General features: G+C 51.2%; 2 protein-coding genes across 19 annotated transcripts; one reads left to right on the top strand and one right to left on the bottom strand.

Annotated features, from left to right (window-relative positions):
• The first annotated feature begins 5,556 nt into the window (after positions 1-5,556).
• On the top strand, positions 5,557-11,458 carry LOC110545756 (aquaporin-12). Its single transcript, XM_021632086.2, has 3 exons — positions 5,557-6,242; positions 7,824-7,940; positions 11,166-11,458. Exons 1-3 carry the CDS (start codon positions 5,636-5,638, stop codon positions 11,330-11,332), a joined length of 891 nt encoding a protein of 296 aa, XP_021487761.1. The 5' UTR covers positions 5,557-5,635; the 3' UTR covers positions 11,333-11,458.
• Positions 11,459-14,610: 3,152 nt separating this feature from the next.
• On the bottom strand, positions 14,611-99,246 carry Kif1a (kinesin family member 1A). 18 transcript variants are annotated; one of them, XM_060368891.1, is made up of 50 exons: positions 99,090-99,246; positions 79,537-79,701; positions 75,246-75,322; positions 74,149-74,328; positions 73,507-73,572; positions 72,713-72,891; positions 71,531-71,642; positions 70,560-70,637; positions 69,804-69,869; positions 69,091-69,108; positions 65,187-65,262; positions 63,715-63,793; positions 62,888-63,030; positions 62,393-62,419; positions 61,028-61,161; positions 59,760-59,839; positions 59,363-59,438; positions 57,620-57,699; positions 57,125-57,231; positions 55,983-56,066; positions 53,375-53,555; positions 53,232-53,304; positions 52,957-53,050; positions 52,132-52,280; positions 51,593-51,771; positions 49,844-49,981; positions 48,954-49,175; positions 44,227-44,345; positions 41,321-41,406; positions 40,380-40,518; positions 40,112-40,280; positions 39,858-39,948; positions 39,389-39,507; positions 38,514-38,569; positions 37,654-37,762; positions 37,117-37,183; positions 36,937-37,021; positions 35,511-35,616; positions 33,293-33,319; positions 24,850-24,964; positions 23,796-23,929; positions 22,766-22,827; positions 22,227-22,372; positions 21,604-21,804; positions 20,989-21,066; positions 20,334-20,458; positions 19,568-19,720; positions 18,908-19,100; positions 18,071-18,189; positions 14,611-17,631 (listed from the first exon to the last, which is right to left on the bottom strand). In XM_060368891.1, the coding sequence occupies exons 2-50, from the start codon at positions 79,640-79,642 to the stop codon at positions 17,589-17,591; spliced, it is 5,346 nt and encodes a 1,781-aa protein (XP_060224874.1). In that variant the 5' UTR covers positions 79,643-79,701; positions 99,090-99,246; the 3' UTR covers positions 14,611-17,588. The 18 variants fall into 18 exon arrangements, with proteins under 18 accessions (XP_060224874.1, XP_060224873.1, XP_060224868.1 ...); XM_060368890.1 differs by lacking the exon at positions 33,293-33,319 and adding an exon at positions 26,019-26,042 and having other exon boundaries at positions 48,954-49,199; XM_060368885.1 differs by having other exon boundaries at positions 48,954-49,199.
• Between the last annotated feature and the right edge of the window lie 18,814 nt (positions 99,247-118,060).

Here is a 118,060-nt window from a genome sequence, read left to right on the forward strand (position 1 = left end):
AGGCAGGCTGGCGAGCCCTGGATGGTCTCCTTCGATTCCTTGATGCTCAGTGGAGATAGTAGCAAATGCCAGACTCAGGAAACAGACCCTCAGTTCTGGCAGCTGGGATGTAAGGTCATGTTGTGCTGTGAGGCCCACCAGGGTGAGTGTCTATAACCTGCGTGTTCATAGGGGTGTGTTTTCTCAGACAATATGGACATATGCCTGTAGTCTTTGGAGGAGCTTCGGTAGCTCCTATGTTTGGGTGGAGGCTATAATATTTCTCTGTAGGGCTAGAATCTTCTGCAGGACACTCAAGCCTGTGGACAGAGACTTGGAAGAAATGACAGACCTGTCTTCCCAGCATAGAATATCCTTCCTCAGTGGATGGTGGCTCCAGCTAGGCCATCTCAGTGACCAAATGGACAGTTTAAGGCATCACCCCTACATGAGGGACCCTCCTGCAGGTTGAAGGAAAAGGCTGGATATCCCCTTACTCAGAGGCCATTATCCCTGAATAATTATTCAGGGTGAAGGAAGTGTTCTTCCCATTGCTGAGGACTTTGTCCCTGCTGGTGTCAAATTCTGACCATATTTGAGGTTGTGCACGACTGAGTTCAGTCTCACAATAGCCTTACCCAGCAGCAGTGTGGAGAGGATAGATGTCTCTCAGGGCGCCACAGTCATCTGGCAGGGTCTCTGCATGTTCTTGTCACTGGGCCACTGCTCCAGCCCTGCTTGGGAGGAGCAGAATTCTAAACGGTCCACTGTGGGCAGTTGTAACTGTCACTGGGTGTGGCCAAACATAACTAAGGTGACAGAGGAGGGGCCAAAAGGAAGTCAAGGAGTGAGGGGTGGGAGATGCTCAGATAAAAGCAGGAATGGACAGAGGTTTGGGAGACAAAGACCCAGAGCAAGCAAGGACAGTCAGAATCCTGGAAACTCTTGGGTGCAGGGCTGGCCGACAACAGATGAGTCCAACTTGGGGATATCTCAGGCCCCGTCCTCCCTGCAGGAACACCTTGTCATGTGCCTTGGTAAGCCCTGGCTCAGAGAACTGTTTCAAGTGAGAGGCTGGAGAAAGGTTTGGGGAGACAAGTGTGGGAGACCAGGTGTCACTCAAGGACCCACCCCAAGATGGACTTAAGGACACAGACTGAGGAGGCAAAGCCCATGAGCATGCCTCCTGGAATCACCAACACACCCATGTCTGGAAACGCGATCATGCAGTGCTCCCTAAGCCACGACCTGAGTACAGATTTGCCTTGTCTTAGGACTTAGCCCATCACTTTTGCTCCAGAGAGCAGCAACATGCACTCACGCCTGCTACATCTCTTTCTGGCCCCAGGGGGAGGGGAGGCCATAGTTCACTCAGGACTCCACCTCAGACAGGCTGCATTTAGAGTTGCTGTCTTCAGATCTAGGGCTCCATTCCACCTCACAGTGCATACAGACATGAAAGGAGTGAGAGGAGCTTGGTTCGTGAGGAAGGTAGAGATGGGATTCTGGGTCAGTGGAGACTCTCCAAACTATCCACATGATCTAGAAATAAAAGGAAAACCATTTGCTAATAGAACTTCTATTTTTCCAGGACTGATTGTGCACACCTGCAAACCCAACTCTTGGGAGGTAGAAGCAGGAGGGTTGGAAGCTCAGTGTCATCCTCAGCTACGTGATGGGTTCAAGGCCAGCCTGGATGATATGAGATCCACTCTAAAAAAAAAAAAATTCATGTTAATGTAATAATGTATGTTCATCAGACACTACCCTATATTCATCCCTCTCAGGGATCCACTCGAGTGCCTGTGCAACTGCTGAGACCAGAGCAAAATAAATAAATAAAAATAACCCAGAGAAACACCAAAACTGTTTTAGAAGACAAAACAGAGTTCTTCTTAGGCTTCCTGTTACTGTTACACTTATTAGCAACAACAAAATGAAGTAACTATCCACCTTCCAAATGGAATAATATTTAACTTCTTTTTTTAAACATTTAACTTCTAAGAGTCATGTATAAATTACCCAGAATGCCTAAATATAGAACACCATCGTAGAATTACTTATCAGAATGACAGCTATAAGACTAAAAGAGAAAATGAATATTTATTTATTAGAGTGTTACTTTGCTATGGCTCTAGAACTCAGCAGTGGCCTCTTTGAAGGATGGGCTCTCTGGAAGAGGAGGTGACACACACCTCTGTGGCCGTGTGTGCAGTGTGTGGCATGAGTGGGTCTCTGCTCTCCAGAGGAGGATCTGAACTATGGAGTCTTAGAGTCATCTGACCTTCGCTAGGGAAGGGATGAGAAGAGAAGGAGGATGAGAAGAGAGCGTTACCATCCCAAGCCTGGCAGCAGGTGGACAAGGTGGGTATGTGTGGGGAGCCTCAGTTGTCCAAGCGAGATGCCAAAACTTTGGGCTACTGATTGAACTGATGCACAGGAGTATCAAGGAGACTGAAATGTGCTCCAAATAGTTCCTACCCACCAGTTCTCCCAACAGAGGAAGAGGGAGAAGGAGAGATGGAGAGTGAGAGGGAAAGAGGGAGGGGAAGGAAAAGAGAGGGAGAGGGAGACACACACACACACACAGAGAGAGAGAGAGAGAGAGAGAGAGAGAGAGAGAGAGAGAGAGAGAGAGATGCCCTAAGGCATTTTTCCCCAAAGGGTGAGATCAACAGCGTTTTCCCTAATATTTCCCAAATATTTTCCACTTTCAAGGAGTTACTGGTGGCAGGTGGGTACCACTGTCTCATTTGTTCTCTTGTTACCTTGCATTCCTCTTGCCACCATGCTGCCACTTCAATGGCTGCGGCTCTCTCTTCTATATGTCTCTTGGATCCATGCTACCTTGCATCCCATGGTTGGATAATCATCTCATGTCTCCAACTTCAGATGTCTAATCTCAGAAATCATTGCCACTAGTATTAGTGGACTATAAATCTCCTACCTGTGTGGCATTGATGCCACTGTTGGCAATACAGGGGAGCTCTTGTCATATTACATTTGCCACACCCTGACCTGGCAAATGTGTGCTTCCTGCCAGGATCTCCAGAGTCCCTTTCTTTACTGTCCTTCCAGTAGGGACAGATACACAAGCACCACTGGGCCCTCTGACCAGTTTGAGGATGGGATGAGGGATGTTCTCACCACCTGCTGTCTCATGTGTCCTTTCACCACCAGATTCATGGAGGGTCAAGGAGAGCTCCATGATCCTCCTGGGGTATTTTTGATAGTCAATGGCAGTCTTGGGGGATAGCACACTCTCCTGAGTGATGCCACTGGTAAGAGATGGGGCCAGCTCTCCAGAGAGCTGCATCCAGTGAGGGGCAGGGCCAGTTATGCACAGCAGGGACATGTCTCTGGCGGCTGCCCTGACGAACGACATCCCTGTGTTCTCTAGTGGTAAGATGACCCATGAATGTTGACACTGACCCCTGTCTCTGTGTAGCCAGAGTCAAACATGGCCTTCAGTGGCAGCTCATTCTAGAACCTCACCAAGACCCCAGGTGGCCGGGCTACTTCTTTCCACCCTCAGTCTCCAGTTCCAACTCTTTCCATAATGCTCAAGCTCCTCCACTTCTCTCTCTCCCATCTGACTACCACATTGTGGGGGACTTCTGCTGCAGGCTGGCCAAGTGGCTGGCAGGCCCGGGGCAACATCCTCCATCCATCCTGCCCGGCTACCATGCTTGCTGCCCGTCCTGCCCGGCAACCATGCTTGCTGCCCGTCCTGCCCGGCTACCATGCTTGCTGCCCACCCTGCCCGGCTACCATGCTTGCTGCCCGGCATGACAGCAAGCGGGGTCTATGGCCCACCTGTGCCCTGCGCTGGAGGGTGGGTCTGTGCGTAGCATAGCGGTCCTCAGGTCTCTGTCTTCCTCCTCCTGTGCTGTGCTGCCTGGGCTTGATTTGCTTTGATTTTATGAGTCCTAGGCATAAGGTGGCTTTGACCCACAAGCCAGGCATCAAGGTAGGATGAATGAAGGACTGCCATCTGCTCTGCCCCTGACTGATACTCAGAACAACACCACTACCAAGGCATCTCTTTGCCCATTGCCAGACGTGTGTTTTTTACTATTAATGCTCAATTCTCCCTATAGAGAGCCCACAAGAGCCTGTAACCCCAGCTCCGGGGCATCTACCATCTCTGAGCTATGTGGAAACCTGTCCACATGGGCAAAAACCCACGTACAGACACAGGCATCAGGCATGTAATGAAAATAAAATAAAAATCTTAAAATAGATTAAAATGGAAATTGGCAAGCTGGCTTTTAAATGTGTATGATAATGCAAAGATGTTAGCAAATTGACAGGGGTGAGGCCTCAATGCCTTAAACTACCTGACTCCAGGAGCAAGTGTGTGTGTGTGTGTGTGTGTGTGTGTGTGTATGTATGTGTGTGTGTGCTCTGTAGCATTTGTGCTATCAGTAATCAGCTGGCTGGAACCTCAGTGGTGTCTTGGGGAACATTGTTCAGGCCTCAGTCTGATTTTTGGTCATAGCGTTTTCTGGAAATACTCCTTCTGTGGCTGTGAACACGTTTTGTCTGAATCTATTTTACCTTTCTCTTAGGACAGGGAGGAAGCTCACAGCCCCTCATAAAAAGACTTTGCTTAGCCTGTCCTGTGTCTGGAGGACACCCCTAGCCACTCCTCTGAATATATCCTCATCCTCTTGTCCCATTAGTGTCTCTGGAATATGATCTTTGACATAGTCTCCCCCCCCCAAAAAAAAAAGCTCTCTCTGCTGTCCACAGTGCTAATTTGGCACTGTGTTCCCCCTTTTATGATAGGACCAGGCTACCAAATGCAAATAGAGCGCTCCAGGCACTTCTAGCCCCAGGCAATAGTGTGCACTTACCCTGGGATCCCTCCACCCATTCCACAAGGACTATATAGCCTTTGTCCACCCCAAGAAACCTGACAGTCTTGCTGAGGCTGCTCCCAGAAGGCTTTATTTCTCTTCTCCGCACAGGCCTGACAACCCCCACCCCACCCAGCTCCTTGTTTCTGCTTCCTTTGTCCCCGGGGATCCTGGTGGGCAGGGGACCCCACAGTACATGGCCAGGCAGAAAAACCAAAAGCACAGCAAAGTGGCCCACTTCTGTAGGCTTAGCGTCCTGCAGCCCAGAACTCCCTGTGAGGGCACTGGTTTTCTGTGGGTAGTGGGGGCAGGTACTTGGTCCATACAGCAGATCCATATTTGACAGCTACTTCTTGGCTAATCCAGGAGTGTTCGTAGATCTAAGGGCCCTTCCCAGGAGGGGACACAGAACATTTCAAACAGATGAGGGTCAGCTGGGGCACAACGCTGACTTTGGGAAAAGGTGTTGTGGCCCTGGTTTCAGGAGCCCAGGTGTAAGTCCTAGACCTCACGGTGTTTCTGAAGAAGGCAGCCTGTCTCCCGTGCCCCAGGCTGGTGGGAGAACAGAGCAGGGTACCTCAGCCCAGGGAGGACGCCAAGCAGGGTGGGTCCTCTGTGGGTGTCCTTGCAGCGCTCTGTGACCAGTGATGTCATTGTACGGGTCACAGGTGTGGTGTTCCCAGTGGCTGAGTGTAATCTCTTCCAGCTCCTCTGTCCTTGGGCTGTGGAGGCAGCAGTTCTCCTGTGTGTCACCAGGTCCTTGCTCAGCACGGCTCCTTTTAGAACCCAGACTGATGGCCAGTCTGAATGTGTCTCTCTCTTTCTTTATTGCCACCTGTGCCCTCTGTGAGGCAGCTAGGAGGGTGTCTAAAGCCCTGCTCCCAGGAGGCGCCTATGCCAGTTTTGCCCGGGAAGCAGTGGGCACAGCCCAGCTGGCAGCCTGCTGCCTAGAGATGCGAGTGTTGGTGGAACTTGGCCCCTGGGCAGGGGGCTTTGGGCCCGACCTTTTGCTGACCCTGCTCTTTCTGCTCTTCCTGGTGCACGGGGTCACCTTTGATGGGGCCTCTGCCAACCCCACGGTGGCCTTGCAGGAGTTCCTCATGGCGGAGGCTTCGCTGCCCGGCACCCTGCTGAAAGTGGCTGCCCAGATGCTAGGTGCACAGGCTGCCTGTGCCCTGACCCAGCGCTGCTGGGCCTGGGAGCTCAGCGAGCTCCACTTGCTGCAGAGCCTCATGGCTATGCACTGCAGCTCGACCCTGCGCACATCCGTGTTGCAGGGCGCACTGGTGGAGGGGGCCTGCACCTTCTTCTTCCACCTGAGCCTCCTCCACCTGCAGCATAGCCTTCAGGTCTACAGGGTGCCTGCCCTGGCCCTGCTGGTCACCGTCCTGGCCTACACAGGTGAGACCTGCCCCCTCTCTGCTGGATCTGTCAGGACCCCAGCACCTTCGTCAGCACCCTCCAGGGTCGGGGGAGGTGGTCTGCTGGCCAATGGGTGCCCTTAAGTCCTTGGAGACTGGGGTAGCCGCTTCTTGGGCTCCTCACAGGAAGATAGGGGCTTGGAAAGATAGACGTGGGGTTGTGCGTGTGAGCCCTGAGCCTTATGTCTCTCCCCATTTCCCAGCGGCAACGTTTATTCTCTCTGGGGCAGCTGGCACAGCTGGGCACTTCAAGGCTTGCTTGGTCCCGGCTGTGCTTTGGGAGCCCCTGAGCCCTCCAACATCCCATAAAAGGTGAAAACTGTTAGGAGTTCTTTCTCTCTGGGTCCTCCCACCCCCTTCACTCAGTCCTGAGACAGCAGCAGCCCCTCATGCCTGTGATCTCTGCCCTGGACAGGCTGGCATCCTGACTCAGCTGCTTTGGTTCCTCATGCTCTTTTAGGGCCTAGCTCAGGCAGACTCAAGGCCCATGCTCTGGTCTTGTTTCCCAGGTCTCATTGATCAGCCCAGGGATCCGTTTTGATGGGGGCATCCCTAGATGGGATCCCAGGACAGGGAGCACCATAGGCTAGTGACCAGCTGTTCCTCATACCCTCAAGCTTTGTGGATGTTGTGTCGAGCCAGAGCCCAGGTTTCTCAAGGCTTACCCCAGAAGGCCTAAAGCCCAGGAAGCAGGAACATCACAAGTCAATGCTGAGCCACTCTGGGACCCGTGCTAGCAAGACCATATGAAGGACCTCCAACACCCTGACGAGATGGGATTAATAGAGACCAGATATACAGAAAACACAGGAGGGTGATGATTTCCAGCAGACTGAACAGGAGCAGCTGTACCCTACCCTACGGGCCAGGGTTCCCAACTCCCACAGCAGAGCCACCTGTGTCCTTGCACCCAGGCCTAGGTCCACACAGCACTTGATTTCCTGAGGCCCAGGCTCTGCTCTGCCTGCCCAGTGCCATTGCCCAGCTTCGTGGCACGGCCTGAAAGATAGTAGCTGGCTCCTCATGCCCATGGGCTCCCCACGCCCGTCTGTGAGCGACCTGCAAGTGACATCTCTGTCACTGTTACTGTTTTTATCTCACCCTCCCATCTCCCCCCAGCCCCTCTCTCAGTCTTCTTTCCTTGTTTCTTTGTCTCCCCTCTGGCTCTGGCTCTCCTTTCTCTGTGCCTCTATTTCTCCTCCCCTCCCCATATCCTTTGCTGTTTCCCCCCATATCTCTCTGGGACACCTCCCAGAAGGTATAGTCAGAGCAGAGGAATGCTGATGCAGGAGTCTAGGTGTGGTGTGGGATGGTGGCTGACATCCCTGGTGAGGCCTTGTCCGTGGTCCCAGCTCTTCTGTGACTTTTGGCCTTGGCTGCACCAGCCTTGTCATTTGTGCCTGTCAGCATACAGCAGGAAGGACAGCTGTCCCCACACCCCTAGTACTAAGACTGCAGTTCCGAGTCTAGCAGTGTGGTCTCACAGGCAGCTCTCTCCCTGGGCTGTCCAGGTCACGTCAGGCTGAGCTAGTCCGTGATAATTTGGTGCTTTTGTCCACAGCTGGGCCCTACACATCCGCCTTCTTCAATCCCGCCCTGGCTGCCTCCGTCACTTTCCACTGCTCTGGGAACACCTTGCTGGAGTATGCCCACGTGTACTGCCTGGGTCCTGTGGCAGGTGAGCAGTGGACAGGGCTGGCCTGGGTAATGTCCCTGCAGGGGCCAGACACAGACACACAGGGCTCTGCTGAATACAGCTTCACAATGCTCCCAGCTCCCCGGGGTCTTGGTTGGCGGGGTTGGGGCAACAAGAGTTTCAGTTCTGTTCTCTTAATCTCCACAATGTGGACAGTTGAGGGAAGTGACTAAGATGGGCGTGTCTTGGTTTGGACTGTCACAGAGGAGAGGGGAGAGCGTTAGGTGGAGAGTGGGGCATGGAGAATTGGACCCTTCGAAGGCTCTGTATAGAAGAAGGAACAGGATGCCGTAGGTTCCCTCGTGTCTGGGGTTCCCTTCTCCCCAGTGTGTCTTCACACACCCAGGTAAAGCTGTCTTTCTGAGTGTTGGCACCATGGAGACTCTGGGACTGAGAGGCCATGCTTGGCTGATCCCATGCCCTTCAGGGCCGCAGAGCTGGGTGGTCAGGGCCGATAGCTCCTAGCGGATCTACCCTATGACTCCTTGAAGCACAGAGGGGACCCCTCCAGTCCTCCACCTTTTGGAAAAGGAATAGCTGTAAAGTCCCTGGGCTGGAGTGGCCCAGGGAAAGCCACCAGATGTCTCCAGCTATAAAGATCCGGGCAATTCTGAAGTTCTGGCACCTTCAGCCTGGGTAGAGGCCACTCCACTCTGGCACTGGGCCCAGGCACTAGATTTCCCCACACTGACTGATACTTCACCAGACGACGGAGGTTCACGGGAACCTGGGGTGGAAGCTTTCCACTCCTTCCAGGTCCATGCTTGGCAGGGCTCGGGGCAGAGCTGCAACCCAGGGAAATGGAGACAGAAGCCTCAGCTCTCCCCACAGACACAAGCTTGCAGTGGTGATGACTGTGACAGTCTCACTGTCTGTAACCAGCTGCATATAATGTTATAGGAAAGGTGAGCCCCTCTCTCCGCCCCACAGGTCCTCCCCACATGGACCACTCCTCTGTGGACTGCTTCCTGTTTATCCCCTTGTCCCCAAATACAGACTGCAGGGCTCCTCCATGATGGTTTAGCTTTAGTTAGTTGGTGTGTAGGTGTACATGCATGTGTGTGTGTGTGTGTGTGTGTGTGTGTGTACCTGTGTCCATACATGTGAGCACACATGTGGGTGAGCATGCATGTGGAAGCCAGAGGTCAACCTTGAATATCATTCCTCAAGCACTATTCATCGTTTGTTTGTTTGATTGTTTTGAGAGAGAGCTCTCTGACTAAGCCAGGCTGTCTGGCCAGCAAGCCTCTGGGATCCTCTCATCTCTTCCTCTCCGGTGCTGGCATTACATTATTGTGCCTTGTGTCTTGATTTATGGGGAGAGGAGTAGCTTGAAGACAGGGTCTCTCCGTATAGCCCTAGCTGTCCTGGAATTCTTTATATAGATGAGGCTGGCCTCAAACTCATAGAGTTCTGCCTGCCTCTGTCTCCTGAGTGCTGGGATTAAAGGCGTGTGTCACCCCCATACCTGGTTTGTCTGGTTTTTTATACATAGGTGCTAGAGCTAGACTTCAGGTCCTCGAACTTATGAGATAAGCACTTTATGGGCTGAGCCGTCTCTTTCCCCCTAATGTTTCAACTTCCTTGGCATAGCTTTGGGTAGGCTACCTCCATGCCCACCCCTCATGATGTGGGATTTACTTTTGACCTGGTCAGCCTGGCCCAGGACTTGTGACCCTCCTGCTGCTGTGACAGGATGACAGGCATGTGCCACCATGCCAGGCTCCAGTAATAATCTTCGTCTAGAAGTCACCAACACAAAAACAAAAGTTCACAGAGTTTCATTAGAAATCAACACTGAGGAGCTGGAGAGCTGGCTCTGTGTTGTAAAATGCTTTTGTCCCAAGTGTGTGAGGAACCAAGATCAAATCACCAGAATCTACATGTGACTGGGCTTAGAAGCATGCGTGTGAGTGCACACACACACACACACACACACACACACAGAGAGAGAGAGAGAGAGAGAGAGAGAGAGAGAGAGAGAGAGAGAGAGAGAGATAGAGAGAGAGGGAGGGAGGGAGGGAGGGAATCACCATTACAAATGAGGCTACAGTGAGCCTGCGTCCCCTACTGGGGAAGATCAGAAAGTCACTGTATGTTGGTCCTGCTTCTTAGGAGCCTCCTGAGCAGCCTCTCTCTGTCTCTGGACCCAGAATAGCAAGCACCAGGGGACCAGCAAGGCCAGCAGTGGAATGGGGCCAAGGCAGTTCATGGCCCCAGAAGCCTTTCTCTAGAGCAAAGTGGCTGCTGATGGGAACAGGAGTAGGTCACATGGGTAGAACCAAGGGAGTTCCTAGTGGGGAACCCTACACCACGTGCTCAAACCTTAAACTGAAAAGTCAGCTCTCTCCTCCTTCGCTGGCTGCCCAATCTCTCCAAAGACTTGGATGCCAGATGGTGATTAGAATATCGGAGAAAGCAGGGAGACTGAGCCAGCCCCATACTCCCTAGCCCTTCCCAACCCAGGTCTAACCTTGCTCTTCTCCCGTGTCTTAATTAGGGTTTCTATCGATGTGATGAAACACCATGACCAAAGCAACTTGGGAAAGAAAGGGTTTGCTTGGCTTACACTCCCATATTGAAGGAAGTCAGGGACTCAAGCAGGGCAGGAATCTGGAGGCAGGAGCTGATGCAGAGGCCATGGAGGTTGCTGCCTCCTGGCTTGCTCCCCATGGCTTGCTTAGCCTGCTTTCTAATAGAACCCGGGACCACCAGCCCAGGGATGGCACCATCACAATGGGCTGTGCCCCACCCCCCACCCTCCATTAATCACTAATTAAGAAAATGCCTTCCTGCCAGGTCTTATGGAGGCATCTTCTTAACTGAGGTCCCCTCCTCTCGGCAGCTTTACCTTGGGTCAGGTTGACATAAAACTATGCAGCACACACACCCAACCTTCCCTCACTGAAAGCAGCCTTGCCCACAATGCTCAGAGGCAGCCTGAAAGAGAGACTGCAGTGTAGAACTGGAAAATGGCATGGGACATTTCTGTGGTGCAGAATGTCTCTTGGGTACCCAGAGCATAATCTAGAAACATACCAACCTCCCATAGGTGCTCTCTGGACTTTAGGTAGCTCGTTCTCAGCCCTAAGGGTTGGGACTAGGGAAGGGATGTGGCCAGAAAGAGCCAGACCAGAGCTTTGCAGGGAGGTCCTGGGCAACAGCTTATGTTCAGGCCGCTCTACAGTCTGACCCCATCTCTTACAGGGATGCTCCTGGCCATCCTACTCCATCAGGGCCACCTTCCTCGCCTTTTCCAGAGAAATCTGTTCTACCGGCAGAAAAACAAATACCGAACTCCCAGAGGAAAGCTGTCCCCAGGTCCTGTGGCCACCAAGACATCTACAAAGGGGAATAGTGGCAAAGGGCTGTAGCCTGTGGGTACCAGGGCAGTAGCTGTTGGGGTCCAGCTGAGCTGCCTTGCTCACCAAGGCTTTAGTCACCTCCTGAGACTTCTGGTCTCCCCACCATGAAATCATTTGCCAATAAACCATTGCTAAAGACCCGCCTGTCTCCCTGTCCTGAAAGAAGCTTCTGGAAGATCAGGTGAGGATGAGCCCTTTTCACCTGCTACACCTTCTTTCCTGACTCAGGTTCACAGAGTGATAACAAAAAGTAAGACTACAAAGACTGGCAAAAAGCCCAGGGTGAGATAGCCTGGGCCTGGATCCCTGGTGCATGTTGGGGAGCCCACAGTCAAGCCTAAGACTTTCTGGGGACCCCAAGGATAGCAGTGGGACCTGCAGTGGAGACTTCAGCCAATGTTTCAGGGGTCTGGGTCAGGCACAAGGTACCCAGCACTGCTATTTATCCAGTTTCCTTCCTTTAGAGCAATAGCTAATTATACCCCAAAGCTAGGCCAAACCTTATCCTAAGAGTCCCTGGGCCAGATGTTCTGTGGTGGAGGTAGGACTAGAAGTCAAAGCAAGGAGACAGTCTGGGTTTTCTGGACACTGGTGAGTCCATATCAGGGAGAAAGAAGATCCTTATAGGCCCTTCCAGGCCTGTCCTTTCACCTTCTCTTGCGGCCTCTCTGCCTACCCACCCTGGCAGAGGTGCCTGTCGGAAGCCCCTAGCCTACTTCCCTGCATTGGTGTGACAAGCTGGGAATGGGTGACAGACCCCGTTCCCTGGTGGAAGGGCTGGAGAGCCATCTCTGTATGGACTTTGGCTTTGGGGTGGTGAGAACGTAGAGGTGGTGATGTGGGCAGTGTGCCTACAGTGGATGGTGATAAGGGCTGCATGCCTACCCGCATCCCGCAGGGCTTGACAGGTGCATCAGGGCTGGCGTTGGTGTCACAGTTACTGCACCAGAAGCAGCGGGGGGCATCTGGGGAGCTCCCATGGTCCCACATTGGACCCAGGAGTGCTGGCAGCCTGGGCGCCTCATGGCCAGCACAGATGGCTAGGACAGGAATCCTGCTAGGGTCACAGTCCTATTACACGATGCAGCAGAACTTGGGCCAGATGTGTAGAGTGGGGCAGAAAAACATTGATGTGTAAGGCGGCTGTCCAGGGTGATGGAGAGAGGATGTGAGAGCCGTGTGTGTCTGTGCTGCGGTGGTGATAGCACAGCTTGGAGCCATTCTAGAAGCTGTGTGAGTGTCATATGCATGCTTGCACACATGCATACATGCACACACATGAGGGTATCCACACACAATTCTTAGTGGGACGTATTCCCAGAGCATGCACCTAGTCTTCAGCATATGAGCATTTGCTGCGTCATTGTTTCCAATACTGTTGAAAATTGATAATTTTCACTATGGTGTGTCTTTGAAGTGAAGTGTTGAGAAGACTCTAAAATGCTACAGATTAAGATTTGTTGACAAAATAAAATGCATTCTTTTTTTGTGGAAAATGTATCCATTTCTAGGAAAAAAAAAAGCACACTTGTTTGGCAGAGTAATTTCACTTGTCCCTCCTGCCTCTTACTTCTGAAAATCTATCTGGAAGAGTCAGAGACACACTGCTTTGCTCAATATGGCAGAGGAGGTGGGTAAGGGATTCAGGCAGAGGCAGCCTGGGGGAACCCATGCTGGACAGAGCTGCGTGGCCATGGGCAATCTCCTCAGGTCGCACACCTGCTGTCTGTGAGGGTCGCCCAACCCCGCCAACCTCCTGCGGATCTGTGAAATCAGGACGCTGGGGTCCGAGCTTGGGATGCAGGCTGTTGGGTGCTCTCTCTCAGTAGGAGGGAACAGGCTGCAGGCTCTCCCTTCAGGTGCTGAGATGGAGCCTCAACACCGATGGACCAGGAGGAGGGACACAGCCTCTCTACTGCGTTTTCTGGTTTTTTCTTTTGTTTTGTTTTGCATTTTTTTTCATGAATCTGTCTATTCCTTCAAACTTTTGGAAATTGCCCTACAACAAATTTGCATTATTGCTTAATTTTTTTAACATGAGAAGGGAGACCTGATCCAAATCAGGAATCTGACCCTGGTAGAGTCAAAACTGCTTCCTTGTAGCTTGGGAGGAGGAAGCGAGTTCACATGTCCCGAGGACCTAGCCTAAGGCTGGGTGTGCATCAGGAGCCTGGCTGGCCTGTTGTCTATGGGAACAGCTGCTCCTCTTGATGTTCGCGGTTCTCAACGCTGGCTTTGCTCAACACGAGGAGACCACGTCACAATACGACTTCCTAGCTCTTGAGTGCCACAGGGCCATGTTGTATCTCTGGGAGTCTGGACGGGAGGAATCCACCAAGATATCCTCATCACACTGGGACACCCACAGGCTGGCCAGGCCAAATGAGCTCAGGGCTAGAAGATAATACAGTGATCTAGCCACAGCTCAGAAGCGGCAGCAAGGCCAGCTCCTGCTTTCTGATGCCTTCATAGTCTCCGCCAACCAAACTTAGAGCCGATCAGAATCAACCTAACATTCCCACAGCAGCGTGAGAGACCGACACAGTCCCACCGCATCTGCAGCCCAAGGGTGGCACCTCAGGAGACAGAACATATATATATATATATATGAATATATATTTATGTTCTTTATATATATATAAAGAAGCCACTTGGGAGAAATCCAGATTCCTACAGGATCAGCACTTCTTGAAATAAAAATATGCTCGTTTTATTTCTGTCCAGAAACGGTGCACTTCTGTAGTAGCCAATCGCCTAAAAATACAGGGAAAAGCGATGGCCACCAGAGTGAAGCTCTTGACTTGCTGATATACTTTGGATTGCATATTCATTTTCTTGAAGCCTGAGACTCATGAATTACCAGTGCAATACCAACCCCAAACTCTCAGCCCATCAAAAGATAAGGGCCTTGTGAGAGCCTCATGTCAGAAACTCAGGGAAAGCTCTGAGGCCCTGAAACCTCCACACACCCGTGGGCCAGAAGTTCCAAGGGACCACAATCCAAAGGGCTGCTCAGGGAGGAACAGCAAGCCTGCCTAGAGGCTGGTACACACAGGTGTGGATTCCTGGAATAGGTTCAGTCAGTGCTGAGGGAAGCAGGTGGGCTCAAAGCTAACATCCTCTTATACCTCTCACCCCTCAAAGCTCTCTCACCATCTGCCTTTGGACCCCCAAGAAGCCACTTTCCCCCTTCCTCACCACCGAGGAGCTGGTACCATCTCTGGTTGAATAAAGGTACCTGTGAACATTTTTCAGCTGCAGCCAACAGAGACATAGAAGCAAATGGGTGTGTGTCGCATGAGAGCCACGTTTATTTCTTAATTGGACAGAGCCCTAAGTGCACACAAACAGTACAAGAGCCTACAGCTAACACTCAGATGTAAACAGCAGGATACTAGTCATTACGTCAGGTGGTTATGACATGGGGACCAGGGGGTGCCCACAGCAATCACATATGTACAAGTTAGGGACACAGCCTCTGAGTTGCAGGGGCCCCTCAGTATAGACAAACTACAGGAGGTCCAGGCTCAAGGAGAGACTCAGGTCAGCCACAACATCTGTCCATCCTGGAGGACTGCATGGCTCCAGTCCCAGGGGTAAAGGAATGTATCTTTTGAGGTCCCCATGCTGGGTAGGGCAAAGGACCAACACTTAGCCTTGCTCACATGTGTTACATCAGCCACAGTCAGTAATCCCAAGATACCCAGGGGTCCCCAGGGCCCAGGATAGATGAGGAGGGTCACTTAATACAGCTGTCATTTGTGTGTGCTGACTAAGATGTCAGCACGACTGCTTGGAGCAAAAGGCCTTAGATGAGCTCTCTGGGTACTAGCGGCGTCCCACAGGAACCTAGCACAGTACTAGGACAGCCCACACTCTCCAGGAAAGATGACTAGCCCAAACTAAGTTGACATCACAGCCTGAGCAGCATCAAGTGTCAAAACCAAACTGTCTGTGCAGGTGGTTTTCTGGATCCACCTCACTCTCTGCACTTAGTAGGAAGCAGGCCTTACCTAGGAAGACTTGCTTCTGCCTGATGACGTGAACCCAGCCCCAGTCCCCATCTCATCCCTCCACGTCACAGCTGTTGGAAGAATGACTTTCAGATGACATGATATGCAGATAATCTTGGCAAGGAGGACATGAGAAATTCCTGATGGATTTCTTGGTCCATCAGCTCTGATTACTAGGTTCTGGCTCAGGACCTCCCACAACAGCTGAGAGCCCATCTTGGTTCCCAGACAATGCCAGGACAGCACTGGGCCAGTCTGGAATGGCCACTGAATGGTGTGTATGGGGGCACTAGAGCTTCTAACCTTTCTACACCCCGACCCAGGCACAGGTGCTCTGTAGGTTGGCTGGCCTCAGACACCCACATGCTGGGTGGAGCCGGACTCTTCCAAGGCCTTAGCTTCAGGCTGGCTGACCTGAATGAGCGTGGCAGGCCTGACCACCTCTCTGCCTGCTGGGGGCTGTGTGGCTGTGTGGCCCTTGGGAACCAAGATATTTAAGCAACTTGCTCCTTCCTTCCTTTGAGTGGGTCATGAATGCCCAAGTGGATCGTGCTGAGAGCACCCTTCTCTCCACCCTGGGCCTCAGCCTCCTGCCTCCAAGGTCCACCCGGTACAGCACAGGCCACCTGCTTTCCGGTTAGTGTTTAATCTTGGTCTGAGGTGGTCACCTTGATCTGGATTCTTGGAAGTAAGTCTTACCCTACACATCATAGGTAAGGTTTTCTGAGACCCTATGCTAAGGACTATTACCTTAGGTTCTGGGGATGAGGGTTGCCAGGCATGATGGTAATTACCCATATGGCACCTGACCCCAGTGATGAGTGGATTCTCAATTTCAGGTGGGCCCACACTGGCTGGCAGGTGCACACACTACTGCCAGCATGAGCCCTGAATCTTGATGCCTGGATGAAGGTCAGGGCCCTGGATAACTGTGCTAAGGGACCTTGAAACGAGAAACTTCTTTTAGACTTTTTCAGTCATTAGAGATGCTGTGAACATTGGCTTTAAGAGTGTCCTTGTCATGTCAGGGCCATGTGGAGACGGCCAGAGATGATAGGGATCCAGCAGCTTATCTAGAGTGGGGAGGGGCTGGCCAACGTGTGGGGGGGGGGCTGGAATACTTGGATGCTGAGTGTAACTGCTCCTGATGAGCCCTGGGGACCTGAGGTTCGGTTTCCAGCTTTCCAAATGGGTCTATCATATGGAAATCCCCCCAGGTGCAGAAGGGAAGAGTCCCTTTGCCAAGACCAGCACAAAGCCAACCTCATGTGCCTGACACGGACACACATCACTCACTGAGTTCTCTTGCTGAGATCCCCAGGAGCGCTAACTCGAGGCAGATTGTAAGGGATCACTGATCACAGAGCCTTCCCGGAGCCACATACTCACTCCTCTTCTCACTGACCCCCAAGGCTATAGTCAGAGACCTGATCCTGAACACCCACAGCCTCTGCCACCCTCAGCCCTGTGTATATGCAGCTCAGCCAGTCTGCACTGCCTAGCCGGGGCTGCCCTGCCGCATACCTCCCCGACCCTCCTCACTCCCGGGGGAAGCTGCCCGCACCACCCTCAGCGCCCCCCCTTGGGGACCGTTCCCGCAGAAGTAGTACATGCCACCTTCTGAGCCGCCAAAGTCTCAGGATTTCCAGACCCCTCACACACAGACCCTGCTAAGTGGAGCTCAGACAACACTGGCCAGGGTGGAGCTTCCCTATGCCACCATGAGGAGCGGTGGCTTGCTCACACCCCTAACCCCCACTCTGCCCCTAGCAGGCTGGAGACATATGTGGGAACCAACAGGGCCAGGCTGAGGGAGGGGCAGGGCATGGGGGGGGGGAAGGCTCCACATGAACCTTACAGCCCTACCTGGAGGCATTAGAAATAAATACTTATAAACAGAACACAGTCTTATAGTTAATGTCTCAGAGGACTGTTTCAACACCACTAACTAATGTATATTAATTATAAGTCTGTCTATGCTTAAAAAAATATTAGAACAGCGGCAATACCCTGGGTCCTGTACCCTTTGACCTTCCTGGCATTCCAAACTTCTCATCAGAGCAATTTTGGAAGAAACAACAATGCGCACAACCTCTGGGGGCACAATTTGTCGTGTGGTATAGGCCTCCGTTGCTGGGCCCAGCACAGGTGTCCCCTGGTGGGGGAAGGGCTGAGTGGCAGATGACAGGACAGATGGCAAGGACAGGGGGAGTGGTCTGGGCCACTGGATGTCCGTCAGGAAGGCTTTCCGCTCAGACCCGCATCTGCGCAGATCTCCTTCGGGAGAGCTTGGACCTGCAAGGGCACGGGGAGCGGGTAGAGCGAGAGAAGCTGTGGTCAGAGCCAGGAGTTGACCCCCAAGCCCTCTGGGAGCCAGAGGCAGCTCAAAAGACCTCCACACCACACCACGCCTCGTGTCTTCCCCTTATAGAGACTTGACATCTGATACAGCAGTGCTTTGGGGAGGCCCTTAGCCCTCCTCACGGCCTTCATCAAGTCTGTGACATGGAAGGGGTGGGCCCAGGTTCATCTATGAGAGCTGCATGCAGAAAGTCTTCCAGCTGACTTATTGCGTGAGCAGCAACGACACGGAAACAGGTACTAGCATACTCAAGAACGCCCCCGCCCCGAGCATGGAAACCCGTGTGCCACAGCCCTCCCTCTGGAGGGTTGGACATCTGCCAGGTCTCCATGTGGTGCTCCTTTTCCGCCCGTCTCCCTGCCCAGCCCATACCGAATGGTTCCAGCCAGGAGCGGGTTGAAGGCATACAGCCAGTCATGCATGTCCTTGTCACTGTTGGCCTGCAGCAGGATGCCTCGGTGCTCAGTGCATACAGCGAACGTGTTGGGGGTCTGCAATGGGAAGCTGCTGGTGAGAAGCTTCTGCAGAGACATGGCCGCCGCCACTCTAAGAGTGGGCAGGCAGGAGAGAAAGGCAAAGAGACACAGAACAGCACCTGGGGGCGCAGGGGCGGCCAACTTCTCTGTAAAACTGCTCCCCCTGCCCTGACCACACTGGGAAGCGGCTCCGTTCTGGAACTTGTTCCAGTCCTACGTTCATGCTGCTGTTTCCTCAGGGAGGGAATGAGTCTGAGCTTTGTGGGCCACATCCTGTCTGGCACCCTGGATGAAGTGCCCCACTCGTCTGTGCCCTCAGCGCTGGGTGTGTATAGCAACTGGGTTCCTATGGCTCTCCCTCAGCACAGGGAATAAAATACGCGTGGGCACTGCAGCCTCCTTCCCCCTGGCCTGCAGAGCCTTCCCTCCAACCAGCTGCACTCCTCACTTCTAGGGCACTGTTCACTTATGGAAGGCCATGGGTCAACGCCTTGGACAGGAGAGCTTGTTGGGGCTATGAAGTTCAGCCTAGCCGACCAGGGCCCTCGGGAAGCCCAGGACGGAACCTAGCTGTTGGCAACTGCATGGACAAATTGAAATTATTGTCATCACCAACAGCTGCTGCTAGGAGCCTTGCTGAGGCTGAGACAAGGGCAGGTCAGAGGCCACAGGCTAACAGGCGGCACCTCCCCCCCGGGGGACTCAGTACATCTGAATTGGGCCCTGGCTGCACCTTGAGCATCGCCTGCTGGTCCTCGCTGTACTCCACCTGGGCAGTGGAGAGGTTGAGCACAAATCTCTCCACGGTGTCCTTGTCACTGTTGTACATGTAGGCATAGGGACGCCTCACTACCACGAAGCGCTTGGCCCAGCCAGCTGTGTGTGGCTCCAGGAAGTGCAAGTACCCCTTCTTGGAGACGATTGGGCTGTGAGACAGAGACACACTTGCTGACTGAGCAACCCTAGGCAGTCAGCTGGGGTTGGAGAGCCAACACCCGGGGGTGGGGAGGGGGGCTCATACTCTGCTATCCTGCACTAGACCCTCTGGAAGGAAGACCAGGTATGGCTGACAGATCTTGCCTTGGGATGTCCAAGAACAGAACTGCCAACTAGTATCTGGATAATTTCCCAGCTTTCAGTGGGAGAATTTTGGGGAAAAGGAAGCAAAATTCCCAGAGAAGTCACCCAGTATCCAGTGTCCACTAGGTCCCCATTTCTGCCCCATTCACCTGCCCTCTATTCTCCACTACCTGCTCTGCGCCCGAGAGCCATAGGAGCCTGCCTGCCTTGTACATAGGTGAGGGGCCCCCTGGCACCAAACTCTGCCCTGCACATAGGTCAGGGCTGGGTACCCGTTGCAGAAAGCTTTGATTCAGGCAAAGATCTTACCCACCTGACTCGGATCTCTTGGATGTCGGGGACCAGAAGGCGCTGGGGCTCCTTGTCCGCCTCTGTTGCCCGAGCAGGAGAGGGGGTTTTCTTGGAGTCAAGTTCTGGCAGGAGCTCGGGCTCTGGGCTAGCAGGCCGGGAGCAAGGCTGGGGGGTCCTAGAAAACAGAAGGTGGCATTGCCTTCTGCCAGGGTTCTTCAAGCAACTGGTGTTGCCTAGGAACATCCTCCTCAGTGCTCAGGGGTTGTCTGCTATGTCCGCAAGAAGAGTTTCCAGGTCTCACAGAGTCCACCTGGCCCCCAGGTGGTGGACTCAGTGAGAAGGCTCTGCAGTGGCTTGTGGCCCGGCCAGGGCAGGCTCTGCGTTGCTGGGGAGACATCATTCCCCCCACCCCAGATGTTCTCCAGTCTCTGTCCTGCATAAGAGCCAACACAGCTTTCCCTCCTCTCTAAAATCACGAGTGGTGTTTCACTGAGTATTTTACGAGCCCTGTCCATGAAAAGGGGGTGTTTCAGTTCTCATGTTTTTAATAACATACCTTTCATTTGTGCTAGCTAGGAGATAGAGGGCACAGTGGGGCTGTGTGAGCTAGGTGGACACAGGCACCCCAAGAAGGCCAACACATTCTTCTGCCATGCCCTACCTTTCCTAAGGCCCCTGCAGGGCCCACAGCCCCCTGAACCCACTTTCTCCTCTCCTGAATCCTGGAATCTATTACCAATTGGCTTAAGGCGCTAGAAACTTCCCCTTGTGCTACAGAGCTCGCTCACCTCACATCAGTGGCGCCATAGCGTCCTTCGATCAGAGAGGGGCACGTGGAGGAGGGAGTGAGTGTGGCTGCCCCCAGAGGGGACATGGGTGGGTCCCGCACCAGAGTGACAGACATCTCAGACAGCTGCAGAAGACAGAAAGTCTTTCTCAGGCAGGTCTCTGGGCCTCAAGGAGGAGGAGGCTGGCCTGCATATTACTTTCTGTTTATTGCATCCTCACTCCCACTTTTTCTTCCAGCTCAAGGTGTTCCTTGGTTTTATACCCCTGGCCTTCTCCTAATTCCTACACAGCCCTGACTATCCCTCCCAGGGCTTCAGACTGCCCTGACCCAGGGTCCCCCCTTCATAGGCTATGTGGGGGGGGGGGTCTGTGCTTCTGGAGTGGGTAGGAGCCTACAGGACGATGGTCCCAAGACAAAAAGATAAGGTCAAGAGGATAGGAAGAGAGCAGGAGACAGGGCCTGGGTAGACACATGTGGTCCGGACTAGGCTGGGTCAGGTCCTCACTCACCCCAGCCTCCTCAGACCCCAGGCCCAGGGAAACCAACTGTTTAGCTATGAGGTATGAGACCTGAGATCCTAAGAAAACCCTCCTCCTGTTTGTCTGCCAAGACCGGGACTGACCCTGACCGTAGGCATCTGGAGTGTCACCTACCTTGCTCTCACTTGCGCTGATACAGACGTGGCTGTGGGTGTACTCTCTGTTGAATGTGTGCATGAGGAGTCGTAAGCACTGTAGACAGAAAACACATGCTCAGGCCTAAACTGATGGCTGCATGGGGCCTCTATCTACCTTGCCCCGATGAGGTCAGATTCGAGATGCTGAAGAATGGCAGGTTGAGGGGGGGCAGAACCTCCAACCATCTATGGGGTGGGACAAACTAGGGAACTCCTACCCTGTGGTCTTAGGAAGGCTAAGAATTAGCATCACCTGAAGACATGAGGCTTCCCTAGTGGCCTGTATAGAAAGGGCTTGCTCTGAACAGAGGCAGTGAGCTAGCTCCCCAGCAGTTCAGGGATTCAAGATATGACAAGTCATTGTTGGGGGTGGGGGAGCCTACAAAAGGCCTCAAGCTGAGGCTTCTGAAGGAGTGTCAACTGGGGTGAGGTAGCAGGCAAGGAACTAAGCGGCTCCTACTCCTCCCCTCTCCAGCTTCTGGCGGCTCTTCCTGGAGCTGGACACAGACCAGACTGGGCCGCTGGGCCACCCTGGAATGACCAGAGCCTGCAAAGACAAGCCATGGCCGCAACACCCACTAGCCCAACTTACCTTGACAGCCAGCTCCCTCTGCCTCTCGTTTGGAGTCTCCAGAGGTGATGGTTGACCCTCTGCTGACAATGGGGAAGAGGCACCTGAGGAGCTCCGTGACTCAGAGTCCTCGCTGGAGACTGGGGACAGTGCCTCAGGGCCAGGCCGCTGGGTGGTCTCCAGCTTCTCCCGCAGGAGCAGGTAGTGCCGTGTCTTTTCCACCTGCCGGGGGAACCAAGGTGAGTGATGCCACCAGCCAGGCCAGGTGGCTGGCTACCCTGCAGAGCAGTGAGATCCTCTGGTGAAATATAGAAAGGTCTGCTCTGCCTGGGTTATGACAGGTGACTGAGGGACACACTGCTGGAAGAACTCAGAAGTCCCAGACCAGCTGTGTGGTCCTTTACAGCCAGCCATCCCATGATGCTCACGGGCCCTGTAGTAGCAGTAGGGGGCTATGGCTCTGCATCCTGCTTCCCATGTGCTCCCTGTGGCTAGACCAGCAGTGTCAGCTCTAGAGGTTTGGTTCCCTGGTCCTCATTCTGGGTCACAGCTGGCTAGCTGCACTTGTTTAGTCCCGCTGTTCTGTTTCTGTTTGTTTGTTTGTTTGTTTGTTTGTTTCAGTCCTCAGTGGCTCCCACACTCACCTCCTGTAGGAGGCTCAGTTTCTCCAGCTCCCACTGGTGGTCCAGGATCAGGCTGTCACTCCGGGGCCTCCAGCCAGCCAGGTTCTCCTCACCCCGGACGTAGGCTACTGATGTGTCCAACACCCGCCGGCGCCGGCGCTGCATCCCTGTATGGCAATGGACATTCTAGTGCTCTGACAGATTACCAGGCTTCTCCAACACTGGTGGCACAGCCACCAAGGTTCTTTCTCTTTAAGACTGGCTCCCCTGGGCCTTGGTCCACCGTGAGGCCACAGGGCCTAGTGGACCTTACCCACAGAAAGCTGCCTAACAGTTGCTCTCCCATGGGACCATGAGATAGGAGGCCACAGTAGCCAATAAACTTGACTCTTCCTCTCTGCCCTCCTATCCAGATGCTCGGAGGCTGGAGAGAAAGTACTTGCACTTGGCAGGTAAGGCTCCCAGCATAGTCAAGCCACGGGGTGTGGAGGCTGAGCAAGCCAGGCATCCCCGGACCCCAACTCTTGCCCCAGCGGAGAGTAATCAGGGCAGTCTCCTACCTGGGCTACCTGCATCGGCCACGTGGCAAAGGCTGAGCTCATACACACCAGTCACACGGTTGCTGAGGGAGCAGAGGGAGAGGACGCATCATTACTAGGCACAGCCGTGAGGATGGGCAGACAGACTAGGGACAGTTCACCACCACTGACGCATTCGGGCACAGCTCTCATCACAGGCCTGAGGCAGGTAGCCTGTTTCGCAATACGGTCCCTAGGCCAGACCTCAGCTTTGTGAACTAAATGGCCCACCTGGATGTTGGAGCTCCTTGGGGAGTTGGGACACACAGAGGCATGAGCATATCTGTTCCCACATCCTCAGCGCCAGGCAGTCCTCACGCTCCCCACAGAAGCCCTCTAATGGAGCTGGGCCTCGCTGGCCACTAAGTCCTGATCCCCAAGTGTCTGCCTTTTGGCTGTGCCCAGCATGGCCCAGGCACTGCCTCCATGTGGTAGATTAGTGGCCTGCACTGCTGAGGGCCTCGCTGCCCCCACGGCTCTATCCCAACCCCTCCCAATGCAACTACAGGAAGTGGCAAGAATGGAGGAAGAGGATGGCTCCAGTCTCAGACCCCACTTCTTTGGGCTTTCCAAGGTTCGGCAAAGCCACTTAACTCACATCCTACTTGAAGCTCTGTCCAGAGCCCGCCACTACCCACCCCTCCCCCACCACACTCATCTAGCTTCTCCTGTGAGCTGCAAGCCATCCTAAAGGCAGAGATGCCTGGTGTTGGGGTACAGTGCACCCATGGGGCACAGAGAGCTGCCCCGTCATGCTTGATATGGCGAGTGACTCCTACATGTGTGTCCACTGGCCAGCAGGGACAGCTGAAGGCAAGGAGCTGAAGGGCAGGTTGGTCCTCACCCATTAGCCTGTACTACAGAGCTCAGACGCTTCTCGACACAGGAGTGTCAGTCTGCTGGGTAGGGGAGGGAGGCAGTACCCGAGCCTGTTCTTCAGCCTCTTCTACCCTTGGTGAGCTCCCCTCTTTGAAGCACAGGCTCCCTGCTCTGGCCACCCTAGTGAGCTCACCCTTCTGTGGCCCGCAGGCTCCCACTGCCAAACAAGTTGCGGATGGAGCGTGAGGCAGGCAGCTTGGCGTCACGGGAGTAGAAAACCATGCAGAAGTCCTTGGTGATGACAGCTGGCTGGGTGCAGTTCTCCATCTGTGACACAGGACAGAGGTCATGGGCATAGAGATAGTCCAGAGTACCTAGTCCCCAGCTCAACCAGACTCAGTGTCCATCCCTCCCAACCTTCTTGTAGGATACAAGAGCTTCTCCTTGAAGGCTGCTAATAATGCCTGCTCCTGACCCAGACCAGATTTCTAGGGAAGGGAGCCAGGATTCTGCCCCCACCCCAACTGATGACGTTAGAGCCTAGCAAGGATCTCCAGGGCACTAGACCCATTCTGCTCCCTGACTGTGTAACCATAAACCAGGGGCACAGCCTGAAATCTTCCTGCAGATCAAGACTGAACTAGGTCATTCTCACACTTGACTCTAAAAGGCCACAGCAAAATGTGTTCCACTGATGCTTGCTAGCTCCGGCTGTACACAGTAGGCATGTCACAGCATATGCTCCCTGAATATGGAACCAGAGCCCTACCAGCGTTTCCCAGGCTGTGTTGCTGACCCCGAGGCAGCCCACACTTGCTGTGTAGGGTGATAGAGCTCTATGGAGAAGTGGTGCTCTTTAGCTGGCCTGGCTCCCACCATCTCCAGACTTCTCTTTTGCTACTGTGCCCAGAAAGAAACACATTCCAGTCTCTCCCTGTGTCTCAGGGAAGGGTCATAGCCCACAATTGGCCACTGACTAGTGGCTGCAGGCCTGAGGGTAGGAGTGGCACTGAAGGGCTTCTATTTTTTGTACTTTCTGGGATATTGATGTAATGTCTGGTGGTGATGCAGCCATCTTGTAGTCTCAAAGCTGAAATCCACCCACTAAAGATATAGGTGTATACTAATTTTGAGCACTGCCTTTAAAAGCATTTGAGTTTATTCAGGGAGTCGTAGTATTCTCTGAGAAGAGAGTGAGGTTGCTGGACCTCAACATCACTTTGCAAGCTGTGGATTTGGGCATCTACCTCAATGTAGGCGGAGAGGGTCATGTAGATTTTCTCCCGGTAAGGGGTGACACGATTCAGCAGGAGGGAGTTATGCATGGAGCTGTCCCAGGCTGCTTCAAACTGGTAGAAGGTCCTAGAAAAAAGCAGACGAGGTAAAAGCCACCGTGCGGGGCTGCTCTCGGTGGGAATGGGAACATGCAGGCAGACACAGCAGAGGAGAACCGCAGGGAGACCACTGGAGTCACGGGTCGGGAAGCCTGGGTGGCACCAAGAAGGCCAGACCCCTCCTCACTCAGACCAGGGACCAAGCAGCAGCTTCCTCAGCTGCAGTGTGGACTGGGAGGCAGGGAGGGGAGCTGCCCCAGCCTCAGTCTGAGCGAGGAGGCATCTCTAGGAATCTCCCCGGCCTAGCTAAGCCCTCCTCAGCCCACCCCTTCCATCAAGACTCACGCTGCCAGGAAAAGGTCCTGGGGGAGGATGCTTGGAATGGAAACAGTAGCCTGTGAGTAGTATCCCATGGGGTCCTGAGAGCAGTTCTGTGCGACTAGCAACCTCAGGCTCTTTCTTCTGTTCCTATCTCCAGCTAGGGTGTCAGCAGGACCCAGATTTGCCCAAGAGAGACTTCAGGGTGGCTACCAGAAGCCCAGGAGTTTGCATCTACCATGGACCCCTGCACTGCAACCCCCATAGGTCCCTATTCTGGAAGATGGCTGTTGTGTGACAGTATCTTTTCCATTTACCCTAAATCTCCATGGTTCCTGGGGGGAAATTTGCCTCAGTTCACAGCGTAGTCACCCCACAGCCCCACTCCATCCAAGCATCCTCACTGACACACAGTTCACAGGCCAGGTGGCAGCACACTCTCCTACCACTTCATGGCCAGGCCTTTCAAGGGCACAAGCAGGCTTCCTGAGGTGCCTGGCCATGTGAGAGATTGGCTGGTGCTGCCTTTCTTCCTGTAGGACATTGTCCAGGGAATAGGGTATGGGGTTAACGGGTCAGGGACATGGTACGAAGCAGGCTGGACAGGGCCACTGTCAGACACATGTCACTAAGGAGAGATCTAAGGCAAGTGGAGACAGCGGGCAACCAGAGCGGGGCAAAGAGCAGGCAGCACTGAAGGAAAAGGAAAAGGACAGAGTAGAGGGGATGGAGCAAGCGAGGGCAGGAGAGAATAGTGCCTGTACCTAGTGTCATTTCCGAAGGAAACGCTAAGGGCGCAGCCAGGACACACGCACACACACAGAAGAGAGCAAGACGTCAGAACAGGCCTTCCATGGCCAGCACAGCTGCTGAGGGACCCCCTGGAGCCCCAGCCCGGCCCCACAGATGCCCCATAGCCTCATGAAGCTGCTTCCAGCTATGACCACAAGGATCGGCTATATCTCCGCAACTGTTTCCTCGTGGTACACAAGGCAGTAACTGTCCCCACTCCATCAAGGTGTCCTTCAGATACAAGGAGCTAACATGTGACTGAGGAGAGCATAGGGGTTAGCATGGGGCATCTTAGAGCCAGTGTCACCATACAACGATGCCAGGTAGGACCAGCTCTGTCTCATCTTGCTTGCACCTATATCTACCGTCCTTTGCCTTTAAAGTTTCTGACGTGGTCTGAAGTTCCTGAATGGTGCATGCCTGCATGTTTGTGTAGACAGAGCCCCCTCTGTGCCCTTGGAAAGAGTACAGCCTCTCCAGCCCGGACTTTCCCTCAGGATCTGAGCCTCAGACCTGTCCTTGCCTCTCTGCTCTAAGTGGAACACCCAGAGGAACGAGTCTGGCCAGACCAGTGTGGTCTCGGAGGTCATCTAGGGTGTTCCTGGAAACAGAGTAGGTTCTGCCAGCTGGGCTTAACGTCACCTTAGCCCAGGCCCAGGTGAAAGAAAAAAAAAAAAAAAAAAAAAAAACTGTGGCCCTTGAGTTCTTGGAGGACTCTGAAAACCCCCATCAAGCTGGAATATCTCCAAAGGCTTGAGTGAGGGATGCCTATTTGAGGTAGGTATGACTCCATTTGGACCATTTTCTATAGCAGGTCTAGACCTTTTCAAACATTGCCCCATCTTCCTCTGGCCAGGAACCAGGACAGGCTCCAACACTGACACAGCCACGAAGCTCCTTGCAAGTCTCTTCCCCATGATGGTCGGTCCCTGGCCTCAGAGGTCATCTGCTTTTCTCTATAGGGCGCTGCACGCTTGGGCCTTGTGACCAGCCTTTACCCCCCACCAGCCATGACTTATGTGGTCATGGGACACAGACTGTGGTGCCCTAATGAATGGAGGGTCTGGAGCTTCCTTGTGTGCCTTAAGCCCCTGCTGAGCAAAGTCAGTCCACCCAGGAGTGGGCAAGCTGGGGTTGGTGCGAGGGAAGCAGATGGACTACCAACTTAGTGGGACCCACCAAACATGCAGCTTATTATGTGGGTGGGACCCAGGATGTAGTTCCTGGCAGAAAAGCAGAGGTTGCCTACATAGGAAAGCCCGGGACAAGGAGGCTGTCAGAGGTTGCAGTGGAACCTCACTTCCCATGGAGTAAAGGATCCACTTAGGATCGCTGGGCCTCAGGTAACCAGGGGAAGCCTGTACCTCCTACACATAGCCGCTCACGCCTCACAGGCTCACATTTAGCCAACAGCTTGGAGATGCGTACTCTAGCGTCCCTGGGTCAAACTCCAAGCCTATTGTGAGGCACCCACAAGATGGAACAGTGTCTAGAGATGCAGCCTCCAGGAATGAAAGGAACTAACTGAGGTAGCCAGGAGTTCTCCATACTGAACTCTGATGGCTTCAGAAGGAGAACAGGAGACAGAGCATATACTTATACCTCCTACTTTTTGTCACATGATGCCTTTGTGCCACTTTACTATTCTGTAGCAAGAGGCTTTCTTCAGATGCAAGTCTTCCAACCCTCCCTCAACCCATAGTGGCCCAGAACTTTTGATCTCACTCTCATGTAAGTCCTGGGTCCTTTCCTGGAATGTCAGTAAATGGATCTGTAATGCTCATATACACTGAGGGTGTAAAGGCAGGTCACAGGGCCGTCCAAACAACCTTAACCTTATACCAGAGCCACCCAGGAACTTGTTGAAATATGGAATCTTGAGCTTCTTCCCAGACCGCCAAGTCAAAAACTCTGTGAGGCATCTCCTCATGAGCAGACAACCTCAGCTGACCCAAAATGGCCTTTGCTATCTGCTCTGTAGCCCATCATCTAGCAGACCCTCAAAGACAGCTCAGGAAACAGGCCTAGGGAAGGCAAAGTTCCTCCAAGCCCCATCACCAACTGCTCTTGCTGCTGCCCGTCTGCTGCCACCCAAGTCCCTGTCTACTGTGCAAACTCCCTTGGCATCCCTGTAGACATGGCATTTCTAGACCCATTCTAATGGAAGCGATGTGAAATGTCTAGTCTGCACCACAGAGAGTGTGGGGCAGGTAACATTGGGTCTTCAGAAGGAAAGGGTGGCTATCAAGGCTCCTTCTAAAACCAGAGCCCAAGGATAGGATAGAGCAGCTTGGGTCTCCAGGCAACATCCTACCTCCAACTGGAGGAACACCAGGAGACCTACTGGGTAGTTAGTTTTCTTCTCTCCCAAGAGGACACAGCTGTCCTCGCATGCTTACAAACAGGACAGCCAAATTCAGACCTGTGATACAGCGAGCACAGCGCCCAGGTAGACGGTGACCCATGTCGGCAGTATCGCAGACTCACTATACACGTGTTGCCCACAGAGGGGACAGTGGGACATTTGCTCTGTCTACTTTCATTGTCATCACAGACAGGCTGCAGGGACCTGAGCAAGTGGCCCCATGCCACCACATGTCTGCAAATTAGAAACACATGTTTTCCCAATCTGACCAGAAAAGCTGGGTCAGCAATAGGAGCCTAGCTCCAGGCTGCAGATACTCATGCATCGATGTAAAGGCAGCTGCACTTCTTGCCTGGCCTCCAGAAGGGCAGGTCATGAGCACATCTTGTTCCACAGAGCACCAGATCCTACTGTCTGTGATATTGTGAAAGGAAAGAGGACACTATTAGACTGAACTTGTTCCCCTGTGTCACCTATGACAAACAAAAGATAAAGCCAGGAGGCTGTGGAGGACGGCTTCTCACAAATGCCTGCAAGTAACCGTCACAAGACAGTCAAAACCGTGAGCTTCATGTGCACTGCTGCAAGGACAGCTGCCCAGCTGTCTAGTTGGCCTTCTACTGACCTCTCCTGCCATTGATCACTGTGACTAAAGATGACTGTTTCAAAATACTTGATGTAATAAAAAAAATCTTTAAAAACTTCCTCTTGCCTATACTCTCTGAATATGCCTGCACATTACTATGGCACATGCGTTCCCATGCAGCTTTGTAAATAAACTTTCTCACTCTCTGCCAAAGCTCTCTGCCTGCTATTGCCGGCTATCAAAGTGGATTTAAACTCCCCCTTGTTTCAGACTCTTAGATCTTAAAGGCATTCCAGCCACAGAGGTCAAACAGTGTGAGTGGATTTCCTAAGGATCAAAATATAAAACTCCAAGCCTAAGACCACAGCCAGAAACCCAGGGTTCCCCAGGAAGTATATTTCTAGAGAGGGAAACCTAGGTCCGTCAAGGAAGCCACCTCATGGGTCACAACAGGGCAGTTCCTTCCCCCATGGGGCTTGATGGCGTGACTGGAGACAAACTGAGCAAGGGAAGTGCTCCAATGCTGACCTTGGAGATCCTGTGTGAAAGGCTGCGTATGACACACACACGGAGGAGCACAAATCCCACCCATAGCACCACATCTGATGGCCCAGGACAAACAGCAGCTACACACAGCCGGATCCTCTTCAGGACTGAAATGGCGGTAGCACAACCAGGCTGAGCTGCTGCCACCAAAGCAGCACCCTGGGAGGCTGGATCAGACACGTTAGCAAGTTGTACACCAAACCCTCCCTGCAGGCTTCATGGTGGCTTCCATGAAGGCTCTGACCGGGTCCTGATCATTCTGGCCTACTTTCTTCATTCTTCAAGGTCACACATGGCTTTTTGGAGGGTTCCACCCTTTGAGTAACTATGAAGCTAGAGCCTTCAGCCTAACCTGGAGACATGTATTCAACAGATCAAGGCAGGGAAAGGGAAGATCTGAGATAAGCAGGTGAGGAGAGCATCCTAGAGAAGGAAGGGCTTCTGAGTATGAAGCCTGCTAAGGGTGTGGGCTGAGGAGCTGGGATGGCAAGCAGGCCAGAAGGGGGATTGTAGTGGCAGAGAGCTTCTCCTCATATACAGACGTGGGAATGTAAGGAACCAGAAAGACAGAGTGTGACTCTACTCAAGAACCATCTGGTAAATGCTGGGGCTATGACCCAGCAGAGACAGGCAGAACTGGTAATGACTCAGTCCCTGAAAGACAGCCTTTATTCCATGACTCCCCAGCCCACATCTGCAGGCTCAGTTGTAATAGTCACTATCCTTGGAGAACGACTCTGGCAAGACCTATTTTTAGGGAAATTCTGGTCAGTTGCTAGCCTGACCAAAAGAGAAGCCAGCCTTTTGGCCCTGACTCTCCTCTTGTATTCATGGGACCCCTTCCTGATCCCAGCTTGGTTGAACTTCTCCATCCTTGTGCTATTTCTCCATTAGACCTACCCCTTGTCAAGGAGATTCAGGACCTGGATCCTGATGCAAAGCTCTTTGCTACCTATTGGGCCTCAAAGTAAGGATGGAGTCTGCTCAGTCAGCAACTGCAGTGGGGATGGGATGAATAGGCTTTGGGCCCCTGGACCCACAATTCCTAAAGCCAAGCCAGATGCAGCTTATGGGATTCAGGTATGCCTGAAAGAGTGAATGCTATGGGCTTGCTCACAAACATATCAAGGGAGAGAGACAGGGAAATAGGTTTCCATGAGACCCTTTACCCGGCTCTCCCCAGGAAGCTAGAGAACCCTTACAGCATTAGGAATATGAGTGTCCAAGCCTGGTAAATTATGAGAGCCAAGATCTAGCTGTTCTTCCACTTCCTGTGGATGCTCCAGAGGACCTGTTGCTCCATTTACCCATTCAGACAAACCCCATAACTCAGGACAGGCATAGTGTGGTGCCATTGGAAGGAGCACAGGATGAATGGAGTGTCAGATCGAATGTCTTTTAAAATGTGGCTGAGTCACAAACCCCCATGCTAACATTCTGCAACTCTCATGGAGGCTCTCTGTGTGTCCCAGTGTCTTGGTGTGGTTCCTCAGTGGTTAGGATAAAAACCACGAATTTGCTCAGGAGCTATTTTTTTTTTTAACCAAATGCCACTGTCAGTGATAATAATGGGAGAGTCAATGTTGGGTCTAAGCTGAGAGCTTCAGGAATCAGCTAACTCATCACAGCCTGCAGCTATCCTTACTCCCCATCCTCAAGGGAGAATGAAACTCCACAAAGTTTTGGCACTTGTCCAGCTTTAGTTAGCAAATGAGTCAATTTGGCTACCTCTAGCCCAGCCTTGCAGTCCCAGGCTCACATGGGAGAAGGTTTCTCTCCTTTATGATGGTAGTACTGGCCACCACAGTGGATCCCTGTCCTGTAGAACTGGACTTGGGAGGAAGCTCAAGTTCCAGTCTAAGGACTTCCTTCCCTTCCTCTCTCCCTCCCTCCCCTCCCTCCCTCCCTCCCTCCCTCCCTCCCTCCCTCCCTCCCTCCCTCCCTCCCTCCCTCCTTCCTTCCTTCCTTCCTTCCTTCCTTCCTTCCTTCCTTCCTTCCTTCCTTCCCTCTCAAGAAGCCAAGCCCCAGGCCAGTTACTAACAAATTCATTTTTAGAATGGGATAGACAGCTACAGGAAAGTGGAACCCGGGTACATAAGCAGGAGCTGGTGAAACCTGTGAGCTGAGGAAAAAGTCCCAAAGAGAAGGAAACCAGCTTCCCTCCTTTGCACTGTGCCAGTGTCTCCTTGCTCTTCCAGGAGCTTCCTGGAGGCAGCAGATGTTTATAGCTGGAGCTATCTGGTCAGCCAAGGCCTCTCAGACACACAAAGGATACCAGCAGAGGGGAGCCCAGTCCTATATTGGGTTGACCAAAGATTACTTGCCTTCAGAGCCAGCGCATATGCCACCTTTTCTAGTAAGCCCACCTAGCTAATCTTGGTAGGAGAGAGTGAGAGTGAGAAGGGCTCAAGCTTGGCAGGGCTATGTCCCCTGCTTGAGTGTGGCCACTACTTCAGTTGTCTCTTGATGAGATTTCTACCTCATTTAGCCTCGGATCCCCAGGGAGGCTCCACTCAGCTCTTGGCCCACAGTAGCATGTACAAAAGATCTGGTCAGTAACTCAGATATGTCCCACACCATGGCCCAGGGAATATGCTTCAGAGAGCCACAGCTCCATGACCCCATAGGGTCTCCTCCTGGGGCCCTCATTCCCAGGTATCCAAGCAAGATAGCAAATGAATGCTATCTGTACTGACCCTTACAACCCCCCATGACCTGACAAGGATACAGCCTGAAGTCCTTGATGTGTGCCCACTCTATCTAGAGTTCTGTCTATGTGGTGCAGCTGAAAGGTTTAAGCATTTAGGATTTTAAGAAAGCTGACTGTGAGAAAGATGACCACCTAGAAGCTCTGGCCGCCATTCTGCAAGTGCCCGGAAGGTGACACTTTGGCTTTCCATTCAGAACAGCCCCAAGTTTTTCCTGGACCCAGTATAGACCCGGCACTTAGAAGTTGTTCTTTCCCCAGTGATCTGAGCCCTACTGTAGGCCAGTGTGTGCAGGGACTTCCCTGAGCCAGGTGAAAGGAAGCAACAGCAACCTAACCTACCAGGACTCAGCACTGAGAGTGAATCTGAAATGGGCATATGGCCCACTTAACAGCCCACCAGTCTTCTCATTTAATTACTGCCTGCCACTTCCAAGAAGTGAGGCCAAGGTCATGGCTGGGGTAGCGGGGCTACAGCGATGTCCCTCTTCCTGACTTGGCCCGGAAAGGGCTCCTGGGCAGCTGTGGAGCACATGGGAGCTCAAGTCTCCTGGCAGTGGGTCCTGTCTGCCCCTTCCCTGTGCTCCCAGCTCTGCCTGCTATGGCCCCTTGCAGGGAGTGGCTGGCCCTTGTGAGCTGGTGCAGCCCGGCAGCCGGGTTGTCCAGCCTGCATGCGGGAGATGCCTGCACACTGTGGCCAGGCCAGAGGTTGGCATAGAAGGCAAGGCTGGGGTGGAAGGAGCGGAGGCCAGCCAGTGTCTACAGAGGCAGAAACTACAAAAGCAGCCGAAGTCAGGAGTGAAGGCTAAAGGAGGCAGGAGAGGCTCAGCCAGGAAGACGGGGCTAGGGGAGAAATATAAAAATAAAAAATAGAACGATATTCTAAGGAAATAAAATTAAAAGGAGGGAGAAACAGGAAGGAAAGGTGAGCAAGTTATGAGTCGAAAAAGCTGGAAATTAAAATTTCAGGGTTGTGTAGGTGACCAGGGAAGGAGGAGGGAAGGTAAGAGGCTGAAATCAAACCAAGGGACAGAAATGGTACCTAGGTATGTCCGAATCAAGAAACTGCCTGCAAAACACAAACAACCACACGTTAGTGAAGGGCTGCGGGTGGGCAGCGGGACAGCAGGGTAGCAGCGGCAAGCGGCAGCAGGGGCAGCCGCCTGTGGCTGGCAGACCCATTCAGGGTCAGGGAGGCTGCGAAGCAGGGACCATGGAGCAGCAAGAGGCCCAGGTGTGGCAAAGCGCATGGTAGCCCGAGGCCCTGGGCAGAGCTAGGCCAGGCCCAAGCCCCGGCCTCTGTGTAGTGACTGGTCTTGGAGCAGCCTGGCCTTCAAAGGCTCCTAGGATGCCAGCCATGTCCAGGGAACAGGAAGCTGGGCTCAGTGGGCCTTCGGGAGGTGGCCATGGGCCAAGGAGCGTGCCTGAGACTTTTCGGGATAGGGAGGGCTGGGGTTGCACCAGCAGGAACAGCAAGGGCAGAAGCCAAGCGAGTGGCCATATTTGTGCTCCCCTGTATGTCCTCCCTCCTCCTGGCACCCAGGGCCTCCAGCCTAGATGTGAGGTTGGACAGGGAACAGGACAGAAGCTAGTTGTCCAGTGCTAAAGCTGAGCCTATTTAACCAAAGTTCTGTCAGCTGTGGTACAATGAGTCTTAGCCTGCTAGTCACCCCCTGCCTAGTCAGGGTTAAGGACACCTCAACAGCTGGGCTAGTGGGGAGATGACAAGAGGACACCAGCATCAAGGTCTTCAGTACGAAGAGACAGCTAGGAAGGGACGCCCGAAAGGCTCCCATCTACCCACTGACCTCCTTCTCCCACTGCTCCCCCTTTGCCCCCAGAATGTCTTGCAATGGTGGGTCAGAGATCAAGGGGGTTAAATCACTCCCAGACCCCAAAGCACCTCTTAGCACTCAGTGGCAAACAGACCCTCCCATCCCCCATCCCATGCCCAGGCATAGTGGCCTGCACTCATGGGTAGTATCCTTATTAGGAGTAGTAGGCCTCTCTGCCTCAGAAGGATGCGTTTGCAGAGCAAGAAGAGATGGAAGGCCGTCCTAGCTCATGTTGTAGTCTCCCCCACCCCCCATTCCTCGGTGTGAACTCCGGCCTATTCCTCACAGTGCCATCTTCCTAAGAAAACACCTCCGGAAGTATAGAGTGAGCTCAGAGGCACACGAGTACACCCTAGTCTCTGTCCTGTCCTGCCCTCTGTCCCCACTGCTGCCCAGCCCTGTTCTGCCCTTGGCTGGAACCCACTGATGCTGTCTATGGTACTGGGGAGGACCTCTTCCAGGACCTCCCCAGGTATCTGTGAGGAAGTGACGCTTTGGACCAAGGAGTTGGAAGGACACAGGCCACTCCCGAGACTCTGGATCCATACAAGCCTTCGCAGGGGTGTAATCCTCCTCCCACACCTCTCCAAGGTGGCAGACCCTCAAAACCTGCTTCTCCACAAATATCTCTGAGGTCAGCTTTTGGCTCCTTGGTACTGTACCAGGCTGAGTCATTGGAGCCAGGCTGGGACTCAGGCCCTGCACAGCTTCACCACAGATCCTTGGAAGACTATGTCCCAGGGAATTTGGTCCAGTTGGGCATCCTCCCTGGCAGGATGACTCTTGGAGTACCTGGTCCTCGGCAGCCTTTGTGTAACGTCTGTCACACATGCACACTCTGGCAAACCCCTCTGGACTGCCAAAACAGCTAAGGGCTCCACCAACCCTATACTGCTCAGATAAGGATGGGAGATAGGGCAGTCTGGAGCTTGGAAAGTGATGAGAAACACGTGACAAGTGGTGACCGACAGTCACACCTCTACCCAAGCTGCTCGATTGCCAACTGTCGGCTCTGGAATGCCTTCTTTGTCCCCACCCATCCCTGGGATCCCCACCAGAGGCTTCAGATCTGTTCATACCACAGTGATCCTCAGAAACATGGCCTGCGTGTTAGCCTCCCATCCCATACCACCAAACACCTACCCACGAACTTCCAGGGACAGGACTTAACTCATGCTCCGAGCCCATGCTAACCCCCTAAAGATGACATGTGTGTAAACCACAGATGGGGGACATGAAATCAAATGAGAGAGAGACTTGGAAGCCATGGGCCACCACTCCCTGCACTGCCCCCTTAGGTGTAGGCCTGGAGCTGGCCATGGCATGAGTGGTTGACTCAGTGGACGCCATGGTAGGCTGGGGGTTACCCTATGTGGGAGATGGCCAGCATGGTTGAAGTCTGCCCACCCTTCTTGTGTTACTCACCGGTCATCCTGGGCTGGGTGGACGTATCCTGACGAGAGAATGTTGAGGGACAAGATGTTGGGGTCAATCAGAGATTCGTCAGTTTCTGGAGTGTTTCTGATGCGACCTGTGGGGAGGGCAGTAGCTGGGTGTCACTGCCCAGGAAGGCTAGTGGCCAAGGTATGCTGAGGCCTCTGGACAGAAGCCAAGGTGGCAAGTGGATTCAATTGTGATTGCACTTTCTGGTGGATCAAGCTTAGCAAGCTCAGGCCTTTCTACCTGTGGGAGAAGGAGACCTGAGCAAGATGAGGGGGTGATCCTTGTGCTTAAAAATAACAGTAATGGAGAAAGCAGCACTGTCCATGTATACACTCTGTGCACTGGCTGCTCTTCCAGTGCCTGGGAGATAGCTGCTTTGGGAGACAATTTATCTTCATATTACCCCACCCTGGAAGCAAATTTCTGCTCGTTTGAAGGAGCACACAGATGCTCACAAGTTCTCTGCTCCAGCAACAGAGTGACCAGCTCCCCTCCCCTCCCCTCTGCAGGCTTGCCTAATTCCCTGCAGCTCTTCAGCACAAGGATTCTGGGAGAAGGCAATTTGGAGTCTCTCAGTCAGCCCTTTCTTGATGCCAGACTCATGCTTGGGATACTCATGGCAGGGAGGAGTTTAGGGCAAGAACCTCCCCCACAACCCCAGCAGCTACTTGGCCCTGAGGAACTGACCTCCACAGCGTTCTCTACCTGAGGATCTGCTGGGCATACTTGAGCAGGAAACAAGAGGGAGGTGGGGGGTGGGCGAGGGCCAGCTGTATCCCTCAAAGGGTTTCTTGCCTTTCCTCCATTTTGCTAGCCCTTCCCCATAATGTCCACTTTACAGGGCCCAAAAGACCCAGGCCTTCCAGGGAGGGATGCTGGGCTTGGGGTTCAGCTATAACCTGAATGGGATTGGATGTTTGCAGCAGTATCTCCCCTACTTTCTTTAAGACCCCATTGCTACTCCAAATTGGCAGCCTTTGGTGTCTGTCTACATTTTTAGAAAAGAGGGGAAGAAGCAGAGGGTTGGCACAGTCTTCTACAAGCTAAGCACGCTAGGGACTATGGCCACCTCCCAAGGCTGGGCAAAGCAGAGAAGGAGCCTGCAGTGCCCAGACAGCATGCTCGTTGCTGGCACTCTGATTTCCAGAACTATGACACCGTCATTTTCTGTTGTTTTAAGCCTTTTAGTTGTAGTTCTGTTTCAGCAACCTCGGAAGGGCGGCACAGGTTAGGCAGCAAAGTGGGGCTACAGCAGATCCAGGACTCTCTTTTTTGGGTGATGGGCTGAGGCACAGAAAGTCTTCATGACTTAGTCAGAGACACCCAGCACGGGGCAGAGCTGTGGTTAGACCCAGGCATATGCCCAAAATAGTCCTCTCCTCGGGCAACCTCTGTCCACCCCACTCACCCACAACCAGCTCTCGCACTTCCTTCCAGCGGATGTGGCTTCCTGTCTCGTGCAACAATGTCACGGTTATTCGTCTCTGGATGCCCTGCCACATGCCAGGAGAGGGGACAGTCAGTTGGGGACACAGGGTCTTGGGCTGGGGGAGGGCAAGTTCTGCAGTGGGCAGGTAAGGCTTCCCACCTGGTGGAGAAGGAACGTCCCCATGCATGGCATGCCTCCACGGTGGTCAACCACAGCAGGGATGTAGCTGGAAAAAATGGCAATGGTGAGACACAAAGCCCCTCCTCTATTCTACCCGTAGCACAGGACCTAGTCCCACAGTCAGCAGAGCTGAAAACGAGAGTGTTGATAATACTTTCAGAAGGGCAGGTAGCCCAGTCCACAGACTCAGGTCCTTCCGGCTCTCTACAACAGCTCTCAGGGGCTCATATTTTCCCCTATCCCCTGTGAGTCAGAAATGTGCACCCAGTGACCTGGGTACAGTTGTGTCAGGGCTCCTGTGCCGTACCACAAGCTCCTGTGCCTCAAGGAGAACCGGGCCCCAGGCACCCCCAGACATCAGCTCAGAGCCGCCACCCCAACCATCCTTTTCCAGGTTAGCCACTGTGTATTCTCAGCTGCTCTCGGGACACTGTTCCCAATGCCCTCTCCCCTTTAATCACATACTCTTGGGCCCCAAGATGGTGCCCAACCTGGGCACTGTGGGGACCCACTTACTCGCCATTGGCTTCCAGCTCACAGATCTCAAAGTAGACCAGCAGGTCATATTTGCAATGGCAGGGACCTGGGGAGGGTCGTGTCATCGTGCTGAGCTTAGTGGCAGGCACTAGAGAGATAAGGAAGTAATGTGTGATGAGGGATTCTGGGAGGGGGCAGCAAAGGATGCAAGGGCAACAACTTTCCCAGAGGTGCCCACTGGTATACCCATGGCCAGACCACCTCTCGCTCTGGGCTGTCAGGCATAAGAACCTGGCAGTGAGGTGAGGCTGCTTATGCTCTCTGCCTCCAAGTATTGAGCACGTGGCCTCACACACCTGGATATGAGGGTAATGGCTTTAGACCCCAGGCACTGCTAGGTCAGCAGAGACCCTTATTCAGAGGCCCCATCTGATGCACAGGACCCCTCTTCTTGGCCTGTCACCTGAGGTACACTTGACTACAGCAAAATGCACTAGTCCAGGTACACCCTGCCAGCACCACACCTCGCCCAGCATACCTTCAACTCAGTTCCGCTGGCTCTCCAGTAGGTCTCCTCCTGAGTTCTGCCTGTCTCTCGGTATTCTTGGGCCCAACCATGTCTACCACAGCCCATTCTCTGAGCCCTTCCTCCACTAAGACCCCTCTGAGGGCTCATCATGCCACCAGCCACTGGGTCTAAATGTCTCCTTTGTGGAAAGGGCTGGACAACAGAACCCAAAGCCGAAAGCTATACACTCCAGACATGAAAGCAGGCTAGAAGACACCTGCTTTGGCATCTGCAGCCTGGAAGACCATGGCATTCACAATAGGTCCAACCACACTTGCACCCGTGGTGTGGGCCTTCACTGCCCCACAGGACTCAGGAGAACCCCACCTACCTGGCTTGGATAGCGGCATGACCCTGGGGAAGTGGCGACGTGAGGGCCTCAGGGGGCTGTGGAGGAAAGCCGGAGTGAGCAGACCTAGGCTGGTCTGCTCACCTAGCCTGTGAGTCCCAGGGCAGGGCAGGCTGATCAGAAGCCCATCCGTGTGGCCCCATACGCCTGTGTCCACCATATCCATGTATCCCCCATAGTCATGTGTCCGCCATATCCGTGTGTCTCCCATTCCCCTGTTCCACAGACCCAAGAAGAGCCCAGGTCTCTGCACATGCTTAGATGAAAAAGGAGAAACCCATAGGGGCCCCACACCATCCCAGAGGCTCTCAAAGGCCTCAGGAACTCAGTGTCCCAAATACTCCCTGCTGCCCCCCTCTTCTGTTCTCAAACCCTGGGTATCCCTGTGAGGTCTGCTTAGCTGAAGAGAAATAGAGGGAGAGAGGACTGAGGCTCTCGACACATCGCCAGGGCACAGGTGGCTAACATTCCTGCCCCAACTTCTGGACCCAGGGTGAGACAGCTTACAGGTACCTGACCCTCACACCCAGTCTCTTGAGAACTCCCTTCCTTCTCCCCTCCCTCCAGTCTTCTCCTGAGTCTCTACCCTGGGCAACTAAAAAGAATGAGGAAATCGGGCAGATGTTCACTTCCCAGAAGTGGCCAATGGGCAGCAAACTCTGGGTTATCTCCTGGATGCTTCCCATGCATGGCTGATGGTCGGTTCTGACAGCAATGGTCCTTAAAGAACTCAGTTCTGAAAGGAGAAGCAGGCCCAGGCCACGCTCTGACCATCCTGGGCAGCTAAGGAGAGGGCATCAGAGTATATGGGCTCTTAGCCTGGAAACAAGGACATAGGGGTAACCCAGGGAGCTGACCTGAGCACATCCTTGCACAGAGGTGGGAATGGGTGCTGCTGGTAGTGGCCGAAGACCTCAAACACGATGGGCTGGCTCTTGATGTATTCGATGAAGGACTTGGTCACCTCTACCGCAATCTAGCGGGAAAGAATGGATCCTATCTGGAAGTGCCCAGCGTCCATGACAGTGCTGCACTCCAAGCCCAGCCCTCAGCGCAAATTACAGCTACAACATTCCTGGCTCATCGTGAGCAGCATTCAGGAGCTCTATTCTCACCCCAGGATCCCACTGAAAACCCATGACTGATCTCCCACAACCTAGCTATGATGACACTATCCCAGCACGGCACTGAAGATTCCACAGACTGGTGCCAGGCATCCCCCAGGACAGCCCATTAAGAGGAGAAAGAACGGATGAAAGAAAGGGAGAACCATGCTTAGCCTTGTAGAAGGCCTTTGTGAGTTGGGGGATAAGGGCCAGAACCTACATTTTGGACATGGTAAAAGCCAAGAGGGGGTCCCCTGCCGGTGTTCTTCAGTGGCTCAGTGGAGAAGGCCTCATCATGGCGGTGGATAAAGCTGTAGAGAAAGAGCAACTTGGGGCAAGGACTTGCAGCAAGGACCTGTGGCCTCACAGGGCATCGCATGAGCCTGTGCGATGCCCAGCACATCCCATTGGGGCAGCATGCCCCTCAGAAGAGCACCCTATTTGCCAGCAGCCCAGAACGTAGAACAGGCTCACTTGAACTGGCAGAAGATGTCAGCATATTCAGCAGAGATGCTGGACGCCTGCAGGACTGTCACACGGAAGGTAAAGGTGCTGCCCAGACGGAGGTGGTCCAGAGCGGTGTCCAGGGGCCCATCCAGGGCAGCCTTCTCAGGGCTGTCTCGGAGGCCTTCAGGAGGCACAGCTGTTGGGAGCCAGGGCAGAGCAATGGGGTCTCTAGGTTCCATGCTCTTCAAGCCCTGGACCCACACATGCATGTCCCACCCAGTGGGGCTGCACCCACCTGAGCAAGTGTTGTTGTTGACCTCGTCGGCTGACGGCCCAGCATCAGTACCCTGACCCTGGCCTTCTACAATGCGCAGTTCCTCCTGGGAGGTTCCTGAGCGGGACATCCCCACCACAGGGCAGGACTCAGACTGAAACTGTGATGACAGAGAGGTAGAGAAAGCCCGGGAGCTAGCTGGCTGAGCTTGGGCCACCCTGTCACAGGCTATAGAGATCTGTGCACGGGGACGCGGGTCTCTAGATGAAGCACCATTCTAGGCCTCCATTTCCATTGCCATGAGTGAGCTGCTTTGACCCTCTGGCTTGGATGAGCTGACGTGTGAACTGCCTGAGAGGAACAGTCCACCTTCCTCACTGGGAGAGCCACAGTGAAGGGAGACAGGGAACCAGTGGCTTTGGTTCTATACTCAGGGCACCAGGGCACTTCCTGGGGGAGGTCACAGGCAGACTCCTGGATAGCCTCAGGCTGAAATCTTGAGCCAGGGAGCAGTAAGCACTTCTGGGGAAGGGCACTGCATGGGATCAATCCCTCTACCGTCCCCTGAGACAGTCCTTTCTGGGAGGTGGGTGGCCTCAATGAGGTCGTTTCTGTTCTCACAGGCGTTGGAGGAAGCATGGTAGAAAATAGAGTATGCTGTGGGAACCCTGAGAACTGCCAAGCAGAGAGAAGGGAGAATAGGGTGCCTACTCTAAAAGCTGCCTCTACTCACCAGCTCTATGCCTTGCTGTGTGAGATGCAGGAGGATGGGTGGACCAAGTGGGTCCTGACAAACTGGGGAAGTGACATTGTGTGTTTTAGATGGCAAGGGATGGGATGGACACAGTGCTCAGGGAGAAAGAAAAGAACTCCAAACCCATGGGCCCTGCCCGGGCTGGCCCTTAGAGCCTAGGGGTCAGTGGAAGGGGTTCCCCAGGATACAAGGCAAGCCTTCTTAGTACCTTTTCAAAATGCTGGTCATCAAAGGAGATTTTAGCGGTTCCTGACTGACGGACACCTGAGCCATAATCTGGAGCCTCTTCATCAGCTGCAAGAGCAACAAGCAGATGGTTGGCCACTTGTTTTCCATAGTGGACAGAGCCAGGCCAAGTGGGCCCAGGGCCCTGTCGAGGGTTTAGGAACTAGGTGAACAGATTCTTAACTGCACTACATTAATTACATCACTACCTGCTGCTCAGTAGTCACCGGGACACACTGACCACCAGCCTTTGTTGCCTCAGGGACCCAGAGGCATGCCCTTGCCAAGGGTCGCTCAATGTGAGCCACAGTCCCTACACACTCTGACACTGACCTACTTGCCCCTGGTGCATAGAAGTGAACAGAAGGCTCCTGGTGCATGTCCACACTCTCTTCAGAGCCCATGGGCCCCACTATGTCACCTTCAGCATTGTGGCTACTCCGCTGCTATCATCCAGCTAGCCATCAGTGTCTGCTGGCTAGGGCCAGACCCCATGGGGCTCAGTGGATGCGCTGACCCAAGCCCATGGCCACAGGGCAGCGCAGGGGTGATAAGGTCGTATGTTGCCTAAATTCCTTTCTTCCATTGCCAGATAGGGAAATATTAGTTGCGACCGCAAACACACTAAAATCCAGATGTCTTCATATATGATGTGGGGACCAACACAGGTCAGACTTCCTCACAGCCCCTTTTCCTGAAATATGGCTTGGGGGAATGCAGGGCTGTGGCTGACTACAGGCCTGGGCTCTGAGCCCCATGCAGCCGCCTATTAGATCTCATCTGACCATGCGGGAACCTCACCTGATAGATGGGGGACCCACTGAGTGCCACTGATGTAGAGCATGGCCCTTGGAGGTAAACCTCAGAGCTTAAATTTGGAGATAGGGTCATTCACCCACTGTCCTAAGAGTCACTAGAGGGCCCTTCTCACCCAGAACAGGATAGTGACTGTCCTCCACAAGGGCTGTGAGCAAGCCCCTTAGTCTCTAGAAACACATGGACATGGGGATCTCTTCCCAGTGTGGTTGGGAGCTTTTGATCAGACAGGAGGAGGGCCTGGAGGATGGGGAAGGAAGCCTCCCAGGAAGAAGATTGTTCTGGGTGTTCCTGTGCTCCTAAGTGAGGCTGTCTCAGCAACATCCATGTGGTGGGGCCAGGATGGTGCTCAAGTCTGGGCTCTTCTACTGGCTCGTAATCCACCCACTTCTACTGGCTCCCCTGGCTGGATGAGACTTCTGGCCCAGTGCTGAGGGAACCGTGGCTGGACCACCCTCACCTAAACAATCATGGGCACATCATGACTGGTGATAGGTGGGAGCAGGGGCGGGAGAGAACACTTAGAAATCACAGGCTGACAGAGTTTGACAATTAGCCAATTTTTAACTTAATTAGTAGAATCAAAGTCACCTGTGTGGCCAAGACACCAGAGAAGACATTTCAGTGAGTAGACATTTCAGAGTAGAGGAGAAAGAGGCACTTGGAGGTCAGAGGTGTGAAAACTCAGGAGTATGAGAACCTGGGGTTTGAGGATCTGGAATGTGAGGACCTGCACTGTGAGGACCTGTGGTGTGAGAATCTGGGGCGTGAAGACCTGGGATGTGAGAACGTGAGGGTGTGAGGACCTGGGGTATAAGAATTTAGGGGGAGTGTGAGAACCTGAGGATTTGAGAACCTGGGGTGCAAGTACCTGGGGAAAGGCAGTCTGAAAACCTGTGGCAATAAGAACCTGAGGGTACAAGTATGTATATTAGTGGTATTTGGGGATGATAACTTGAGGTTGTGAGAATCTGAGAATAGAAGAACAAAGGGCAGAGTGGGACATGATAACCTGGAGGTAGGAGAACCTGGGGATATGGCACTCTCGAGCATATGAGACCTGGGAGTCTAGAACACACTGGGGTGCTGGCCTGCTGCAGATCCTCCAGGTGGCCACTGAGCACCCCAGCCTAACAATGGCTAACCTGGTAGCATCCCACTTCATCCCCTCTGTTCCTTTGTCTCCTTCTCTCCCCAGATGCCTGGGGAAGCCAAGAAACAAAGACAGTGAGTACCCCAGGAAGGGAGACCATGGCCTAGGCCAGAGAAAGAGTCTTTGAGCGGCTGTTACAGCTATCACTACCACTGACTTGCACATACCTCTTGATCCATGACCCTCACACTGTTCTCGGTGACCCTACAAACATTCTCAACATACAAGAAGTACATTATAGGCCTATAGGGGAGAAAATTGAGGCCCAGGCTTCTGTACCTGGCTAATCCTGGTGCCTCCTAGCTTTGATGGACGGGTGGAGGGGATAGTGAGGAAAATGTCTGCTTTTTACAACAGGGAGAGCTGCTATCTTCAGGCCCACAAAGGAGAGTTTGCGGCCTCCACCTTAGGCCTGTGCCCAATACCAGAACTTAAGGGAGAACATAGAAGAGGAACTGAGGCTGCTGAGAACCACTTTTGGCAGGGACTAGCAGTCTGCAGGCTCCCTTGGCCATGGAGAAAGTGAGTAGTGGGCTGGACGGGCAGGCAGTCCACACTTCGGGGAGGCAGCAAAGCAATCTCTGGGTCTACCTGAACTGTTTGATTGGTGGGTACTCCGAGCCAGATCCGACTCAGGCAGCCTGGGCTGAGCAGGCATGGCTTAAATGTCCCTATTTAGTCCAGGAGTCTAGGAAGCCAGAGCCAAGAGTTCATCACAGAGGACTTTTCCTCAAGCCCTCCCCCCTCCTTGCCTGGGAAGGTGGAAAAAGTTCCATGTTGGCCATGGAAAAGCTGGGGGGGTCCTAGGTAAGGCCAGGTTCATATTGGTTCCTACACAATATTATTCCTCCCACCTTTGCCTGCAAAGGCAAACCCCCCAGGGGCTCAGAGCCACACACTACCTGGACCCACACACACACCTGAGATGGCCTGCACGGCCACGCGGAGGAACCCCTTCACTTCTCCCTTTTCGCTGACGATCGCCACACGATGTACAAGGGGCACAGGGTACAGCAGGTTGCTCAGGTACACGAAGGCCCTGCAGGGGCAGAGCCATAGTCACAGGCGACCCTCGGGATGCGTGTGCTTTGACACCAACGACACCAAGGCCGGCTCACACACAACATGAAGCTGCAAAGCAGAGCAAAGCGGCGAGACAGCCAGGGCGAACGTAGCGAGGTGGGCTGGGGACAGGCAAGGGGGTAGGGGAGGAGGGGGTTCAGTGCTCAGAGGAGACAGGAGATAGAGGCACAGAGAGAGGGGAATGGGCCTCAGTGAGTGGAGGGCACAGCCCAGCTCAGCCTGGGCATGGCTGTCTGAGAAAGAGAACGGCTGAAGAGAGGGTTTCAGCCTGCTTCAAGGGCTGGAGGACCTGGGCTGAAGAGGGACGCGTTAATAAGCTCAACTCCTAGAACGCTGATGCCGCCTTCCCGGGGCGCTGTTGAGCTCCTCAACCCTGGCTCCCCTTCTGCAGTTTACCTGGAGGTCAGACATAACCTCTTCCTGTCGGTCACCCTTCTCAGAGCCGGTGCAACTCGAGTGTGCACCCCTCACTCAGATGCCTGAGCACTGTCCTGGTCCTGCCCTCCAGTCAACACCACCTGTTTCAAGAGTCTTGCCAGGGCCCCCTCAGTCCATCTCACCACCACCCTGCCCTCTCCTAGTGCACCTGTCACATAGAAGTCCCCACATGCTCAGTGATACCCAAGCTCCTGACAGAATCATCCAAGCCCTGAGAGGTCCAGGATGGCCATCCCATCTTACTGTCCCCAAGTTCAGCCTTTCTGGCCATATGAGCCAATGGGTCCTTGGAGTATCTGTCTACTCTCATGACAGCAGTCCATTTCCACTCTCCTCTCAGCTCTATCTTCTGACTTTAAGAATTTATTTAGAGACTTTCTGGTTATCTGTGCTTCTTTGTATATGGCATATGGCAGAGGCTCAGCAATTTGTTCTATCAAAATCTTCTAAGTTAGGCCTCAGATGGTGGGTGGCAGCTACCTTCAGGGTGCATTAGTGGCCTCCCTGGGGCCCACCTTTCCTTGGGTAGTCCTCGCGAAGAGTACTGGCACAAACTCCTTTGTTCTAGGTACCAGTTGGGGATCCGCTGTGGAGAGGATGTGGAGAGCAGCCTGAGGACTGTATAGGAATATCCACACTCAGGGCCAGGTGAAGGCCCTGTCCTGGCTGTTCACAGTTCCTGAGCCAGACTGAAACCTACCTTTACCATCCCAAGGCCATGACATCCTAGGCTGCTTCTCTAAAGGACTCGGCAACGCTACAGAGCCTGCTCAGAAATAATAAAGCCCAGGTTCCGGGCCATCCAGATGTGCCCTACTGGGGCCACAGAGGTAACCCCAGCAACATGAGCACCTATGGGGAAGCTCATAGATCTTATACGCTCACTGCTTGACCCTCCCTGCACTGTCCAGGCCTAGGGGGTCTGGAGGGGTACCTGGGGAGGTAGAACAAAGCAGGACGAGGCCCTGCCTAAGTCTTATGGAAAGACTAAAGCGGGTAGCCATCCAGCTCTCTACATGGACCTATTGTAAAGTGGGCTGACCCCAGATCCTGCAGGACAAAAGGAAATATACATCCTGGGACAACTGCTGCTCCCCAAAACCTGGAAGGTAGCATACCAACTATGTCCTAACAGATGCCCCTCAATTTAACTAGTTGTGCTGGCCTCTTTTGTGGATATAAAGAGTCTATAGTCTATAACTGGCCCATTAAAGCAGGTGAACTATGATCCTCTGGCCCATTTACAAGACAAGAAACTGAGGCATAAAAGTATCAGTCAGAAGCCAGGGCTGGCAGCAAGGGCCAGAGGTAGGATAGGAGCTCCAAGTTGCCTTCTAGGTAGCTCAGGTAGCTGTTGCTCATTGCTTGTCAGTGCATCTCCGTCTTTAAGAACTTCTTTCCATTAGAGGGAGAAATCCAGACTGCCGGGACCCATATCCAAACTGTGGGAAAGATGTGGCCCACATCTAACCCTAACCTCTGGCCGGTAGCTAGGGTTTTGTACCGAAAAAGACCCATTTTTTGGCCAAAGCCTCTGGATGCTCGCTGACCTCATGAACCTTGGACAGCTCAAACGGGAACTGTGGGTTTAGCTGCAACTGTATGGTCAGATGATGGAGAAGACAAAAAGGATGCAATGCCCCCGCCTTCTTTAAAGGACCGGCCCAGTCTACTTGGCACTGTGGTGGGGTTCGTGGGATCATTTGGCTAGAAGAGAACTCTGAGTCTGAACTGCCTCCCAGGAGCAGCACTGGTTTTGGAGAGGCCACAACTGAGTCTGAAAGATTTCCCTGCCAGTTCTACTCTGGGTAGAGCTCACTCAGGGAGCACACCCGGGGGATGAGGACACCCAGCACACACTGCTTATGGGGGCAGGGGCGCAATAGGCTCCAGTCTTCAACTTACCTCTTCTCCAGATTCGACCAGAAACTAGCATCAGCCACTGCAGGGTCAGAACACAGCCCTTGCCAACCCTTGCCAATCCACAACAGCCACACACCCAGCTTCTCTCAAGATTGGAAGAACACTGTCCATAGCCACACCGGCAAAGACAGGAAAAAGAGGCTCAGGCAGCAAAGAGCTATCAAGTGTAGCCTACTGCTGGGTCAACATTTACCTATCAAGCGTAGCCTGCTGCTGGGTAGACATTACCTATCTGGTGCCCTCTCTAGCTCCTCCCCAGACCTTTAACTTTCGTTCTCCTCTCTGCAGTGCTGGTCCCCCACCCATCCATCTTCTGGAAGTGTGTTGATTAGGCAAGGGAAATGGGAGCCTCTGGGGCCACTTAATCAGCTAACTCACCCACATCCCCAGGCCACCTGACACCTGACCATCAGAGACCTTGGATGTGAGGAGAGACCCTGGCTATGCCCATGAGAGAACCGCCCAGGACCCAGAGCACCTTGAAGCAGACTAAAATGCCCCAGGGAAGAGAGAACGGGTAGAGCAGCACGTGTGGCGAGGCAGGAGGGAGGAGGCAGCGCTAACCACAGATTGGTGAGGTGCAGAGACGCATGCTGGGACCCAGGGGAAGCCTTTCTAGAGGGAACAAGAGTGGGCACCCCAATTTTGCTTAAGCTTCAGAGAGAGAGAGCCAGCAGCTACCAGAGGATAAGAAGAGAACCAAGGTGGAGCCCTCCTCAGGGCTCTAGGCCTGCATAGCTGCTGTGCGGAGAAGCCAATTCTTGCCAAACCAAAAGGTCAGGGTGTTGCCAAATGAAGCCTTGCACAGACCACCCCATAATACAGGGGGCTGGGCCTCTCGTAAATTACTAAGTTTGGTCACTTTGTGAAATCTCAAATCCACAAGAGGGGAAACAACGTTGGAAGGACCCAGCTCTTTTCATTGAGACCGCAGAGCCCAGACCCCATTTCTCCTCAAGTCACTATCCCCAGTGTCTCCTGACCCCTTGCCTACCTGACACCCGGAACCACTCCCAGGGCCCAGCAGGTGTGAAGGAGGCTGGTACTATATAGCCTAAACGCTTGGTGAGAAAAGCCTATACAAAGATGGCCTAAAATCTGCACCTCTTGCCCAGGCCCAGCAGGACAGAAATCTAGACCCAGGGTATCTTGGAGGCAGATGCTACCTATTTATCTAACCAGCCAGCTCATTATACCTAACGCCAGCCGATGACAGTTAAAGTAACCAGAACATATCCTGGCCAGGGATACAGGACCTGCTGCCTTCTGAAAGGCAGGGGTGTGTCTCAATGCGATGCATCACCTCCATTCAGAGAAGGAAGAAAGGGAGCCCCAGAAAGTCCATAGTCTGCAAGGGACTACGCTCAACCTTCAGCTTTTAATATCTGTGCTCTGAGAGCGAGAGTTCTGAAACTCCCATTGTCCCAGAGCAGTCTTAAACTTCGGGGTACTACTAAAACTGTGTATTGCTGTTTCAAGCAGGTGGATTACAAACCGCAGCACTTCTGAAGTCACCTGCCTTACTGCTGTAGGTAGCAGCTAGACCTACCGCCCTATAGCCCACTTCCCCAACCTCAGCCTCTCTCAACTTTCCCAGAACCTTAGGTGGCCAGGACTTCTCTGCAAAGGGCACCTGCCCATCTCATTATGCTAGCCTGGGAGGCCAGGGCCTTAGAGCTATTCCTCCCAGTGGGCTCTACAACATTAAGGCAGCATGGAGGCTCTTCCTCCCCTGCCCGGGGCGGCTCACAACCCTGTTCTTTTTCTCAGAATAGGGTGGCACTGAGAACAGAAGGAGCCTTCTCTTCTGGACTACAGTGGAACTCGAAGAAGTCACCTCAGCTGAACAAAGCTGATGCCCAAGACAAGGGTCTGTGGAATCCTGCCTGAGGACTTCATTTCCCCTCTCAAATGCCCCCTTGAGCCCTGCACCAAGTGCCTGAGTCTTGGCCACTTCCACAGCCACTATCCCAGCCACCCAGGTGGGACAGTTCTTGGCTATAGTTGTGCGTTCCTAGCTTGAATCTCTAACTACCGCTGTGCCCAAACTCTTCCCCGATGAGCCCCCTCAGAGGCTAGCCCTAGCCTGCCTGGCCCAGAGGGTCCGGTCCGGTGTCTACCCTGATACCCGCTTGTGCCACAGCAGTGCTCCTATGCAAAAGAGCTGGATCCTCCCCAGCATGCGTGCCTCAACCTCACCAACCTTCCTACTAAACTGAACAGGGGGGGCCGGTCGTAAAACGGGTCCCGGCCGTCGCACAGCGTGTGCTCCGGAAAGACGTCGTCCTCCAGGTCCTCCTCCTCCTCCTCCCCCACGCTCTGCTCCTCGGCAGGCTCGGTGCTGTCGGAGTCGGGGCTTGAGGAGGTGGGGGAGGGGGTGAGAGCAGCCATGCGCTCGCTCATGCATGTGTTGAGAAGAGGGTAGCTGTTGCAGCCAGAGATGACTGAACTGAGGTTAGTGCGACAAGACAGAGAGAAGTTAACACCAGCTACTCCAGGGAGGGGCAGGGCTGGCAGGGACAAGGAGGACTTCTGTTTAAAGCCAAACACCAACCACCAAGAAACAAAAATGCACCCAGTCCCTGGGCTGGGAAGAGAAAACTAAACAAAACACCCTACACTAACAACGACAACAAAATCCATGGTCAGTAGGACGTTCTGGAGAGCACCACCAACAGAGATGAGTGAGAACAAGGGTCCAGGCTGGACATAGTCAAAGCACTTTGAAGACCTCTTGAATATCATGGGGGTCGGAGGCTAGGTGCACACACCAGATTGGGAAACAAAGAGGGGATGGTAACCTCTAATCTTGCCTCTGTCTTCCCACCCCCAAAACACTAGTGACCTAGAATGCCTGCTCTAGGCCCCTGGGTGCATGGTCAACACACACACACACACACACACACACACACACACGTGGCACAGTAGGTGTAGGCAGTAGTGACAAGGTGGTACCTCAGGTCTCCTAAAAAGGTGGGGGCTGCGGTATGTGAGGAGGAATGGCCGAAAGAGTGGAATATGGCTCCTTCTTTACTTAAGGCCAGGGCAGTTCAGGGTCCACTTTCTCTATAAGGAAAGGGAGGAGGTGCCCACCTGCCCACAAGCCGGAACCAGGGAAAGCGGTCATAGAAGGGGTCTCCGCCGGTCACCACGTTGTCACAGTCCTCAACGACGCTGGAGGGCACCTCTGCAGCCCTGTCATACATCTCCCGCATCAGATCCAGGCGTTGCCTGTCAGGGTTCAAAGACCATGTGGATTCAGACCGTGCCCAGAAGCAGCCTGGCACCCCATTCCTTCTTCTAGGACATCAGACTCGGTCTGGCACCATCTCCGGCATCCTACCAGGGTCACTGGCTCAGAGGTTTTCAAGCTAGGAACCCTTCTGTGGCCCTCAGAATTTGGTATCCATTGGAAACTTACAAGTGACCATGGAAGTTCACCACAAACACCTCTCAAGCCCAGCTGAAGAACAGGCATGACAAGGGCAATAGCACAGGACCGCAAGATTCACGGGTGTGCTTTGGCAGCTGGAGAGCTGACAGAGAAGCAGGGAGACAACCTACAGCAACTCAGAAATAGGATTTGTATCCCAGCCCTGAAAGCTCTTGTAGTGAGCTCCAGTGAGGCAAGAAGGGAATGAAGAAAACTGTTTTTAAATTCTTACTCCCCAGGTAGGACAAAACAAAAGAAGAAAATGAGATTGTGCATTCTAGGGGGCTCAGCATTTGGCTTCTAGAGGAATAAACTTGATTGGTGGTATATTCAGCCTAGCTTCCTGCGAGGACATTGAGGGGATATGAGCAAAGTGTGCAGGCACAGAAGGGCATGCATACTCAGCATGTTTGCTGTCCATGTCTGCCATCTTCAGGAGGCCTGGCTGACAGAGAAAAGCCCTCTCTATCTACCTCAGTGGTTCTCAGGCTTCCTGACACTGTGATCCCATAATATACAGTTCCCCGTGTTGTGGTGACCCCAACCATAAAATTATTTTGTGGCTATTTCTTAACTGTAATTTTGCTACTGCTATGAATCATAATGTAAATATTTGTATTTTCCAGTGGTCTTAGGAGACCCTTGTGAAAGGGTCGTTCAACCCTCAAAGGGTTGAAAACAGCTGCTAGTAAACCTGCCTTCTACATACAAACCGGCAGACCCCATGTCTACAGCCACCCACCCTCTTCCTAAGGTCTCACACACCTGACCGTGTTTTCTCTGCCTTAAATCACCCAAAACAGCAAGAGATTTGGAAGGCCCCTTGCCTAAGGCAGCCTCATCCCAGGGAGCTGGTCCACAGAGACCAGCTGCTCCACATTTTCCTCAGAAGTCAAGGAACATTCTGGCTTTCCTCCTCCTGGCCTGTGCTGGTACTCAGTCATAGCCCTGCAGGTTCCTAGTTCCTGGCTGTGAGTACACTCTACTCTTCTGCAAATGACTGTGTCATCACCCAGTCACCTTCACACATGTAGACTGGGCACGAGTTAGAGGAAGTGTCCAAGGCAGCAGAAGTGCCCTTACAACACACACGCAGTGGAGAAGTCTCATGGTGGCGGCACACTGCAGAAGCTCTTCCGCCTGTCCAAGTCCTCAGCCTTCTGGAGGCTGAGGAGATGACTTCCCTCGGGCATGCAACGAGAAGACAGGGATCCCCTGTCCCTGAGGCCCATGGCACAGACCTGGCTGGGGACACTAAGCCACCTTCAAGAGCCCTCTGCTAAATGCTCCTTCAGCGCCAGAAGAAAACTGTTACAGCCAGGGCACACTGCAGAACTGTTGTGAGTCAGAGCCTCGCCTGTCTCTCTCCCCAGAGAACAGCCATGTCCACCATCCCCCTAACTGTCCACCTGAGTTTCTCTAGTGTCCAGTAGTGGGTGGCCCCGTTCTTCTGGTCCTGGACTTCCACGGCCACAATGGTTCTGGGGAAGGGCCGTGTCTCTCGGTCCTTGGCAGCTTCTGGAGGCAGTAGGTCTGGCGGCAGTGGGGAGTACAGTGTGTCTGTGAGGAGCACGAACTGGAACTGGACCTGTGAAGGGCAGGCGATGACCATTCAAACACACCGCTGAGTGGGAGCCAGGTCCCCAAGGTGCTTCTCTCCCTCTCCCTGAGACCTCAGCTCTATATTCCATAGTTCACCAAACTATTCAACGAACCGCTGAAAAATGGCTGCCCACCCCCTATCCCCACCACTGCTTGTTCACTCCCGAACAAAGCCAGAAAAGTATATTTCAGGCAGTCCAGTACCTCCTTCATCCACTCACACTGGGTGCCTAGTCCATTCAGGGGTCCCTGTATACCCTAGGGTCATCTGAGTACTGGTACTGAGTTGTGAATGTAACAACTTGGAGCATCACTCATGGGGAACTCCCCCTCTGATGGGTCTCACCTTCTTCTTTAGCTCCACACTGATGGCGTTGGCCTCCTTCAGAAAGATGGCGTTGCCCCACAGCAGGTCCCGTAGAGAAGTAAATTGGTACCACTTCCATTTCCGGAAGGCCCACAATGCCAGCTCACACTCCCGCTCTGTCCACTGGACTGTGGGAGAAGCCGTGTCAGTCATCCAAGAAAGCCATGATATAGCCTACCACAACCTGACCTCTGAAATATCAAGATGTTACGGGTCTAGCTGAGTGGACCCTGTATTGAATGAGGAGCAGCCCCTCCACGGCCACTGTGGCCAGAGGTAGATGTTGAAGCGCAGGCCAACTTGGAAGACTTACTGCGTTCTGGCCCTCTCTTCCCACACTAGGCTGGAGTCCCCACTCAGCATTCTTGATTTCACACTTAGTGTGGAGAAAGTAGACCCCGGCAGAAAGACCAGCCAAGCAAGCAAATTGGAAAGGCCCCAGGTTACCCAAAGATTAAGTGGGCTCCCCAAATGGGCTTTCCCAACATGTTGAAAGCCAAGGCAGGTCTATGCACCACTGTGAGGTGTGCAGTGGCCCAGGTCTCTGGTGGTCTCCACATACCACACAGAGAACAAGATGAGCCCTCGCCAGCACCCATGCTTCTGGCTCACTTTCATTATCAAAGATGTGTGGTTACTTGTTTCAGTACAATCTCACCAATCCTGCCTGTATGGTAGTACCTAGGGTGAAGGAGGTTTATCTCTCAGGGCAAAAGTGGGGACCCGTTGGCTTCCGGTGAGCAGCCTGGGCCTGCTCTTTGAGGCCCTGTGGGTGGGAGACATGCCATCTCAGGAGTCCCTTACCTTCATCCTCTGGCTCTTCCTCCTCCTCATTCACCTCTGGGTAGTATCTGGAGTCCATCTGCTTCTGTAAGGCTTCCAGCTTACTCTCATAGTCCTGAAAAGAGAGTCAGGGCCTTTGTCTCCACCATAGAGACTGAGACAGCCTCACCCCAGCCCACTGGAGTGCGAGGGAGGGGTCAGGCCAGTAGACAGGGTTGGCCAGAGGGAGCAGAGGTCCCCTCTCCCCAGGGTGCTAGACCAGACAGGGGCCTGTGAAGCTGGGTGGACATCCTCACCAGCCTCTGCTGTTCCAGCAGGTATGTGGCCTCTTCCCGCTCCCGCCGGTACTGGTCCTCCAGCTCCTGGAGCCTGCAGGAGAGCACCAGGTGAACACGAGGCCATCAGACTTGGCAGGCAAGCACCTGGCCCGAGGGCTCACCTCTGTTCCATCTCCTGCTTCATGTCGATGCCCTGCTTCTCCAGCAGTTCACGCTGGGCAAAGGCCCAGTCCACTGGCTCAGCGGGTGTCTCTGCACAGGGTGTTCGCTCACGCTCCTGGCGGGCCTGCTCAGGGTGGTTAAACCGGAACACGTGGCTTTTTCCCATGATGATGCGGTTTCCTGGGAGATGGAGGCAAAACCAATCTGTGGATTCCAAGTGCCCTCAAGGGATGAGAGAACACGGGTGTGTGTGCAGGCACTCCCTCCACCTGGGCGTCACCCACCTCAGGAAGAATATTCAGAGCCTCAAGCCCTTGCTCCAAATCACCTTTCCCCTTGGAATGGGCCCTCTGTTGAATCCCACACCAGGTCCCTTTACTGTGTGGGGTAGGCTTTTTAGGAAGCATTTGGTAAAGTTTAGAGATACAGGCTCCAGAAGCCCCATGATGCCATAGGGGAGCTTAATTCTGGGGGAAGTACAAAAGATTAGATCTGATAGGAAAGCAGATGGAAAGACTGCTCAGTAAGTTTCCCACGAGAACAGGATTCTACCGGGACTTAAAGCTAGAGGCTATTCACGTTACATTCTGGCAAAGAACACGGCTACATTTTGTCCATGTGCTAAGACTGTGTGGGAGGTCACATTTCAAGGTGTTGGACTAATTAATTTAGTAGAAGGCCAGCACAGCATCCCAGGAGCAGCAGCATGGGCCTTAACGGCTGCTTTCAGCCAGGTTTATAGTAAGAATGTGGAACAATAACCAGAGCAGAAAGATTTAAAACCTCGGAAGTTTTAGTAGAAAGGAAACAAATGTAAAGTCAGCACCCAGGAAGGCATGTGCGCGGGCTGTCTCAGTAAGTACCTCCTTGTATCCGATCACTCAGGTGCACAGTAGCCACTGCAGCCATGATCCGAGCAGGCCGTTACCTCTCAACATGGCAGTAGGTGTTAGCATTGTCCAAGTGATGCCGAGTTTGCAGACATGTGGACCATTAGATTTATGTAGTCATAGAAGTTCATAGAATTTCAAAGGAAATTCCGAGAAGCAGACTTTTACATACATACATACACACATACATGTATATACACAGACATACAGCCATATGTACATACATAATACACACATACAACCCATATATGTGGGTTAAGTATATTTGCATGGCATGTATGTATACATACACACGTATGTGTACATGTAAGTATACATATATATCCCATATACATGTATACTGTTAAATACCTGCAAGGTAGCCCTTGAACAGACAATGTGTAAAGCTATGAAAGTAAAGACTTTGATGCTGTAGCACCCCAGGATGCTGGAGATGCCAAGAACACAGAACATCTTTTGAGGAAAGCCATGGGCCACAAGCAAAGCCATCCCAGGAAATAAGCCGTATGTGCTACCACTGGAGGCCAGAAAGATATGGCTTCCCAGGCCTTTGAAGTTCACCTCTTATCGCCACATGCTCTGACCTCTAAACATGGAGATTAGGATTTAACACTTGCCTTCCTGGGTTTTTGCCTTGCTTCAGCCCCATTCCTCCTTGCTATTCTTCCATTTCTTTTTTTCAATGTGGGAAGGTGTACCCTGCCTCATCATACACCAGAAGTATGTCATGTCCATTTTGATTTTGTGAGGGCTCACTACAAATTTACCCCAAGTCTAAGAGGACACTAAATTTGGGCTCCTAAGCAATGCTGGAACTTTAAGTGTGTGAAGACTCTTGGAGACAGATGGAATACACTTTGCATTGTGAGATAGACACAGGCTGGGAAACTAGGAATAGAATGCTGTTTGTTCAATATGATGTCTCCGTCAAAGGCTCATATGTTGAAGGATAGGGGCCCAGCCAGTGGTACTACTGAGAGGTAATCAAATTGTGATAGTATTAACTTCATCGATAGATTAAGTTCATGATGGATGAGTGACTAGGGGGTGGGGCTTGTTGGAGGAAGTAGAGCGAGGGTCTTTGAAGAAGACCTCTTGTTCTTGGAACCTTCTTGTTCTCTCCTCTATTTCCTGGCTACCAAGAGGTAAGTGGCTCTATTCCACCATACCCTCCCACAACGATGCTCCACCTCACCACAGGCCCAAAACAGCGGTGATGGAATGAAGCTTCTGAAACTGTGAGCCAAAAGATAGCCTTCCTCCCTAGGTTGTTTTCTTGACTTTGTCACAGCAACAGACAACTGGCTTTCCTATAAGTAAGTTCCTTGAGATGTCTCCTCATACTTGTGCTTACAGTACTTAATCCCAGGACGCTGGTGTTAATCTGTCCCACACTGTAACAGTACAGTTTGGCCAAGCATGTGTCTGTCTCCTTCCCTCTCCCCTGAGCCTAGCCAACAAAGTGGCCATGCAGGACCTCCTACCCTAACTTTCCACTCTGCACTAAGCCAGTATTATCCTGTGAGTGGGGCCTCCTCTGCTTTTATAGTCTCATGTACAGGCACTCCAGTCCTCAAGTGCCCAATCTGGAGCATAGAGGATCTCAACAGGCCAAAGAGTTGCCCACAGGAGAGCTGCCTTGTGTTGGGAGCAAACTGTACCCAAGAGAGGATGAGCACAAAGGCTACCCTAAAGTCCCACGTGCTCCTAGCCATACCTGACCGCAGGATGCTGGGCTCAGTGACTTTCTTGCCATTGACATATGTGTCTGCTCCTTCACAGGGCTCCAGGGTCACCACGGCTACAAGATAAGAAGAGGGGACTGTAAGAGTCCTGTAAGAGGGGACTGAAGAGTCATCACTTCAGTAGCTCAGTCCTCCTGTCCCCTGCTAGGCACCAGTCAGGCTCCTCATTCCTGCTTGCCACAAAACCTGACCGTGAGTAAGACCCCTTGGAGGAGCCTGACGGTCCCTTCTACTTAGTAAAGGAGAAAAATGTCAAGGAGACACGTGGGCCCAAGCCAAGGCTGTGGAGGCAATGCTGAGCTTGTCTTCTGGAGTCCTTATTCAGGCCTATAAGTGGACAAGAACAAAAAAATAGCAGCTAATGTGTCTCCAAGAGGTCCTAGACCCCTTTGACTCATCTGAGCAGGAGAGAAAAGAAAAGCTGTGGACAGAAAAAATCTAGGAGTGACAATTGTTTCAAGCACCATTTAGGGCCATCATCCCAAGGTGGCCAGCGTGGACAGGGATTCCGTAATGGAATCACAGGCCCAAAGTTGGTCAGGTGCCTTCTGTCTTGGGCACCAGCCCTGCACTCAGAGGTGTAGGCACAGTGTCCTCACCTCAACACAGCAGGCCCAGCATGGAGGCAGCTCCATCTTGTGGAGGGCAGTGGAGCAAAGGCAGGAAAAACAGACAGCTGCTCCGCAGAAAACAGGAGAGTATACTCTCAAAACCACTTCAGCCCTAGAGTGGGCTCAATCCATGCGGCTCACTGCCCCTCTGCCCACACACATTTCCACCTGCTCCCATACATACTTAATATCCTCCTCATCCCAGCCCACCATGCCCCTGGGCACCAGCCTTTGAGGAAGTTGGCTCCCCAAAGCAAAGTTGGCCAAAGTTGGCTGCAGGAATCACCAGGCCTTTTGCAAACACCTTTCTAATAGAGGGCGTCACTCAGCCGTCCTTAAGAGTCACACAGGCATCCAGAAGGCATATTCAAGATGCTCTTAGATCTGGGAAGCTGGGTGGATGGCAAGTGCCCTACCCCCACCCCACACTGACCCACTAGGTCTTACTGATGCCTTGTCATCACGATGGGGGCAGGCTGTGTGATGGGAGAACAGAACATTACCTTCTCCACCGCCTCGGGAGTCGCTCCGGAAGACGCAGTGCTCCTCCTTGATGAAGTGCCCACTCAGGACAATGTCTTGCCGCCTCTCTGCATCTTCTCTGCCCACTCTGTTGAGGAATCATGGGGCATCAGGGCAGCAGGTAACCAATACACCCACTCTACTGGCCCAGTCCTACATGCAGCCTCCCAGAGATGCCCAAGCTATTTCTATTGTTGTTGTCTGGTTTTGGTTTTGGTTTTAAATACCAGGGTGTATGTACTATGGGAATATGGGGATGTTAGCATGGTCAAGAGACTACCAGGCACTTTAGATAAAGCATCATGGGCCACATGGGGCTGATTACCAACTCAGCTCTTATGGGGCAGTGCAGGATGATGGGAAAGGGGCCCACATTCGCCCAAGACACTAGACCCAGGCTGGATCTAGGCTGGAGAGGCTCTAACTTCCCCAGACTATGATCCCACCCTTTGGCAGGCGACCTGTCTAGCCCCTACCTGGTGACCCCATCTTTGATGTAGTAGAGGAGGCATTCAGACATCAAAGGATCCTCGTTCAGGTTAACAAGATGAGGTGTCTAGGAAGAAACAGAATGGTCACTCTCCTGGGGAGGGGCAGAATCCTCAGAGTGGCCAACCTGCCTGTCCTCTGCTCTCCTGACCTGGGTTTGCTGGAGACATACTGCCCTCCCCAACCTGGCAGAGAAGAAAAGAGACATGAATGGCAAGGGTACCCAGGGAACCTTTAGTAGGGCACCCAGAACCCCAGATCCCCAAACTCAGCTGGCTTCACCAGACTGACAGCTGCTTGTCAGGGAAATAAAGGACAAAGAGAGTAGGGCCCAGGCTCAGCCCATCCTGACAACAGCAGCCTGGATAAGGCCAGCGTCTGAGTACTTTGTGGGGAGCGTGGTGGCTACAGAGAGATCTGGGAAACACCACCCTCAGTTCTTGGAAGGCCCCAGGTAAGGTTTAGGAGGAATCTGTGTTGAGGGAGGTGTCCTGGATGTGTAGGGTACAGGCTGGGTTCCAGGACTGGTTCTGCACTCTATCCCAGGAGTTCTAGGCTCCAGGAAGCTCATTACAGGGGACAACCTGGGGACTGAAGCCTCTCCAATGAAACTATCACCAAGCAGGATGAGGGAGGGCCCTGGCTAAGGAAGAGTCTCCCTGGAGGCTTGGGAGTCACTGCTGGGCTCCCGAGGACCTGTATGTTAGCCTCCCAACTCCAGATCAGGGTGTCTGCCTCCTACCTCCCACACCCACTGACAACTGCCCTCTGCCTCCTGTTCCAGGTCATTGCCTAAGTCCCCTCCCTCACAAGCTTCTTAGATGCCATCTTATAACGATGTCCCAAACAAGGACCCTGTAACAGGGAAGAGGGGCCAGGATGGGACTACTTCCCCCAAAACAGCCTGGGGTGAGCCACCGCCACTACATTATAAACTCAAGTGCACCCCTGAGCAGGGGTGGAGGTCCTGGCCATCTCAACTAGTCCAGCCAGAAGGAAGAGCTTGTTACACCAGACTTGGAGGCCAGAGATATGTGTTTAAAAAACAAAAAACAAACAAACAAAAAACTCTCTGACATAATGTAGCGCACATTTGGGCAAATTTAAGTGAACCTCTCTGTGTGCATGCAGTGAACAAGCCTTGCATGGCCTGGCTAGAGCTCACAGAGACACCTTCTGGGCTTCTTTCTGTGCCCACAACTTGCCACCTCAAGCTATCATCATTTGATGCATTGTTCATAAGTAGCTCCAGGTCCAAGGCAGGAAGGCAGAATCTAGGGAGGCTTCCCAACAGGTGCTCGTCCCTGTCTCTTAGATGTCCAGACCTCTAACTCCACTTCCCCCAAGATGGCCTTCCTCTGAGACAAAGGAGGGCTTGGAACCTGGCTATGGCTGAGGACAAGTGCCTTCTTCATAGACTTTCACCCCTCTGCTCTGTAGCCAGTGGAGCTGCTCTGGGGAGGAGGAGCTAGGTCCACAAAACTCAGCTCTCCAGCCTGGGTATCATCCCCAAGTCTTGTTCCAATCTTGAGGGATCCAGTTCAAACCTCAGGCAGTTCAGAGACCCAGACCATGTTACCCATCTGCCAAGATGTGCCACCACACAATGGAAAGTCTGAGGAAGACTGACCCATGCCTGGGCCAGAACCCATCCTGCACCATTTTCCCCCAGGGGTCAGAGGTAGTGCCACCTTGTCCACATTGGCACAAGACCACAGTCCAGCACCTACCTTTTTGGGAGAGAACACACCCAAGGTGCCGCCATCTTCTCTCATGGCCACACCCATCTCAGCCAACAAGGCTTCCCTGGAAGGCAGAGCTGAGGTCAGTATAAGCTCAGAGGCTTTCAGGAACGGCCCCACCCCACCTGACCCACCAGCAACCAGGAACTATCAGTAGTGCCTGGGTGCTTCACTGGTGAAGCAGTGCTAACCCAGAGATCTGTTTCCTACGGCCTCAACAGTCAGTGGCCACTGCCACATGCTAGCTGCCTGGGTAAGACAAAACAGATTTGTCCCACAGCTGGAATGCAATGCCCCGCCCCCACCCCAGGTTTTGGCTCCCCAGGGCTGGAGGCCGGTACTCTTGATACACTCCCACTGTCAGGCCTGTTAACCCGCTGCCCACCTCTCCATCCGGATGGCTTCTGTCCGCCGCAGCTTCTCCTCCCAGGTCTCGTTGAGCTCTGCAATGATCTTCTCTGTTTCCTGGGAGGTGAGACAGAGCACAGGAGATCTCAGGGAGTGTGTGCATGTGTGTGGGGTGGGGTGGTAAGGGTGCAGGGGAGCTGGGAAAGGGGCCGCAGAGCACTAGGGCTCAACCTCCCAGGCACCTTCCAGCATGTGAGATTTGGGGGATCAAGGTGAAGTATGACATACATGAATCTTTCCTGTGAACACACCCCAGAACAAGGATAGCAAAATAAATCAGGAGTGAAGAGGAAGCAAATACCCCTGAAAGGTACTGAAAGCAGCTCCCAAACAGAACAGTTCCTTCTTAGGACATGGCAGCACCTCTCAGTAATGGCACTGCCCCTTGTTTCCTTCCCACCTATGTCCTAGAGGACTCCCATACTTAGGGTGGGCCCCCAAGTCCCAAACAGGCCACCTGCCTCCGACCTCAAGAACTCCATGCTCCTTGATCCGTGGTCACCCTATGTCACTCCTCACACTAGCCTCTGTCTCTCGTCTCCTTGGTCTCTCAGCCCCCAGCTTTTGGGCTCTGTGTTACAGGCCACATTGTATTCAGAGGGAGTATGAGGCTGAAAAACCCAGAACTAGCCAAGGCCAGTTTTGGGGACCAGGGAACACGCTGGGCAGGAAAAACTGACAGTCTGGAAGTGGCTCAGAGTGTGAATGCCCACCTTCCTTCTTGGTGAAGATAGCTCTGCAGGGTGCCAGGCAGAGCTGCCAAGACCCACAGTGGCACCTGAAGGGTGCTGTTGAAATAGGGCGCCCCTGTCTCAGCCACTGCACAGCCCACTGTTTCCTGTATCAGTGTCAGCACACCCAGGTCAAGACTCAGTGTGAACCATGTGCCTGGCATTCCTCACTGAGGCTTCCCTCCCCTAGCTCTCAGGGTCAAGGCCATTCAGGGAGGTCAAGAACCTTGAAAGGCACTTACTGCCTAGAAGTTCTGTTGATCACCCGATGATGCCTGAATCCCCAACTGCACTATCTATTCTATCTATTGTGGGTGGGCTGACACTGTACCATCGTGGCCACATGCCAACAGCTTCTGTGATTATACTACTATGATCCTAGGAGGTAAGGCTGTACATGAGGGGTGTCCCAGCAGTCACAAGCAAGAATCCTCTCTTAACTTCTCTAAGCCTACCTTATCCCAAAGGCCTTATCACCACCCGCCAGGGGTTCCCTGGACCAGGTGGCCCTCACCTTCAGCCTTTCAATAGCCTCCTCACTGCCTGGAGCAAACAAGATGCGCTCGTGGAGACTGGACACAGAGGCCGCACGACTGGACAAGGCTGAGAGCGAAGATGACGGGCTCATGCCCACCAGGGCATTGGTCACTGTGGAGAGATCGTTAGGGGCTTTGCTTAGCTCAGCCCCACCACAGTTACAGCTACGGTTCTCAAAGTCGGACATGTCTAAGGCTTAAAGGGAAGGCAAGAGAGAAAGAGGGAGAGAAGAGAAAGAAGCAGTTGGGGAAAGCAAGAGGCAGGGTCAGGGGAAAGCAGGAAATGGGAAACACAGGCAAGGCACAACAGCCTGGCCCAGCATGCGAGGTCCCCCGCTACCCTCATCCCTGCCACTCGCCTGACCCACAGACCCTCTTTTCCCTTAGCAGCAACTAGCAGCCCTTCTGTGCCACATTTCACTCTACTCCCCCTTTGACTAGGGCATTTTTGCAGCCCCTGTACCTGTACCCCTGTACCCAAGGCCCGTGCCTGCTGGCCACAGCACCCCTGCACCCGAGGCCACGAGCTTACCTAAGCTCACTCAGGCACCTGTCCTCCCTGTACCCTATCCTTCAGCTTCACCTTCTATGGATGGTCTGCACCTCTGCTGCAGGCCAGGCTGCATTCATCATTCCACTGAACCCAGGACAGCCCAAAGACAATCCAGAGAGGGTGCGTGGAGGACACTCCTGAGGGAGCCCCTGCTCTTCCACCACCCCAGAATTCCATCACCGCTAAAGATGGGGAGTTGGGCTGTGACACCTGGGGGAGAAGTGTCAGGCCCTTCCTAGTAGAAGCAGACACACAGCAGAGCAGCAGCCAACACAGGACAGCACGGGGCACTGGGGAGGCAAACCCCAAGGACCCAGGCCTCAGGATGGGGGAGACACTGTAGGGCAGGACTTGGCAGCAACCATTGCTATATTCAGCCTCAAGAAACTTCCAGGGACCCAGATATGGAGGTCGCTGGAGCAGGAGCAGGCAGAGGTATATGTAGGCCAGGAGCCCTCCAAGTCCTCTGACCCTCCAAGTCCTTGGGCTCTAGACCTTTCTAGACCCATGAGTGCTCAGGAGTCTAACCCCAGCCGCTTTTGGCTGCACTCTGACTACTTATTGCCTCAGTTTCCCACACAGACAGGGATGAACCAGGAAGGTGGCTGGGAGGTAGATGCAATCCCCCATGTACCAGTGGACACCCGTATGGGGGAGGACTTTTGCTTTCCGACCCTGAAGTAGGGGAGACAGAAGAGGTGGTGGGGTCTCTCTCCCCACCCGTGCTGCCCTGTGGCCCCCATGGCCGGGATGAAAGCAGGGATGTAGAGCAGCAGTGGGGAATACACACATTTGGGTCCTCCGGGCACAGTGTTGGCTATGGGGAGGGCAGGCAGGGGAGGAAGAGACAGAGAAACAGAGCAGTTTGTCTCCCAAGGGTCCATGTACCCATCTCACAGAGTGAACAGCTTAGGATAAAGGAGTCTTCAGTGTAGGAACACAGGACCCACCAAGATCCCAGCAACCGCAGCCAGCCTGTGGGCTTCCAGGAAACATTCCCTGGCCTGCTTGGGCCAGCTCCAAACCCAAATCATGCAATCCATCCAGGCCAAGGCCAGAAAACCTGGCCCTGTCCTTGCTCGCCCAGGCCTCCCACCCCGAGGCATTCTGCCCAGGAGCTGGAGGAGGGATGAGGCTTTGGGCAACTTCAACACTTCCCGACAACTGTGGGTATAGCCAGCAGAACATGAGTAGGAGACAGTCCCAGAAGAGAGGGCATGAGGCCCAAAAGGTCCCCAGGTCTGAGGCCCCGCCCTACCCAGGGCAGGCGAGCATGGACACTCACTGTCAGTGATATCGCCAAGACCTTGGGCATACAGCAGGTCTCGTAGCCTGGTCACCTCGTCCTTCAGTTCTCGAATCAGCTTATTGTTAGGGTCTTCATTGATAATGGCATTACAGCGGATCTGTTTGGCCCGGTCTGCATATCTGGGCAGGAAAGGAACATAGGAGTTGAGAAATAGGACCACACAGCAGAACCCAGGGGTGCTCAGAATTCTGGCTGGCGAACAGCTAGGGAGAAAATCTTTGGCCTAGACTGGCAGAATGAGAAATCACCCCACTGCCTCACAGAATAGTGAGCCTGCCTTGTCTACTTAGTGGAATAGTCCAGCCTGCCTTGTCTACTTAGGAAATTGAGGTGTAGGAGCCAAAGGCACAGAGGCGTGTCCTACCCCATACTGAGACCCCTGAACCTGAATCTTATATTCCAGGGGTGCGAGATGCATGTGCGTGTGAGAATGGTGTCACACGTGTCACAGATCAGCATGCTAACTTGCCATCCCAGAAGCACATGTGAATATGCCTTGACAGGCTCCACTTCCCACAAAACATATACACACTACAGAAGCCAAACATTCCCAACCCAATCGGTCGAGCTGACTTCCTGTCCCAGGACGCCCACCCCATGGTGCCACAGGCCTCTAGGCTACCCGCAGCCCTGAAATGTACCCTAAAAGGATAACGGGAATAGAACAGGGCCCATAGCTCCAGGGCAGTTACTGCCACCTCTGAGTTCCTGGCAAATGTCCCCCAACGGAGCACCCTTTTGCTGGCGTTATTGGTTGAAAGGTGGAAAGACATGTTCTTACCCAGGCCCCCTGCAGAACATACCTCAGTGTGCTGAGGGTCTCGTCATAGTTGATGTCTGCAGGGCTCAGGGCTGCTACCATGGCTGTCCTAGAGTTGCCACCTGTGGGAGACAACCAGTTTGTACGCAAGGTCCTCTTACTGCAGCTGCAGGTGAGGATGAGGAGGCCGGGAGAGGACACTGAATCTCAGTGCCGGGCTATGGAGACAATGCAGACTAGGCCTGCCTTGGCTACCTCTCATTTCTATTTAGCCATTTTCCAAGCAGGGGCCTCCTTTCCCCTGTAGTTGAGATAAGCCAGGGAGAGTTTTGGGGTTTTTGTGTTTGTTTGGTATTTCAAGATTTGTGGCCAATAATTTCCCACCCATTTTTATCATTTCCATTTGAAATACTTTCCTCGATATTTAACATCAGATTCCTGGCTTAGAGTAGGTGATAACTAGAGGAAAAAAAAAAAAAAACAAAACATTGATTCTCATGGTTTTGGGGGCTGGATAATTGGGGTCGGTTGGCTCAGCAGTCCTGACATTACACACGGAGCCTGCTGCAGTCAGCAGGACTGCCATTTGTTTCTTGCCCATGCTCTTGCCTGCTTTACCTCAGAGGACTGTGTCCTTACGGGGGGTCACATCCCTGAGGTGTGGCACTCCAGCAAGTCTACTAAAGAGACTGTGAGGAAGAGAGAAGGGCTTGGGCACAGACCCAAAAAATGGCCAAATGAGGGGATTCTCCCTGAGGCCTCCCTCTAGGGCTAAAACTGGTTATGGTCCTGTGAGACGCCTTAGGTTTCATCTCAGGTGAGGGAACAGGTAACCGTGTCGACACTCCTGTCACTTGGGCCCATCTACCCCTCCATGTTTCTACATGGCAGCGGGCCTGAGCAGGATGTGAGCATGGCCAGCTGTGGGGTGCAGAGTCATGCTGCCAAGGAAGCCGGGGGCTCCACCCAAGACCGAGTTTATCACCCTGGGTGTCAGCTTCTATAAGGGTATCCAGAGAGGACCCGAGGTCATTTTGGAAAGAATGGGTTCCATGCCACACACCCATCAGCCTTTCTCTCTCCATCATCTCTCTAACTCGGAATCCAGGCAGCCAGGGAGCTAATGTCAGCCCCTCAAGTCGCAGCAAGTAAGCAGTGTTCCCAGAGTCAAGGGTTACATCCCTGTTAGGCAAAACTAAAGGTCCAGAGAAGTGCGGGGACTTGTTCAGGTGTCATAAACAAGTTCGCCCACTAAAGTAGACACCAGGGCATGTGTTCTGTGGGTCCCACGGGCCACCCTGGCCCTCCCGACTTGCTTGGTTTCCCCACCCTCGCCCCAAGTCTTCCAGAAAGGTTGTACTACGAACCAGCTGGCCCTTCCAGAATGTCTTAGGACTTGCCCACAAAGGGCAAGAGACCTCACTGGGCTGAGAAATGTTTCTTTCCCCACAAGGAGGCAGGCATAGCCCAGAGTGGAAGTCAGAACCAGTGACCAGGGAACTGGATCATGCTCACCCAAGTTTTCCCGGAGAAGCCAGGTCAAGACGGAGTCTCGGTAAGGGATGAAATCTGTCTTCTTCTTTTTCTTGTTCTGTGGGGGATATTCAAAGTCAAGCCTGAGTCTACCAAAAGGGAAGGGAGGAAGGGAGGCAAGTACCACGTTCTCAGTGCCTCCCCACGCTTCACCTGAATCCTGTGGTGCCACCTCCCAGCAACTCCTATCTGGGCTGGAATCAAGGCTGTGCTAGCACATCGTTCCGGCTCCTCCTTCACCCATCCTGCTGTGTCTGGGCCACTCAACTGGACTCAAGCCCAGGAACGCTAATGTTACTGGCATTGGCCACTGTGTCTTACTCCACTCTGCTAGAACGTCTTCAACCAGGGTGAAAAGGCTTCACCACCAGTGAAACGCTACCAACGTTCACCCAGTCTCCGTTGCCTCCCAAACTCCCTCCTGTCCCTCAGAAGTCACCTCCGAGCCTCTCCTTTAATAATCTGTTCTCCCCATGCCTCCCCCACAGTACGGACATCTTCCATACCCTTGACCCTGGCTTCTTAAGACACTCTGTGGGTGAGTTAATAATTTTGTAAGTTATGGATACATAGTTACTGTCCAGTGTCTATTAGTTCATGGTGTGTTTGCTTAAGAATGGTTTGTTGAGCAGCTGCTGTGGCCAGCAGACACAGCCCCGTCTCCTGGAGCCTCCACTCTGAGGGAGATACACGGATGCCTTCTCAAAGGTTTCCTCAGATGCAGACACAGCTCATCACTGTTCTTTAAACCTGTCCCCAGGACAAGATCCACAACCTCACAGGGTAGAGAATTCTAATGTTCTTAATCCATATCATCAAAGTGGGTTTCAGAACTGCTGCAGGTAAGAGTGTCCTCCCCTTGAAAGCTCACCCATGCCAGGCACTTTCTGTTTTGCCTTTGGAAACCCGGTACAAGAAGAATAAAAAAAAAAAAATACTAATGGTTTGGTTTTTAATTTCTAGTTCCTGAGGTTGAGTTCTCCGTTGTAAATTGTATTTCTTGTTTCCATAACATAACTTCTTCACTCACTCAGCCCTTAGCCAAGGAGCCCAGCAGCCTGATTCCACTGCTCTCTCCCATCCCCTGGCAGCCCCTGTCCAGTCATCTCTGCCACCTCCCAGAACCACCCTCTGTTTGCTCTCTCTCTGCCATCTCATGTCTGGATCACTGCCACACTGACTTTCCATTCTGCTGACTGTGCCAGGCCATTATCTCACTCCCAATCTATACCACACCCTAGCACGGCCCAGCTGAAGCCTGGCTGAGCACTGCTTCCTCTTAAATCACAGTCAGCCAAATCCCGAGTGGGACCAAAGACCTCACATCCGTCCTCAGACCCCTGTCAAGTCTCCTCATCCATATCTGCTGCTTCTCCAGGCTCCGTTCTTCAACCAGAAACGTAAACCTCACTCCGTTCCTAAAAGTTTCTCTCATGGTCCCTCACACAGTGAGCCACCCTGTTCCCACACGGTCTTCTACGGTCTCCCCACCCCTCACGCAGTCCCTCACAGCTAAACACACTGTTCCTCAAGCAGCTCCTCGCAGCACGGCACACAGATCTGCAGAGTTCCATGCTGTTTCGTTCCTGCCTCCTCACAGGTCTCATGGTCTTCCCAGTGACACAGTTCAACCACACGATTTTTTTCCTAAACAGTGTTTTTACAGTCCCTTAAACAGTTTCTTTGCAGAATCCCTGTCATAATTCTCCATTTTTCAGTGCCCCCATACAATCTCCACAGTGCTCATATGTTACACACGCACACACCCTTCACTGTTCTCTGCACACACTATTCACAGCACCAAACATCTTCTCATTAGTTTCTCTATGGTTCCTGCACAAACAGTCCACGGAGCCCTCACACTCCTCCAGACGTGGCCGCACACACACTTCAGGCACACCTCCTCAGTTTCTACACTGGCTCTCCTAAACCTGCGTATGCCCCTCACAGTTTTCCACATAAGCCCCCAATCCTGGACACAGCAGTCACGCCAGCCAGTGACATCCCCACAAGTTCCAGGGCTCATTCTCCCTCACACTTCACCGTTCCTCACGCGGTTTCCCCGCACACAGCCTCACAACTCCCTCACACACTTCTACACGACCCTGCTATTCACGCAGCTGCCCACAGAGTTAGGTTCCCCCAAATTCGTCAGATCCTCAAAAGTCCTGGACACGCCTCTGCATGCTGTTTCTCACGCCCTTTCCCAGTTTCTTCAGCCCCTCGCACTCTTCACCTCTTGGTGCTCAGTCTCTCACAGACCACAGTGGTTAACACTGTCAGCTTAAAGACTCTCTAATCACCTAGAAGGCAAACCTCCTGGCATGTCTGTGGTGCGGTTTCTAGTCAAGCTGGCTGACGTGTGAAGACCTGACATAAATGTGAAAGGCTCCATTCCACTCACAGGTTTGGGATCCAGGGCTAAACAAAAAGGAGAGCCCGGCTGCAGTATTCACTGCTGCTCTCCTTCCTAAGCTCCTGTCTTCACATCTTCCAACTGTAAGCCAAAATAAACCCTTCCTTTCTCTGTTTAAAAAGCATTCGTTTAGGGCTGGAGAGACGGTTCAGCCGTTAAAAACATTATCTGCTCTTCAAGAGGTCCTGAGTTCAATTCCCAGCAACCACATGGTGGCTCACAACCATCTATATTTGGATCTGATGCCCTCTTCTGGCGTGCAGGTCTACATGCAGATAAAGCACCCATTATGTAAAACAAATAACTGAATCTTTAAAAAAAAAAGCAATTTTATTTACATACACACATGAGCACCACTATACACATGTGGCTGTCAGAAGACAACTTATAGAAGTTGGCTCTCCTTTCACCACGTGGATTCGGGGATCAAACTCAGGCAGCCACACTTGGTGACAAGCGTCTCTATGCACTGAGCCATCTGGCCAGCCTTCTTCCTTTTTCACATTGTTGGTGGAGATTTTGTCATGGCAATGAAGAAAGAATCAACACATACACTTTATTTCAGTTTCTTTAGAATTCTTACTCCGTTTCAAAACCTCTCATGTACTTCTTACGGTTCTATAAAATTCATGTGCCTGATGAATCATCACACTCCCCACGTCATTCCCCACAATTTCATCTCGTATGTCCACAATGCCACACCACACGCCATGCAGTTTCGCAAAATCACACAAATGGTCAGTCCCTGGCAGGATTCACCCTCGGCTTCTCCGGGCATTCCCCCCAAGGCTTCTCATAGTTCCTCAAATTCCCAGTCAGTTCCTCACAGTTTTCTGGAAATCTCCACCCACTCGAGGTCTCGTTCACTGTCCCGCCCTTGACCGCTTCTTTACAGTCTGACCGGATAGTATTGCGCAGTTGTGTGCACAGTCCCTGCGGTTTCCCCTTACACAGCTCCTGCGCCTGTTCACGGACCGCCTCACACAATCTGCATGCTTTCACCTGCTTCCTCTCAGACTGCCTCACAGGCTTTCCCTTACGCATACCAACCTCTCGCTGCCTCAGCAGCTCACCTCAGCCCTCCTGACTACATGCCAAACCCACTTGCCTGCCTGGCTCCTTGCCAGTCCTTAGGTCTTCTGCCTGAGGCCAGGCTTCTCCATAAAGTTTTCTATCCATTCAGATCAAAGAATTTCCCTTTGGGGCCACCATTGAGGGCCATTTTCCCCCCTGTGTAGAGTTCATCCCGGTTTGTAACTACATTTTCATGTTTCTCTTTATTGTGCCTCCCCAAGTGTGGAGCCGGATTGGTGTTGTTCATCCCAAGACCCAGGTCTGAAGTGAACTCATTCACTGTTTCTTCATTAAGTGAACAAATGAGGTGCAGGCCTTATTGCTGAGACTTGCAGAGTGGGAAGCTGGGGACAAGGCCACTCCCTTCCCAACCCCTTTCCCTGGAGATCAGCTTACCTTGTTGGGGCCAGAGTCCTGAAAAACAAAGGACAGAAAGAGTCTAAGAACCTGGAGTAAAGCCAGGGTCCAAGGGTACAGTGGACAGAGAGGACAAGCTGGCTCCAGAGGGACAAATTGTAGGCAGAAGCCCAAGTGCATGCTAGGTATCCGTCATTCACTGCCCAAACACAGCAAGCCACCCTAAGCTGGTCACGACAGGCAAATCGACCTCTCAGGCTGTTGTCATGCAGCGATCTTTGCATACTCTTAAGAATTTCAGAATTGGTGAGGCCTCTAGAATCCCCCCAGGGTGTTTTGGTAAGTAGACACTGCTGAGTCTTCCCATTGAGTAGACACCGTAGGGGATGTCAAACCCAGCTCCAAGGATTGTGGGCTCCCTCTAGAGGATGGCCTGTACCAGACCAACAGCGGTCAGAGCCAGCCACTGTGCTACCCATCCACGAGCCAACCCGCTCGCTGTCGACACGTGGTAACCCTCAGAAAGGAGTGAAGGGGAGGCGCATGGCCTCTGTTTTACAGGTGAGGAAGCTGGGGTTCTGACAAGAGCTGCTATTTCATTTTTAGCTTTATGGGCACTCTCCCCAGCTCCCTCTCCAAAGACAGAGCCAAGGAAAATGCGTGAAAGACAGCTTTTCCTTGGGGGCAGGTGAGGGTTGCATCTCTATAGTCCATCCCACCGACTTAGCTGCGGAAGCCTGGGGCCAACTCACCATTTCAGCCAGAGCAGAGATGACCTTTCCCAGGGTGGTCAAAGACTTGTTGATGTTGGCTCCCTCCTGTGGGAAGAGAAGGTGATCAGGACGGCAGGTGGCACCTGGAGCCCCTTGACCTAGCACGATCTCCTGGGGCCAGGACTGTGTGGCAGGTGCTGAGGCTCTAGGCTCTGGAGCTGATCTCTGAGGTCACTAGGCACAGAGGACACTGGGGCAAGCAACTGGACAGAGGTCCACTGTTTCTGCTCAGCTCCCATCAGCACCCTAGTTACCTTTCACACGCCCCCTCACAGTACATTAAGAGGCTCTTCCCAATCAACAGATCATGGCTTAAGTCAAATCAGGAGACACTCAGAAAAGCAAAAGTGCCCCTTCCTGACATGCAAGATTATTTCCAGAGAGGGTGTGCGCTCAGGACACAGGCTATCCAGCTCAGCCCACTGTCGGCCCACAGCCTGTCTCCCTGGGGTGGCAAACAGAGAGCACTGAATATGAAGTACAGTGAAGGGCACTATGGGCTTAGTCTCCAGCCGGTGTTTGTCCTCATTTACTAGAGCTGGAGTGCCAAGACTGGTGTTCTGCCTACTGAAGGTCAAAGGCTCCAGCCCGTGTACCCACCCCTCCACCCCTGTTCAGGCTTGCCTTTTGGTGGTGGCCTATCTCCAAACAGACTTCCTGTCCAGCCCTCCCCAGAGCACACTGGGCCTCTGCCAGGACTCAGTGCTCTTTCTGGGTGCGATAGCCTGGCCCTACCTTGAGTCGTGTGCCCTTGGCGCCTGTGGAGTCAGCTCGTTCACTGCCAGCCAGGTCCACCAGGCTGATTTTGCTCACCTGAAATGGCAGAAGCACCAAATGCAATCTCCTGCTGCAAGCCCCTAACGCAACGCTGCTGCAGGGCTGCGGAGTAGAGCCTGTCCCTCTGGGGACAGTGTCATGAGCACAGCTTTTTTGATGTTCTCTCCCAGCGAGACGCCACACCATCTCTTCAGAAGGCGCCCACACCTCCCATGGCCCTGCCTCCTTGGGCACTATACACAGCAACACAGGAGGCAGACTCAGTTAGGCACTGTCACCCATTCTCACAGATGTCTCTAATCATCCGTGATGGAATTTGAACACAGATCCAAAAAAGGCCTTAGCTGTTGCTCAGCTGCCTCACAGGGCCCTGGCCAGGCTTCCTTCAGTAAGCTGGTCGGTCAGGAAGTTGCCCCAGGAAGGCACAGCCTCTTCTGACCACATACTGGACATAAGAGGGACTCTCTCAGGAACCCTGGCAGTGAAACCTTGTCCTCTCTAGAGACCTCGGCTCTCCTCTGCCTTCCTGGCCTCTCGCTATTTCATAAAGACACAGTTCCCAGGTGACCCCAACACTGTCAGGAACTGACATGGACCCTACTTAGCTCCTCTATAGAGCTTTTCCCCCAGGAGGTTGAGAGAATGTTCACATAGGAGAACCTTCAGGTAAAGGGACACAGATACTGACAAGAGACTCAGAAGGACCCCGCTGCCCTCCCAGAAGACCCCCGGAAAGAACACCAGACAATGGGACCTCCAGGACTGTTCCTCCTCAGCACAGCCACCCGTGCGGAAAAAGATGCTGCCCACCATGTGTCCTGTTCCCAGTGTGGACCCTGCCCTGCCAGTCCGTATAAACACCAGTGTTACCCTCCACCCCTAACCCACCCTAGATGGAACCTGCCCACCCAGATCCCTCCACAGCTCACTTTCTCTGTGGTAATGTTGGTCTCTGCATCATGGCGCTTCTGGGTGAAGATGATGTTGAAGACAGCGTGGGAACGGCTGCTGGTCTCATTCATGTTTGTGGCCGCCACAGTCCTGAGAGCAGGAAGCTGCTTGAAGTTATCTGTCCCTTACCCAGTGGTCAGGCATGAGTGTTACTAGTGGACCAGTGTGCTCATCTAGGTCACTGGGGCTCAAATCCCTCAGCCTGGCTGCGACCACACCACCTGCCAGAACTCAAGCCCAGTGTCCATCTGCTAGTCAATCATGGACATGCTCAGCCCTCAAATGGCGTCGTGTGTATCGGGGGTATATATATTGAGTCTCAGGAGCCTCCTGCTACTGAGACTCAAGATCACAGAAGTCCTCATAGGCTTTGATGTGGGAACCCCCTTGGAAGGAGAAAATATCCATCTCCCATCTCATTGCCCCTCTGGGAAGCCCAAGGAGCCCACCACGTCCCTAGTAGCCAAACTCCACAGAACATAACAAGGGCCAACCATGTGGCCCTTCTGGAGAAAGAACCCGAGGCTGCCTGAGACAGGAGGGGGTTGGTCCCAACACTGCCCCAACCTTACAAGAACCTCACAGACTCTCCCAAGATGGAGATGCAACAGCTCAGAACCTGCCTCCGGCATGCAAAGGTCACAGTGTCCCTCACATGCACTGAGGGGCTTTATCATGAACTACCCTGAGGGGTTGTCAGGGTAGTTCAGGACACACACGCACACTACCTCGAGAGCTGAAGGCAGTCACCTGAGCAACCTGGGGCAACCTGTGTGTCAGAAGGACCATCATGCCAATCAATGTTCCAGGCTAAAGGAGATGGGTTGCTTATGGCCACCATGATGACCCTTACAGTTTCGAGACCTAGGCCTGACAGAACAGCTGCCTTCAGGCATGAAGACTGGCTTTCCAAGCTATTGGTATTCTGCCAGAGCCCTGTTGCTGGAGGTGACATGGCCCACATGCTCAGCCTACTAGGAGCCCTCATGTGGGCGGGAACCAAGGTATCCCCCATGTCCTCAGGCTGACCCATGTCCTCAGTGGCCTGGCACATGAGGCCCATACCTTCTTGGGAGCCATCACACAGACCTACCAAGGGGTGAACCCAATAGTGCCCTGAGGTGAAAGTGTGGCCAAGGAGAACAAGTCACCCCACACACCTGGCCTTGTTCCCTGAGTCCATGAGGTCCTGGATGTCATTGTAGGAGGTTACAGCCAGCTTGGAGAGGTCCTCCACATAGGGCCCCAGCAGAGGGTGCTCCCTCACACGCAGGTTGCCTTTGTTCTTGGGGTTCAAGAGGTCCCGAACCCTTTCACAGTAAATCTCCATGTAGCTGACCTGTAGAACAATACCATCAGGACCCCAAGTGAGGCTGAGCTATACTGTCAGGACCCTGTGGCAGGGCAGAGGGTTGATCCCTGGGCAGGGCACACAGAGCATCCCAGCCTGCGGCCTCTGTGTCACCTCTAGCTGCCTAGCCCTCCCTCCATGTAACAGACCTATAGGACCAAGCTATACCATTAGGGATCCCAAGGCAGGATGGCGGCTGCCTGATGGGCAGGGCACACAGAGGGCGCTCAGCCAGGGTCAGCCTACTTTTACCTGTCCAGCCCTCTCCCACGCAGAGCCACCTTGAGAACAGCCACATAGTACAAGGCCCTGCAGTCACCCTGAGGCTACCTCAGACACAGCACAGCCCAGGCTTTCCAGCTCTGTGGTGTCTGCCTCTGTACTTGGCAGAAGAAGTAGTTATGCAATAAACACCTGCCAGGAGTCAACTTCCCATCACCCTAGCTCTGAGAGTCTCCAAGTCCCATGTGGGCATGCAGACACAGTCATGGTGTGGACGAGTGACAGGAACAGATCCTCATTTTAGGTCAGAAGAGCATCACAGCTACACTCAGAACTCCCCAGATCTAAACTGAGAAACAAGCGGCAGGCAGGATGTCCTACCTCTACAGAGTAGGACATGTTGTCATTGGTCGTGTCATTGATTCGAGAGAAGAGGTCTTCACAGAGCTTCAAAGATGGAAGAAAACATGTTAGCTGCTGAGGGTGGCCCGGAGCCCTGTCCCTGATGGTGCTGTGGGCAGCTTGTGCCCAGGCAGGATACTGCTTTGCCAGACCCCTCTGGTCCCTCTCAAATGCACATTCCAGTGTAAAGGCCTGAATCCAAGCAGCCCATTGTCTGCTTCGTTCCCCTGGTCAGTATCTGACCCTTTCCTAGGTTATCTATTGCCCTGTTCTCATTTGCATAGAGGCTGGGGGCACCGTTCCTGAGCTGAGTATTCCTCCTCCTCTGACCAGGACAAGTGCTGGCCAGCTTGGATCCAGAGACCTCCTGCCTGGAGGAGAGAATGGCTGGGAGAGGTCAGACATAAAGTGGCTTCTGAGGAGCCATCTGTATCTCAAGCATATGCTCACCCCTTGTCTACCTGCCATCTGCCCAGCCGGTGCCTTGTCTTGTAGCTACGTCCCCGCTGGGCACCTTCTAAGGCTGACCTGCCCCTGCAGCCCATCCCAGGCAGCGCTCTGCCTCCCCACCCTTTCCCCCTCTCAAGCTGTCTCCCACTCTCCTCTAGACCCCAGTCATGCCTGTGGGATGATGCCTTGTTGGTCCTTCTCTTGCTTGCCCATCATAGTGTAGGACTTGCCAGCCCCTGTCTGCCCATAGGCAAAGATGCACACATTGTAGCCCTCGAAGGCATGCTGTAGCATCTCTTCCCCGATGTCCCTGTAGACCTGCTTCTGAGAGGCATAGTTGATGTCTTCGGGCTGCAGAGAGAGGAGGTGTGGCTATAGGAGGCTATAAGTTCTCCAGAGTCCTCAGAGCCCAAATGGGGACAGGGCCTTGAGGTGAAAAGACGTGCTATGGTACATCCCAATCCTGACCGGGAGTGGCTTTCTGAGGGGTCCTCTGAGTCACGAATGAGAGACATTGTGGCTGGGCAGTGGAGGGGGGCAGGGCAAAGAGATCAGCAGAGAGAGCAGAATGTGCAAAGGCCCACATGTAAGAGCTCAGCCCAGCCGGTTCATGTGACGGTGGTGGGTTTAGCAATAGCTAGAGCTGAAAGGAAGCAGGCCTCATGGGGCTCAAGGACCCTTTGGGCTATCCTATGACATCTGGACATTATCCTGAGGGCAGAGGGTTCCCCAGGCAGAGAAACAGCATGGTTAAACCAAAGGACAAAACTGAGGAGAAGGGCTAAAAAGATTTGGGGTGGGGGGGAGGGAGCAGCAACAGGAAACTCTGGAAACACATTCAAAGAGACAGAGGCCAGAGAGATCGAGGGGGTGGACTGCATGTTTCCAGAAGGATCCATGAAAGGGCGGAACACAAGCAGGGCTTGGTGTGGATTGGAGGCGGGGACTGGGGAGGGAGGAGACCAGAGTCCTCACATCGCTCAGCTTTCAGGGTCCTGGAGCCCATAGGTAGGGCTCAGCTTTGGGTTTTCTGGGTTTGGAATGTCTGGGGAAGGAGAGAAGACAAGTGGGTGGTCACAGCTGTGCTGCTGGGACTATGAGCAAAAGGATCTGGTCCTTATAGGTTGGCCCTCCAAGCGATAGGGTAGAGTCTTCATCCTATCTTATAGGGGAGCATGCAGCAGAGGTCTCTGGCCTCCTGGGGGTCACACTGCAATCAGAGCAGGGCCAGTGTCCACACCAGCTGCTTCCCACCAGACGCAGCTCACCGAGGTGTGTGACCAGTAGGAGTAATCGAAGCTGAAGCTCTTGGGTGTCTCCTTGGGCTGTTTGGGGTTGACGATCGCTGCAAGGGCACAAGAAAACAAGACTGGTTGATTCTATGCTGTGGAGTCTCAACTGTCCGCTGCCTCCTCAAGCAAGAGCCTAGTCCTCAGAGGGCCCCAGGCAGCCAGACCCGCAAACTAGATGGGACCAGAGACCCCCTTGCAGGGGGAGTCTCTGCTTTGAGGTGGACTCCCGGATGCCAGGGGGCACCACCAGGCCAGGCCTGTCTTCTGGTGTCTCCTTCCTGAAGACAGTCACACTGCAGGCTCCAGCTCCCCTAGTCAAGGGTCATCTACCTTCCCTGCCTGGCACACTTGTGCCTCCAAAGTAGCTGAAGTCGAGGGCACCCTGTGACATTCCCAGTCCTGGCTCTTGCAGGAACTCTTATGCCTGCATGGCTCATAGCTCATCAGCGGGGGGAGGCATGCTCACTGTCCTACAGGGGGCACGCATTGCAGGCATATCACAGTCTTTTCCTCTCCTGTTGTTAGGCAGTGAGCGCCATCTAGCCGTACTGTTATAACCCAAGCTCACGGGCCTATCCTGACCTGTTTCTCGTAAGGTATCACGGTGCCCGCTTCCTCCTCCATCTTCACAGAGGCCCCAGCCCAACCTCTACATGGCTGAGGCAGCACATCTTAATCTTACAGCCAGGACAAATTCTGAGTGAGTACTGACGTGTCACCCACAGCTGGGCCCTGAAGTTTCTCAGTAGAGACCCCCAAGAGTCCAGGAAGCCTGCATTGCCCCACACATATCCTACAACTTTTACCCCCAACAGGTAAACGCACAGCACTTATGCTCAGTAGCCACGGGGGGGAGGGTGTGTGTGACTGGATTCCCACACCCTAAAGCTGTGGTCTCCAGCCTGTCAAACAAAATACCTGTGTTGATGTAGGCTGAGGATTCCAGGCCAGATGCAACCCTTCCCTGGGTCCTCACATCCATAAAGGACATGGACCAATCAGAGTCACCATTGGTTCTGGAAAGTAACGCTGCCCCACCCCCAGGACTCTGTCAACTTGGGACCAGCTTTCCTTAGTGAGAATCACAATACAGCCTCTAGAATACCGTGGTACACCCCACCAGCCAGCATCCAAAATGACTTCCAGCCCTATGGGGAGGGACAACATGCCTCTTCTCAGTCATGACTGAGCTGTTCTCCAAAACCTGTACCAACTTCAAAATGAACTCCCTGGTCTGTCAAGGTGTTTGGACATGGGAGTCCCTGCAGATGGAGTTTATTACAGTGATGTCCTCTGTTGTGACTGATCTCCTTACAAAAGGGGGGAGTTTGGAGACACACATACGGGAGGATGCTACATCAAGCTATAAGTGGTTCATATAGCTTCACTTCAAGCTATAGGGGGAAAGTCCACTGTGGGGTCTCCCCGGCATAGAATTCTGGGCATGGGCCTGCTTGCTCCTGCCCCCAACAACCTGTCTCCTCAACACTGCAGTCTATGATAATGAAAGTACCTTCAGTCATTACCCATGGGACCTAAGCTCCTGAGAGGGGGAGATTCCCCTGCAGTTCACACAGCAGCAGCAGGCCTAGCTGTCCAACCACAGCTCCCAGCTCACCCTGCAAAGGCCTATTTTGTGCCAACAACCCCACCCCCAACAGTCCGTTTCTCATAGAAGCAGAGCCCATTAGGCCAGAAAGCAACAGGCTGCGTGTGGAAGCAGGAGGAGGGCAAAATGGGGCCACTCAGGCCTAGAAGCCAGTCCACTGGACCAGCTCATTAAAGGCTCCATCCCTTCCACCCTTATTCTGCCTGGGCCCCTGGGAGGCAGGCTCTTTCAAGAGAAGTCACACAATGCCAGGCCTGTGGGGCCTGCACAGGGGTGGCCACCCGTTGGGGAGGACAAATGTGGGGGTGGGGCAGTGTGCGGGGTGGGGAGGGAAGAAAGTAATCGAGCAGTTTTCTCAGGGTCAGACTGTCTCCCTGCAGCCAGGAGCACAGCAGAGCGAGGAGCGGCTGCTGAGCGGATGCAGGGGCAGCTGTCTTCCGACCCGGGGGTTCTCTGTGAGAGTAGAGTGTTCAGAAATGACCTGGGATTTGAACTGTGGGGAGTACCTAGCATCAATCACTCCTTTGCACAGGTGGGGAAACTGAGGCCTAAAGGGATGACCCACCAAGGTCGGTCCCAAGTAATCCAAAAGCATAGTGCAGCCCCTCCAGGTTCTTTATCCCTGGCTCTCCTGGAGTTCACTCAGGGCCACATCCTGGGAACCTGTCATCAGCCTGCCCTGAGGCCTGCACAGAGACATGGCTAAACCAGAGCCTCACCGTCTTCTTGTCCTTTGAGTATAGGATATGACTTAAGGAGCGCAAAAGCTGAGAGGTGTAGCCTGCCCCATTGTATAGTGAAGGTATGGACCATGAATAAGACACACAAAACCCCACTGTGACAGGCCCAGGCTGGCTGTGTCAGCGACAGATGGACAGATGTAGCACTGATGACCCAGCCGCTAGGTCGGGAACGCTCAGACAAAGAACGTTATTTACCCAGATGACAATTACAGACTAACAGGACCTAAAGGTGCCTGGTGCACCCACAGTGACCCCAAAGTCCTCCTCCTCCTCCCCCCTCACTAGGCCTAGTGGCCACCCAAAGAGACAGCAATGGATACAATCTGAGACCCTTAATGTAGCAGCTACCTGTGAGCTAGGAAATGACAGAGCAGATGCTTGCACAGGACTAAACACAGTGAGAGTCCTGTCGTTACCTGACACCCTACGGAGGGACCACATAGCCGTTGGTGCTAGCCGTTGGATACAGTCTGTACCAGCAAGAGCTTGTGGAAGCCCATGGATAGAACCCACGTCACACCCAGGCTCACGTGTCCATCAAGCCCAGACAACCCTGAACAGAGGTGGCAACCTGTTCCTATCCTAAGACGCAAGCTTTTTAAGGTGGACTGTCATCAGTGAAGTCTACTCAAACACTGGGCCATTTAAAAAGGACCCCAAAGTGAGCCCACCCAACCTAGGGAGTCAGAGGCAAGGCTGACAGCACCCCTAGTGGAGGAATGAGGGGACTGCATCCACAGATGGCCCTGCTAAGTTCTGCTCACAGACTGGGTGTGTTTATCAGATCTTGAAAATCCAGCAAGCCTCCCACTGTCATCTGCCCACCTCTCTGCCTGTCTATCACATCTCATTACGAAATCTCCCCCATAAAAAAGAATGAACAGACAAGTGCCTCTGAGACTGGGCTTGTGCCCCACCCTAGCAGTCAGATCCTGCTGCTTCTGGGAACTTTGGGGCAGGTCTATGTCCAGGGCCTTAAGAAAGGGTGTCCACTGGTTTACTGCCTCCTGCTCCCCAAGGTTAGAACCCTCCTCCTGACTTGTCAGAGTCTGACATGACCAAATGAGAAACACGGTAAAGAGCAGACAAAGCAGGGAGCAGAAACCCCAGAGCTGTAACCATACCTACCCTGACTTAAATAGTATTGGCTTGCACCCCTCAAATTCATATTCCTGGAACCTCAGAGTGTTGTCTTATCTGGAAGCAGCCTCTTTTTTTCCTTTGGCTGAACCTCACTATGGTACCCAAGCTGGGCTTGAACTCCTAGTTTTAGGTAGTGCTCCTACCTCAGCCTCCCAAGTAGCTGAGACCAAGTACAGGTTTGAAAACAGCATGGTAAAGACGGGGTTACTGTTAAAGTGGAGTCACAATGAATTCAGTTATACCTTAAAAGAGGCCACCTGAGGACACATATATACATCCAGATATGCTAGCAAATGCCTGTGTGTCAGGCCAACCTGGAATTACAACATAGGACATTGAAGCAAGAGTTCAAGGACAGCCTGGGCTACAGTGTGAATATTAATCCATCTTAAGATACACTCTGAGACTCCATCTCAAACAACCAGAACACCGGGAACACAGATAGCAGGGACACCAAGGGACAATGTGGGCAGACATGGGAGCAACGTGGCCACAAGCCCAACCAGGCAGCAACCATCAGACACCTGCAGAGGAAGAAAGCATGGTCCTCTGTGGCACCTACCCACGCCTTGATTTTGAATGTCTGGCTTCCAGAACCTGAGAACAAATTTCTGTTTCCTCAAGCTGTCTTCTGTGGGCATCATGAGCCTGGGGACCCCCACACCACGTGGGTGAGGAAGGCTCAGAGCTCTTACACTAGGCTAAGTTAGGTTGGCTCTTGGGTCCCATGTGACCAGCAGTTGGTGGTGTGGCCATTAAGGCCAGTACTTACTCGTGGTGCTGCCTGACATCTGAATGATGCACTTGGAGTCCCGGCTCATTTCACGAGAGTTGAAGGGGCGGACACGCACCGCCACCTTCACAGAGGCCCCGGCCATTTCTGTGGAGTTTGTCGGTAATTCAGCAGCTGTGCTTGTCCCAGAGAGGGCAGGGTCACCTGTGGGGGCAGGAAGGGCAACACAGATTAGGAACAGTATTCAAAGAGGCTGTACCAAGGTGCCTGGCTGTGCCCTTCTCCCTCCAACCTCCCCCAGTGACAGTGGGGTGACCAGCCAACAGGACACAGAACTGGGGAGCAGGTAGCTACAGAGGAGGAAGGCACTAATTTTAACAGCACAGAGCTAAGCTGAGTGTAAGGAGCCCTCAGTTCCAGAACAAGAATGTGACCCTCCAGTGAAGAAAACTGCTTTCCCTTCTCTCGGCAGCTATCATTTCTTGGTTACGGATGGGACTTTGTGCCCACTTCCCTTTCCCAGTGCTGGGATTTTTTTTTTTTTTCTGGTTGAACTTGTGCAGATTTTGAGCATGAGTAACAATGGGTATATCAGCTTCACTCCAGGGCAGGCTGCATGCTCAGGAATAGTTCACCAACCCAAAACAGACTCTTACTGTCTTTTTGTTTTGCTTACTTGTGTGTGTGTCACGGGTGGGGAGAGAGTGTATGCTTGCTCTTGTATTGTTTAGGTTTGGTTTTTAAGGGAAAGAATATGAAGTTGGTGAGTAGACAGGAGGAGAGAGCTAGGAGAAGCTAGGGAAGGAGAAAGAATGTGACCCACGTACACTGTAAGAAAAATCTTCTCACTAAATTTTAAAAAGAAGAAAGCAGTGAGCCTCACACCTACAGGGCTCCTCAGGCAAGGGTTAGACATGGACGGGTCTCAGTCTGCTCCTGGTCCTGCCTCTCCCTGGCTATGTGATTGACCCATGGGCTGTGGCAAATCTCAAGTGATCAAAGGGCAGGGTTGAAACCAATGGCCTCATATACAAGCTGGAACTGGGGCATGATGGGCCCTCAGTAAACAGCTCTTCAGAGGCTGCAGGTGAGGGACAGATCCCTCTACTACTGAGGGTGGACAAATCCACCTAGAACAAAGCCTGGTGAGAGCTGGACTTGAGCTCACTCCTTCACAGCAGCCCCTGAAGTCCCAAGGCACAGTGCCCTCCCCTCTTTGAAAGCATGCGCCACCTTCCCCAAGTCTATGAGTGACAACCCAAGAAGGGAAGATGATCTCTGTTTCCTTGTGTTGACGTCCTAGCTAGGGAGGAGAGTGGAGCACACGTGAGCCCTTGAAGCCCTAGGACAAGAGTCCTAGGTTGCGTGCATGCAGAAGCACACCGTGTGCCCATTAAGGTGGTATTCTGTGATAGAATAACCCCAAGCCCAGAAATAGGAAGTCATTCGAGAGGAAGAAACTGTTTATGAGAACAGATGACATGGTAAGTTCTTCATTCTCCTCAAATTTAGTCTCACAGATGCTCAATCCCTGTAACCCAGATATTCTTGACAGGATTTTCAGTGAAATCTGGCAAGATAAGATTTTTGGAAAATGAGGACAAAGAATGGGCTGCACCCCCTCCCAGCCATCACATACACTACAAAGCTGTGCTCATTTAAAGGCTGGCAATGGCGTCTGATCTCGTTTTGTTTCTGTGGCTGTGATAAAACAGACCAAAAGCAGCCTGGGGAGGAAAGGATTTATTTGGCTGATACTTCTAGGTGGCAATCCATCACCGAGGGACAGGAATCTGAAGCAGAAACCATGGAGGAATGCTGCTTGTTGGTTCTCTCGCAGGTTCATATCCAGCTGGCCCCCTGCCTAGGGAATGGTGTCACTCACAGTGGGCCGGTCCCTCCTGCATCAATTAATAATCAAGACAGCACCCTACAGGCATGCCCCTAGGCAATCTGATTTAGGCAGTTCTCCAATCCAGGTGTTTCCTCGCCAGTGACTCTAGGCCAGTGGTTCTCAACCTATGGGTCACAACCCTGTTGGGGGAGCTAACTATCTTTTCACAGGAGTCACTTAAGACCATCAGAAAACACAGATATGTATATTACAGTTCATAACAGTTGCAAAATTACAGTTATGAAGCATCAACAAAAATAATTTTATGGTTGGGGGGTCCCCACAATATGATGAACCATATTAAAGGGTCTAAACATGAAGAAGATTGAGAACCACCGCTCTAGGCTATGTCAATTTGGCAATCAAATCAAAGCTGATTAGAACAACACCTAAGCTGGAGGGTCTCTGAAAACAGAGCAGGTCCATAGACTCTGACACTGACACACTAACATGCTCTCTCTCTCTCTCTCTCTCTCTCTCTCTCTCTCTCTCTCTCTCAACAATAATGTTTTACAAGATAAGTATTGGGGGACTGAAGAGATGGCTCAGCAGTTAAGCATACTGGCTACTCTTTCAGAGGACCCAGGTTTAATTTCCAGAATCCACACAGCAGCTCAAAACCATTTGTTGTTCTGATGCCCTCTTCTGGCCTTCATAGACACTGCACACATGTGGTGCACAGACATGTATGCAGGCAAAAAACACACATATACAATGAAGAATAAATTAAGGTCAGCATTGGGCAACTGGTTTTGCCACATTTAAGCAGAAGCGGGAGCACAAATACACAGGGCTGCTCCCACTCTGGAACAAAGAAACAGAGCGGTCATCTCAGAAACCAGCATTCCTGGCTCTGGCAGGTGGGCAGCTGTTGCAAATAAAACGTTCAAATCTGCAGCAAAGGATTCAGAAAGTTACTGAAGCAGTGTGAGTACAGGCCAAGATTCCAGGGCAGGGGCTCCAGGGGCTGCTGGGACAGAGAACACTGAGCAGAGCTGGCTCCCAGCCCATTTGCATTCTGGACACGTGGTGAGACGCCGAGAGATTGGAGTCTTTCCAGGCAGAGAGCTGTTGCTGAATGACAGAAAAACCTGCAGGACTGTGGTGGAGGAAAAAAACAGGAAGCCAAGATCTCAGAAGGAAGTGGAATGCCAAGGTGGCCACACAGGCAGCCATTCCGTGAAGACATCTGGAAAGTTCTAAACCAAAGGTGTAGAATTTAAGAGCCCAAGCCCAAAGCATCTGAAAGTCAAAGACTTCCAGTGTTAGGAAAGCGCTCCAGACTACAGAAGTCATAGAGGCCAGTCTCGGAAGCCCAGAAATGTGCAGCAGAGCTTGGTAGACAAGGTCCCATCAATGAGAGCTGCTATCGCCTGGCCTCAAGTGGACTGTGACTAGAAGAGGCATGCCACCTGCAATGGGGCACAGCAGTGTCAGGGTCTGGGCATCTCGGTCAGCAGCGTGAGCCCTGACAGCAAACATTACAAGGCTTGGGGCTGGAGAGATGGCTCAGCAGTTTAAACAGCTTGCTGCTCCTGCAGAGGACCTGGATTCAGTTCCCAGCACCCACATAGCCGCTGGAAGCCACCTGTAATTCCAGTTCTAGAGGATCCAATGCCTTCTTCTGGTGTCCTCCTAGGGCACATACAGACAGATATGCAGACAAAACATTTATGCACATAAAATAAAAATAAATAAATATTTAAAAGGAGTCTGGGAGCTGTCATTAAAGTAAAAAGTTGCAGGGCATTAAGGGACGTGAAGAGGAAAACCAAAACTTCAATTGGGGGGGCTTCACACTAGATGGTTCTACAGACCTAGGAACTATCAGCATGGACTTTAAGATCATCATGACCAGCATGTTCAAAAAACAGGGCACAGGGAGACAGGCTGCCAAGAGGGGAAGAGTTTTACCAGATTAGTTTTTTGGTTTGAAGTTCAAACAAATATTTATCTTATGTGCATGAGTGTTTTGCCTGGTACCCATGAGGCCAGAAGAGGGCACCAGATCCCCAGAACCTGGAGTTGTTACGTTAAGTATGGATGGAAGGTTGTGAGCACCATGTGGATGCTGTGAGCGGAACCTGGATCCTTTGCAAGATCAACAAACACTCTAACTTTGGATCTGTCTCTCCAGCCCCAGAATTGGAAACTACAAAGGATCAAAAGGAAATTCTCAAACTAAAAAAGAAAAAAAAAAATTCAGTGACGGAAACGAAAAGGCGAAGACGCTGTATAGAACTGAGTAAGCAGGACAAGTAGCAGTGCCGGAGTCAAGGGCACGTGTCTGTAGCGGAGACTCAAAAGATAAAACGATAAGAGCTCAGGGGGGTGAGAGGCTTAGTCCGATTATGTCCCTCTCAGCTTCATATGCTGAGACCCTAACCCCCAAAGTGTTGGAACATCTGGAAACATCTGGGTCAAGAGGATGAGGCCTCCATGTGGCTTAGCTCATTTATGAAGGAGACCTGAGAGGGAACCCAGGCTGCTTCCTCCATATGAGGACACAGCAAGAAAGTGCCAGAGAGTGGGCCTGCCTCAGGCACTGAGTGCACCTCATCACAGCCTTCCAGGCTCCAGACCTGCAGGAAGTGAATCACTACTGTTCGAAGCAGCCCGAGACAGCAGAGCAACACCTAGCCCAGTCATGAGCCTCGGAAGCTGCTGCCGCCGTCCTGTCGGTTGGTGGTCCCTGACGCCTCTTGCTCTACAACAGCTGAACGACTCCCATTTGCCTGTTGCTGCTTTTGCTTTCTGTACCTTGGGGTCATCTCTGAAAACTACCTGCTGGTTCTGATGTCCAGGAGCACCCTATGTCATCAGTACTTTCACATCTCAGATCTTACATACATACTCACTTACCCAGTTTGGAGTTACTTATACTGAGTAAGAGACAGGCTCTACCTTCATTCTGCACAGGGACAACTGGCTGTCTGAGCACTACTTATGGTAGATTGATTGTCCTTTTCCGTGTGTGTGTTCTTTTTTGTTTTTGTTTCTTCTTCTTCTTTTTTTTTTTTTTTTTTTTTTTTTTTTTTTTTTTTTTTTGTCTTGAGACAAGGTTTTCTTACACAGCCCTGGCAGTCCCGGAACTTACAAGCTGGCCTCAATTCCTGTGCTGAGATTAAAGCCGTGCACTCCCACTCAGCCCATGTGTATCCTTATACTTTTGTCCACAGCAGTTGGCGGTAGATGTGGGGCTTACTTCCAGCTCTCATTCTGTCCCATTTGTCTGTGTACCTATCTGCATTTACGTCACTGTCATGCTGTTTTGATTACAACAGATATGCAGTATATTTTTATTTTAGGCATTATAATCCCTTCTGCCCCTCTCCACCCACCCCCCACACAACTACCTCCAATCCTGCTTAAAATAGCCTTGGCTTATTTAGAGTTTATTTTGGATCCATGTAAATCAGTACTATGTTTTTTCTAGTTCTCTGAAGAATACCATTGATGTGTTTGTTTTGTTTTTGAGGGAGGGTCTCTTGTACCCCATGCTGGCCCCAAACTTGCTATGGAGCTGAAGATGACTTTGAACTGTATTCTAATCCTCTTGCCTCCTCTTCCCAAAAGCTGGGATTACTGGCGTATGCCATCATGCCAGCTGTCGCTTACATTTAGATGGGGATTACATTGAATCTAAATTTCTTGGAAGATATGGACATTTTAACAATGATAGCTATTTCAACCAAAAAAATAGGATTTCCTGGTGTGTGTGTGTGTGTGTGTGTGTTAGGTGTATATGAGTTCATTGATACTGTGTGTCTTCTTTAGTTTCTTTCATCAGTGTTTTGTAATTTTCATACTAAAAAATGTAATGGAAATTTTGGTTTCTTTTAAACTCAGTTATGTTGTATAAATGTTTTTGTGTGGGATTTCAGTTTGGGCATTAGTTTGTCAACAGCTGATAATTGTCTTGTGTGGGGTGTGGCCTTTGCCAGCTGATAATGGCCTGCCTCGTGCAGCAGGAAGAAGGGCTAGGACTCCGAGTCTGGGACTCTGAGGGTTATGAATATGAAAGCCCGGAGAGAGAAGGTGTGGCCTGTGGCAGTTTGGAGAAGCCAGAGACTGAGGTGCAGTGGTTTGGAGCAGAGAGAAACATTTCAGTGTAGTGGCCTGGAGGAGACTGCTGTGGGCGGAGATTGGTATAGCCCCCTAAGAACCCATCAACCCTAAAGAGCCAAGAGAAGCAAAGCATCTGTACCCCCTCTCCCCACTAACCTTCTCTCTCCTACCTAAGGTTTGGGGTGTGGAAGAGAGAGGTTTTAAGGAACCCCAAATAATCCAAGAAAAAATTCCCAGCATCACTGTAAAGTGTTGGCGAGAGTCTGCTCGGTGGCTAAGAGCACTTGCTCAGTTGCCAGCACCGCACTGTGGTGCACAACCATCTATAACCCCAGTTCCAGGGAATCCAGTCCCCTCCTCTGACCTCTGTGAGCACCAGGCAGGCTTGTGCTGCACATGCATACAAGCAGGCAAAACATTCAAACGCCTAAAATAAAACACTTCTAAACAAAGAGGAAAGTGGTGAGGTCTTGTCTAGAGCTTAGAGAAAGCTCCCAGCTTCCCCAGTGAATGTAATGTTAGTTACAAGCTTATTATTAAAGTTCTTTATCATGATATGTTCATTATATGCATCTAATTTTTCTCAGTGTGGTTGGTTGGTTTATTTCATAGCGGGAAGTTGAATTTCATCAGCTACCTTGCTTTATCTGTTGAAATGACATTTTGCTTTTTATTTTGTTGACGGTGACTGGCTTGGATGACTTACATACTGAACCATCCTTGCATCTCTGCGAGGAATGTCACTTGACTGTGGCATAATATCTTTCCAATGCTGTTGAAGATTTTTACTTCTATGTTCATTAAGGATCTTTTCTTTCTTTTTACTTATAGGATTTTTTTTCTTGATGGTAGTTTTCTTCATTTTATGTAGGAATTTGGCTGTTCTGTTGCTCTGTGCTCTCTCCTGTTTGCTACCCTCGGGGAAAACCAGCTCCTTTCCTCAGTTCTAGTTTATGTTCTTTTCCAGTGGAATTTCAGGACAGAGACCATGAATGGATGAATCTCAAAAACATGACATTGAAATAAACAAAACACAAAGGGTAAACCCCAGAACTGTCTCTTCATACAGTGCTTAAAATAATAATGAATAAGCCCATTATTTTGCTTAAGAAAGATAGCTTTTAAAAAGCCTACACAAGGATTGAAGAGACGGTCAGAGGTTAAGGACCCTGGCTGTTCTTCCAAAGGTCCAAAATCCAAGTCCCAGCAACCACGTGGTGGCTCACAACCATCTGCGACGTGACCACCTAGACTTGGTGCCCTCTTCTGGCCTGCAGGCACAAATGCAGCAGAATACTGTATAAAAACTGGTGATTTTTCTAAAGAAATTCAGTACATCATTTGATTTTTCTGGGCATACTAACTTTAAAAGAACTATTTTTAGCCCAGAGAGGCAGGTTGGTCTCTATGAGTTCAAGGCCAGCCTGGCCTACATAGTGAGTTCCAGAACAACCAGGGCTACACAGAGAAACCCTGTTTCAAAAAACCAAACTGAGTATCAACACACACACACACACACACACACACACACACACACACACACCTGTAATCCCAGCACATAAGCACTTAAGAAGCTGATGTAGGTTTAGAGTTCTGTACCTGCCTGAGCCACATGTCTCCAAGCAAACAAAAACAAAACTCATTTTTGGTCATCCATTTGTGGGTTTTGGTTTTGTTTTGTTTTGTTTTTTGTTTGGTTTGGTTTTGTGTGTGTGTGTGTGTGTGTGTGTGTGTGAAGACAAGAGTAAGTTTTGTCACTAAAATGAACATTTCTCAGTAGAGAGAAGAAGAGTAGAGGAGATGGCCACCACTGGCATACATTACAGAGCACCTAGAAATCCAGGACAAATGACACACATCAGAAACAAGAGAGAAAACCTACCCAGGAAACAAAAATGAATGAAAAGTGCATAACTAGCACTACTGAAATAAGGGTGCCCTGTCAGCAAGAAGGCAAGGGCCCTTGCTGATGCCAGGCACCAGAGACCTGGGACCACGTGCCAGCAGGCAGACCACTCGTGACTGCAAACACCACTGCAGGAGAGCTGATCTCCCAGAGCTACACCCTCAGCGACTGCAAGGCCAGGAGATGTTCACCATTAAAGGGACACACACAGGGGATTGTTTCAACAACATTCAGACAGAAGGACACCAGGAGTGACAAAGCTAGAGTTTCTGAGACTCTAAGGCCATGGCTTGTCCTCACGGAGGTGCAGTTTAAAATTGAGAATACCTGTGTGACCCACAGCACCCAAGCTGATCTCAGCGTCAGATCTGAAGCCCTGGTGACAAGCCACAGGCCTTTCTGTAAAGTACCCCACCCATGCTCCCCAACTCCCGTCTCCCCAGTACAGATGGCCAGCCATATGCAAGCTCAAAAATCATAGATTGCCAAGCAAATGGAAAAGCAATTAATTTCACTAGATTAAAGGGATGAGGGAGGGAGAGAGGAATCAGGCATCAGATTTTTAAATGCCCAGACTCAGCTGCCTTAAATGTTTCCTAAAGAAAGCAGTAATTGGAAACAATGGCACAAAATATGAACTCTTAGAAATTTAAAACTCAGAAGTCCACAAAGGAACTCCCAATGACTTACAGATTGTGTCAAATGGATCACTTCATTTAAAAATAAACTTAAATAGTCATAACAACAACAAAACTCACATATTTAGAAATATTAAAAATAAACTTTTAAATAATGGATACATCAAAGAAGTCATGCTGGAGCTACTGAAATTCTTAGTAAATAGTAATGAAAATACTATTAGCAGAATAGGGCTCCCACTTCCAGCCAGGATGGAGTCATGTGGCCCAGATTTAGCTCTCAGAGTTTGGGTGGAGGAGGAAGTCGGAAAGTTCTGGAAAGGAAGAGACTGCTCACAACTCCAGATATTTGCCAGTGATGCCCCTGAACCTTGCACAGTGTCATCCCATGGCCATGTGATGCAGAGACAAAAGAACAGCGCAGTTGAAGGCGAAACAGTCCCCAATGCTTGCACCAAGTAAGGAGGTATTTATGATTCAGTCATTCAGGATAGCGTCCTCTCTGCCCCAGGAATTCCATGGAGACACCAAAAAACTCTGTCTTAGTTGGGTGAGTCTGTGCTTCCCTACAGGAAATATACTGTAGAGAAGTTTAATGGGCTTTGGTGGACAAAGCCATCCCTCCAGAGAGCTGCCAGCCTGACAGAGCAACCAAGCACTCTAGAGATAAAATGGATAACTCAGGCCACAGGGTAAAAACCACCTTTAGAGCCAATAAATATTAGATGTTCCAAGAAGGAGGAAAACCTGTAACTAGGGAAAAGCCAGTGAGCAAAACCACAAACTTTTCTAAATTATTAGATATAATTGAGTCAATTATTTAAAAATTCACCCACAAGCCAGGCACCATGGTGGGTGTCTGCATTTTTAGCACAGAAGAGATTGAGGCCAGAGGATCATTTGAGCCCAGGAGTCTGATAACAACCAGGGCAACAGGGCAAGATTCCACCTCAAGAAAAGAACTAAATTAAATAATGTAAATATGAAGTATTATGTTGAAGTATTATGATTTTTATATAAATATTATACTTACATATCATAACAATAAACTATAAATTTGTCAACAACCTAGACAAAAAAACTAGTAGTATTTTATAAGTGGGCTCCACCATACATTTTTTTAAAAATAATTCTAATTTTATATAGACTTTACAAGAAAAGGGGCATGGGAGAGAAATGTGGAGAGAAAGTATATATTTCCAATTTATTCACTGAGACTAACATAACTTTGGTGACAAATTAAGTAAGGAAAATTAGAAAAATAGATATTATAAATCAGTTTCATTAATGGACATAGATTCAGGAGTCCAGAAGAATTAGTGCCAGAGATGACAAGATGGCTCAGTGGGTTAAGGCACTTGCCACTAAGCCTGTCAATCACAAGCACCCACATGGTGGAAGGAGAAAACCAACTAACATGAGTTGTCTTTTGGCCTCCACAGGCATGGCCATGGCTCTCAAGTGCACTAACACATACACAATAAATAAATAAACAAATGTAATTTTAAATTTTTAATTAGCAAGAAAACCTGGAACTCCTGAAATATTGGCATAAATCTTAACAGGGACATCTGTTATTGTGATTCATCACACACCCAAGAAACAGGGGAATGTATGACACCCTCATAGATATTTTTTTTAAAACAATTAAGTCAGTAGTCTTCTATACCCACATATAATAAATCTCTGAGCAATATTTGGAGAAAATGATTTTTAAATCCCAGAAGCCATCCACTGAAACCCACCCAAACATTGCACCGTCAGTGACTTGGAAAAAAGATCGTTCCATCTATAACAAACTTGGGACCAGCCCAGGTGACTGCCCCTCACTTCTGCTTAACTGTTCCAGAAGCTCCAGTCACACAGTAAGACAGGAAAAACAACAAAGATGAGAGAGAGACAGAGAGAGCATGTAGACAGTCACCATTCAGTCTAGTTGCTTATTTGCACAGACATCATGATTTCCCACAAATCACGAGCAAGAGCAAATCTTCAGCAAGATTGCTGGAAATCTGCATGTTGATACACACCAGGTCAGAGAATTAGAAATATCTTACAGTGCCATTTAAAGTACTGTCCAAACTACAAAATACCTAAAGGTCATCACTAAAAGGCCTATAAAATTTTCATGAAGAAAAATGTAAGAGTTTACCAAAAACGTGACAGAAGGTCTAAATAAAGACCTATGACCTTTTCCTCTCTGTTTCTGTGCCCTTTGTATGTACAGTGTGTGTATGGTGCCTACAGGTGCATGAGGGGGTAAATGGGGGCAGAGGTCTCGCTGACCCTGGGGTTCACCCATTCAGCTAGAACTGGCTGGCTGGCATGCCCCAGGAGCCTTCCGGTCCCTGCTCCCCACCATTCGGATTACAAGCAAGAACCTCCCACCCTCTACTGTGCTGGGGATCAAGTTCAAGTCCTCCTGTTTGTCTGGCACAAGCTCAGCTACCTCCCCAGCCAGAGCTATGTATGACCTTTTGTGAAAAACAAAAATCTCAAATATGTTGCCTTTTATGTAAATTGATCTAAAAATTCAAATGATATTTTAATCTCTTTTATTAAAGTTGGCAACTTGCTTCTAAAAATGTGTGTGGGAGAATATGAATATGGCAACAACAGCAACAAGTCTGAAGGAAACAGACCATGGATTCACTGTCCCGGGGCTACAGCTTGGATTTGCAGTTCCCAGCCTCAGCCCATGTAGCTTACACTACTGGGAGGTGATGTGACTTTTAGGGGAGGACCTAAAGGGTGGTCTTCCATTAGGGGAAGTACTCGGCAGGATCAGAAGGACCCCAGCCCCTCTCTGTCTCTCTCCTAAACATGAAATAAAAAGTGGCCTTGCTGACAGTGAACTCCTGCATGACACCTCAACATAGGCCCAAAGGAATGTGTCCACTAAACCTTGGATCCAAACCCTGAACCTTCCTAAACCTTCTCCATTTGTAAGTCAATTCTGTTGGGTATTTGTTGTAAGAACAGCTAACACATTTGGTTTCAGCTATCTGGAGAGTCAACCATATCTGCAAAACTAAGCAGATAACTCCATTTTAAACTTGTTAAGGCTTGTGATTTTGATAGCTCCACTTCATTATGAACTAATGTTAGCCTCTCACTGTGCTCATCCCATAAACTAAACTTTATCAGATACACATAAATAAGAAAAAACAGTCTCTGTGGGGTTGTGTCCCACCATGGTTTAAAGCATGTACATTGGGTCTTGGGATGTGTCCCATGCAGATCAGGAGGTACAGTACAGTACTGGGACTGAGTGGGAAGCTGACTGTGGTGAACCCGTTTCTGTAATCCCAGCATTTAGGCAGGAGAGACAGAAGGATAAAAGGTTTATGGTCATCTTCCACTCAAAATAAATTCAGAACCAGTCTGGACAACCTGTGATTTCAGATAGATGGATGGTAGATAAATGGATGGATGGATGGATGGATAGATAGATAGATAGATAGATAGATAGATAGACAGACAGACAGACTGGGTGATATAGGGAGGGACAGAAACCCACCCATGTACACAGAAAAGATAAGAAACAAATCTATGGAAATATAGCCCTTTGTATGCAGTGCAGCCACAGCTAGGGAGATATCTCCGTGGGCTACAATGCTTGCTGACCAAGCATAAGAACACATTTCCTACATTTATGTAAGAAGCCAGTACACCTGTAACCCAAACAGGGGTTGAGGGGGCAGGTTACAGAGACAAAAGTGTCACGGGGCTTACTAGCCAACCAGCCTAGCTGAAAAATGGTGAGCTAGAATCAGGGAGAGATTCTTACCTCAAAAGAGTACGGTAGGAGATAATAGTAGAACAGGACACTCAGAATCTCCCTCTGGCCTCTGAATGTCTCTGCATGTGCAGACATGGCCACAAACACCTGTGCACATATGTACATGTAAACACACACATACGCATACACACGAGATTTCATACATATATATGTGTGTATATATATGTATATACAATATATATATTGTTTTTCAAGACAGGGTTTCTCTATGTAGCCTTGGCTGTCCTGTACTTGCTTGGTAGACCAGGCTGGCCTCAAACGGTGATCTGCCTGCCTCTGCCTCCCTGAGTGCTGGGTTATAGGCGTGCACCACTTCACCCAACCTATACACGTATTTTTAAAAAGGGTAGCTAGGGTAACCTCGTCATCACTCCAGAGGGTGGGGGGAGAGTGAACTCTCTCAGAGGCAAAGAGAACCGGTTACTAGGCACAACAGTGGGGAAGGCTAATGTGTAGTGTGGGCATGGCAGAGTCAAAGGGAAACTGAGCTGCCTTGGGGCTCCCAAGCCAGGGAGCAGGACGCATACTGGGGCACCAGAAGCATCGCTGCCACTGTCTGACAGGGAGCAGGACCCACACTGGGGCACCAGAAGCATCGCTGCCACTGTCTGACAGGGAGCAGGACCCACACTGGGGCACCAGAAGCATCGCTGCCACTGTCTGACAGTGGCAAGGGCGAGGGTGCAACTATATCTCAGGCTTCTGCATCAACATGGGACAGTACTGTGCACGGGGAGAGCAAGGAAATGCCAAATCACCGTGGGCAGCAGGCAGGAGACAACCATGATGCAATGGCTGAGAGTGCAGCCATGGCTCGAATCTAATCCCCAGAGTCATGTGTTAACAGCATCTTTAGGATGAGGAAATGTGCTGTTTGAAAATTCATGGTTTAATGGCTCATCATAGGAGCAACTTTAATAGAAAATCACATGTATTCTGTCTTGAATGGGATAGTTCTGGCTGTTAGATGCAGTTTAAGTCCTTCGCCATAGCTGAGCGAAGGCAGGCACCATGCTCTTTGACTGTAGGCCAAACAATCTCTGATGTTTTATGAGTTACATGGTCTCAGGTATTACATGATAGTTACAGAACCTGGATCAACACATGCAGAAAGCAGACAAGCATGTGGGCGAGCATGAGTAGAAGGTGCCCTCGGCCACCAGGGAAGACTCTGCAGAGAACACGTGAGTGCCTCCCTGGCGACCCAGAAGCCTTTGCTTCAGGATCTGTCTACCTTTAAGATAGAGCAGTGGGCTGATATGCACACACACACACACACACACACACACACACACACACACCAGGGACATTGAAGAATACAACATCAACAGGTTCTTCTCCCTGAGCACTGAATCATTTCAAAGAACATGACAGCAAAATCTGAAATGGGTTTTCTTCACATCAGAGTGGATGCACAGAGTCAAAGCAGGCCGGTCCATACCCGAGACTTCCAAAGAGCGAGGACAGGACCCTCAGACAATTGACAATCAGGCCTGCCAGTCACACTGAGACCTCATAAAATCAGAGGAATGCCATAGAGTGAGCCTAGTGATGAGAAAAAGGGGCCTGGGTCCCCTGCAGTGATGAACTGAAGCAGAGAACAGATGCTTGGGTGCTAATCTTCCCAGGGCTCATGTTCGGGCACCCAAAGAAGCCAGAGGAAGGTGAGGGGCATAGAGCTAAACACGAAACTCTACCCCACTGCCACCATCTACCTCAGAGCAGGCAGCACCACTGGGACCATCAGCAGACAGCTGAATGCTTTTTTTTCCCACAAATATTACAGAGCATAGCCTTCAGGGCAGAGGTTGGGACTGGAACTCTGGTGCTAGGTGGGCAACTTGGCAGCAGCCATCCTGTCACCTGGGCCTGAGCCTGCAAATAATCCAGTCAGAGCCCCACTCAGAGGAAGCGGATGTATCACAAAGCACTCTTCTGTCACTGGACCTCCCAAGACGTGTGTGCACCAATGAGGACTCCAGCCTCTATGAGTGCAGCAAATGTGCAAAGTGAAGGGCTTGAGGAAAGCAGCAGAAAAATGGACTCCATGGGAAAGGGAAGCCACAGACAAACAGAACAAGCAAACAAAACCCCAGCTTACATACTCAAGTGCTTTAGGAAGAGCCACCTTCCACTGTAGGAACAGGATGCTCTGAGGTGGGAGGGATTAGAGTTAACAAAGTCAATGTGTTAGAGATACTGGAAAAGGGGACAGACAGACTTTCAGACCAAGAACTGGAAACAGAAGTCTAAAAGTTGCCCATTCAACAGAAAAGACAAGGACACAAATGTGGAGGGGGAAAAGCAGCAGCATAGGAATCTGAGAAGAAAGGAGGGGAAAGGTGGGAGGATTGTAAAGCTAAAAAGAAGAGGCCTGCTCTCCCATTCGAATGGCCCAGAAGCACTGTTACAAACAAAAACCCACTGAGGTTGATCCAAATAGAATCCCATGGAAAATGAAGAATTCAGGGAGAGGAGAATTACAAAGGCTCTCACAAGCACCCAGATGTCCAGGTCTCTGAAGCTGTGGCCTCCCAAGTGCTGAGGAAATGACTCACAGAACGATGAGGATGAGGCAGAGCCCCCTCACACATCATCGATTCATGCGTCATTTTCAATAAGTCTCCCAAGGATGCGCCCCAGCAAAACAAGATAGAAAAGCATAAACAGACAGCCAAGGGGACAGAATCAGACAAACTGACAGAAGGCAGTGACCAGCTGCAGAAGGTGAGCATTAGGCTGAGTGTAATCAGCCAGAAAGAAGGAGGAGGCTCCCAGGGCTGGGGGGTCAGGAAAGCAGGGACTCAGCTGAGCTGCAGAACCCTGGAGACAAAAGAAACCCACTCAGTTAAGGAGAAGAATATCTGAGGTCTAGAGAAAAGAAATCCCTGACCAAGAAATGTCTTGCCAGGGGCTGGACAGATGGCTCAGTGGCTAAGAGCACTGGCTGCTCTTCCAGAGGACCAAGGTTCAATTCCCAGCACCCACATGGTGGCTCACAACCATCTGTAACTCCAGTGCAGGGACACCGTCTTCTGGCCTCCTCAGGTACCAAGCATGCACAGACACACATGCAAACAAGACACCTGGACACAGAAAACTACCAAGCACAGAGGTAATGCACAGACAAGCAAAACTTCAGGCCAGTGTTCCTCCATGCTCCGCCATGCCGTAGAAGCACCTGTTGTGGCTACAGCTCTGCCCCATGCTGGGACCCGCAGCTACAGTGGCCTAGACTGAGAAGCAGGCAGAGAGTGAGCACCAATCATACAAGGCAGCTGAGTCCCCCGCCCCCAGGGCAGCAGCCTGGGGAGCTGGCGCCCACTGGCCCTGTCTCTTATGGTCTTACTCTGAAGTGGTGACAGGTGTGATAGGCAACTGAGGCCCACTTGAAGGTGGCCGGAAGTGAGGAGTCTTGGCACCTCACTGGGACATTCTGGACATCACATCCCCAGAGGCCAGCTCAAGGGGAGGGGTCCTTAGGGACAGCCAGGGGCTACTGTGACCCCTAGCGCTTCCCCCAAGAGCCAGCCTCAAAACTTCACAGAACCAACATTACCCCAGTTGACAGTGCAGTGGCAACTTACCATGAGCTTTTGATATCAAAGATGAACTCACTGAGTCTTGCTGAACGGTAGGAGGTGACACTATGCCACCACCCCTGGAAGGGGCAAGTAGTGGAGGCATAAGAGAAAACGGGAGGGCAGAGGGGAAGGATGGAAGGTAGACAGAAGGCACTAAAAGAGCAGCAATTGTTTGGAGCCTGGAAAAGTCAAGAATGACTTCTTCTGAGCCTCAGTGTCTGTATCTGAGTAACGGGGATGGCACCATTTCCTCACGGACATCTGAAAACATCTGATAATGGAATGCACACAATAGCACAGTACAGTTTATGTCATGTCATGTCCCCTGCCTTCGTCCCAGCCCCAAGCCTGCAGGAGAGAGGAGAAATGGGGAGGCGGGGTTCTGCACTCTGTGTGCAAGCTTTCTGAAGGAGGAAACACCCAAAAGGCCTTTCAGGATGACAGAGAAGATTTGGATAGGAAAAACAAAAAAACAAAACAGGGGACACTGAATGTATGTGTGTCTCCACATGTGTGTTTGTGTGTGCATGATTGTTACCTGTGCAGATGTGTGCACATATGAATGTGCTATGGTGTGTTTGTATCTGGTGTATGTAGTCCCAGCTCCACAAGGTAAATGTGGGGAAGATAAAGCCTTTAGGATCTCAATGGCCCTGACCTCTCCTGTGGCCCTCCTCTGAGCTGACCTCCGGGCTGTCCCAGCACAAGGTTAGTGGTACCCAGGAAGTCCTAGATGGGTGCTAGAAGTTCTGATTCCACCTCTGCCTGTCAGCCATCCTTAGATGGGCCACAGCTGCCTTCCCCACTTACCACCACTCAAGATGATGAGAGGTGAGATGAGATCAGTGGGAACCAGCTCCTAAGGCAACCTGAACAGGGGCTACTCAGCTACTTAGTGTCCTGACCCCAACTCCCACCTGCTTCTAGAACCAGAGCCGTCACTGCTGCGGGTCCCTAGCATGGGGTTGGAGTATCTGGGTAGGTGGAGCGAGTACTGCAGTCTGAGCAGGAGACAGCACATGGGGGGAGGGGGGAACCAGACCATCTGAATGTCCTGACCTTCCCACACCACACCTGGGCTAAGATTAAATGTAGGGTGTAAAGGCTTTGCTGGGGCAACTCAGGAACTACGTGGCTACAGGAGGGTCTGGGGTAGGCCCTGAGAAGGGTCAGGAGGCAAAGGCATCAGGAGGGCCTTTGCAGCTGACCCTGACTAAGTCCTCCATCCTTACAGTGTCCCATCCGCAGGCCTGGCTCAGCCAGCCCTTTCTTGAGTCACCATGACTATGAGAGAACTGTAGTCAGTGAGGCCAAGAGTGGGTCCATGCCTCTGGTTGGGCTCAGGAGGAGAGCAGCAGGCCAGCTACATCAGGTATCTGGGGAGTCTCTGCACTGCTTCCAGCGCGGGCGGTAGGAAGCTCTGTTCCTGGATCTGGTTTTGCCCATGCTCGAGGGAACATGTGGACCTCAGTACACCACAAATTACACGGTCATCTGCCAGCTCAGGGGCCCAGGCCCATCACTCTCCACAGGTGATCACTGAGCCCCTCCCATTTCTTAGAGAGATGGACCCTCCCCAAGAGCATGGCCAGGATGCAGGTTTTGTACGGGATGACACTCCTTGAACTCCAACCTTGTCCTCCTGGGCCTTCGCTAGGACTAGCCGGCTCCATCTGCTACCCCATCTTTGCTGCCCTTCCCACCAAACCCTGAACAAAGCCTACAGGAGGACTGCCCTGCTACATTTGGGGAGCGCACATCAACAGAACAGACAGAAAAATGTGCACAGAACAGGCTGGATCCTGAGACCGACAGACACCCCACCCCCACCCACTGGCCTGGTCCAGCCTGCAGGTTCCGTGCTCCATCTGAGTAGGGCATTAGGACAGCGGAAACGGAGAGAGGCGTTCAGCCTCAGAGCGGAGGGGAGATGGGGGAGGCATACTGCAAGCTGTCGCACAGGGACCTCCGAAGGCAGCCTCTCTAACCAGTGACCCACAAACCAGGAAGGACAACCTGCCCTTCAGATCCACCCCTACTGCAGGAGGATGCCACTAGTACCCTGTCTTGAGAACAGGGCCTTCCCCAAGCTTCACACGCGAGGACGCTGAGCCCCTGCCACCTCTGCCTGCAGAAGACCTGGGCGTTGACCCCACCCACCAAAAGCAAAGGAACCTCCGGAAGACGATGCTGGCCCTGAGGCCTGCGTGGACCTTCCAGACCCCTCACGCCGCCAGCTCACACCTGCCCGGCTCACCTGCTCCCCGCAGCCTGCCTAGGGCAGGTGACCAGCCACACCTGCAAAATGGCCGCCGCAGGTGCAGCCCCAGCCCCCCCAAATCCCACAGCTTCCCTGCAGCCGCGCCGTCTCCGCAGACAGAGGCGGTGAGCACGCTGTCCTGCCAGCGCTGTGCGCCCGCGGCTCCGCCGAAGCCTGCGCTGAGTCTGTGGGTCCCCGGGACTGGACTAGCACGAGCCCTGAGCGCAGCAGGAACTCCCCGCACCCCCTCCTCCCGCACCCTCGTGACCCGATCCGCTTGCCCTAGCAGGCCTCTAATCCCAGCAATGCGGTCCTCTCTCAGGAAGGCTGGCCGCCGGCGGCCGGGTCCTCCCGCCTCTGGTGAAAAGTCCCCATTCCTGGGGACGTGGGCGCGCATCGGGTCCGCGCCCGGGCGACGTCGCGCCGGCGCCCAGCAGGCCCCATGACTTGGCAATCCCTCTCTCCCCTCCCCCTCTCGCGCCTGCGACCCTGCACCTCCCCGCACCTCAGACCCTCCCTCTCCCTTAGCCTGAACGCGGTCCCTGCCGGGATGGGAGCAGAGGGCGGTGGCCTTCCCCTGGGAGGCAGCTGGGGCGAGGAGCGGCTTAAAGAGGGAGGGTCCTGCCAGGGTCTTCACAGGCAGTGTTCCTAGAGCCCGCCGACGCCAGACGCCCGGACGCGCCCCTCAGCCCCCTCCCTCCAGCCCCGGGGCCACACCTGTTACTGGGGCGCTAGCTTAGAAGCCACCGGGAGTGTCGCGGGTGCTTCTTTGAGCGCCGTGTCTTTCTGGAAGGGAAATGGGGTCTCTAGAGGGAGGAGCATCGGGAGCGATCCGAGTGATGGGCAGCCACCAAGTGCGCATTTAGCCGGTGGCCTGGCCGCGGCGCCGCAGCCCCCGCCCCGCCCGCCTGTTTTGCTGTCGGTTCCAGCGTCTGCCCTCCCCCACAGGGGACCAGAGCGGCTGCCCCGCGCGCCCTCCCCTAGGGCCTGGATCAGCAGCCGCGCCCCGTCCCGACGCCCCGCAGCCTCGTCCTGGTCCCTACTCCGCATCCCGCTTCCCCTCCCCCGCGGTTCTGCCGCATCCCTCTGGCTAGCTTTTCTGCGGTGGGGGGATACAGGGGAAAGAGGCTGTGCCCAGACCTGTTTATCCCGCTCGTGGCGACCTCCACCCACACAGGCCAGGGGTCGCGCCGCAGCTAAGGAGTCTTTTCTGAGGACCCTGAAAAGCTTCGCAGGGAGCAGCACCTCTGAATTCGCCTCTTTGTTCTTCGAAGAGGCGGGGGAAGGGAAGCCGCAGCTCCCAGCCCGCGCTTCGGGCGGCGACAAGGACATTGGCGCTGGCCCTGAATCCCCCACCGGATGCCCATTTAGTGCGGGTGTCGGTGACAGGTGCGGGATGACGGGCGTGGAGAGCGACAGGCCGGGGGGCGGCGGCCTTACCTCTCGGGTGTCACTGGCGATGGCCCCGCATGGGCGCTGACACCGGAGAGGGTCCCCGAGCCTGGAAACGCTGCCGCTCGCTGCCTGCTCCTGGTGCTGTGACGGCCGCACCGCGTGACGAGCTCCGCGCCCCCGGCCCGGCCCGCCCCGAGCCCCTCCCGCTGCGCTGGTTGGCTGCGCGCTGCGTCCGAGCCTCAGCCGCTAGCTGGTTCGTCGCGAGGGGAGAGGGACGGGCAGAGCGGCGGCAGAAGAAATGGGGTTGTAGCGGGAGGGAGCTGGGGACGGGCTGTGACATCACCAGCGAGGGGTGGGGGACGGACAGCCGGAACCCGAGGCTGCATCCCCTCGCTCAGCTCTGCCTTTCATTCCGAGAGGGACCCAGTGGCGCCCTGCCTGCAGACCCCGAACCAAGCCCTTAATCGTGCTGACTGCTTTCAACCGAAATCACAAACTGTAAATTAGCCACCTGCCAGGCCGGGAGCCATCTACGCAGGCGGACCGCAGGGGACATAAAAAGAGGGAGAAGAAGAAGAGCTGGGCGAGGAGCTGGGGTGCATCTTTCTCCGGAGGCGATGCAGGGGCGGGTTAAGGATCTCGAGGGGTGTTAACAGGTGGATCCTGTAACTCCTCTGGCGTCTGGGACTGATCACCAGAGGAAAGCCAGAGCCTTGCGGAGAGCGCTGCTCACAGGATGACGCCACAGCGCGGGCTGACCCGCCCCTCTTCCCCTCGCGCCTGTCCCCCTCCACCCTGTCCCCTCCCTATTCCGTGGGTCACAGACTGTCATCACACAGTCACTCCAGCCTAAATCCCCTGGACCTCAACCCTCGTGATTCTCCGGATCTTCAGTGGCAAACCCCAGCCTTCACGTACTCTGCTCCGTTTTCCTTTCTCGGTGGGGGCTGGCTGGTAGCTGGTGCACTGTGGGGCTAACCACAGCCCGAGGCTGAATAACTCGGGTAAAGCCCATGGTCAGCTCGCCCACCAGGACTCCCTGCACTGCGGTGATGGGTGTGATGACGTCATGTTACCATAACACTAGGGTTCCAAGCTTCCTCTTCCTCTTCCCAGCCCTGCCGGCAGCATCCCCTGTTCCTGGCAGTTGCTGGGCACTTTAAATTGTTGGCCACTTAATCCACAGCAGCCTGAGGGAGGCGGGCGCGCCACCTCAGTTGGCAACTGTGCAGCAAGAAGCCTGTAAGCAGCACAGGCCCGACCCTCCGTCCTCTGGGTGAGACTACCTCAACTCCTATCTCCCCCCCCCCCAAAAAAAAAAAAAGCAGGGGAAAGCTTCTCCTCTTTCTGCTCACCAGGGTCACCGGAATAAGGAAGACAGCTGATCTTCCTGGACGGCAGTAACGAAAGGTCATGGCGTTCATGACTCCATTTTCACTGTGCCTTCGCTTTTTCCCAGCAAAGCTTTTTCTAGGCATTCATTTGAATTGCTAGCATTTGGAGGTATGTTCATTACTTTGGTCGCTGTTATGACAAACAACCAGCCGAAAGAAAGGGTTTATTGTGGTCCATGGTTTGAAGTATGCTGTCCACCACAGTGTGAAGGGGTGTTTCTGGGAGGGTGTATTGGCAGGAGCCAGAGGCAGCCAGTTACATCGCGTTTGCAGAGAGAAGTGAATGCTAGCCCCAGACCACCTCTTCCTTTTATTCTGTTCAGGACCACAGCCCTTGAAATGGCGCTGCTGGCATGGGGGGGGGCTCCCCAAGTTAAACCTTGCTGGAAACACCTCATAGACAAAGTCCTCCTGGTGATTTTAAGTCCATCCATGAAGTCCACAATGAAGATCGACTACCATACTGTTCTTAAATGTATTGTTTCTGCTTTTTACAAGCTTCTCTATGTCCTCCTCTCACTTTGTGGGGTGTGTGTGTGTGTGTGTGTGTTTCATGAGTCAGACCACCTGCGTGTGCGGGTACACTGAAGCATGTGCACATGCGTGGAGCAGCCAGAGATGACAGTATCTTCCTCAGCCACCCGCCTTACACAAGATCTCTCAAGTAACCCCAAAGCTTGCTGATTTGGCAAATCTATTTTTTCAATTCTATCCAGAAATTCCTTGTCTCTGTCTCCCAAGCAGCAGGATTACAAGTGGGCCACCACACCTACCCAGCATCTACACAGATCCTGGGAATCTGAACTCCAGTCCCTCAGGCCATCAAAGCAAACACCCGCTGAGCCACATGCCCCCCGCACACCCAGCTCCCATTTCTTCTTTTCAGTGTATTTTTAATATTGTTGGAAATCCAACATTAGTTTTGTCAATCTTCTTGGTTTCCCCTTTATCTTATTTATTCTGCAGTCATCTGCTAATACCTTCAAGAGTCTTTGAATTCTGTTTGTGGCTGTCTTTAAGCCCTCAACATTCTTAAAATTTAAGAATCTACTTAAAGCTACAGACCTTCTACAACCCTGCCTTGGACTTGTCTGACAAATTTGCTGTCCTGTGTTTTCTTTGTCATTCTGATCTAAATATTTCTTTGTATTCCTAGTGACCTCTCTTTAATAATTTTACTTTCCAGGAGTGTTTGTTTGTAATCTTTTGTTACCACTTTATAATTAAACCTTGTTACAGTTAGACAACGAAGTATGTTCAGTCAGGGTTCCTGGCCAGAAGCAAGTGTTGTATGTGTTCCTACCATGTGTAAGCAGGATGCCTGAAGAGCTAAGGAAGGGACATGGGATCCCCTGAAACTGGAGTTACAGAGGGCTGTAAGCCTCCACGTGGGTGCTGGGAACTGAAGCCTGACCCTCTGTATCACAACCAGTGCTTTTAACAGCTTAGCCACTTCTCCAGTCCCTGCTAGCATTTTATACTAAACTTTCTCATCTTTTTAGTTAACCCATTCTTGGAATTTGGATTTTTATTGTATTTTATTCTTTAATTTGTTTTTATTCTTTGGTTTTTGAGACAGGGTTTCTCTGTGAAGCCTGTCCTGGAACTCACTCTGTTGACGAGGCTGGCCTTGAACTCACAGGGAGGTCCGCCTGCCTCTGCCTCCCAAGTGTTGGGATTAAAGGCGTGCACCACCACAGCCCAGCCAATTCTTGGAATTTTCAAGTCTACTTTGTTTCTACCTTTAATTCTAATTTAACCCACTAATAACATATCAAGACCCAGTTTTACCACCATATTTAAAATGTCCATTAATTCAGTGGTATTCTTACTTCTCATTGCATATTCTGATTTTCTTCTGCTGAATTATGCTTTCTTTTATTATGGCAATTGCCCTAAACTTGAAGTTATTTTGATTTATCCTATATATTAATTTAAAACTTTTTTTTAAATGTCTTTTTGAGTATATGTATAAGTTTGTGCAGGTGACTCAGGGGCCAGAGTAGGTCATCAGATTCCCTGGAGCTGGAGCTACAAGACGCTGTGAGCCACCCGATGTGGATGCTGGGAACTGAACTCAGGCCCTCTACAGGAGCAAGAAGTGTTAGCTGTACAGTCATCTCTCCAGCCCCAACAGGTCAGCTTTTTCTATTACTATAATAAATTATCTAAAACAATGAACTTGTAGAAAGAAAAGGTTTAGTGTTAGCAGATGACTCCAGAGGTTCCTGGCACAACTTGGGAGGGGTGACTCCTGTTCCTTCACCTCTAATGAGGGCTGCAGATCATGGCACAAGTGTGTTAGGATCCACCTTCTAAACAGCTCCTCCCCACAGTGCCACCCGGAGTCAGGCCTTTGTGCAGGGCACTCGCTGTGCAGAGCTTGAGGACTCACACACCTGCAGAGAAAGCACATTTCCAGTGTTTGCCTTCTAGGCATCACCGTGGTCCCTTCATCCCCTCCCCAGACACTGTTGAGTCTGCCTAGATATACAGCTATGGCATAAATACATTCTTCTTTCCCTGAACCCTTGTTTTAAACCAGTGAACACACATTCTGAAACACTTGACTCTTTTATTGCCTCATTCTCCATGTTTGTTTTGAGACTGGGTCTCAGCCCCTGGCTAGTCTGGAATCTGCCTTGTAGATGAGAATTATCATCTTGAGCCTCCAATCTGGTGTGTATTACCTTGCCTGGCTCCATGCTTCTTGAAGCTTCTTTTATTTCTACATTACTTATGAGATGAAAAGTATTCTAACATGGATCTTAGCTGGAAATTATTCTGAAGCCTCATGAGGCAGGAGAACTGTAAAATATGTCCAGGCCAGCCTAGGTTACACAGTGAGTTCCAAGCCAATTTGGCCAACAGAGTGAGGTTTCACCGTATATACATAAACACCCTTTACAAAGGAGGAAGAGGCGGGGTGGACACTGCTGACTGGAGTGCTCAAAGAAAATATGAAAGAACATAGAAGCATAAAGTTAGAACAAAAGAGAAAAGAACAGATTTGGAGTTAGAGAAACACTCTACACAAACAACTTGGAAAGATGTGTGAAATGAATAGCTTTGTGAGTAAGTCAACTGAGACCCAAATGAATGAGCATCATGGAGGAAAGGGATGCTTTCACAGAGCAGCACCCCACAGTCTTGGCCAGGAGAGCTTCACATTCTTTCAAACATGGAAATAGTCTAGAATCTTTTGGTGTTGACTAAAGTGATCTGCAGCTATGAAAAGAAAGACGCCTGTGAAACCTCTTTTTGAAGTCAGGATGATGCCCTGTGGTGAGGCCTTAGCGGACCCCAGCATGTTTTCTGGTAATGCTAGCACAGTAATCACACTATGACTGGGTGGAGCCCAAGTCTATGGTACATGCTACCTTGTGGCTACATTCTTTGGATGGAAATAGTCAAGACTCAGGGGATTCAGCTAAGTCGTCAACTGTTTTTCTACCCTGAAAAAAGCTCAGCGTCGGTCCTCATTACAGAAATAAATAAATAACCCACCCCTTTGGGGGAAAGATGGCTTCCTCTTCCACTACAGAGGAAAGAGAAGCTCTGCAGGGCCTCACTGGACAGTTTCGGCCTCGGGGGAAGAAGTCAACCCAACCCTCCATCAATTGTGTGACCTCTGGAGGTTCTCAGCCCCTGTGGTAGGCCTCCTGTCCTGGTAGCAGAACAAGGCAGCTGAGTAAGAAGCAAAATGAATTAACACAAGTGAATGCTGAGCCTGGGACTGGGCACACAGCAAAACCCACACAAACAACACAGCAAAATAACTCCCATTCAGAAGACCCACTCCCCACCATCACTTACGGGGAGGGGGCATGACCTTCTGATCAAGGCCCGCCCAAAATGTAACCCTCATCATCATGGGATGTGCGCTTCTGCTTTGACTCAGATACCAACCTATAGAATTAGAAAAGAGAAGAAAATGCAACGTGTGAAGATACTCACACCCACCTCTGTCCTCCAAAGTTTCCAAAATTCTTATAATTTACTGAATACAGGGCCATCTTTTGTTCCATATTTTCCTCCTAGAACAAATCTCTGGCTCCAAGACTAAGCTTCTCCTTTTGAACCTTCAAGAACATGGAATCCTTTGTTCTAAAGAGCAAAAATTGGTGGAGTCTGGACAGTTTCAGCCTCAGGGTTTGTCATGAAAAGCTTAATCCATGACTGGAAGCTGGGACCATTCAACCTCATTCCTTGTCCTTGAGGATAGAGAGGCTAGAGGTCAGTTCATTGTGGATCACACCTACTGGATGAAGAGGATGAACCGAATTTGCTCCCCCGTTTGTATCTGCTTTGGGTACTCTGTTCCAGCATCCACACAGACTTAACTCTCAGTGAGATAGTAGTAAGTGGTGGAGTCTTAGAAGAGCATTCGGGCAGAAGAGCAGATCCCTCAAGAATGAAATTCTTGCTTGGTACCATTTAGCATAAAATGTCCCTGTAGGCTTTACACTTGAATGTTTGGTTCCTGCTCATTGGTACTTGTTTGGGAGGTTATGGGACCTTTGGGAAGAGGGGCCTAGCTGAAGGAAGCAGGCAGCTGGAGTGTGCTGTGGGGTTTGTAACCTGCCTTGCTGTGTGTCTGCTTCCAGCTTTTTACTCAACTGAGACTTGGCTACCAACTCCAGTCTCCACGCAGCCACTTGTTCCAATACCTCCCTGGCATGTATCCCTCAAACAGTAAGCCAGATTAACACTGTTCTTCTGAAGTTATTGGGAGCTCTAGCAGGAGGTCACAGTTTGCCATAGTGCTGGTCTGAAGAAGAACCCTCCTTTGTCAGGGAAGGCCATCCCACTCAACTGAACACAAGGCTACTGAAGGGACAAACAGAGTAAGTATTGAGGGAGGCCACTGTCCTGGCTGGTTTTGCGTGTCAACTTGACACAAGCTAGAGTCATCAGAGAGGCAGCAGCCTGAGCTGAGAAAATGCCTCCATGAGACCTAGCTATAAGGCATTTTCTCAGTTAGTGATTGATGGAAGCAGGCCCAGCCCATTGTGGGTAGTGCCATTCCAGAGCTGAGTCCTGGGTTCTATAAGAAAGCAGGCTGAGAAAGTCATGTGAAGCAAGCCAGTAAGCAGCACTCCTCCAGGATCTCTGCATCAGTCCTGATTCTAGAATCCTTCCCTGTTTGAGATTCTGTTCTGACTTCTATTGGTAATAAACAGAAATGCAGAAGTATAAGCTGAATAAACCCTTTCTTCCCCAACATCCTTTTTGGTCATGATGTTTCATTGCAACAATAGAACCCCTAACGTAGACAGCTACCTACTCAGCCAGATCAGCTGAATTAAGCATCATGAACAATGAGATGATAGATATCACAGAGGGTCCTTATCCATGTCTTTCCTTCTTTAAATTGCTTTTGTTGGCTGCTTGGCCAGGAGGATGAGAAAAGTAACCAACATGGTACACATATGAACAGGGTTGAGGGAGAACCTTCCTCTATGTGAGGAAGTCCCCATACATGAGGGTCAGGCCTGATAAATGACTCTTCTGACATTCCTATCTCAGACCTGAAGTCTCCAAAACTGAGAAGAAATTAAAAATGTGTTGTTTATAAATTACCCTTGCTGTTACGGCATCCCAGACAGACTGAGACAGGAGGCCTCTGTAAAAATCCCTAAGATACACGACTGGGGAGCACACATGTTAGTAAGCACATCCATGTGCCAGGAGGATGGCACACCCTAGCCCAAAGCATGCAGAAGCTCCTGAACCTGGGGCTGTTCTAGACTCACCCATGACCTCTTTCCCTGGCTTTTTACTGTGTCCTATTAACACATGGGTGAACCTATGGGATGCTCTGAATTTTGTGAGCTGCCAGGGAAAATTACCAAAGCTCTGGAGAGGCGTCAGGAGCCCTTGTTTACAGCCAGGTCAGGGTTTGGGTGACATGGAACTTGCTGCCTGTGGTTGGCATTTGAAATAAGACTCCATATCCAGGAACTGAGACCTGCCCTGTGAGCATTTACTCCAGTTTAGGCAATTTGTGACAAAGCTGAGCTGTGGGACACTCGGCTGGTGGCAGAAATGCTAAAGAACTCACTTCAAACTCACTGCCAGAGATACTGACTGTGAAGAAAAACAGTTGGTGTGCCATGGCTGCTTGATATCCATGGGAGGCCTGCTTTTTACTAAAATGGACCGGAAGAGTGGAGGGGAGGAAGGGGAGGTGGCAAGGAGGAACTAAGAAGGGAGGAGGTAAGGCAACTGCTGTCAGGATGTAAAAAAGAAAGGAAGGAGGGAAGGAAGGAAAGAAGGAAGGAAGGAAGGAAGGAAGGAAGGAAGGAAGGAAGGAGAAAGGGAAAAAGGAAAAAGAAAAATACACAGCTGTTTTTTCCTATTTAAACACTAAGTTAAAATACCAGAAAGGAAAAAACAAAATTGCTATTTGCTGATGAATCAATGATCTACCTAGGAAACTTGATGGACAAGTGGAAAGTTACAAGGGACAGTAAGTTCTGTACATTTATTTGTGAATATAGAAAAAAGTCAGAATCCACTGGAGATATCTTAGTGAAAAGCTGGCAATGGCATGAAAAGGTAGGACTCCCCTAAGTTCCAAATATGTGTTCAATGCTTTCCCAATTAAAACAGCAACCGAGGGCTAGAGAGATGGTTCAGAGGTTAAGAGCACTGGGTGCTGTTCCAGAGGTCCTGAGTTCAATTCCCAGCAACCACATGGTGGCTCACAACCATCTGTAATGGAATCTGATTCCCACTTCTGGTGTGCATGAAAACAAAGTATATGCTCATACACATACAATAAATAAATAAATCTTTAAAAAAAAAAACAGCAACAGAAGTTTACTCAGGAAAATAATAATTTCAGGATTTGCAGCTCAGATATCAAATCACAGGCCAGGTGTGATAACACACATTGCCATTCTAGCATTAGGGAAACAGAGACAGGAGCATTGCTTCAAGTTCTAGGCTAGCCTAGTTTACATGCATTCTAAGCTAGCAAGGGCTACATAGTAACAGCCTGTCTCAAGAACACATACAAGTTATGAAACTCTGTAACAAAGACACCAGAATAAAGAAAAATCAAATTTGTATGATGAAAGGTATGATTTTAAACAATTTGGAAAACTGGATGGGACCTGTATGAAAATATGAAGCTGGATCCCACCTGATACTTGACAGTGAGCTAAATCCCTGATGGAAACATTTAGGAAGCTGGATGGAGTGGAGAATGCAGGATGCAGCATGTAACCTGAGCTCTCTAAAGAAGATAGATGGGCTGAAGCAACCCCATACCAGAAAGACTATTTCCACACACATGTAGGTAAAGAGAATCTTCACTATAAGAAAAAATTGTTCAGGCCAACAGCAAACAAAACAAAACACATGTAATCCCCAGCTAAACGGGCAAAGACTGAGATGGAACAGTTAGATAAAGGAAATAACAGGCAAAAAGATGACCAGACTGGCTCAACTTATTTCCTTACACAACCTGAATCCTGCCCAGAAGTGACACTGCTGACGGTGGGCTCGGAGCTGGGCCCTCCCGTCAAGCATTCATTAAGAAAATCCCTCACAGATGTGCCCGCCAGCCAGCCTGATGGAGGCATTTTCTCAGCTGACGGTTCCTCTTCCCAGATGACTGTAGTTTGTAGTAAGTTGACAAAAGCTAAGGAGCACACTGGGTTGTTTTTATAAATTATTGAGAGCCCTGTATGAATAGGTAACCCTGTTTTGTTTTGTTTTTGAGGTTGGCAAGACTCCAGAACCTGCTGGGAATGAGGGGTGGCACTCACCTTGTTTCCCTTTTAAATAAATGGTCTTTTATTGTCTGTAGTTTGAATTTTTAAGTTTTATTCAGATATAACACTTTCTCATCAACAGAGTTTGGAGTACTGATGAAAAGAACATTTTCTTTTTCCTTAATGTTTTGGTAATGTTCTTACACTGCTGAAAAATCTTCCAACAAAACAAGAAAAAGTTTTAAACGCATTACTAGAGACTTAGACATCTAGGAAAAATCAAGTCACGCCAAACAAGTAGCAGGTTAAATCATGAAACTCCTGGGGCCTATGGCGATACCACAGAAGGCTCAACCTCTCTCAGCATCTCTTTGTTGCCTGTAGGTCTTTGTGTAGGTTGAGCCCTTGTGGACTTTTCCCATCCACTTTAACATCTCTGTTGTCCTTGTTCGGCTGTTTAGGTGGACATGTTGGTGAGACTGGTTGCAGCCTCTGAAATCCACAGGAGGCAGCAAACTCCCTGGCCCTCTGGCTCTTAGCCTTTCTGGCCTCTCTCCCACAGTGACCCCTAAGCCTTAGGTGCAGCAAGTAGTTGTGTTGTAGACACCCTGGGACTGGGCTGCACACCCTGCAGTTTGTTTGGTTGTGAGTTTCTGCAACGGTCTCCACTGCTGCAAAAAGACATGTCCTTCATGAGGGCTGGCTATAAGGACGAAGATTTAGAATGAAGTAAGTGATTGATATATATATATATATATATATATATATATATATATATATAATTTTATTATTTATTTATTTTTGGGTAGAGTGGTAGGTCCATGATTTCACTAGCCCTAGATAGTTGGCTAGATGTCTAGCACCAGGCATGATTTCCCTCTCATTGAGCTGGTCTTATGACTTCCTAAGCATGAGCTGAAGAAGAATGACACAGTAGACATGTTAATACAGACGGGCAGGGTGTACCCAGGAGGCCACTACCCTGCACAAAGAACTACAGGTAACTAAAGAATGCCAAAAACAGGGGAGATAATCTTCCCCAAGAAAGAATACAGCAATTTTTAATCCAATACCAAACGGTCAGATCTGTAAACACACATATACCTGCAAACTGAACATGTTGTATTTATGTATTTAGGAATATATATATACATATATATGCAAAGCAGTTAATAAAAAAGAGACCATAAATTTGAAAGAGAGAAAAGTGGTGTATATGGGAGGGTTTGGAGGAAAGAAATGGAAGGAAAAATAAATGTAGTTATAATTTCAAAAAATAAAATAATAACTCAACCACATAAAAGTCATAGACAAACAAGTCAACACATCAGAAAAACTCAAGTTCTCAGTCCGAAAGGGACAATATGTCCAAGCTGAGTCCAGGGATAGAGAGGACTGAGGTATCCAGACAGTTACTGTGAAGGTCTGGTCTCCGCATCAATTATTCATTAAAAAAAAAATGCCTCACAGATGTGCCCGACAAGCCAGCCTGAAGAGAAGGGAAGGGCTCAGAGAGATTCTTTAAATGTTAGAGACACTGAAACAGTATTTCAAGTTGCCTTGGCTTAAGATTAAAAAATAATAATAATAACTAAAGATAAAGGACAAGACAAAGAGAACGAAGACAGGTCATCTGACACAAGCCGATTGTGAGGTCCCAGCCTTGCAATCCTTTGACGGAAGGGCAAACCTTGAGTCAGGAGCTCGACAGGATGCTGGTGACTCAAGAAGGTACCTCTGCCTCAAGCCCGGAGCCTCGGCCCTCAAGCCACGCCCTGCCGGAAGCCTGGTTGCTGTGGTAACCTCTTGGGTAGTTGCTAGACTCCCTGCCCCGCCCTTCGCGAGAGCGTGTTGCCTTGGCAACTGTGGGTGAGGCGGACTGGGGGCGCGAGCTCTAGCAGCTAGGACCTGCCTGGCAGCTGGAGGGAGTACTGCTGGGTCCAGGAGGTTTCGGAAGTGCCGGCGAGCCTGATTGCTCTGAGGGTTCAGATTTGCTCACCGTGGTGTCGGGATGCAGCCTCACAGACTGAACAGTGGAAGCCTTTAGGGATTCAAAGCTTCATGGTACAGATAGGGAAACTGAGACCAAAATGGGAAACAAGGGGAGGGACTTGCCCTCAAGCAAAGCTTGTTGTCCCTATAGCTCCCTCAGGACCACGTTCACCCCGGCTTTGCCCAGACAGTTCCCTAGCGTGACTGAAGGGCTGTCGCTGAGGCTGGTTGGCAGAGAGCTAGCTCCCCGCTGGCCTCGGCTTCCTGCGCTGCGCTCCTGCTGGGCGATTGTGACAGGCCGTTCTTTCTCTTCAGTTTTCCCAAGCCGGTTTCCGGTGTGTTTGCACCCTATAAAATAGCCTTCTTTGAGCTATTTTATATTTGGCATACTTAAACTAATCTCTTAGGAGGGTTGTTTGCCTTTTTGTTTGATCATTTAATCTTATAGCTCTAACCTCGTATAAAGTGGCTAGCACTAATTCTCAGGAAAATTTGGTCTTTATTATCTAAATTATACAACTTTTATTTATGGATACTTGATCTGTTTTACTATGTTGGATTGGTACTAGATCTTAGCTTGTGAAAGTAAATGGAAAGTCATATTACAGAGGAAATTAGATAACAATATAGTATTTTTTAAAAAAATTAAACAAAATTCTTTTTCCATATATTGAAAATTTATAACAGTGAAGAAACAAGAGATCAGACTTGTTAGAAATGAGAATTTTACAGGCTTTGTTGGCATAGCTGGCTCTTTCACCCGCTCTTGGGACCCTTTTTCTCCTACTGGGTTGCCTCGCCCAGCCCTGACATGAGGGTTTGTGCCAAGTCATATTGTGTGTTCAATTGAAATCCCCGGAAGGCATGTTCTTTTCTGAAAACAGAGGAGTAGTGGGTTTGGGGGAGAAGGGAAAAGGTGAGGACAAGAAGGACTGGAGGGAGGGAAAACTGCAGTTGATCTGGATGTATTGTATGAAAAAATTTTTTAATCTTAATTAAAAAGAGAAATGGGACCCTCGTAGCAGTCACTGTGTTATCACCTATTCCCTTTTTATTAGTGAAACAGGGATAACTTTAAAATCCTGCACAGTTGTGCTGTAGGAGACCTTGAATACTTGTTTAGCCAAGAAACACCTGGAGTTAAGGTCTAAAACATCATGGATGCTGTTATTAGAAACTGATGTCCTTGCCTATTCGGATAAGAAGTGTTAGCCCAAACCTTTGAGTATGTCTAGGGAGAATAAATGGAGTTAATCAAAGTTGCTTTAAGTTTCTCAGATAGCTGAGTATTTTGCAAGCCCTTTTAGAGTGTTTAATTTGTTGCATCTTACCATTGTTTAATTTCAGTAGGTAGGAACACAGTAACCCAATTGATTGGACCCAGTTATAGTTTTTCCTTTTGTAAAATTTTGTGTAAGACTTTGGATTTAAAATATAAGCACTCCCCAAATAGGGTCTTTGGAAGTCTTAAAATATGTTCTTGTCATTTTAAAGAGTACATTTCTAGTTAGGGTCAGTTACTGTTGATGTTGAGGAAACACCATGACCAAAAGCAAGTTGGGGAGGAAAGGGTTTATTTGGCTTATACTTCCATCACTGAAGAAAGCCAGGACAGAAACTTAAACAGGGTAGGAACCTGGACCTGATGCAGAGGCCATGAAGGAGTGCTGCTTACTGACTTGCTCCTTCCTCATTGCTTGCTCAGCCTGCTTTCTTCTAGAATCCAGAGCCCAGGGATGGCACCACCCACAGTGGGCTGGGCTCTCTCACATCAATCACTAATTAAGAAAATGCCCTACAGGCATGCCCACAGCCCACTCTTTTTTTTATTATACTTTATTCACTTTGTATTCCCCATAAGCCCCTCCTGCCTTCCCTCCCAGTCCCACCCTCCCTCCTCCTTCTTCATGCATGCCCCTCCCCAAGTCCACTGATAGGGGAGATCCTCCTCTCCTTCCTTCTGATCTTAGTCTATTAGATCACATCAGGAATGGCTGCATTGTCATCTTCTGTGGCCTGGTAAAGCTGTTCCCCCCTCAGGGGGAGGTGATCAAAGAGCAGGCCAATCAGATTATGTCAGAGGCAATCCCTCTTCCCATTACTATGGAACCCACTTGGACACTAAACTGCCCTGGGCTACATCTGTGTAGGGGTTCTACGTTATCTCCATGCCTAGTACTTGGTTGGAGTATGAGTCTCTGGGAACACCCCTGTGTTCAATTTTTCTGGTTCTGTTGCTCTCCTTGTGGGGTTCCTGTCCTCTTCAGTTCTTACTGTTTCCCACTTCTTACATAAGATTCCATGCACTCTGCCCAACAGTTGGCCATAAGTCTCAGTGTCTGCTTTGATAGTCTGCAGGGCAGAGCCTTTCAGAGGCCCTCTGTGGCAGGTTCCTAGGTCGTTTCCTGCTTTCTTCTTCTTCTGATATCCATCCTCTTTGCCTTTCAGGATGGGGATTGAGCGTTTTAGTCAGGGTCCTCTCTCTTGAATTAGTTTCTTTAGATGTACAGATTTTAGTAGGTTTATCCTATGTTATATGTTTATATGAGTGAGTATATACTGTGTGTGTGTTTCTGCTTCTGGGACAGCTCACTCAGGATGATCCTTTCCAGGTCCCACCATTTACCTGCAAATTTCATGATTTCCTTATTTTTCATTGCAGAGTAATACTCCATTGTGTAGATGTACCACAATTTCTGCATCCATTCTTCAGTTGAGGGGCATCTGGGCTGTTTCCAGATTCTGGCTATTACAAATAAAGCTGCTACAAACATGGTTGAGCAAATGTCCTTATTGTGTACTTGAGCCCCTTTTGGATATATGCCTAGGAGTGGTATGGCTGGATCTTGAGGAAGCGCTATTCCTAGTTGTCTGAGAATCACGGCCCACTCTTACAGAGGGATTTTCTCCATTGAGGTTCCCTCCTCTCTGATAACTCTAGCTTATGTCAAATTGACACAAAACTAGCCAGTATAGATAGAAATTATGATTTAATGGGCTGGACAGATGGCACAGTAGTTAAGAGCGCTGTTTGCTCTTCCAGAGGTCCTGAGCTCAATTCCAGAAACCACACAGTGACTCACAACCATCTATAGTGAGGTCTGATGCCCTCTTCTGACATGCAGGTGTACATGCAGTCAGAGAACTCATATACAGTAAATAAATAAATCTTTAAAAAAATAATTATGCTGTGCTATGATTCCCTTCCTGAACCCCAGCCCCATCACTGGCCTGTCTGTTATCTTGACCTGACACTATTATAGCCTTGTTTTTTGTCATCTCTAACACTGGAGTGACTTTTTCGTCCTGTAGTCATCTCCAGAGCTTTCCTCTTCTCAAATAACTCTAGATTATGCCAAGGTGACATAAAACTATCAGTACAGATGGATAGTGCATGGGTAATAATGGGACCAAAGATAGCCTAACATAAATTGCCTCTGGGCTTGCACCATCTCAGCTTCTCCAGCAAGCACATATGTTCATACAACAATATATAGAGATGAAAGTGCTGCAAGGGGACAGGCCCGTGAGGCTCCCCCCAACCTTAGGAGTGGTGTTGGAAGTCTGACAGTGAAAGGAAAGAGCTAGTGAGCCCCACCCTGGGGTCCCCAGCTTCTCAGGAATCCTGGCTCACTACTGGCTCCCACTGATCTGCAATCAGCCACTTCCCACTATCCCTTAGTGACCCCTTAGTGACCCAGCCTGGAGAATCGACTTCTTACAGATCAAGATTACTGCTGCCTTCTCCTTTCATGACTCCTGGCCCCTGGCATTTCCTCCTCATGCCTAAGTTTGCTCTGGGCTGAGAGTTTGGGGACAGGAAGTATGTCCCTCTGTGTAGGACTTACATGAAGTTTGTTAGGTGGGGGTCTCACTAACTACCCTGAGCTGACATCTTAGTTTGGGTTATATTGTTGTGAAGAGACCACGACCATGGCAAATCTTATAAAGTAGATATTTAACAGGGACTGGCTTACAGTTTCAGAGGTTTAGCCCATTATCATCATGGTGGGAAACATGGCAGCGGGCAGGCAGACACGGTGCTGGAGAAGGAGGTCAGAGTTCTACATCTTGATCTGCAGGCAGTAGAAGGAACCTGTGTGCCACACTGGGTGTAGCTTGAGCATAGGAGACCTCAAAGCCCACCCCACAGTGACACACTTCCTCCAACAAGGCCACGCCTCCTAATAGTGTCACTTCCTATGGACCAAGCATTTAAACAGGTAAATCTATGGGGCCCATACATATTCAAACCACTACAGCTGGCCAAGGTATCTTGGAAGCAGCCAGTGACATAGCACAGATTCTGCTGTTGGCCTATACATAGGGAATGAGGGCTAACAAGGATCTGTGAGGATGTGAGTGCTCTACTGGAAGTTAGCACCAGCCCAGGAATTCTTCAGTCTTGCCGAAGACAGACGGACACACAAGCACGGAGACTGAAGCTAGAGGGGTGCTACTGTAAGGTGCTGTGCTGCTCTAAATATTCTGTGGAGGGGCTAAGGTGGGCTTGGATATGCATTAGAGGTGCTGGGGTGTGGTGGCTCAGCTCCATTCCACCACCTCAAACCACCACTGCCAGCTGGCCCCTCCTTCCCTGGTGGCTGCAGCTCTTGCTGAGGGCTTTGAATTCTCCACATTGAGCAGTGGGTTTGTTCCTCACCCTTCAGGCTGGAACTTGTCACCGGGCTTCCCTTCTTAGTGAGCCCTCAGTCCCACTGACATCTTCAGTATCCTCACGTGACTGAGCTTCCTGCTGCTGTTCTCTGGCATCTCTACAACTAAAGAGCACTGACATAATTTTATTTAATCATGCTGCTCCCCCCCCCCAAAAAAAGAGAAAGTGTCAACAAAGAAGCTACATAGGTCATTGTTTTCTAAGTTCATAGTAATAAGACCACAGCCAAGTAGAAAGGCCAACATTTTGGAAGCTGAAAAAGTTACCAGGTTTAAGGAACAAAGAAAATCATTCGGAAATGAGTGAAAGTGAGACTCCCCTTCATATTCTAGAGGGACACAGCCCCTACAGCAAGGGGAAGGCATGCCATAACCCTCAGAGAAGTTAGGGAGGGCTAAGAATGGCTGACATTTAAATCTGGAAAATTAGCAACCAAGCTTGACACGGTGGAGGAAAGAAGGAAGGGGAACAGAAGGACAGAGGGACGGGAGGAAGGAAGATGAAACTCATGAAGCTCAGTTGGTAGTGTCTGCTTGGCATACACCAAGCCCTGAGCTCAAACTCCAGCGCTATATAAAGCAGGCATGGTGATCAGGAGTTCAAAGTCACCTTCAGTTATGTATAGTTAAAAAAGGAGACGTGGTATTTGTTAAATGAAACAAGGTAAAGACACTGAAAAGCAAGTGCATGTTCGCATTCATAAGTGGAATCTTAAAAAGTTGATTTGAATGACTGAGATTCCATCTTTCACTCCTCAGAATAGCTAAAATGAAAAACTCAAGTGACAGCACATGCTGGCATGGATATGAAGCAAGGGGTACAACTATTCCATTGTTGGTGGAGTGCAAATTTGAACAACCACTGTGGAAATCAATCTGAAGGTTTCTCAGAAAATTAGGACTAGATCTACCTCGAGACACAGATATACCACTCCTAGGTACATACCCCCAAAATGTTCCAACACACCACAAGGACACTTGCTCAACCATGTCCATAGCAGCTTTACTTGTGATAGCTGGAATCTGGAAACAACCTAGATATCTCTCAACCAAGAAAAAAAAAAGATAAAAAAACATGGTATATTTACACAATGAAATACGACTCAGCTAGTGAAAGCAAAAAATATGTAATTTTCAGGCAAATGGATATCTTGAGTGAGGTAACCCAGACCCAGAAAGACATGTATGGTATGTACTCATTTATAAGTGGCTATTAGCCATAAAGTACAGGATAACCTTACTACAACCCACAGACTCAAAGGAGCCAAGAAGGGCCCAAGGGAAGATGCTGAATCTCATTCAGAACAGGAAATAAATATCTGAAGTAGATGGAGGGAGGGAACCTGGTAGGAGAAGGGGTGGGGAAGGTAACTGGGATGGGGATCAGGTGTGGAGAAAGCAGGGGTGGGGAGTTTGGGACCAGGAGAGAGAAGGGAAATCAGTGGGGACATATCTCTGGGACAGGGGAGGCTCCTGGGAATTTATGGAGTGACCCTAACTGAGACTTCTAACAGTGGGGGTTAAGGAGCCTGAAGTGGCCTCCTCCAGTAGCCAGGTGGGACTTCCAATGGAGGGAGGGAAACACCAACCCACCCATAAAACCTTAGACCCAAAATTTTTCCCGCTTACAAGAAGTGTAGGGGTAAAGATGGAGCAGAGATTGAGGAATGGTAAACCAATGACTGGCCCAACTGGAGACCTGCCCCAAGGGAGAGAGCCAGGCCCTGTCACTATTAATCATACTCTGCTATGATTGCAGACAGGAGCCTAGTATAACTGCCTCCTTAGAGGCTTCATTCAACAACTAATGGAAACAGATGCAGAGACCCACAGCCAAACAATAGGCCGTGCTCAGGCAGTTCTGTAGAAGAGTGGGGAAAAAGCATTGAGGGAACCAGAGGGGTCAAGGACACCACGAGAAAACCTACAGAATCAACTAACCTGGGCCCATGGGGACCCATAGAGACTGAACCATCAACCAAAGAGCATGCATGGTCTGGATCTAGGCCCCTACATATATGTAGCAGATGTTCAACATGGTCAACATGTCAGTCCCCTAACGATTGGAGGAGGGACTGTCTGACTCCATTGCCTGCCCCTGGATCCCTTCCATTTTGCTGGGCTGCCTTGTCAGGTCTCAGTGGCTTGAGGTGCCTGGATGGGTTGATACCCCTTGAGGTTGGTACTCTCCCCTTCTCTGAGAAGAAGGAGCAGGTAGAATGGGGGGAGGGGTGTTTGAGGATGAGACTGGGAGGGGGGAAGGGGCTGAAATCAGACTGTAAAGCAATTAAATTAATAAATAAATGAAAAATAAGTTAAATTGATAGAAATGGCAGAGCAGTGGTCACTCGGAGCTGGGAAGGCTTGGAGGAAAGGGAGAGAAAGGCAACAATGCAGAAACACAGATGGAAGGGTAAGGTCTACTGCTCTGCTCTGCAGCACAGTGTGGGACTATAGGTAACCATGATTTATTGTACATTTTATACAGAGCCAGCTTACAAAAGCCCCAACGTTCCCAATACAGAGAAACTGTAAGCGTTGTGCTGGGAATGTGGCTCAGTGGTAGAGTGCTGGCCTTGCATGCCCAAGACCAGAGTTCAACTGCCAGCACTGCAATATATATGTATTCTGATATACAGTCTACATATACTCTATATATCTGTTATGTATGTATATATTTGTATGAATAAATCTTTAAGCAAGGGGAAATGTGACTTGCTCTAACTTGATCACTACACCTGGAATACATCAGATTATCATGCTGTATCTCCTAAATATATGCAATTACTACATGCCAATTTCTAATGATGAGGTATTTGATAAGCGTATAAGGCAATAAGCATACAGCAGTGGTGGATGGAACTGAAATGAGTGACAGTGGATTTCCAATAAACTGAGCTATTCTAGCCACTGTCACCGCCCACATTCAGTGTTTGCACAGCGCTTTTTCTCCAGGCGAGGACAAGAGACGCCAGCCGTCAACACCAGAAGGAAGGAAAGGCAAAGACTATTTTCCGGTGAAATATTGTTGCTCCTTAGGAAATTCAAGAGAATAAATAAGAAACATTAGTAAACTTACCAAATACCAGCTCAATCAGAAAAGCAAAAACAAAAAACAACAACAACAAAACCAGCAGCAGCAGCATACACAAACATGCAATGGCAAGGATGAGAATGACAGGCAGGAGAGTGAGCAGCCAGTAAACACTGGAAGACAGGCAAAAAGATG

Source organism: Meriones unguiculatus, chromosome 15, assembly GCF_030254825.1.
Source record: "Meriones unguiculatus strain TT.TT164.6M chromosome 15, Bangor_MerUng_6.1, whole genome shotgun sequence".
In the NCBI taxonomy this organism is placed as follows: Eukaryota; Metazoa; Chordata; class Mammalia; order Rodentia; family Muridae; genus Meriones; species Meriones unguiculatus.

What these genes read in the sequence shown, in the direction of transcription:
- LOC110545756 (XM_021632086.2), top strand. Translation starts at nt 5,636, where the DNA reads ATGGCCAGTCTGAATGTGTCTCTCTCTTTCTTTATTGCCACCTGTGCC. An exon ending in CACCGTCCTGGCCTACACAG is followed by an intron (nt 6,243 to 7,823) that starts GTGAGACCTGCC and finishes TTTTGTCCACAG; the next exon opens with CTGGGCCCTACACATCCGCC. An exon ending in CTGCCTGGGTCCTGTGGCAG is followed by an intron (nt 7,941 to 11,165) that starts GTGAGCAGTGGA and finishes CATCTCTTACAG; the next exon opens with GGATGCTCCTGGCCATCCTA.
- Kif1a (XM_060368885.1), bottom strand. Translation starts at nt 79,642, where the DNA reads ATGGCCGGGGCCTCTGTGAAGGTGGCGGTGCGTGTCCGCCCCTTCAAC. An exon ending in GACTCAGGGAACAAGGCCAG is followed by an intron (nt 71,643 to 72,712) that starts GTGTGTGGGGTG and finishes TCCTGCTCTCAG; the next exon opens with GACTGTGGCGGCCACAAACA. An exon ending in TGGTTCCGGCTTGTGGGCAG is followed by an intron (nt 49,200 to 49,843) that starts GTGGGCACCTCC and finishes CACTAACCTCAG; the next exon opens with TTCAGTCATCTCTGGCTGCA.